Source organism: Brachionichthys hirsutus, unplaced genomic scaffold (assembly GCF_040956055.1).
Source record: "Brachionichthys hirsutus isolate HB-005 unplaced genomic scaffold, CSIRO-AGI_Bhir_v1 contig_718, whole genome shotgun sequence".
Taxonomy (NCBI): domain Eukaryota; kingdom Metazoa; phylum Chordata; class Actinopteri; order Lophiiformes; family Brachionichthyidae; genus Brachionichthys; species Brachionichthys hirsutus.
This window is the reverse complement of record NW_027180335.1, coordinates 71,003-192,898: the sequence shown is the minus strand read 5'-3', so window position 1 is coordinate 192,898 and position 121,896 is coordinate 71,003. Positions and strand designations below refer to the sequence as shown.

Sequence of the window (121,896 nt, the reverse complement as noted above, 5' to 3'; positions counted from 1 at the left end):
ATGCCTATGAAAGATTACAAGGTGAATCATAACGTTTTGATGAAGCACATCTTCTCGTCTAGATCTGTGCCGCTCTGGACTCATCTCATCTTCATAAATACATATGATTATTTACATCTACTACTGCTGTACTTTCGGCTTGTCCCGTCAGGAGTCGCCAAAGCAAATCAACGTTCTCCACTTCACCCTGTCCTTTGCATCGTCCTCCCCAACACCGCAGCCACTCATGTCCTCCCCTCATTGTGATTTATTTATTTTTCCTTAGAAATTAGAAATAAATGTTTCATAATATCAATGAGCTTCATTTGAGCAGCACCCGTGTGAACAAATGTGCAAGGTGTTGAATGGTGAGACGGTCACAGCATATAATTAAAGAACTTTCATTCATTCACACAAGACAAACTTGTTTAAACTGAGCCTGGCAGTTCCTGGTTACCTTGGAAACAGTTGGACATAAGTAAGAGGCAGTTGATGTGGGCTACAAGCGACTCATTTCCACGTGCATTCGAGATAATACAGCGCATGTACCACATATACTATAATACATACACTATACAAGTATTGAAGAAAGGTCAGTATCCTAATGAATAAACTACATTCAGGGCTGTTTGTTCTCAAGCGATTTTCCCTTCAGTGAATCTTTAAAGAAAAGGTTCAACGCATCTGATTTTACCAGAAGCGACAGATGACGGCCACAGAAATGTGTCTGTGTGTGTGTGTGTGTGTCTGTGTGTGTGTGTGTGTGTGTGTGTAATTTAGGGTGCAGGGAACGGATGGGTATGAGATCATAGCCCTTTTTAAGAGTCAGTTGCTGGATATCAGTGTGTCCAGTTCACATGGCGCTGACTCACCCTGCTCAGTCCGCAGATGATGATGCTCCAAGGGAATATTCCAGCACAGCTACTACAGCTACTTCCTGTTGTTGGTGCTCTTGGTGTGAAAATGTTAATTATTTGTGTTAGTAATTTATTTTATCTGGGCCAAGGTTTGACCCTTCTCACCCTTGTCCATGTGTTTGCTGATTGGTTCTCAGCAGGGTAACACAAAAACTACTCACTGGATATCCACCCAACTTGGTGGAAGGATGGACCTTTAGACCTTTAACACACACACATAATTATGAGCATAAACATTGAGTCTAATAAAATATATTGAATTGACACTTCCTCTGTCTGCTTGTTTTCCAGATGGACCTCTCTGACCTCGGCGCTGACTTGCCCTGCCTTTCCTTCCAAGTCCCTGGCAGCCCCAGCGAGCTAGGCCCAGTTAACAGCGTGTGAACGTAGCCTCCAACACCCCCCCCCCCCCCAACCATACAGTCCCACCCTCCCTCCCCCTGGATCATGGACAGCCCTCCTAAGCTTTCAGGCGAGACCCTGATCGTGCATCATATACCCCTGGTGCATTGCCAGGTGTCGGGTCGGCGGCAGGGTGGATGCGGAGCCTCGCTGAAGAGGAGCAACCCATTTAGCTCGCCAGAAAGCCTGGGCTTGAGTCGCACGACGTCCCTTCCCGAAAGGGATGTGCTGCAGAGAGAGGCTCTGCTCTACAGCAGCCTGATCCAGCCCTCTGGGGGCTCCTGGTCCTCGCACCACGGCGGGAGAGCGAGAAAGTGCGGTGGGGGAGGGGGTAGCACAGCAAGTGATGATTCATCGTTCACCTCCAGCAATTCAGAGGACCAGCTGATCGCCGCTCACACGTTACCCAGAGCCAAAGCGAGAAGCGTGAATCCATCGCGCCATAATCCCTTCCTGCTGAATACCCAGGATGACGAGGACGAAGAGGAAGAGGACGATGGGGACAATCTCAGTGGTTACCTTGAAGATTCCTCCTTTCACCTGCACAGTGACACCAACTCCGCTCTCGACGATGGGGGGGCTTCCTTCCACTTGCACGGTCTCGGCTTTGCTCCTGAGCCCTTTCTCCTGCACACGTCTTTGGGACGAAGCGGTCAGGCGTCCCTCAGGGGCGCGGCCTCGGGGCTGTCAGACCATTTGGAGGATAGCCAGAGGCGTCACGACAGCAACGGCTCCAACATGTCTATGGATTGCGGCGAGCACGACTGGGGCGACGATGATGAAGACGAAGATCACCCGATGAGATGTGGCCGAAGCAGCAAGGCGGGTTCCTACTCCTCAAGCTCCTCCATGCGGCGCTGCTCCTGCTGTGTGCTCTCCCAGAACTACCCTCAGCATTTCCCGGAGGCTTTCCCGGAACCCTTCTCCGCGTGGCCGCAGGGCTGCGGCAGCGACTCGTCGTGCAACAGCTCGGACGGCGTGCTCGTAAACTTCAGCGCCATCTACAACAAGATGAATAACGGCGTCCCAGAAAAGCCGCCACCGTCTGGTCACACCAACCTCAACAGCTCCACTGACCACTCCTGTGCCTCATCTGTTTCTGACCCCCCAGGAAGCCAGCGCCACTCAACCGGCGGGGCGTTCTATTTGGACCTCCACACCTCCCCGACAGAACCGCCCCTATCGCAGCCGTCCTGCCTCGGCAGCACCTTCCCTCAGCGCTTGTCCACCTCCTCCACCTGCTCCTGTGCCATGGAGCACCAGGGGCCCCTCGACCTTGATGCCAACTGTAACTCCTACCACCCTCCACATTCCGGGTCGTCCGGGGATCTCGCTTCCTGTCTACAGAGTCAGGCACGTCTGGTCGTCGCCACACAGAACTATTACAAGCTGGTGACCTGCGACCTTTCCTCGCAGTCGTCCCCGAGTCCCGCAGGCTCTTCGGTGAACAGCTGCTCCGATGAGCACAGCAAAGGCAGCCCCCCCGCCGCCGGGACTCAGCCCGGCGAGTACTTCCTGTTCAGGCAGATGTCCGATCAGGAGGGAGTGGAAGAGGAAGACGAAGATGGCGAGTCATCGAGAGTGAGTGTATGATACTGCTATGGGTTCTGTAGCGTGATGTCGCTAACGCCATACATATTAAAACAGGCACTATGATACTATGCATGTTCAGGTGTTGAGCGTGATGAGATATTTGCTTGTATGTCTAAAATTTAAATATTCGATTCTTGCACCCTTCATTTTTGGCGGCAGTCAGTTTGTTTTTAAATCTATGTAGTACTTTTGTTTGGTGCCAGAACTCGTGTTGGAATTTAAACATTTTCAAATAATGAGTCCTAATAGCATCGTGTCATGTTTCCTTTATTACACCTTTATTATACTCAAGGTGAGAAGTTCAGTGTGTTCAGAAGTTTTGTATAACAGCAAGCTGTTGTTAAACAAAAATTAGAATAACGTATTTTTTATATGTAGTTTTCTTGGACATTCCTAAAATGTTAATCATATCATGATTCAATTCCATTTAAAATGAAAGTTGAACAATAATAATAATATTGATTTGCACCAACAATTACTAAATGGGAGAATAAATACATTTCAGAAGTGGTTTGAGTTGCTGGAAGCAGCACGCGAGTGATTATTGGTCAACAACGACTGAAGGCATAAATGCAGCTTCAGCGAAAAGCGAATTCAACCTCAGGCGCTGCGACGATGTCGCCCTGGACGCCACGCGGCCTGCAGGGCTCCGGCGCCGACGCCAGTCTGGTTCCGCCGCTGTCCAGAGTTACCTGATCTGATGTCTGAGGATTGTTTTAGCAGCTGGAGCTGCTGCTCCCCCATCGCAGGTTTACGTTTAGATCTTGTGGATTCATTTTCCTAAAGTGACTATTTCTCGAACTCTTTTCGTATTTTGAGCTCTTAAACCATGGCCAGTAATACGCTGCGGACATTTGGACTGGGTCCATTTCTGTGATTTTGTTCTTTCTCGATTTCTCTTCTTCAGCGAGATAACAGTGACGAAGACGAGCAGGATGGGGGGGAGGAGGAGGAGGAGGAGGAGGAGGAGGAGGATCAGGAGGCACTGAGTGGTGCTGAAGCTGCTCCCGCCGTGATGGAAGGCCAGGTCTACGTCAACATCTCGCCTCCTGTCGTTGGCCGGGAGGCTACTGTGGGAGGCTCATGTTCGGTAGGCCGGCCACGGTCTCGCAGCTACGACCGCAACCTCGACAAGTCTCCGACTCCTCGACTCGGATCTCTGGAGCGCATGTTGAGCTGTCCGGTCCGGCTCAGCGAGGGCGCCGCTCCAGCCCTGCCTCCGCCGCCGCCGCTGCGCGTCACCTCCTTCGCCGAGATTGCGAGAAGCAAACGCAGAAACGGAAACGCAGCGGGGTCGCCACTGCTGAAAGCGGACCCTTTCTCGTCCACTTACTCCACCCACTCCCACTCCTCTGTGGACTTCTCGCCCATCCCAGAGCATAACGTTGACCGTCGCAGCACGTCTCCTCTACCTGCTGCCAGATGTTACAGCCAAGGCAGCATCGAGCGACACCCAGAGGCAGCGAGGGAGGCCAGGTCTTCCACCGAAGGTACATCTCTGTGTATTCCTTTATTTTACTGTGTTTATCATGAAAGGGTCGAGAAGAGGAGAGTCTGCTTATCGACAAATTGTTGCAGAGATCCAGGTAGGAGGGCAACAGTGACTTTAAGAACTACATTTGTTACATCTATATAGGTTGTGTGCTGAAAGCCACAATTAAGCGTGTTACATACAGTTATTCTAGTGATCATGGAGTATCAGAGCAAGCTGTAAATAGTGAACTGGACGCTCGAGGAGGCTTGAGCACAGAGAAGTGTCGTCATGGTAACTGAGACGCTGTCTTATAATGCTTAATTCACTTGGAGCAATCGAAGGTTTTCAACCGCCACGCCTTCCTCTCACCCCGCTTTGAGCGTTAAGACGTTTTTCATGAACAGACACCGCCATCAGCTCACGAGGCTTGGTCCCAGCTGCCTGCTGTATGTCTGGCTAAAGAAACGAGTACACGCACACGCACACACACACTTGTACAAACAGCAAGTTCTTGGAATTCTGTAGAATAAGACCAGGAATAGTAGAGGGTAAAGTATACCAGGGATGTTTTCAGCTGTCCTTTTGCACATTTAAGTGAGTTGAGGCTCCAAAGTTCCTTTTATAAATATTTAATAATAGTATTATTGGGGTTTGATTGATTAGGGACTCCCCTTTGACCTCTTAATTCGGTTGGTGTCAGGTTCAGTTGTGTGTTTACACAGAACTGAGTTAGTTAGTTTAGTTTAGTTAGTTTAGTTAGTCCTGAAGACATTTGAGGAAATGGTTCATCGTCTAAGACCAAAGTCTCAAACATGCCTCAGATAGATTTCTCACGTTACTCCTACAGTCTGTAAAGATCTGAGGCTGTGCAGCATCTCGGCGCACATATTATCCAGTCTTCAAATGTCGGCATAGCGTCCTGTCAAATGGGTTCATCTGAAAGGAGAGGAGCGAGGGAAGATGCCGATGTCTGTGAGGGGAGAAACGGGGATGAGGAGGGGCAAAAGGGAATCAGAGAGATGATGTACCAGAGTAACGGAGAGGCAGTGCTTCTTTCCTTCATCTCCAGTGGGGAGTTCAGGCCTGCTGGGCGTGGGAGCATTGCTCCTTTCTCCTTCGTCACGTTCCTCCGGTGGCTCAATATCGCCCTCTGTGTCAGGAAACCTTTACTGCACCCACGTGGCCTGGCCTTTGGGTGACAAACAGCTTGCGCAACTCCACATGTCTGGCAGTGACGCACACTGGATGGAGGAATACACCAAGAGAAGCACATAGAGAGCGTCTGTGCAGCCGCTGACGAGCAGAGAAGGGCTTCTCCTCGCAGATCCTTCAGGTTCAGGGTCTCAGGGCTCCGATTGGTTTGTCTGGATGTGTGTTTGTGTGTTCTGGCCGGTCAGAGCGATATCTAACGGTGGAGCCGCTGAATCTAGTGACACACGACTTGGTAGTTTTCTTTTAATCTGTGTTTTTGGCTTGAAGCCGAACCACCATGCTTACGCAGTGCTCAAAGGATTAGCAGATCAATCAATTACGCTGTGATTCAACTAGAATCAATCCTGATTACTGTCTTCAGTTTGTTTATTTACAGCTCCCGGTTTGTGAAAGGTGAACCTTTGCTCTTTTCCTGTTGCTGTGGTTACGCATCATTAACCTAAGATATAGATGTTTCCTGATGTCTTCCTCATTCAAAATGAAGTGACTAATCCCAGTATACATATATTTACAGAATATAGTATATATCTGTCTATAATTATGATTTGCTTGTACTCTTAGATTTAAGTCTGTACAAATATTCTGCATCTTTTACAAACCGCCAAAGAGTCAGCTGCTGACTCAAAGGCAAAGATTGAATTATAAACTCACATTTATTTGGTGCATGGACATGAAATGCTGATGAAAATGAATCTTTCCTTCTGCCTTTGTTCTATTGTCGATGCGACTCCTCTGTCTTTTGTTCATCCCTGACATTCTTTATTGGCTCGTCCAGGTTGTTCCTCAGACGGACACCAGGCGGTGGTTCGCTACAGGAAGGACCAGCGGCCCACCAGCCTCCCCATCCAGCCCTTCACCTTCCACCACCAGTTTGCCTCCAAACCCCCACAGCCCAAACCCCTTTTGCCGCTGCTCACGGGCTACGTGGCTGCGATGCAGGTCCACACCAGCCCTGGTTCCGGTTCTGACTCTGGATGTCCGGTGGCGGAGGACAGTGAAGATGCAGATGAAGAAGTGCGGTACCGGGGAGCTACAGCAGCCCCCCCTCCTGGATCAGTCCGACCTTCCCCTCTTGGAAGCTACTCCCCAGGTTGCCTCCAGAGGACGCCCGGTTCATCGAGCTGCTCGACCTGCACTCACAGCCCCTCCTGCCCCCTGTCATCAGGACTCCCCCCACTGCACACCCCACCTACAGGAAAGCAAGAAAGGGGTTCAGCACACTTACCATCTACCCCTCCACCTCCATCCCTCGGGGCAAAGAGAGGGGCAGTGCCACCGACGCTGCCGGCCGTGCACGGACACGCTTGTCATCTGGGAGCGCCGTCCAGTTTGCCAGCGCTTCCCAGTGATGCAGAAAGCCCACTGGGCTGGGGGGATTCCACTCACATGGAGGGGTCCAAAGGGCCTGGGGTCAGGACTCACAATGGTAGGTTCCAAAAGAATCCCAGTTGGTCCTTCAAAAGATTTTATGTAGAAGAAGAAATGTGTACTTTCCAAGCTTTATTGGATTTATTGGCTTCAGCAAATAGCAGCCAAAGGAACCTCTTTGAACGGTTTGTAGCAAATCTGGGGCGCAAACCGCAGCGGGGGGGGGCAGTCACCCCACCGTTCTCCCCGTGTCTGCGTGGGTTCTCTCTGGGTTCTCCGGGTTCTTCCCACCACCAAGAACATGCAAATTGGTTGCACTAAATTGTCCATGGGTGTGTGTGTGTCTGTGTGTGTGTGTGTGGTGCTGCTGCGATGACGGGGCAGCTTCTTTCACCTTTATGACTCTCCTGTCACCTCAGCGCTTCATATTTTCTTTTCGTGATGAAGGCCAGTGGGTTTTCAGTAACAGGTTATAATATCAAGCGGTAAATTATCACGTTAATTTAAATACCTGCTTTATAATGGCTTGTCATTGTTCACAAGATAGAACGTTTTGGTTGTACCTTTTTTAAAGTTAACAAATCCGTCCCGGTAATTTTCTTCTTCTCTCTTCGTGCGTGGACTAAAATCTTCTCCTGTCCTCCCTTCACCTCTTCCACATTCCCCTCTTCCTCTTCCTTTATTCATCGACTCACTCGTCCCTCCTTTAACCACAACCACATCCCTGATCCATAACCCTGACACGCCCCCTCCCAAACAGCACACCACCTCTCTCCCCAGGCTCTCAAATGGAAGGAGTACCGTCGCCGGAACCCCCTGGGGGTGGAGAGGGTCTCCAGGGGCCACAGCGGTAACCTGGAACCCCGGAAGGGCGGGGGAGCGCGACCTCTCCGGCGGAACGTGTTTGATTTCCCTGCAGTTCTCTCTGGCCACACTCTGGGACAGCTCAACGGTGCTCTTACTTTTACTGGCTGCATTGGAACAAGTGCAGGACTGTTGATATTAAGCATTTGAGGGTCACCGTCCAATCGTTGCTCCGGGGGTTCATTGGAGATCAGATCTAATCTGTGCTACGTAATCGAGATGATATTTTGCAGTCTTGTTGTGCAGGATCCCTTCCAGCGTTTGATGCTTTTAAAAGCAGCGCTGCATGTTTCTGTGTTTGCATCGCAGCAGTCGGCCAATCGGCGAAGCTGCAGCAGAGCTACAACGACCTTCAGCCGGACTACTTCTCCCTGACGGAGAAGCCCCCGGAGGAGTTCTGCCTCTCCCCTGACGCGTCATCTTCCAACTCCTCCTGCTTCTCGGGGCAATCCCACATCTCCGTGGACCTGAGACCAAAGAGAGGTGAAGAAGCGTGTGTATCAAAACGTACAAACGGGACACGGATCTTTAAATGATCTGATACGTTCTGCAGCTTGACGACGGAGCTGTTTATTTTTCTGCATTCACACGCGTTGTGATAAAGCATTTATTGTGGTGGTCTGTCATGAATTACAAGTAAAGCTGGAATATGTTTTGTTCCGTAGCAGCGATATTTTGGTCCGTTAGTCTTGTGCGTTCTTCTCTCGGCAGCTTTGGTGAAAGCCGTGAACCTGGCGGTGGATCTGATTGTGGCACACTTTGGCACCAGCCGAGATCCAGATGTGAAGGTAGGAGGTCTTCACGTTCAGGCGCATCAATAACTGTGTCTGGCTCTTCTAACATTGTTTGAGGGTTGTGTCCTTTTATTCTACAGAACTTTAGCCAAACATGTTCAGAAATGGAATTGAGATTTGTTCTAACTGTGGCTGCATTTCATTGTTTCTTTACACAGACCTGATAAAACCAGTTAGAATAGAAATAGAATAGAAAGCCTTTATTGTCATTGCATAGTGGATATACAACGAGATTAGTTAATAAACAGATTAGTCAAATCCAGTAAACAACCTTCACTCAAATAGAAGCTTAAGAAAGCAGATTATAGATTTTGTTGTTTGTTTGTTTGTTTACAGTAATTACTTTGTACTTCCTGCCTTTCCATTTCCTCATTTGTTTCACTCTGATTGATTTTTCCTTCATGTTACCCCTGGCAGGGTAAACTGGGCAACAGCTGGGTGAGTCCCAATGTGGGCCACCTCATCCTGAAGTACCTGTGTCCGGCCCTGCGTGAGGTGCTGCAGGATGGGCTGAAGGCCTACGTCCTGGATCTGATCATCGGACAGCGGCGTTGTCAGCCCTGGAGCCTGGTGGAGGCCTCCACCCAGCTGGGTGGGAACACTGGTGCACATTACGTAGAATGTATGTGTGTGTGTGTGCGTGTGTGTGTGTGGCTCATCAGTGCGTTTGTCTCTGCCAGGCCCGTCCACACGTCTTCTCCACAGCCTGTTCTCAAAGGTGAGCCAGTTCTCTGAGCTCACGAGCCCCAGCATGAGACTCAACGCTTTCATCTTCGGTCTGCTCAAGTGAGTGGCTTATTTTTATAATAAGGACTTATGATGGTCTCCTCTCTCTCTCTTTCTCTCCCTCTCTCTCTCTTATTACGGCTTTCAGCTCTCGCTGCTCTCTTTGCATCGTTGTCATCCGTTGCAGACAGCTAGGTTTTCTAAAGTAGAACCGCTTTAGCGGCAGCCCTGCACTTACCTCCTCACCTGCGAGCCACAGACAGACACTGGTAGACGCTGGTAGACGCCGGAGGACGCGCACGTTTCCATCAGGAGTTGGGAGAGACCAAAAAAACCAAACTAAAAGAGTGAATTTTGGACGAAAATGTAGAAATATTCTTAACTGACGATGCTGCAATTTGAAAATAAAACCTTCATTCAAGTTGTAAGTGTTTGCTACGCTACGCTAAGCTAAATGTTAAAATAGCAGCATTGACCATGTCAGCGGCAGCTTATAAACTCTAGTCTTAATAAAAGCTCACTTTTTAATTTTATTTCTCTCCGGGGCTCACAAATTGCAGACTTGTGATGTTTCTTGTACTTTTTAAATGTCTGACTCTAAAGATGAATTGGTTTATTTGTGTTAATCTTATTGTGGTTTGTGTAGAAATGATTGAATTTAGAAAACATTCTGCAGTAATAAAGCTCATCACAACAATGTCGGTGCTGATGTAATTCTCTGTCTTTATTATTTCTTTGTATTTCAGCCTAAAGTCTTTGGAGTTCTGGTTACACCACCTCTACACACATGAAGGTAAGCCCGAGTTCTACGTCGTTCATCCATCTTTAAATGCTCAGACTGTTATTTGATGTTAATATTTCCCGTTTTGTTTCTCTTCAGATATCGTGGCAGCACACTACAGCCCATGCGGCTTCCTGCCCTTGTCGCAAGGAGCGTGCCAGCCGCTCTTTGAGGAGCTGCTCCTCCTGCTGCAGCCTCTGTCGCTCCTTCCCTTTGACCTAGACCTCCTGTTTGAGCCACACCTCCTCCAAAAGGGCCAGGAGCACCGCCGCCGGAAGGAGCAGCTGTGCGCTGCAGGCCAGAGTGTTGACCAATCAACTTGCTCCACCTTCCAGCTCATGAAAGGATGGAGCGCCACTGTGAGCGAAATGGTTAGAGAGAGTGCAGAGGGAAAGAAGGAGAAGGTGCTGCTGAAACGAGAGGGAACGTGGCCGAGGAGAGAGGGAGCAGAAGGGAATTCAAAGTTGAGGAAAGATGGGTCAGCAGTTGAGTTATCGGGGCCTGTTGGGAGGAAGACGATGATGGAGGTGGGCTTTGCCAACCTCTGGAAGGACAGGGGGGTGGCTGGGCAGAGAGTGACAGGTGTAGGACAAGAGAGCCAAGGAGAAGAGGAGGACAGGAGAAAGGATTCGATGGATGAGGGGCGCCAGCGGCAGGACAGGCAGGCTGGCTGGTGGTACCAGCTCATGCAGTCTTCCCAGGTTTACATCGACCAATCCACAGAGGGGTCAAAGTTTGTCAAGACGGAGAAGAGGAGGAAGTCGTCAGTGAGACATGGCCAGCTACCCCCTACCAGAGAGGGGGTAGTGGAGGGGGCTGAGTCCAGCCAGGGAGGGGAAAGGCGCAGGAGCAGGAAAAGCAGCAGCAGCAGCAGCTCCAGTGGGGGATCGGCCGGATCCCAGGGAAGGCCTTCATGGATGGGGAGCCCGCCGGAATCTGTTGTCAGCCAGGAGAAAGAAATCAAACCTCCGAAGCTTACTGGAGCCCAAGCCGAGGCCCAAGAGGAAAGCCCCACCCGGGCACAGAGCCTGCGCTGGGGTAGGCTATTTGGATCGAGCCTTGGTTCTCCTATCAGAGTGGACAGGGCTGAACAGAGGAGCAAAGTTCCCACACCCAGGTAATCAGATTTGTCTTTGAAATGAAATACAAAGCATCGACCGTTTCCCCGAACGCGGACGTTTAACCGTCATTGAAGTGGAGTTTTGTGTTTCTCAGACCACCGTCAGGTTGGCTCGCCCCGGATCGGTCTGTCTTTGAGCTCGTCGTTCAGACTATTGGAGCCGGAAGTGGAAGGAAAGCAGAATCTCCAGCCATGCCCACCCAGACCGGAGCCGTAGCCCCCGCAAGGCCGGTCCACGCAACCGAAGCCAAACCGTCTCCATGGTAACCGTTTCCTGCTCTGATGATCTGACAGCTACACTCTTTAGAATTGTTTTTTTTTTACTTTTAAATAATGCTTTGGATTTGTTGCAAAGCTACTTCAAAAGAACCAACTTACCTCATCCCTCGTTTATGAAATAAAAGTCCTTAAATTTAGAGATCTGGCAGATTTTAGGACATCGTCTCCAGTAATTTCCCGTGAAAACAAAAACAGTGACTCACACAGAATAATTCTTGGCTAAATTGAAACTAAACTCTTCTAATTGTCTGAATTCACTGTCATTCCTCAGTGAAGTGCGAGCATTATGCCACCACATAGCTAATGAGCCCGGCCAGCTGAGCTTCAACAAAGGTGACATCCTGCAGGTCCAGAGCAAGGCTGATCCGGACTGGCTCCTCTGCTCCGCGGGCTCCACGCAGGGCTTGGTTCCCATCGTCTACGTGACCCTCAAAAGCATGGAGGAGAGCCAGGATGGCGCTGGACACCGGCAGTGATGTGTCAAAGCTGCCCCAAGAGAAGGCAAACGGCTTCGGAGACGGAGGTTATTCCTGCCACAGTCCTGTTAGAGTTCGGGGGGGGGGGGGGTAGACAAAGTCCAGACACATGCAAGGGAAGCATGCAGACTGAAACGCGTGTCTTACTTAACGGATCAGTCAGACCAGTATGCATGCGCACATCAAAGAGCCAAAGGACGAGTGTGACCGTCCAGTCGGTGCATCGTCCATGTCTTCAAATGAAAGACGGTCACCTGACTAGTGGGGGACTGTCCACTCTGCTACATTACGACGCTTAGCTGCACTTTGCTGCACTGTCAATACAAGTATTCCCCTCAGCCGAACAGCTTAATGACCTTTTTACTTCGTGTAGAAACCAGTGATGCTTATCACCCCCCCCCCCCCCCTTTCAGTAGTAGCTTCTGAAGTGCTTGACGGGAAAGCTAGAATTTGATCCCGGGCTGCTGAAGCTGCAGGAGACAGATTCAGTGCTGCTGTAGGAGTAAAAAAAACCACAAGGGAATCTGTAGAGAGGGCTTTTCCACCCGGTAGACGGAAAGGAATGGGGAGGGAGTTCTGCCCGCCGCATGTTTTATTTTGTTCACCGCCCACCAAAGCCTGTTCATGTAGACATTATGGGATTGATTGTACATGTTTTTCTCACCCTTTTCTCTCACAAGACCCATGACTGCCGGAATGAAGCGATGGATGACACTGGGTCCTTTCCGGAATGCTTTTGCGCTGACCTCTGAAACACGCGTCAGGACTTTTGAATTCTCGATCTACGGGTGCATTCTGTAAATGCATATTTACGTGTCTCACATGTGTTCAGTTCTATTTATTTATTGACCTGTCCGATCAGCTGAGCGAAAAGCATCTAAGCAGATGTTTGAATGAAGGCCTTTGTTGGAGACTGAGCCTGGAAACTTGTAGCTATACTTTATACCTAATTATTACCAATTGGTTATAAAGTATGTGTTGCAGTTACAGATTTAAACTTAATGATGCCTTCATGTCCTTGATGGGGGGGGGGGGGGGGGGGGTAACTGCACAGTTGGCTGCTTCAAGGCTGGCAGCCTAGTATTTGTCCTGATGTCTTTAGACGCTTTATTGAGTCTAACTTGCTTGTTGATGATTATAGAGGTTGATATTTTTGATGTTTAAAGGAAAACGGCAACACATTTCATGATTTTTGGCTGTTTGGACGCCCCAGTGGTAGAACGTACATGCAGCCTGCCCGGGGGGGCAAACTGTGGCCTTAGGGTGAGAGTGGTTAATGCTTGCTTCAGCTGAATAGATATCAAGTCTGTACAGATGCCCGATCCCAATATTACACATTATTTAATTGTAACAGTCAATATACATTTATTCAATAAATGAACGCTTGTGCAGTTTTGGAAAAACTTGCTAGGAATATAATTTTGTCATCTTAATTTTCTTCTCTTTTCTTTTTTGCTGCGTCCTTGTACAGTTTGTACAGTAATTTAATTTCAGCGAGAAGAATTTAGTCTTTCATTAAACTGTAAATATATCTGAAGCCTTCGATGGTTCATTTCTGCCGTTTAAGTGTATGAATGAATGTTGTCACTGATTTATGAATGCATTTATGTTAGGAAGCAGGTAGAAGCTTTAGTCTCACGATGACCGTTGTGGGAAGGCGTCGTTTTTCTGTGCTGCTAGTGGTTCTGTGTTCACACGGGGACGAGAACTGAACACATTGGGAGGATAACAACCAGAGCAACACGGAAGCTCAGGGCTCGGATGCAATGACAGATTCACATGTGATTTGGTCTGCATTTAGGTGAAATGCTGTGCTTTAGGAGTGACATCAAAGGAAGACGGAGAGGAAGAATCTGAGTGGTCTTTCCTTCTCATCGGTTTTCTTTTGATATGCTTTCTCTCCCTGGCTGCCTCCCCCGGCCTGTAAATACCTTCAGCATCAGTGACACTGCTCCTTCTGTCTGTGTCCAGGCTAAATGGCATATACCTATGGCATTATCTAACTACTGTGGATAATAAATAACAAAGTGCTCATGTGATCACAGATTTCGCGCCTCCTGTGTCCGTTTGTCCTGCACACGGTGTTCTGTTGACATGTTTCTCCTCAAAACCTCTTTATTCTGACAGACTTTGCATCAAATACCACTGATCACATAAACTCCTTAAATTTAAGTGCATGAATGTAAAGAGGATGACATGTTATGACATGAAAGTGGGTCACACAACATACTTCAAAGGCGAAAGCTGCCACCGAGGCATCGTTCCGTCACGTCATCATTAATAACAAGATGTCCTTCCAAACCTGATGTAATTACAAAAACATGTTCATTGTTAATTCAATTGTGTTGTGCAATATTGACTCATGCGGTTACGCAGGGTACATCAGCATACACTGTACATAAAGAATCCTCGATATATTTGAAAATACTTCTATGTTTAGCATTTTTTTAGTGGGTAGATCTTTGTGACTTGGTCATTTTAAAAGTAGCTCGCATGCTGAAAAAGTGTGGGCACCCCTTGTTCTAAAGGTTCTAAACCATGGTGGGGCCCTCCGCTGTCAGGAGCTCAATGGACATTTCTGCACGTAAAACAGCTGATGTCTTGATTTTTTCATTTCATCATTAATAAAGGTCACTACCAGTACGGTGAGACGTTGGCAAAGAAAGACAAAATCAAGATTTAAAAACAACAACAAGGCTTTTATTATGAAAAATGAAAATTACCAATCAAATCTATGCAAATAACTTTTGCCTGAGTAGTGCACTGGTTCACAAGTTCACAGTTGGTTTGTCACACACACACACAGACGAAATATTTCCATTTGAATCCACATTCAAATAGAGAAAGAAAGAAAAAAGTCTTCAATTTTATAAAACTTCATGGCAGCTTAAACATCATTTTTGAACATGTAATATTGAGCTGAAGTAAATCTTCTTCTTTGTGGCTCGGGGTTCATTCGTGTTGCTGACAGTTTACGCAGACTTCAGTCTATTGCAGCGTTTGCCCTGTGAAAACACAAGTACCGGTATTCTGATTCTGTGTAGAACTTTTGGAATAAATCCTACTTCTCAATTATGTCACAGCACAAAATGAGAAAAACAAACTTTCTTAGTTCATCATTATCCTAAGATATATTCCATCTGTCTGGGCTAAGATCCACTTTTAACACAGAGACATTGAAGCAACAGAAAGAAAACAAAATGTTCCCAAAATACTTTTGTCAAATTACATTTTGTGATCACATACACAGGTCTAAACTACCGTGACGATTATTATCCCATTATGTGAGGCACTCTACCTTGCAGTTGTTGTTCATGCAGTGTTCCTTCAACCTGTCAACGTGCTTCATCACACGGCGGACCCACGGTTCGTCAGCAGGTACGCACAGTTTGACGCCACGCCTGGTCACCAGACTGCAACGGAAGTCCTCCAGGTCAGAAGATGTGATCATTTCCACCCCATCTACTGATTAGAGACTTCACATCGCATCGACTTACATAGTGGCAGCCAGATGGCAGCCCTGCCCTTGGATTTGCTGGCTGTAGTCTGCTATGAAGCATCTGTTGATGGTCTTGTTTTTGACCGCCAGGCAGCAGTCGACCGGTAGGCCGACCTGTGTCAGTGTCACTGTAAGACAGAGAAGATCAGCTCAGGCCAGTAAAGTGACACGTCTTTCTGTTAGTGCCCTCTGAAAGCCACAAAGGGGGCAAGTTAATAAAAAAATAAAAATAAATTGAAGAATTCCATGCACTTATAGGATTAACACATTATTTGAAATTATTATATTTACACTTGCACCCTCCAAGTCCTGCCAGCATTGTTAAAATAATAAAACTTTAGAAGTAATGTAAAAAGACAACAGAAGTCAGCGTGCATCGTTTCTGAGAGCAGGATACACACACCTTGACTCCTCCCCCCCCCACACACACAACTCTCATCGTTGACACAATAAAAACTACATCATCACCTGTCGTCACCTGATCGGGCTTTCCAGCGGTTAATCTTTAACTACGACACAAGTCGGATTCAAAGGCAGGGGAATTTCTGCCGCACCTCGCACTGTGGTGCTTTCAGGTGCATACACACCTACACACACACACACACACACACACACACACACAAAACCTTTTAATTTACCTGTAGGTGTGCTCGTCACTGGTTTCAGTGTGAAAGATGACTTTAAAATCCAAGTTGTTTCATTTCATGCTCACATTCAAGCATTTTGCCTTTTTCAACTGCTTTACCAGATATTTATTTTTAATATCTTTTCAGATTTTTCACGGGTTATTTTCTAATTTGGATTGAGAGGATTAATGATAGAGGTTGTGCGATTATAGAAGTAACAACATGAAGATGTTACAGGCAAACCATACACACACACACACACACACACACACATGTGTGTTTAAACCTCTAACATTGAATGATTCCCTTTCTCCTGCTGAGTTTCTGTTAAAGTTAGATAAAATAGGATCTTCTAAAATAGCGTGAGGGTGAGCCAAAGAGGATGGCTGAAATGGAACTCACTTGTGCAGCAGCAGGTGATGAAGAAGATGCAGAAGAGGAGCTTGCCATCGCCTCTAGGAGCCATGTCTGGGTGCTGAGCTGGTGGTGATCTTGTCTCTGTGTTTCTTTGGAAGCTGATTGGCTGATCTGTCTTTCAGCACCTACAGTGGATGCAAGGTCTGTTTGAGCCTTTATATACAGCGGCCACATACTTTCACTTTTAACTTCCGTCCCACCAGGAATCTGTGGGCCACGTCCATTTATAACGAACTCTCCTTCTGCTGGCTCAACTCTTACCAATTAAAGGATTTGTCTTGCTTTGTCAGGCCACGGGATCACGTCTCATATGTCAGTAGCAGCAGGGCACTGACTAGCTCTTCCACTTCAATAAGGAAATAGGAACACAAACATCAAGGCTCTTAAAAAGCTTCTTTGGAGACATACAGGGCTTGAACTTCCGTCTTAAAATCAGACTTCACTTCTAACGTGTCCCACGCCTGCTTGTTGCGTAGAGGTCATAAAAGAGCACGTATACGTCTTAAAGCTTTACCCATGATCGGTGGAACTGGACTTGTTTGGATTTACATAGGAGAACCTAAATATGCTAGAAATGTCATGCAGCTTCAAATAGCTGCAAAGAGAAACACAATGTAGTGTAATAAAATAATTCAGCAAAGGTATCTGTATTTGCTTTATGCTGCAGTGATGACAGCATGACGCGACACTGATTGGGTTGTGTTTGGAAATTAAGCATCATAGCATGGATGTCGCTGTGCTTGTCGCTCTGCATCAACACAATGACCGTCTGTACAAACGTGTCCAATAAGATGGGGAGGGGGGGGTCAGAGGTTGAATATTTTTATTTGCTGCTAATATGTTGTATATATTATGTGTCTTTTTAATTTATTGTTATTTTGCATCTGTGGTGTAATTTATTGTTATTTTATTGTTATTTTACAATATAGTGCTTTACCTGAATAACGAAACACTGCATTTGTATGCTTTAATACTTACTTTTATGATTACTTCTTAGTTTCTTTGCACATTTCCCTTTCATAAAATCTGAATTAATATTTTGTCGTAAACACAATAGGAAATAACAACTCGATACAAAGACACGTGTGCTTCCATGGAATCTTCCTTATTTTATTTCATGTGACAGCATCCCTGGAAAACCACTGATTCTCGTGAAAATAATATCAGCTCTTCAGTTTTCTCATCCTCTTCCTCACCGACAGTATTAAAGAATTTCACTTCAGTTCATGTTAGTTCTGTTCTGTACTGCTTTATGCTTCAAACATTTATTCAGTCACAAATGGAGCATTTACAGAGTAAGTTTCTCTTTCTTGTAAATTCCCTGCTGCATGATTCCTCTATCTGCCTGCAGTATTCACTACTGTATTTTGGACTTTCCCTTCTGAAGCAATCACTGGAATATAACTTGTTGACTTATTGTTTGGAGAGGAAAAACAGGAATCCCACAGCCCTGATCCAACATTGGTGTCGGGCCAGGAGTGATCGGAGTGAGCATGTTAGTTCACATCGCCATCCTGAACTGACTGGGAAAATATTATCTTCCCAGAGGCGCCTCTGAGGACAGTTTAACAGCGTGCAGAATAAACGCTGTGCAAATGGATAGACTCCAGCAGAGCGTTACCCACAAGGCGAATAAAAAAGGCTGTAAACGAGACGATTGCAAAAAATGGATGGATGTGATTTAAAATGTAAAAGAAATTGCAGTGTTTATCTCATCCTGAAGGAGATCTGCAGGAAGTCTGTTCCGGGCAAAGAAAGTTTTAAATAAATGTGCAGGCAGTTGCATAAACTCTCGGCTAATAGGAGTGTTGCTATTTGACCTAAAGTACTGTTTGTGCTGTGGGTTCAGAGACATTGTCCTGTCAATGAGAAGGTCGGAGGATCAAATTACGATGGAGAGACTTCCTGTTCCCGAATGCTGCATCTTTCAAAAGCAGTTTATTTCCCTAAATGTTGGGAATTAATAGTTAATCGTCACTGAGAAGAAGAAGGAATATAATCTACAAAACGTAACCTTATAAAAAAAGATGATCACAGCTCAAATTGGTAGCTGAGAGAAGGTGCAACAAACAACATGCAAATCTCACCGCACAACCTTTGAAGGAAGCATTTCATTGAATCTGTAAAAAGATTTTCCTTGAAATTAAGAGGTTAGGCTGCTAACTATGGTCGACACATGGTATTGTGTGATTATTGTGTGATTATTATTAGGACTGAGGAGAACTAAAGCTGCGGTAATGTTATGTGTCTGCACCGAGGGGAGAGCGAAAAATGAACCCGCAAAAAAGAAAGACGGAAGGAAGGGTTATCAGCAGAAATGTGGGGACAAGAATTAGTGAACCCTGGTGTTTCATTCATCACACATCCCTGATTAGATACTAGATATCAATGTGGAGAACCAGCGTACATCGCTGACACTGAGCTACTCAGAGAATAACTGACCGTCTTGCGTGTTCTTGCGTGTTCTTTAGGATTTATGTTCTGTGTTCTTGACCCGCCTGCCCGTTTAGTTTCTGATTGTCTCGCCCTGTGTCAGGCTGTCTCCTCCTCCTTGTCCCGTCTCCCGGCGTTTCCCCTCTTCAGTTGTCATAGTTTGTTCTTCATACACACATTCCAGTCTTGTCATGGTGATTCCAGTACATCTTTGTGGTTTTTCTGGTTTTCCGATATGGACTTTTTCTGGATAGTGTATATATGTTTTTAACACTGTATTTCACTTGTGCATCTGAGTGTCTGTGTAAATGAAAGGTTTTCACTAAATATATTCACCATTGGAATTGATAATGTTTCATTTTAAGACGTTTTCATTTTAAGTTTTTTTTTGCAGAAGCTTCAGTTTTAATGAAAAGCAGCAACTTAAAAAATATATACTGAAGTTTATTTTGGAATAACTCAGTTTTCACAATAGCTTATACACACAAACACACAATTCATTGGAACAGTTTTCAATCAAACAGCACCGATGTTTTAGAAAGTGTTCATACATATTTTGAAAAGTTTCACAAGCACCTCTAATATTTTCTGATTACAACAAAAACAGCAGGGTTTTATTCTCACTGCTGCTTCCGCCTTTAATCATTTTTTCTTTTCTAAATACATCCCCCTCAGGGCTTTAATAAAATGCAAAGACAATATGTGAAATGCTATGAAGCTTCACACCACAGATGAGAAGGAACACAGGTAGAACTGCGTTTTTAGCTGCTTTCAGATTCCCTGGTGTGAACAGTATATTACCACGGGCATAGAATAAGAAGTGAAGTAACGATTCCTCTGCGATCGTCTGCAGTACTACAGGACCATTCTGAGACAGACATGGAAGCGATTCCGTCTTCACCTCCGTTTCAGAGTCCACCTTTCTTATCTTCAGTCATCTTTCCACCCGTATTTTCTCCTGCAATAAGAGAAGGCTGTGATAAGCCAGTAGGATAAAAGAGTGTGGGGGGGGAAACATGCAGTACATTTCTTAAAAACAATTTACCTGATCTATTGCCGTTTTTCTTTTTTCAAATCCAGGAAGGCGATGTGCTTTCTCACCCATCCTTGGTCCCTGGGATGGGAGACACACAGTGTCCTTCCAGCCTTTGTGATGAACCTGAAAGAGCAAATGAGTGACAGGTATGAGTTTAGGCTGCATACGATAGAGAGGGAAGGTAAAATATATCCACCCTCCTTCAAACAGTCGACCTAATCGTCATATGTAAAGTTTTAAACTCACACAGTAGCGCTGATTTCACAGCCATGGCCGGCGTCCTGGATGATGTAGCTATCAATAAGTTGGAGTCGCAAAGTCTTCGGGCTGACCTTCAGACAGCAGTCCAGCAAAATCTGAGCTGCAGGAGGACGGACAGACAAAGGAATCAGTTTCGCATTGAGAGATTAAATACTCCTTACAATGAATCGGCTGCGCTGCTGTGTCTGAGTGATGCGTCTTACCTGATGCAAACCCTACACAGAAGATGCCCAGCAAGAACAGAGCTGCAACCCGAGTGGCCATGTTGAAAGTCGGCTTGTTCAGCGAGTCGCTTCAGGCTTGCGAAGGTGTTGGTGTGACAAGCGGAGTCACAGGTGCATTTATAGTTGTAGAAGCGAAAGTGAACATGTGCTCCTTAACTGGAAATCAGTGAAAGTTGGCACCCACACGCGCCGGGGAATATCATCTCTTCACTCTTCCTTTCCGCTTGGCCTCTTTCCAAAAAAGTTGTTTGTGTTTTGGATTTCTCCCTGAGCCAGGTTTTATCTGATCAGTTGTCTTTCATTAATAACACTTTCTACGCTAGAATCAATCCATGCATTAAAAGCAAAAATCTACAAATGTATACTTTTGTAACACTAATCAGCAGCTTTTACTGTAAAAACTGACATTTACATTTTTATTAGACCTCAATTGTTGCAAGGATTCCGTGTTTCCTCTGAAAACATTAATGAACATTAATACTTCAATTGATCCTGAGGGGGATGTATTTATAAAATCTGCAATGAGTTCTACGTCGTAATTGATGCAGATAGGTATAATGAAAACAATCAACGGTTCAATAACTCCTGACAGTATACAGGAGCTGAAATCATGTTAACAGTCACTCACAGGTCTGGAAGGCAGACTGGGACATGTTTCCCTGGCGACATCTATCAGAGGCTTTCTTTTGTAGCGTGAGTTCTTCAGACCTGCATAGAACCTGTCCAACAGACAAATCTGACAAGTGCTGGGAAGTGGAGGGCGGTTTCTGCTGTAAGCCAAGATAGATACTCTCTCTTGATCTGCTTCTTTCTTGTTATCCCACATTGCGTAAACCATGATCAACTTTTAGGAGTTGGGGATTTTTCATGCGGTGCGAGGAGAAAGCGATTACAGGTGTGTGTGACTGGAGTGAATGCAAGTTTACAGGTGTGTTTTGCGTGCATCCGACGATCAGATTACAATCTGAGTGTGGGAGTTGTTAAGCAATAGAAAACAAACGTTTACTGCCAGAAGCGTGTTGATAAGAGTGAAGCAAGAGTGATGCAACCGCTGAAGCAGCTCACAGGAAAGTCCATTTTCCAACTCTGCTCTCTGACGTTCCATCTCCCCACTTTTGGAAGCTATGGTCTGTTTCTATTGTTCCTATAGAATCTATAGAATCCTATAGAATCTATTGGAACTAATGTGTGGTGGTTAAAGATGAAGGAATTTTGTTAATGGTATGTGGGTTGTTTTTTTGCAAGATGAGGAAATTGATCTAATGTCAATCTTTATTCATTCACTGCTCTTCCTAACCGCTTTGTCTGTTACCGGGTGGCGGGTGGTGATAGAGCCTATCCCCAGCAGTCTACGAGAGTCAGGGTACACCCTGGACAAGCCGCCAGTTCATCGCAGGGCCACACACAGACAGACAATCATTCACACACACTCACACCTATGTTTTGGTGTAGCCGGTTCACCTACGTTGCAGGTGGGACAAAGCCGGAGAACCTGGAGAGAACCCACACTCTCTGCTAGCTTTATTTTACCTTCTGTGATTCCAACTGGCCTCCGTACTTGTCTGTCTATCACTTATATCCCATATGCAATATGCAATGGAGTTACACCTCAGCCGGGGTGAGATGTTTTTCTACTTTGCCTTGAACTTGAACGGTGGTTATGAAATCTTAGGGTGCAGGGAAATCTTTGTTGCAAGATATCCAGATGCCAGAAAGAATGGACAAAAAGAAAACCCCAGCTGTGTTCTCTGTACAATCCAGATTGGGCCAGGCCATCTAGAAACGATCGAAATCAGATCTGATGAGAATGATTACAAAAATGATCATGAGGAATCTATCCTCAATCTTTTTATCTGCAGCCGCTTCATCCTCCTTGCAGGTCGAAGGTGTTCCTGCAGCCGAGCCCAGCTGGCTACGGGCGAGCGGCAGAGTACAAATCAAGGGAATTACCCAACTGCACATGGTTAATTTAAGAGATATTTTTTTTATCAAAAAGTGAATATATTAAAACATGTACAGTACACACATCAAAGTCCCATCTAGTGACTTAGGCAAGTACTTTATGGTACTTTATTATGAAGTATGTATATGTAGTTGGTCTCAGCATTGAGGCACAGGTGGACCTGCGGACCACATCTGACCTGAGATATGTCCCCTCCTATGTCAGTCTCATATATAGTCACATTCTTCTTTATTGAGGACGGACTTACCATCACTCCGTAGAGACAAAAACAACCTCTGTTTATTCGACTAGTCAAAAAAAAAGGCACGAATGGGAATGTAAACAGTTCTGGGAACCACGTGATTTTCAGGAAAGCAAGGAAAGCTTTGACAAGGAATTTATGTGGGTCAAGTACCAGCAAAATCCAAAAGGGAAACAGACAATACCAGATTCAGGGGGAAAAAAACCAGCACAGTGTTTTACAAGAAATCATAACTGATGTATGAGGATTTCAAGCAGTCCTGTTGCAGTGCTGAGAGCAGCGCTGTTCAACTGCAGCAATGCTTTATTTATTTATTTATTATTTGAAAGATCGGGATCATAGAAAACGGTATTTTCCGTAAAAACAAAAAGGGAATCCGCTTTTTCTGATGTGTTTGAAAATGTTCATAGTCATAGTCAGCGAATCACTGCTGAAGAAAGCCCAATTTCCTCAACTAATCCACACAATTGTTGTCTGCTGGAGAGAAAGTCCACTTTTCACAGGTGCTCTCCGATTGCACTTACTTGCAATATCAGTTTTTTGTGAGCAGCATCAGCTCAGTCGTAACCTTGTTGGATTTAGTGAAGTTTAGTTTTCTGCCGCTGCTTGTCTGTCTCTGTGTTGCCCTGCGATGAGCTGGCGGCTTGTCCAGGGTGTGCCCTGCCTCTCGCCCATTGACTGCTGTGATCCAGTGGTGGAAAAAGCGGTTGGAAAATGAATGAATGGATGAATGAATGAATAGATTTCTGCCATTGTTCGACAGTGTTGCACAATCACAGCAAGTTTCCTGCTCGGGCGTGTTCAAGAGGACTGAGATGCAAGTGGCATCTGATGTTCTTTACTGGAGCATTGCTCTTTTTATGTTAGCTCACATATGGTGGGACACTTTCACCAGCAGTGCTGTGGTGCATTCAGGCTTGGTGGGATTTTGTATATTCGGCTTGCCACATCAACTTTTACACAAATAAACATTTAAAGCACGCTTAATTATTTTTCAATTAACAGGTCAACTGTTGGGTTTATTTTCTTTCTCGGCGCTCAAAGACTTTTAAGACATTTAGAATTTAGTTGAACGTTTGAAGATGTAAGAACACAGTAAATCTTATTCTTGGCCTGCTCCGAACTCCGATTTAACCTGGATGTGTCAGTTTTAGAAAATCTTTGCTTTTGAAGAAAAGAATATCAGAAATCTACTCAGGTGTGAAACCACGATCACTATCACTGGCTGATGTGGCTGTGGTTTGTGTGGTGTTCTTTTGCTCATAACCAGTCAAACCACCCACTGACATGATGTTAAGTGAAATATTTTTATGCTAAAGGTTCAACTGCTGTCCTCTAGTGCCTCATATTGATATCACAATGTTATCAAGTTATTGAGCTCTCTGCTGGAGGTGCAATTAAAAAGTGAATAAAGTGGTTCTAGGGTGTGTACCTTACAAATAATTAAATACTGCTTGCCATTGACTGTCATCTGCCTGATGGAACCTATAGGTGGGACCGAGCTCTCCTTTGTTCTCCTTTAAACAGCTCTTTAACAAACGTCTGTCACACCTTCAGTTGTTTTTGTGAGAGATCTTTTGCACCTAGATTTTTATTTTTTTTACTCCAAGATAAATCTCTACACGGAGTCCAGGTGTACCTTTTGGTGGTAACTGATTATCATTCTCAGAGGTCAGATACTTTCTCGCTGTATTCACCGGCTGCATCAGGTTGCAATGTGACAATCTGACCATAGGATGGTGCTCTGCTCCTGCTAAAAACATTTACTGTATAGCAAAGCCTAATTGAAAAAGGGAAAGAACATTCAAAATGACTGTGGTTCTTATTCACAGTAAGAGTTCGTTATCTTTAACCCTATATAGCGGGGTTTTATTTTAAACCAAGTTATCGCTAAATAATTCGGAGGCTTTGTTCTTCTCAAGCAAGTATCATTCATTTATATCCTTACCATTAACATACTATACTATATACACTTTATATAGCATATACAGATATATATATATAAAGAGTGAATGAATGAATGAATGAATGAGCGCCTATAAATTCAGTTTCAATAATGTATGAGCTCCAAAATAGCCTAAAAAGTATCCTTTAGTTAATCAGGATTTAAAGGCATAACATTTCAAATTAAAAAATACAAAATAAAAATACTCTTGCTCGTCGACCTTAAAGAAAAAAATATCAGAACGCCTTAAAACTTTAAACTCAGGGGGCTTTGTCAATTTCTTTATGAATGACGTTCACGCTGCTGATTGGCTGAATTAGAGGCATGCAGGTATGCAAATGAGGGGGGCGTACTTGTGGAAACGAGTAGGTGACGTCAGTTCCCCTGTTCGCAGAGAGCGAAACAAACATGGCGATAGACTCGAGCGGACGGAGGTTTACGCTAACTCTATTGCTATTTTGGTGCGTTTTAGCGGGCAGGCAGGCCGACGCGGGCGTCCCGGAGTCCAGGGGGAGCACCCGGATACTCGGAATGAGGCTGGAGAAGTGCGACGCTTCGGCAGCGACCACGGAGAGAGGCGTGATCCAGGTGACCGAGGGCAGCGACGCGGTCTTCAGGTTCTACGGACTCCACTTGTCTCCAGACAGCTGGAAGCTGATCGGCTTCGCGGAACTTTACGCCAGTGATAAAGAGGATGACGCGTTCGGCGCAATCATCCTCCCTCTAAACAGGACTTGCTCCGAATTAACGAAAGACATAGTGATGTCTCCGTCCATGGAGGTGAGCAACGACAACACGTCCGGGGCGATCAGCCTGAAGATCAAGCAGCTCCGGAAGAGCGAGGTGGTGAAGGTGTTCGCCCTGTGCGTCCTGGGCAAGGAGGAGAAGGACCCCGCCTGGTTCCTGCTCCACGACGTGGACGGCAGGCTGCGGGTGGTGGAGGAGAAGAAGTCCCTGCTTCCCATCTGGCTGCAGGTGATCATCATCGCCTTCCTGCTGGTGCTGTCCGGCATGTTCAGCGGCCTCAACCTGGGGCTGATGGCGCTGGACCCGATGGAGCTCCGCATCGTGCAGAGCTGCGGCACCGAGAAGGAGAAGAAGTACGCGCGGAAGATCGAGCCCATCCGGAGGAAGGGGAACTACCTGCTCTGCTCGCTGCTCCTCGGGAACGTCCTGGTCAACACCACCCTCACCATCCTCCTGGACGACCTCACCAATTCCGGCTTCGGCGCCGTGGTCGCCTCCACGGTGGGCATTGTTATCTTTGGCGAGATCGTCCCGCAGGCGCTGTGCTCCCGGCACGGGCTGGCCGTGGGAGCCAACACCATCTTGGTCACCAAGCTGTTCATGCTGCTGACGTTCCCGCTGTCCTGGCCCATCAGCAAGCTGCTGGACTGCGCGCTGGGCCAGGAGATCGGCACCGTGTACAACCGGGAGAAGTTGGTGGAGATGCTGAAAGTTACCGAGCCGTACAACGACCTGGTGAAGGAGGAGCTCAACATGATCCAAGGCGCGCTGGAGCTCAGGACCAAAACGGTGGAGGACGTCATGACGGCCATCGGGAACTGCTTCATGATCCACAGCGCCACCGTGTTGGACTTCAACAGCATGTCCGAGATCATGGAGAGCGGCTACACCAGGATACCGGTGTACGAGCACGAGCGCTCCAACATCGTGGACGTCCTGTTCGTCAAGGACCTGGCCTTCGTCGACCCGGACGACTGCACCACCCTCAAGACCATCACCAAGTTCTACAACCACCCGGTCCACTTCGTCTTCCACGACACCAAGCTGGACTCCATGCTGGAGGAGTTCAAGAAAGGTTTGTGGGGATTTTCACGTGTTATTTTGCGAGTTCGAGGCACCTTCACCCGGTGACGACAGATCCTCGTTTTACTTATCAAGCTCAGAGGATTTGGTTTGATTGTGCCTCTTTACGAAGGAGGACTTTCCTGACATCTGTTAAAGAGAGGTCAGAGCCGAGCCTGACCTTTGACCTCTTTCAGCCGTGGGCCAAGCGTATAGATAAGCGTCTGTCATCTGATGCCTTGATCGATTGTGTTTGTAAAACAAAGACAGAAGCGCAGATATCACCATGACGACAAGTGGAGCGTTCTGAGCATCGTCTACAAATACAACTACTTGTGAAGAAAGGGAAACGCTTCCTGACGCGTCGCGTCACAGAGCAGATTGCCTTGATGGGCCCGAGGCGGCAGCCATCTTTGTTTGTTTGTTTGTTTGAATGACATGGATTCTAAAGATGAGGTGGTTACGTAATATTTGACGTGATTATTATGCGTCTCAACCGTTCATTAGGACGCGGCCTTTTGCTCAGGCTCCTTTGTGTTGCGACTGATCATAGGTTTACATTTCAAGAAACCTAAATCTAAGGTTAGCAGAGGTAAGAAGCTAAGGCGCTATTCATTTAAAGCTGCTGGGAAGCAGCTTTGTGACGTCAGAAACGCTTCCGGGTTTCGCTTCTCTTTCTCCTTCTCCTGCTTTGCTGACTCTCCTCCTTCAGCACACATGCACGCGTAACACAAGCACAGATGTGCACGCACTGGCGTCGTCCCCTACTGGGATTTATTTTTCCTTTCTCAGGCATCCCATCTCAAGGTCACGGACAGAAGACAAACACAAGCTGACTGCGTCTCCGCTCTGAGCAGTGAGGAGTGACGGATCGATGGTCTTTCTGGAGCGTCGCTCTCCAAGCGCTTGTGATTACCGGTGCTCCCGTCATTGTGCGGGTTATTGTGATAGAGACAGCCTCTCACGGCTGAAATCCTCGGGCAGTGACGGTAGTTCCCCGTGTGGTCTGGCTGTTGTCATGAATGGTTTGAAGTCCAGCAGCTTTACACTTTTCTGATTTGGCTGCTTTTTAAATCTCCCAGTTCCGGCTACACACACGCATTCACCGTCTACCTATCAACAAGTGTGTTGAGAAATCTTTAGTGCTTGGATCTTTGCTATTTAACAGGAACATGCAGTACAGTAATTACTTTCTGCGTGTTTGATGTACTCTAAGTTAAACAGCTACCCCAGAGGATCGGCCTCCATGCTGCGACTCCAGTCGCCTGCTTCCTCTCTGACCCGACTCCCCGCTCGCTTCTCAAAGTTCCTCTCTGTCGGTGCTCGGCATCAGTTACCATGGTGATGGAATCCAACTGAGGCATTGTGTGCACGCATAGGTTTCTTTAGTTTGTGCGCTACATTACTCAGATTTACTCTCAGCCAAGGCGTTGGACTTAAGAGGCGCATGTTTAGTCCTGAATAGATTGGAATGAAAGGTATCGGCGCCGTGTATCCTGATGCTCCTGCCTCAGTGTGTGTTTGTTTGCGTGTGTTTGTTGTGTACCCGATGACCTTTTCCGTCAACACGATGTGACCTTTCAGCAGTTCGACGCTGTGGCCTTATTAGATGAGATGAAACTTTAATGTTGTAGTGACTCTCATTGCAGGAAGTAAAACTTCAGACGTCAAGACATTAGGAAAAACCAGCTTTATTTATTATTTGAAATAGAAAATGATATATTTCATGTCATGTAAGGTTCATACAGTATATATATATATGTGTGTATGTACAATTATTTTATCTCACAGGATTATTGTTAGAATACTTAAATCCACGCATGCTGGACACTTGATTTACTTCATTGTGGTCTCTGACGACAAATAAATAATAACTACAAATGATCAAGAACATGGAGGACAGGCTCTGTCCGTGTATCTGGGTTCCACTGTGAGCAAATAGTGCAGAGATAGATAGACTGCATGTATCCTGAAGGAAATTCTATACAACATAAATAAATATGAATAAACTGCTTAGGAAATGGATGGAGGAATGGACCAGCTCGTCTTCTATTTGTGCTTTTATGGCTTGTCTCCTGATTTATCTGGACCAGCCCACCCGTCCTTTGAGACCCAGTCACGCTTACCACGGTCGGCACTCGGCGCACAACACTCTGCCGCGGCAGACCAATGTCCTCCTGATGTTACTGCACCCAAAAGCAATTGTCCCATGATCGTTTGACCCTCATAATGTGGCTGCTTGACCCCGAAAACCTGAATCTTGAATGCAAGCACGTCTGCACGACTGTGCTGTCCATCCAGCTGTGGACTGTGCCGTCCATCCAGCTGTGGACTGTGCCGTCCATCCAGCTGTGGACTGTGCCGTCCATCCAGCTGTGGACTGTGCCGTCCATCCAGCTGTGGACTGTGCCGTCCATCCAGCTGTGGACTGTGCCGTCCATCCAGCTGTGGACTGTGCCGTCCATCCAGCTGTGGACTGTGCCGTCCATCCAGCTGTGGACTGTGCCGTCCATCCTGCTGTGGACTGTGCCGTCCATCCTGCTGTGGACTGTGCCGTCCATCCTGCTGTGGACTGTGCCGTCCATCCTGCTGTGGACTGTGCCGTCCATCCAGCTGTGGACTGTGCTGTCCATCCTTGTCCTGATGCCTTGCTTTGACTTGTGATAAGCGAGTTCCACCATTGTGCCTGCCCCTTTGTTTTGCCAGCATTTACCCCTACCAGGAGTAAAGCAGGAGCTTGTTTATCATGAAGACAGTTGGTGAGTGAGGATAGGAATTATTTAGTGTCGGTTGGAGGTTGTCAATTCAGCTCAGGACATCTGTGACGTTTCATATTTTATTTTTGTCAGGTAAATCCATTCATAAATAATTTGTTTCTTGCATCTGTGCAGTCATGTTTTATTTCTGCCAGATTTCATTGCGACACATCCCTGTGTGATATTAATACACAGCAATACATTTTGGGTTTTTCTGCGTATTTTACAGTGTACCTGTCACCCAGTGAGGTGAGTGGGATGTTTGAATTGCAATGCACCTGCTGCAGTGAGCATAAAGGGACTGGATCATGTCTGTCTCTGGTGTATTTGTTTATTGACAGTCTTTATTGCTGCTTCTCTGTAAGCCTCTGCAACCTTTGTACCCTGACGCTCACAATCAAACACACCTCTTCTACCTCATGGGTGACACTCCTTGTGTACACACTTTTTAGACTGCATTTTCACAGCAGTTGCACCAGGATGCCTTACATTCCTGAACTGTTAATCCAACTTTAACCTAATCTGATTTGTGAACGCATCCTTCAACTTAAATCCTGGCTGAACCCGAGTCTTTAAGATGAATGCTAGTTTCTCTGTGAGCTCAGTTCTGAGAGTTCAATAACAGAGTTTTACAGATGCCGGTAAAAGATTACCCGACCTCAGCCTGACAGGAGTTTTGTCACAGGATCTCCACGCTTCTGGGTTTTTTTGCGATGGATGTGTCGCTCTCTCTCCCCTCATCACCCTCTCTTTAGTTTTAGTTTTAACAAAATTTAAATAAACTTTGCCTCCTAGTTTTTGTTTTTAATTAGTTTTGAACCTAAAACTGAACAGCCGGCTCTGAAAAGCGTCTGTGTGTTTGTGTGACAACGGGCGTTTGACTGTTTTTAAGAGACAACCCCTCAGGTGAGTCACAGAGTAAATGTCGTCCATCAGCTGACTTTCATCTCCACTGTGCTCTGATTTCATACAACCGACATGATTGATTTTAGTCTGTGGCAAATGTCTTATTTTCGGCATAAAACGTTTTTATTTCTTCTTTAATTTTGGAATCATCTTTAAAAAAGTAAAGCTCCTATATGCACAGTGTACGTTTTCATTTCAGACTGGAGTGACTTGAGTTTCTGCTACATTTTCAAATGTGCTGTGTGAAAATCGGTGGAGAAATGCTGCTCTGCATTTACCGATTGTAACACGTATTTTAGGAGAGGGATGGAGTTGGCAGATTTCTTTTTCAGTTTTTCTGAGCAAGCACTCAGCGTTCATGCTGAATTCAAACATGTCACCTAGTATAGTGATGCATTCATGGTATCGTGTGGAGATCACTTTGCTCTCTGATTCTCTCCATTCGAGTCGGCTGCCTTTTTCTTTTCTTCCTGTGCCACCATTGTAGCTTCGAGTGCTGATGGTGCGGCTGCAGTCACCTCAGCGTAGTGTGCATGTGATGTTTGTGTTGCATCAACACTTCCAGGCTGCGATATCAGTCAGCAGGAGGGCGCAGCTCGGCAGGAACGACAGGGCGACGCAGCCATCAAGCTCCAACTGGGTTTTCGCTACTCGCTGCTTTGTGTAATCGTACAATCGTATTGGCTGGGTGTCTGAAAATATGAAACCGACACCAAAAAACAGCTTCTTCATTTTCATTCTACATCAACCCAAAAAGGCCAGAAGATGTGATTCACAAGGTATTTGTGATAAATGTATAGAATATAATAGCGGCTAAATGGAAACATTAACTTGACAGTGTGCTTTGACTAAACAATACAAGATTCCGGACGCCACACGGGCCTGTTTGCAGCATTATGAAGCACCGTGACAATGAATTCCTCAGATTGTCGAGCGAATGTTGAGTTAATCCTGTTTTCACTTTCTTCTAGGTTGAAAAAGATTTGTTAATATTGATATTTCAGTCTGAGCATCAGCCGTAGTTTTAGCTTTAAAACGGGTTGGAGGAGTTTGGCCCGTTCCGCACCCCAGGCCTTTGTTTTTGGTTGCTTGGATTGTATTTGCACAGGGGTACGCGTGTTCGTATGCGCTTGCGTCTTTGTTTCCTGCCCTCACAGTGTGCGTGTTTTGCAGGCCGTGGCAGTGACGAGCACCGCTGATATGTGGCTGGCCAGTTGTGTTTTGTGCACGGGCGGTATGCGTCCGGCATTCCTTTCCCATACAGACTCATCATCCTCACCCTTTTGTAGCCAGTGGATGTTTCATGTCAACACGTGTGCAAGCTGGCAGGCTGCTAAAGGAGCAGCCAGGGCGCGGAGAAACAGGTTTGGAAGGTCACTTGTCCGGCTACGAACCGAGTCCAAAGACTAGTAAAGCACCGACGAGTACACGTAACAGAGGATGAAGAAATCGCGTAGTAAAAGTTGTGTGACGGTAATCGGCTGAAACACGGCACGGGCGGATTCACAATATTCAATGAGAAACGAGAAGCTGCAGCTCAGCAGAGTTTAGTGGTTGTGTCGAAGGTCAGCATTTTTCTTGGTTCCTGTTTTAACAGATAACCTTTTCTCTTAGGCAAGGCGACTTTATTTATGTGGCACATTTTGTGTACAAGACAATTCAAAGTGCTTTACATCAGACATTAAAAGCAGTACAACAGGGTGCAGCAGAAGCAATAAAGAAATAGACTTAAAAACAAACAAACAGATAAAATGGATTCTGTCTGTTCAGTCTGTTTTAGAATCGACACAGCAAACAGGTCTACGGTTGATTCAAGTGAACCATGAAATGCATCAAATGAATTACCGTACGAGCAGCAGGGTGTGTGTGTGTTTACAAGTGTGTGTATATAGTTACTAGATCAGATGAGTCAAAACATTCTAGGACATTTCAGCCAAGCGGCATCAACAACAGTGAACTCGGCTCCCTGTAGCTGCAGAAAGGGAGCGCAGGTCTCTCCTGGCGTGTCGTATTCTAACTTTGATGAGTAGCAGGAGTGTGTGCTCTGTGTCTGAGTCTGGAACGCTTGCACTGCACTCAGACACTGAAAACCAGCAGCCGGAGACACAAGGGAGCGGGCTGACTGGGGGCTTTAATTGTAGACTCAGCTGGTGGGTCAGGAAGCAGCGTGTGCTGGGTTGAACTTTCTTGTAGTGTGTGTGTGTGTGTGTGTGTGTGTCTGTGTGTGTGTGTGTGTTTGTTAGTGTCATTTTGTGTGTGTACTCAACAGACATTGAAATGACTCTCCGGTAACTGGGGGTAAGTATGCCCCCCCCCCCGGGTCAGACTTCCTCTGAAATATTGACTCAGCACAGCAGGGAGGGGTCAGTTTCTCTCTCTCTCTCTCTCTCTCTCTCGCACACACCTTGTTGTTGCAGGGATCTTGTCTGGAGTGAAGGATGATCTCCTAATGAATGCACTCAGAGGTTTGAAGTAAAAGCAGACGGTGGATTGTCAGGACAGTGAAAGGCTGGTTTGGGTGTGTGTGGGGGGGGGGGGTGTCAGAAACCAGGACTGTTCAGTAACAGGACTCAGTTACCACCGCTAACAGTGTGAAGGTCAGCACAGCTCTTTGCTGAATCATGTTTACACATTTACAGACTGACTTTCGTTTATGGCTGTCGATGACGGTCCTGGGACTCGCACGGGGCTTTGTGCTTTTCTCAGAGCAAGTCAGCCATCAATTGTCATCTGGTTAAATCCCTGAGGCATCCTGTCTGCAATGTGCGGGAAGCTGAATCCCATGGAAGTCCATGCTTAGATGCTTAGTCAGAGGTCTGCTTCGTTTTCCTACGAATGTCATGTCAATGATTTGTCTTTAAATATTTATTTTGTGTTGGGAACACAAAATAAATCAGCTCCGATGATCTCCTGGACTCTTTCGTACGCAGTGATTGTTGTTCACCTGCTATAGTTATGTGTCCAGACTAAATACACAGCACGGCTGCCCCACGTCACAGACTCCGCTTTAATTCCAGCTCTGTGGGAAACTGATTCCTCAAAGTGTCTATTCTTGGTGTAAAACCAGGAATGTGAGGAGTGTGTTTTTAGTTATTGTGCCAGTAGTGTCCACTTAGCCAGGACACAAAGGCAGACGACAAGGACACACACAAAGACAGAACACTGATAGCTTTTGATCTTGTGATTTTTGGTCGTATGAGCCATTTTTAAATCTCAACAAATCAACCTTCTTATTTAAGGTTGTTTGCGTGTTTAATTTTTTAGGCCAGATGCCATTCCTGCTGCAACTCTGCATTTATTTATCTCATCGATCTGTGCAAACGGTGTTTAGTGTTTGATGATGTTTTTCTGCCCGTACTTCTTCTTTGCTCTTGTTTCATCCTCTGCCTTGACTTTAGGGTGTGTGTGTGAATGTGTGAATGGGTGAATGGGTGAGTGTGAGGCCTCATGTAGCAGCTTGAAGGTGCAGAAGTCCAATCACCATTTATTTTTCGTAAGTGTGAGAATAAAATGTATCTATATATAGGAATGAGTCAGCCTGAACAGTCCATGCTAACAAGTTGTTGGTGTACTTATATGTGCTTTGTGTGTTTGTTTGGTTTGGGGGGGGGGGGGGGGGCATATGTCCTAAGAGTGACTCCATCTCTTTATTAATGATTCAGATAGCTGAGGTTGTACACAGTCTGCAGCTGCCCATTGTCCATCTGCACTTCGGTGTGTGCGTGCGTGTGTGTGTCTTTAGTTCGCATATGTGTGTTTTTGTGTTATACTGTAACGTTCATGGCCAAAGTCCAGACCCAACCCCAGCTGTAACAACTTTTACACAGTAACAGGGCTACTTTCAGACCAGAGCTGCTCTCAAAGATGGAAAAACGTCATGCTATGCTTGGATGTTGCGGCACCAGCAGAAACAAAAGCTGTGAATTAGAGCAAATTGTATGCTGATAAAGATTTTAAAAAAAAACGAGGGTGAGACGGTGTTATGAATATTTACCTCGCATGCAAAAATGAGCAGGAAATGACAAAAAAAAAAGAAACGCATCAGGAACTTACATCAGGAGCAATGCAGCTCACAGTTTCCATCTGATTGGTGCTAGAGATGACTTTATAGGTCGGCATTAGGGCTGGGCTGGGCTGGGCTGATGTGGTTTCATCAGCCTAGCCTTGCATCATGTTCAGTCATGTGTCTCCACCCTGTCCAAGTGAAATGTCCATTTAAAGCAGAGCAAAGAGCAAACGTTGGCGGTCGGCTGTCTGCTCTGTCTTCTCTCCACGTCATTTTTCTGTTTGTGTCCATAAAGTCTGATAAATCCGGTTGATCAAAAACACTACCTCATACACCGTCAGCGAAGTTAAACTAGTGATATGTTGTGGCTGTTTCATTTGTGGTGGTACACAATGCATATTAATTATGTGTACTTGGATTAAATGTATATTGTAGTACCGGTACCCCTGTGTTCACTATACTGACATGTAGACATGGTAGATACTAGATAAAGATGCTTGGCCAGCTTTAACTCGGGTTATAGAGCGGTTCGTGGGAACATCAGAGGTTTTGTGCTCAACCAACGGATCCCAAACGTTTGTGTCTGAATGGGCAAACGATGACCGGTGTGGTCGGTCGGCGAACAAGATGAACTCCTTCAACCTGTCTGTGATGAACTGATGGAGCGCTCGCCTGAAAATCCCTCTTTTGATTGTCTTTCTGCCACAGGAAAGTCCCACCTGGCCATTGTGCAGAAGGTCAACAACGAGGGCGAGGGTGACCCTTTCTACGAGGTCGTGGGGTTGGTCACTCTCGAGGACGTCATCGAGGAGATAATAAAGTCAGAGATTCTGGATGAATCCGACCTTTACAGTGAGTCCAGCTTTGCTTCTATTTGCAGTATCTTGTGAACTTATGTACTACTTGCAGTACAGGCAAGACTGTTTTCATCTAGTTAAACAATAATAATACTTTTAAGAAGAATATTTTCTGTTATTCCATTAAAAAAAACTATTTATGTGAACATATATTTTAATGTAGGTTCTTTGTATTTTTGTCAGTGAATTATTTATCTGTGTTTAGTGGACAACCGAACAAGGAAAAAGGTGGCCCCCAATAAGAACAAGAGAGACTTCTCTGCCTTTAAGCATGAGAGTGAATCCAAAGTGAAGGTGTCTCCTCAGCTGCTGCTGGCCGCCCATCGCTTCCTGGCTACAGGTGAGCAAAGGTCCGATGCAGGTGTCAGTCAATCATGATAGTATTGCTAAAACATCCGGTAGGTTAAGCTTGTAACTTAAAAATATGCATGTGAACATTCAGCTTTGTCGCGTAGCCGCAACACCGTTATGCCCACAGACTGACGGGCACGTTGGATTTTGAGAATTTTCCCGACTGACGAGCAAGGCAGGTCTAAATGTAAGACCCAATCAGTACCGCTGCCTCTGCTCAGCGCCACGAGAAGACACTGGGCTTGAGCCAACTGGACGCCATCCCTTAACGCTGCTGCAAAGCACTCGGAAACATTTTGCAGTGTGTGCAGTGTGGAGAGAGTTGGCCGACACACTGCCAGAAGCAGGTGGCGCTAGCTGTTGCTAGCATTACGTAGCACCTCTGGTCTCAGACGCTGGAGCCAAATTCCACTGCTCTGCTGGCAAAACGCCGCCGTGTGTTGACTTTGTTTGTTGACTCACGATTAACGTTTCATTTTTCTGCCTCGGTTCGTTACTCAGGAATTTAATTCGTGGAAGTTAAAGTTTACCTTTTTACTCTGGTTCAAATCATTGATCGCTAACCGGCTCTTTTTAGATTATATCTGACATGAGTTTCCTGCATCATAAATGAATGCCGCAGTCCATAAGTTCAAAGGGTTTCTATGTTGTTTGGTCAGTAGATTTGTTTTTGAGTAAAAAAACAAACTCAAACATGATATCTTTTTTTTTTTTTTTTACTGAACCAGTTTAACTTGTTGACTTATTTCACAAACTCGGAGACCAGAGTAAGAGGAATCTCTTTGTCTTTTGGAGAACAACGCTGAACATTTATGGCTCACCTCTCACTGTGTGTTGCACAGCGTTTTGTTTGCCGTGTTCTTTGTTCTCAGCTTGGGTGGAGTCCTGATTGCAGCAAACCAGCCATGCAGAATGTAAAAGATGCACTTAATTTAGTTTTTTAAAGGAACATGAACCATATGGAGGACTTGGCTTTTGCTAGAAGACTGACTGATTTTGATTTCTTAAGAATATCATTGCAACTGTGATCATTGTCATGTTTTATTAATTTGGCTGCATTATTTTAGAGCGACTCGCTTGGCAATATGTTTTTTTCCCTGTGACTAAAAATGCATATAACAAAGCACAACTCCCTCTGTCGTTCCCCCCACTTTTAGTTTCATGTATGGGATTCTGATACTGATAATTATATGGAAAAGATTTTGGGTCATGTATCTGTTAACTTTATCCTCTGTTGTAAGTCTATGCAGTTTACTTTGTCATGTTTGTAATACAGAAAAAGGCACCGTCATTGTTTTACATTGAGGAAGTACCTGGCACTCTGCTGTAGTTTTGTTATACTTGCATTTGAACTGATCTACATATAAGAACGTGTTAATACTCTAAATGTAAATCTGTACCTGCTTGCCCTCCTCTCTCTCCCGGCAGAGGTGAGTCTGTTCAGCCCATCTCAGATCTCAGACAAGGTGCTTCTGCGAATCCTCCGCCATCCAGATGTGATCCAGGAGATCAAGTTCAGTGAAAGTGAAAAGCGTTCCACCCATCACTACGTCTACCAGAGAGGAAAGCCTGTCGACTACTTTGTTCTCATCCTGCAGGTGCGTGGGGCATTAGTATTGATTTGAACAATCAAGAAAGTATTAAAAACACCGGGAGTTCAAAAGTCACAGTCAGCTTCGTAAGGAGATTACAAATACTTTAAGGGCTTTAGGAATCAGATTTGGTGGAGGGCCGTGATGCAGAAGTGAAACCTCCATGGGGAAATTAAAATGGTTTTACTGTCGTTAAAAACGTGTTAAATCAAGGGTAAGCGTAAATCAAAGCGATACAGTATGCGCTTGTTGTGCACTCTTTGTACAGCAATCACATCGAAAGCATTGACTTTATTGACTCTAACTTTTCTTAAAGTTTTAACAGCAATTAAGTGAATGATTTACAGTGAAGGGGTCAGAAGCATGTCTGATGTCTGAAGGTTGTCCGATAAATGTTAGGTCACTAGGTCCGGCTGTATGTAGGAATATGTCAACATGCAGTTCACCCCTTTACGTACTGGAGGTTGGTCAGCAGGAGTCACACCACAGTCCCAACTCAACGTCTCGGTCATTGAGCGCTTTCACTTTGTCAATCTTAAACCGAATTTGGTTGCATTAAGTGTAAATGATTCAAAGGATCAAGCGCAGTCTTAATCACACAAGAAACCTATGGTGGTCACTGATGAATGGTTCAACAGCAAAATAAGGTTTAAGAGCCATCGTGGCCGCTAACCTGCTCGTTTCGTATATGCGTGCGTTGTCTGGACAGAGTGGGAAAATCCACATAAGCCAGAACGATTTGGTGTTAACTATTTGGTAAATAAATATTCCTGCACTTTTAGGGAAGAAGCGACTGCAGCAGCAAAACTGGGACAAAAGCCGCTTTGTAATATGTAGCGTCAAAACTTCTATCGAGATGCTGTTTGCATGTGTTGTTCCTCGTGTCCCTTTTTACTCCATGAAGCTCCCAATCATACCAAAGTCAGAATGATGACTTGCAAACTGCAGAAATGGAACCAGCCCAGGAGCACAAGGATGCACGGAAAGATTGATCAGGGTAAAGGATAGCCAATCAGAAAATAGGGAGGGCATTTCCAAATAAAGCCGGCTCCTTAATAATGTGTGAACGAGTTTGCAGACAGCTGTGACCTCTCTCAGACAAATGGAAGGACAGTGGTGGTGTTGAAGGACATTCTCTTTATTGAGCCGCATTATATAAGACGGTCGTCAAGGGAGACGCTATTCTCACCTCTTGTCCAAACCCACGAACACACTTCCACTTGACGGTTCCTGTCTGTGTACGCACACACACTCGACACAGTAACATCGGCTCTATCTGCACTAAAATCCCACCAGGTGGGAAATTTACATTTCATTGTCTTCGTCTCACGCTTTCACAGATGTTTTTTTTCCCGTGCGTTTGTAATGTCATTGTCTCCAAACAGTCATTAGCAGAATCCGATAATCCAGGGAACCATTTCGACTTTCTCCTTGCCGATGGTCTCGGGTAAATTTTCTCCGTGGGAGGCCGGATACTTAGGAGGTTGTGGACAGACCCCACATGTGGAATCATCCGCTGAGGGCGGCACTTACTGTCGCCACGCCAGGGAGGGAATTTTCCATTGCAGGCTACATAGAATGCGGGTATCATTTGTGACTGTCAAGAATGCACTGGGATTTTTATTTCTGATATAAATGGAAGCAGTATTTAGCTTTTTTCAAAAATATTTTGACATTAATTTTCTCAAAATAATCTGAAAATTAGGATAACTATTCAATGACTCAGTTTGAACAGAGGGACTAAAACTAAATATATTGTTTTAGTACATACAGATACACTGCAGACGTCACTGTGAATTATTAATCTGTAGTTAATCTGTAGAGTCTAGAATTTGTGTGTGCCGCTCATATTTATCCTTTAGACATTATTATGCTGTTACATTCCAGGAGTGCTTGGTTGGAAAGGGAGAGAATGAAGAGATTTTTATTTTTTTTATATGGCACTAGTTGTTCTGGTATCTATTCTTAATACGAATACTTATTATTCTGAAGGAGGTTCATACAATTTATGGCATGTTAGAACTGAAGTATAGCTTCCTTTGCAGGAAATAAATATGTCACAACTTGAAGTATCTTTATTTTAATGCTTTTTCCATATTGTAATGTCTGACATTTGAACTAGTCTAACGAGCAGACTCTCAGTTCCTTACTGTCGATCGCCTCTTACAAATACAATAAGAAATGTCCCTGTTGTGGGACTAATAAAGGATCAAAACACCTCCGGAGATTTACAGAGGCTCCCAAAACCTGGCAGACGGAATGTACTGTGTGTGTGTGTGTGTGTGTGTGTGTAGGTGTGTGTGTTACTGTCAGCAGACTTTGGGTTTACGAGCGATGTGATTCCTACGTGTTTATAGTTGCCGTGAGATTCTCACAGTGGGTGGTTGCGTTCACAGGGTTCCCTCGGCTTCTGGAGAAACTTTGACGTTGTTCCATTCCAGGATTACTGAGTCAGAAGATATTAGTGAGCAGCTCTTCCTGTTGTGGGCGAGAGCTGGAAAAATGTCTGCATAGGGAGAGTAAAAAATATTCCTAGACTTAAAAGGTGTGTGTGTGTGTGAGAGAGAAAAACATAATGACTTTGCTGAAACTGTTTCTTGGCTTCAGCGACCACTAAACACTAGGTACACAAACGCACAGCCATGATGTGTGTGTGTGTGTGTGTGTCCAAATCACACCTCAATGTAATCATTTTAATTTAGATAATTTGGGCTTGTGAATACTCTTCACTTTCCCTCCTGTGGTTCTGTTTATTCTTTTGTCTCCGTGAGAATCGTGGGTAAAACAAGACAGAACTCCGGTGTTGAACTTTTTGTCCTGCATTTGGGGGGGTGGGCGGGGTTACGCACCGGTGTGCAATCAAATAAATGGCTGCGCCTCATTGAGAACTACTGTGGCACGCAGGCCAAACTGAATGGCCAGTCTGAGTATCTCCTCCGTTTACCGGCATCTTAAGTCCTGTACGTGTGGCTGCGACAACATCCGCCACTGTGGAGTTTCACTCTCTGGAAATGCAACTTCTAACATCTTCTAACTTGGACGTCCATGGGAGCAAAGCCTGGTGATCTGTTTTCTACTTCCAACGTTCTCAAAACTCTGGGGATACAGCTACTGTACTTCTCTACACACCGTGATACTAACACAAATACAAGCTGGAGGACGGACAGACGGACAGTTAAAATAAAGAACACAGACTATTTAGAAGTATTTGAAAGCGAAAAACAAAAGCATTTTTCTTTCGATTATTATATGAAAAGATTTCAACTAATAATCTAGCTAAAATGTTGAGTGTTTTTGTAAAGCTTGTCTGCTTGTTTGTGTTTCTACCTCCATGACTTCATTACAGGGATGTGTCAGAGCTCCAGAAATGGTTTAGTGGCTATGTTATTGTAATGGCAACGAAACAGCTAGATCTACACTAGTAAAATATCATTACCGGTAACTGTAATTATACTTATTGCAATGCAGTCATGCTCTTATTTTGCTAAGGGATTTATTGTAATGATTTGATGACTGAACCTGAACTCACCTTGATTGGTTGAAAGCTCCTCCAACACGTCCGTCCTTCCTGCTTAGCAGTCAATCCAGGTGAATCATCGCTCAGGGTCACAAAGAGGTCGTTTAAAATACACGCGCCGCTCGATGGATAGACACGCAGTTCTTGCTCTTGCTCACATTGTCCATGAATCACAACGCCATAAACCTCCAGTGGGCATTTGACGCGTGTCCCGGTAAAAACACGCCGCCGTAAACTCCCACTCGGGCTGGACTTGAAGCTGAAGCACAGCGGTGGGTTAGAAGTTGGTGACAGACGGTGTTTGACTCATAATGTCGGTATCGGCTGAGGGGCTGTTAGCGTGCTCGCCATCAGGTTTCACCGTGTTCGTAGATGTTCCTATTGAAGTCTCAGCCTTTTCTTTCACACTAGTCAGGCTGAGTTTGCAAAGGTTTTTACCCTAAATATATATAAAACTTCACTTTATTATATCATTTATGTGCATCATCATACTTCATTTTATGATCCTATTCAGAAGTATAATCTAGAGATTTGAAAACGGTTTGGCGAGGTAATCAAATGTCAGGGTAAAGGATGTTAACAATTTGTTTTAAAAGCAACTAGTCATGAGCCAAGAACTGACAAACAAAATTTAGAAAATCATCCAATGTAAAAAAATATATATTATAATTACTGTGTGGGTGTGTTTTGATTAGATTTGATTGATTTCCTGGAATAACAAACAATAATCCTTTGTCATTTCAATTGTCGTCATATTTTCATTCAGATTATTACAAAAGCGTGATTGGCTTTTGGGAGTCTGTGGTGTCGCCTGTTTCTAGCGAGTGAGATGAACATTTCACGTGCGAGGAGAGGATCTCATTCCAAATAAAGGAGCTGACTGTATTTCTGTTAAACAGGTGCGGCTCAATTCATTGTTGTTTGCCACTGTCAAGCAGCACACTCGCGTTGCTCGTCTTCATCGGCTGACCTTCTGACAGCGTTTTTGTCTGCATTCCAGCCTGAAGCAGGTTTTATTGCCGAGTCGCTCCTGCTCAGTCTCAGTTTGTTTTTTTAAAGGAAAAAACCTAACATTGCTGCACGTTATTGTTCAAAGTGTTCGCAGGCTGCAGATCTGGGAAAACTGGTCTGACGGGACGACTAGCAGGCTTTACACCACTCTCCCGTCTCCCTCTGTTTTTGTTCTGTCTCTCCTCCCTCCCCCAAAAAACTTGCCATGCTGCAGCGTGGATGACTAAAAATCACCAGGCATCAGCCTGCTGCATGTTTGTAAGGCATGCGTGAGTGTTTTTCTGTGCATGCGCTACAGGTCAAGTATTTGACCCCAGCCAGTGGCAGCCTCCTCACAGAGGTGACCATATATTGAGAGGTGACTAGTGGGAGGGAGCTGCAGGCTTAACCTTTGCTTCAAGCATCAAAGGAAGAAGTCACGCAACGATAGAGCAAATAATGAAGGTGGGATTACAAAAGAAACATCAGGAGGTCAACAATCCTAGACAGACGTGCTTGTATTATATGCTGGTGGTTAGTTTGTCCAAGTAGACAAGTCAGAGGTTTGCAGTGAATGTCCGCGCCTCCTTTAGCCACACTTTGTCTTTGAGCAGGGCCTTTGACCTCTGACTACTCGGCGGCCTCTGGTCGCACGCAGCAGGTGTGAACGCCTTCAACAGGATGGATTTGGACCAGCGCGTCAAGGCAAATGTGTTTGTCACTGATTCACCTTTTAAAAATGCAAGGTCAAAAATAAGCATCTGGACTGAACACGGAGAACGTGACAAGATAGGTTTTTACTTCTGGAGAAACTAAGCAAATGTTCTTTTGTTTCCAACAAAGCATGTTAAATTAACAAGCAGAAATTAGCAGCGTTGAGAGCGCACTGCTGAATACAAGCCTTGAACTGAACAGTGTGTTCAGGTGCTCCTCTCATTTGTCATGTTATTATTAACAGTTAAATAAAATAAAGAGTTGTCATGAGTTAAGACATTTTATCGACCAACCTGAAAATACATCAATAGACAAAAAAAAGTAATAAATGGATCAAATAAGGCAGTACCCCCCCACCCCAGCCCAGAAAGCAATAAAGGGGTTTGTGTTCATGAATGTCTTTATTCTTTATAGAATCACAGAGTAATCCGCCTGTGGGGTGTCGGGAGGAATGAGATCAGGCCAATTGAATTGAACATAAATCATCCCTCGCAGTCAGACGGGCTTGATGTTGTCTTCACTCCTGGTCGGCGTTGACGGCTCGTATGAGCTGCGTGCTGCAGCGTCGCGGGTCGATGCTGTGAGCTTAATTCAGCACAACATCTGAGACGGGAGCCGCTTCCCCCACCCGCTGTTATATCCAAGCTGGGTTCCTAAATTGGCACACGCCTTAAAATAGCACAAGTGTCTGTAATAGCAGATTGTTCATGTTGGTAAAGAGTCACTGCGTCAGACCGGCTCATTCCGGGAGGTTGCAATGAAATCAGGACGGAAAAAATGTTTCTTCAAACTTAGGTTACTCCTAACTTTACTTTTAACTTTAATTACTGGTATATTAGACACGTTTCTATTCTTGTCCCAACTCTAACGATGCCGATATGAATTCTTAACCTTACATGGGATGGTACACTGAAAAAAACCCCCACATTTCTTCATGATGCTTTGAATGTCGTTTCAAGCTCAAATCCTCTCTGTCCACCCTGGCATATTCTGGGATTAAACATATTTAGCTGACTTGGCTCTTCTGGCTGTAGTAAAGCTCCCTGTTTGTCCCCCTTTTATTTTACCACCTGTTCCACTTTCAGCAGCGTGGAGGGATGGAGGGATGGCACTGTGGATTAACTGTCCTGTGTTGTTGCTGCAGTTCACACATTCCAGCAGGCCGTTTCATGTCACCTGACTGTACCAACACAGAGGCCTTCTTAACCCCCCTTCTGTCCTCCCCTCTCTCCCCCCTCTGACTCCAATGTCTCCGTCCCTCATCCTTCAGTGTAATTTGGTCGCGTCTTTTTCATGCACGCATACTGAAATGAGAATGTGCGAGTCCTGACAGAGTGAAATCTGGTCTCTAATCAGGGCCAAAGGAAACATGCTTCCTACTACAAATAACGCAGCCTCTCTGCAGATGATCATCATTAATGAATGATGATGTGCCACTTTGTTCTGTCCTGTTATTGCACTGCCCTCTAGAGGCCAAAGAGTGTAATTACAATTACATTGAACGTCACGGTGATAAGGCAGTGTTATCCATTTTTACAAGACTTTACCATCCGGTTCTTTGTTCTTTAGGTCTGTATAGAGCTGCAACCGTTAGCCAATGAATTGGTAATTGATGTGAGCGCTGTCGTCACAGATGTCATTTCTCACACCACATTCGCACTTTTATTTCTTTTTGCCAGGGACGAGTGGAGGTGGAGGCCGGTAACGAGAACATGAAGTTTGAAACGGGACCTTTCTCGTTCTATGGCGTCATGGCGCTCAGTTCTCCCACATTGGGTGAGTTCAAAAACTCTCCTCTTCCTCTTCCTCTCCTCTCAGGTTTGTGTCTCTGTACTTCCACCTAGTGACAAAATCTAAGAATACAGACGCCTCTCCTGGGAGCGCTGCAATAATTTGTGTTCTAAGCATGAATTGATGTTTATTCTGAAAGTAAATCAGGACTTTTACAGATTTGGTGGTTAATAATTAAAATAAAAACTGCTTTAATGATTCCTAGCACACATTTAAATTTACTAAATATGTGACAGGGATTGTACACCCAGATTATGGATTAAGCATACAGACCAATAGTACTACATAGTGGATCGTCCGTATTTCTTATTTTTTGGACAGTAATAAACTCTGATGGACTTTTAATTCAAGCTGTCTCACCATCTTATTCCCCGCCCCTACAGCACAGAGGAGGGGCCTGTTCTCTTATACTAGGACACGCCACTGTATTGTTTTCATAAAGGTTTCTGCGTGTAAATTGCTGCAGTGAAGATATCGTGCCGGGTGGCGTTCCAGCTCCACCTGGCACGTCACCACCGTCACGTACAGAACGTGTCGTCTCAGCAAAGCGAACACAAGGAAAATACACGGATGTTGTCTGGCTGATTCCGTTTTACACTCTCATCTTCTTCATCCGATGCTCAGCAGCTGACCGCTTTAAGTGCCACCGAGAGGGATCGAGTTGGGAAGCTTGATTTCATGACTTGACTTCCTTCCTTCTTTCTCGCCGGCATCTTATGATCGATCTAATCACCTTAGTAACCAGAACCCGACCAACGATATTCACACTGAAACTCTGTAATCTGTCATGTTGTGTTCCTGCACCGGCTTTCCAGTGGTTTTGTCTCATCCTGTCCCTGATCTGTGTCTCCAGCCACTGTCAGACATGATATTAACATCAGTCCGGGTTGAACATGTCTAATGGACGCATGCAGAAATGTATTATTACTCCAGGTGGGAACAGCTGGACTTAAAGCTGTTGTATTATGATCTCATCACCAAGTCATCACCAAGGGCCGATTATAATACAAAGCTTAAAAGGCTCTCCCAACATCTCACTCACTCACTCTCCATCCTTACCCTTCATCCACCCTCCTCCGTGCTTCCTATCCCCCCCCCCCCCCCCTCCCCCCTTCTCTCCTCTCAGTGGTGGCACCTCGTCCACGCCACCTCTCCTTTAAGAGGTTTTCTCTGTTCTCTCGTTTGCCAGGTAAACTCCGGCATGTCTGGGTCCTTTAACACAGTGAATGGGGGGGGGGGGCGTCCTGGCTCATGATTAGCCAGATGTAGTTTTGACATGTTACACACACACTAACAGTAGATATCTGTAGAAGGCTAAAATACAGCCTGTAATGCACTTCACCTGTCGAAACGATAGATTATAGTTCTGCTATTTAAATTAAATATTGAAGTCGTGCTCATCGGAGTGAAAGGCACGCTGTGACATCCCTGGAGGCATGTTCAAAGGTTTCAGTATAAGGAGTGAGACATTTACCCTTAAAGGGCAGATTTATTTTTGGCAAATAAGCTCTTTCTTCAACCATTGCAACCTCAGTCACACCTGGTTTGATTGAATCAACCTTTTATTTGCATGAGTATTGCAGAGAGGCGAGTAGATGGTGCTAAGGAGGGAGTCAGAGCAGCTATTCTGAAATGAATGAAATAAGTGTGAACTATATTTTCTTCTTATTCAGGTACGCATGCATCAAAACCGCAATAGTCTTATTGTAATCAGGAATTCGATTTTCTAAGAGTAAGTTGAAGAAGGATAAGAAGATTCAATTTGATGCTGTGGTGGCAGGTATGGAGTAAAATGGGAAAAAAAAAATGTTAGTCTGTTAAATGCCTCAGGATTTTCTTCTGTTCCTCTACATGAAAATCTGAGCTTGTCTTTGATGTGGGAACGACAGAGCCGTTCACTGACGTACCGACACATTTGCACACAAAGGTTGTTACTCATCAGGAAGAAGGTTGATCAAAGAGCCCATCTGCCAAGATTAGTTGTTCTTCCACTGGTAGGAGACTTCGGGGTAGAAAATGGTCACCGGAGAAGTTAAAGTCTTAAATACCGAAGGATAGGACAACAGCAAAATATATTCAGAGATGGGAATATCCTCCAAGAGGATAAGCAGTCGTTTCTCGCTCTGTGTGTTTTACATGAGTATTAAGATATAAGATCACTGTCACCATGCTGGGGGTTGTCCTATCCTTCATGGCGTAGTAAAAACCAGAGTTCTCAAAACTACATGACATTTAAGCACATCATTCATTAAACGTACAACCAATAAAAATGTCCATTTACAAAACTAATCCCAGTCCTCGCTCATTCTTGAATAAAGACAATAAAAATGCTTTGGTAATTAACATTTCATTATGAGATTTTTGTGCGCTGAGGATTGTTTTTGGAATTGGAATCATCACTTGTCCATTTTCATTTGATGTCACTAACTTGCCTCACTTTAGATTGATTGTTTTAAATCCACTGACTTCATGAAGTTCCAGTCGGCGACTTTTCTGATTAAGAACCGAACGGAGATGATTTTTATTTTTATTTAAGCTTAGTACCTAAAGTTTGGTGCATACCGCACCGGTAACATTAACCCACTTGTTTTTTTGGGGGGGGAAAGGAACTCTTAATGCTTCAGCTTTTGAGGAAACGGTTTGGCGATCTCTTCATGTTCCAACATGACTGAGGTGATGCTGTCAGAGCTGCAAAGGGTCGACCGATATCATACTAAATCGTATAGTTTAAGAATGAGATGCCACTGAAGTTCGTATCTGTGTGAAATAAACAAATCTTTGCTTTTTCAGTGATGCAAACAGTGAATTTCATAGTGATTAATACAAATATTTAGATTTAGCTCTTGTAAAGATCACTTATCCTGAAGTTCGCATGACCTAAACTGACTGAGCGCCTATTTTGTCAAGCAAATGTCAAATCCCTTGAGAAAAACAAAATGAAGGCGACTGAATCTAAAGGATGAGAAGGGTGCCGGCTGGAGCTTAAGTCCACCGTCTTGTGTGTCACCGTAACAAGGATCGCAGCATGACGGAGTGAAACCTAACCGACTAGCTAAAGAACTAGCCGTGCATGTTCATAATTAAATACCTAGCTTAATCTGTTGAAAGCTAACACTAGTTGACCTGTCCAGGTAAAACAGTTTCCTATGACTCACTGAGGCCCCCTGCTGGAAGACTCTCACCTACCGGTAATAACACGGCGGGTAAACAGGCATGTGTGTGTGTGTGATACAGTAAGATTATGGTGTTATTTTGGATGAAATCAACAAAACTAACCTGTCGACATCTTGACGACGCCAGCCAGTGTTAGTCGTGATGGAGATGGAAAACCACTGCACTGATGCATTCGAGCTGTAATTACCGGTAGTGATGATGTCATCATGTTGACTGAACATGTCAACGGCTGTTCTGACAATCTTCGGCGGTTTCTCTTGGATGTTGATTCTACTTTTATCTTCGCCGCTATAAACCCTCTGGAGACGATGTTAAGATCAATCGTATCATCGTATGAACCGTTCCTGGCTTCGTGGATGAGAGTGTTCTGTATCATTGAGCAACCGACGTCTGAAGATGTCACCTTGCTGCCAGGATATGGCGATCACTATTTATCAAATATTTTCTTTGGCCAAACAATAGATAAAGAAACGAATCAATCTGTAATAGCAACTAAAATTACACCACAATGATGTTTTGCCTGATTAAATTTAGCAACTTATTCTTCCCTTGGAATTCACTTTGAGGGATTCTGATGTTGAATCTTCTTCCACCTCTGTCAATAAGCTTTATTTAAACTGCTCGCTGACGGCCGGTGGAAATACTTCCAGCTTTGTAAATATGTGAGGAATCTGTACGAGCACAGACCTGCAACAGGCTCGCTCGCTGTTGTGATGGTGAAACAAGCGGTACGTACAGCGGAGTCGTTTGAAATAACTCGCCATTAACCCTCCGTATGCCTGTTCTCACAGATTTTGGTTTGTTGCTGTTGCTGCTTTCATCGTGCTCATGTGTCCTATTCAGTCGCATCATCGATTTAACCTGCACCTAAAACCTAATCCGCACATTGTGTTCATGAGGGCTTCCTTACTCTGGTGTGTTTTTGCATCATGGCGGCATTCATTCATGAATGACTGAGAAATAGTTGTTAGGTTCATACTGCAACTCTCTGTAGTGAGAAACACCGCTTCCTATTTTATGAATACAAGCAGGATGTCCTGTTGGCTCTAGTTTAATTCATCCCTCTGTGTGTGTGTGTGTGTGTAGAGTTCCGTTCGCCGTCCCACCTCAGTGGGTTGAACCGCACGGCGTCCCTGAGCGGAGCTGACCGCACCGAGTCTCTCTCCATCAGCGGCAGCAACACCCAGCTCAACAGCGCCCCCCTGCAGCAGTACACGCCCGACTTCTACGTTAGAGCCCTCACCGACCTGCAGTTTGTCAAGGTTGGTCGTGAGATTTTAGTCTCGGTCGAATTAACTTCTCATTTTCCGAATATGCAAGGCCTTGAATTTAAAAAAAAAAAAACATTAATAAGAGAGAATGTGATGAAGTCCTAATCCCTTTTGACATTTTGCTTCAATTGAACACAGTCAGAGTTTATATCTACGTTTGGACCTCATCAACGTCATTGATTTTTGTAAATATATTCTCATTCTGATTATTAATCCAGCGACTCAACACAAAAACAGTTGAAATATGGGAAAGTTGTGTAACGCTCCGAAACCTCTGATTACACTATTCCATGGGTTTAGAGGGTCTTTAATAACCGGAGAATTATATATGGTAGCAGTACAATAGTTCTCAGCCCGGAGGCCTGTCCCCTGTCCCCTGTCCCCTCGGGCCTGTCCCCCAGGCCTGTCCCCCGCTGAAAACTATTGTACTGCTACCATATAGTCTTCTAAACATTTACATCGCATTACAGCAGACTCCTAGCATTTAAAATGTTCCTTCAGGTTGTACCCTGGAAAAAAAAAAAGAAAGCGAGCTTCATGTTTGATGTCATCCTGACACCGCCTCGTTCCTTGCAGGTCACGCGGGGCCAGTACCAGAACGGCCTGATGGCGTCTCGTCTGGACAGCACGCCCCAGTCCCCTGAGAGTGGGCACAACATGGCTCCCATGGGTCAGACCTCCCCCCTCGCCACGGGCAACACCGCCATCACAGACCTGGGTGTGGACTCCGCCCCTACGGAGAACGGACCGGACGAGACGACGCTTCTCCTCAATGAGCAGAACTCCCCACAGACACCCAACAACAGCCAGTTGCAAAACAGCGTTTGACCCCCTCCACCCACCCACCCACCCACCAGCTCCAAAGTCCCGCGTTTGCACGTATGCACTACTATAATAGAATGTATGCTCAGAAGGGGAGGTGTGTGTGTGTGTGTGTGTGTGTGTGTGTGTGTGTGTCTTAATGGGGATGCAGGATGCAGACACTCGCCTTGGCGCAGCTGAGAAAGCGACGAGGGACGATCCATGCCCGCATATTGTGTAAATATGCAGGGATTTGAGCCAAACACCCCGGCGGTCATACCAAAGTGTATCTTGGGAACTTCCACTTTTCCCGTCATTTACAGGCTCGCGTCAAACCCGTGACTCAGCTTTGGTAGTCCGTCAGAGTGTGAGCGTGTCTGCGCGCGAAGGCCCCGTCTATCCGGAACAGAAGCTCCTCCCTCTCTTGTTTGTCGACGCGATCGGTTTCAGAGTTTCTTAGGTGTGTGTCTGCGTTCTCAAATGTGTGTGAATTTTCCGTTCACTGTCCCGAATCAGAGACTCAGGGAGACCCCCTCCCCTCCCCCCCAGCTTTCCTAACAATCAGTGCATCCAGAAGGTTTTCACAGCGCTTCACTTTTGGTAAATTTTATCTTGCGGCTTCATTCCAAACTGGAATGCATTCTTTTTTCTTTTTTTTTATCACAATCCTACACACAACATTTAATAATAACATTGTGAAAGTTTTTTTTATTTACTTTGAACTTTTATTGAATAAAAACTTGTAAATGAGTATCCACAGCGTTTGCTCAATACTTTGTTGATGCAGCTTTGGCAGCAATTACAGCCTCGTCATTTTGAATATGGTGCACCAAGCTTTACACGCCTCTGGGAGGTTTCGCCCATTCCTTTTTGCAGCACCTCTAACTCCCATCAGGTTGGATGGGAAGCGTCGGTGCAGCCATTTTCAGATTTCTCCAGAGACGTTTGATCGGATCCAAGTCTGGGCTCTGACTGGGACACTTCAGCTCAATTATAAGCTTTGCAAAAATGTCTAAACTAATTTTTTTGACATTATTAATGGTGTGTAGAGTTTTGTGGGAAAAATAAAGTGTTTATTCTATTTTAAATGAGGTTGCAACAAAAATCGTGACGTGCTGTGAATCCTTTCCTGATGCGTTCGTACATTCATGTACAACCGGGGCTGTACAGACATAGAGCAGCCGACCGCCGCATGTGTAGCAGCATCGCCCCCCCCCCCGCCCCGCCATCCATACAGCTAGAAGACAAAGATCCCAGCACCTTGGAGTTCAATGTAATTCGTGCTTGTGGGAATCCATAGAGACATATTTATTGATTCATTGATTGTGAGACTACACAGACTCCTACGGACTGTTTTGTGGTGGAGGGTTTGTTTTTTTGTTTGTTCTTGAAGCAGTAAGTTACCCAAAGCCTTCTTGCCAAAGTAGTTAAGAACCAGCCCGTGTTTCACAGCTCAGACAATCAATACAGTCATTACGAATGTGTGAAATGAGAAATGTTGGGTTCAATAACCGATCGCAAGCATCCTCCTCTCTCAGATACAAGCTCGTCTTTCTCCGCTTTAGTCTTCAAGGTCGACACATCTGAAAAGACTTTATGGACATTTCCGAATTCATGACTATGGTATATTTTTCTCGTGTGAATTGAATCATCCTTTCCTGTTTATAAATGGGGGGGGGGGGGTGTCTGTTTTTGTGTGTGACCAAAATGGCCATCTGGGACACATTCTGACGAGAAAATACTTTAAGAAATCTGAAACGTAATTTATTGACTTCAGTGTGTGTGTGTGTGTATATATATATATATATATGAGGGAAAGACTTTGTGTTTTGCTATTTGTGAGATTTTACATGTGTTTGTTGCTTTGCGTTCAGTCAAACTCTTATTCCCGAGGCCGAACAGATTTCTCAGCCTCATATCAGCCAAATGTTTTCATCATTATGACAAACACTGTTTGCACACACTCCAGTTTTACATTGTTTTACTGCACCTGAGGAGATCTGGAATGAGAAGCTATCCTCAATCCCACACATTTTGTCTTCGTCATAGAAAACATCTGATTCTTGTTTTTAAAGACAAAGTGATGCATTTCATCACGAACAGAAATGTTCTGATACTTCTGCCTTCCTGAGATCAGCAGCATCCGATTCTCATTCTGCACCGTCATGTTTAAAATCACATAATCATAATCACAATCACACGTTGGCCGGAGAGTGATTAGTGCGATATTTGTTAAAGTGAATTGTTGTCAATCTAAAACTAACCGCTCAGCTGGTCTCGTCACTTTTTCCTCTGAGTGACTAATTCCTGTTTACTCTGATGGAAAGTCCTGCCCTAAAAAAATACATCAAATTACGATGCACTTTCATTTCAATTTTCAGCGTAAATCTAATTCAGAAACTTGATAAATTAAATTCATTTCCCTTTATTTTTGTTATTGTTTTTGATAAATTGGAATGTTTTTTTTATTTTGAGGAATTTCAGTCTGACAACACATACATTCAGATGGCATTTTTTCTTTTCAAAAGCTCAGAGATATGTTTTGCTCTTTGACACCATGTGTTTGAATGTGAACAACATTCTGCCCACAGCAGGAATAATGTTTTTAATGTCCTGAGTCCTTTTCACAATATGTCAAAATGATTTATCTGGAAGTTGGTTTGTCAGTTAATGAGATTTTATTATATTACATTCAAATTATTAAAGACTTAAAGCTTCTTATGGAGGCAACTTTCTGTTTCGCAGTGATGCACATTCAGCTAAAAATCCAATCCAATAGTCCAGTTTATTTTTTGAACTGGTTTATGTTATTTACAATAATCATTCTCTCATTTAACACTACAATGACAGGTGAGTGGGTATTTATACTTGATGAACGGTGGCAGTGAAGACAATCAGGCCTGAATATGAATAAAATCTTGACTGTGGGTTGGTGATGGTGGAATTCATGATCTGAGACGCTGTTTCATTACAATTTCGTGGATAAAAAGCATTTTTTGGTCAGTTAGTGCTCATGTCTCGTATCCCTCTGTCTGGTAGGGATCTGTGTAAAATTGAAAGATAAGCCAAAGCATCCACATCCAAAGCCCGTCCCACGAGCGTAGCATGCATAGCTTATTTCAACATTAGAAAATGTTGCTCTTTTTTTCACTCCATGATAATGTAATCTTTCATATCATTAAACTTTCCAGCAGCAACACTGGATTCTACTCGGTGAAGTATTGGGGAACTTGAGGTACTCGGGATAAGTGTGACTAAAACATTTACTTATTCACCATCCGCTGATGTTTAATTCAGCTAATGGGCAGAACTGCACCTGAGAAATATTTATCTTTTGGATTACAACTCCTCATTGCTTTCCACTTTTTTAAATTGATGCACTTCTGTAAAGTTAAGCAGTATTTTTGCTGTTCTGTCACAATACTGACCCTGGCCAGGATTTTGCAATTACTGGTACTTCTTTGCAGAGTTCTGCTGCAAAGAGGAAAAACAAGAAACTCATTGCCCGACCTTTTAATCAACTTCACTATTTCTTGGTGTCTTTGATAGATCTTTTTCTTGTTTTTCTTGCTCACTCCTGATATATTTTGGCAAATTTGCGCTCCCATTTCAAAAGAATGTAGCTTTTATTTATTTTTTATGGAAGAGGGGGGGTGTTTTTTGTTTTCTTTCGTTTATGTGTGTGCCTCAGTGCCATCACCTGTTTTGGATTGTGCTGTGCTTGGGTTTTGTGTGTGTGTGTGTGTGTGAGAGAGAGAGAGAGAGAGAGAGAGAGAGTGTACCTGTGAATCAAGGCTGGTTATCTTTTTGTACCTCAGATAATTGTCAGTAATTGTGTTCTAAAGCAATCTTTTTTTATTGGTCATAGACTTTAACTTGGGAACAGAGTGACTGGCATTGGGGGTGGAAATGTTCTTCATTCTCTCTGGCATGCTGTAACAAAAGGAAACACAACGACAGAGAAACGAGATGTACATACATTTTATAATTTCTGTCTTAATGAGTTTTGAAGATGAAGAAAGTTATTAATAAACCTGAGATATATTTCTCTATATTGGCTTTTGTGATTGTCCTGTTTCCTCCTGTAGATTTCAAGGGGGGGGTTCTCTGTACGAGACATATTACACATAATACAACTACAAAATGTTAAAGCAATGATTAGAAAATAAATATCAATATAAACTAGAATGACATCCGTTAGATTTCTGATGAGGCCAAACAATCTTAATTTATTTATTTATTTCTGGTTTATTTGAATATGGACAAAGACAAAACATAGACACATGTAGCACAAGTATCTGATGCTTGCATTATAGCGCTTATAGCTGAAGCTAATTTGCAGCACCTGTCCATAGATGGGCTTCCAACACAGATATTCATAAAAATTGTGGCTGCTGTCTAGCTATTATGATAAGGAACAACAGGAAATAGTAATGATTAGACTTTAACCCATTAAAATGATCATCACAAAAATACTATAGTGTAAATCAATTGTTTTTTTTGTTTATTAGAGTAACAATTTAGTAGGATTTTTGTCATTATTGCTTCAGTGCAGTATTGTTGCTGTAATATTTCAAGCCGACAAACTACTAAATGTTTAAATATTACGAATAGGTCCTGTGTGTCGGGTTTGTAGGTGAGACGGTGACAAATTGTGATGACGTCACTGAACATTTCTACCTCTTACAACAGGTCTGGAGGCCAGCCAGCATGCTTGTTCAGGCAGAGGAAGTGAAATAAGTGCATGTAGGAAGTGGGTTGAAATGTTAATACATCTGATCTTCTCTTGCATCACTGGGAATTTTACTCACCAGACCAGTTCTGCAGCTGCAGCTGCCTTTCAGTGTAATGAATCCTTTAATAGCACTGACATCAGCATTATATTCAGCTAATGCTGGGGTGGCTGTGGGTCATCCATTGATCAGTAGGTCAGCAGTTCAAATCCCGGCTCTGACCATCCACATGTCAAAGTGTTCTTGGGCAAGACAAGTTGCTCTCAGTGGGCCTGGCAGCAGTCGCCCACTGGCGTGTGAATGAACGGGTGAATGTGAGGCTTAGTTGTAAAGCTCTTGGGGCACAGCGAATGTATAGAAAGCGCAGTGCAGTGCATTTATCATTTTACAGCAGGTAGACAGTGGAGCGATCGGAAGCCAGAAACACCTTGGTATGTTCTATTCTCAACTGGAAGGACAAATACAATAACATTTTAGTTCACTATTGTTTGGGTGAGTGAGACTGAAATTTGGGGGAGGCTTGAGTTGGATACTGAAAGAAAGGCAAATTAAAGTCGAGAATATTTATTTTGTGTTTCCAATTATATTTTTTTCTTTTTTATTCTTTCAATTCAAATATGGAAAACAGACTTAAAAATAAAACTTTTTAACTTCGCTAAAAGGAAGTGTAGAAATGTCAGATAACCCACCGTCATATAAGATTGAACAACAAAAGTTTACCAAGGCTAAATTTCATTTTAACATTAAAAAGCCCCACAACACTCCTCAGGACGTTTGGAAAGATGTGAGTTTTTTTCAGCAGACATGTTGCATGATCGTACATATCAGATCCCTTTATCAGTGTGATTATTATTGAATTATTGAAAAAGCCTCCATTATAAGTAAATGAGAAAATCCGGACCACAACATTATCCGCGATCATTATTATTATTATTTTGACCATTAAAATAAACATATCCAGGCATAGACAGGCCGTGGTCTCCCTCCGTGCAACGCTGAATCTAAAGCCACATCAGTTCCTTGATCTGAGAGGTTTAAATGGATACTTGGAGGAAGGCAACATTTATGGCACTGCCACCAATATTTAACAGTGATAAGGAAAATCCAGGCATTCAAATTAATATCATAATACCTACAAAAGGTAAGATGTTACAGCATATCCAGATAAAAGGTCTTGTTTGTTCCGGGGTCATTTGGCACTTGTGCCCTCGGAGCAATGATGCAACTATTGTCTGTCTGTTCATTGTTATTTTTGTTGTTGCTATTGAAAGACAGAATTTTTTCACCATCTTTCTATGTACAACTATTTTGAAGAATATGTCACTATTCCAGATAACTTCTCATTCTTGTAGAAACATATTATCAAACTCAACCCATCTAATTGTTTGTCAGAATCAGTCGGCGTGTCGAGTCAGTACAGGATTTCGTCATCCTGGTAGATTACTGTGAGACCAACCCACTTCCTGTCTCTGGAGAAAATTCCCTCAGTGGCTGCGTGTGTGTATAAAAGTCTGCAGCTCAGCACAGACGGACACAGACAAGAGAAGCGCTGGGATCTAATCGACCAAGAACACAGAGGCCACTTTCACTCCACTGATCTTCACAGGTGAATTAACCTAACTTGTCATTTATTTATTTATTGTTTCTGGAGTGGTTTTATATTGATTTATTGATTTATTTTTCTGTGTTGGAGTACATTAGCTAGTTACACTCACTGTGGATGGAGATTAAATACCGGTACAGGACATTCTGTTGCCGTCAGAGGGAAACTGTCTAAATTGTGGAAGTTATTTTATTTTTCAGACAATTCACTGTTAATGTAAATTCTTATTTTAGATTAGCCTGAGATATATTTTGGATATCGAAATACTGAGTAAAACTGGCAATAATTACACCGAAGGCATGAAATATAAAGAAATGTGAATAAACCCACTTTAAAAACGATGCTTAAGAAATAGGACTATATTTCGCTAAATGGTTTGTGATTCAGCAACCCTGGAAAAAGATTGTATTTTTATTTTTGCATTTCTTTCTCAATTCAGAAAAATACAAATAAAAAATGGAATCCGAGATGAAGTGCAACGTGAGCGAGATGAGAAAAATGCCCTTCGGAGTGGATTTGGAGTTTACCCATCATCCACTGACGATGAAGCGTGTGGTCAACCTCATCATCGCCATGGAGAGGTTCAAGGACAGCACGGAGGAGTCGCTGCTCAGCACCGAGTTCAGAGATGAAAACCTGCTCAACATGATCATGGAGGATTTAGTAGAAGGTAACCACACATATATAACTCCATTTAACAGCAGTGTGTGTTACCCACATTACTATTTTTATTGATTTTAACATCTTTGAATTATCTTTCTAAAGGTTTTTATGTTTTGACAACCTAAGAGCTTAAAACAGTAACAAGAATCTACATCTGCAATGGGGCTGATAGTTCTGATTAATAATGTATCTGCTTAGTTTATTGCTGTTCCTGCTGCTTCTCAGTGGGAAGGGGGGGCATAATTGCAAGCAACACAACTAATCAACTGTTTCTTCTTTCCTCAGAGCGAATCATGTTTGAGTGCTTTTCAACTCCAAATGTTGAATACAGTAGGACAGAAGAGGGCCGATACAGCGTGACCGACACCGAAAAGAGGAGTTTGGTTCACGTCCCAGACAGTATGGAGCTCCACGCCGTGCTGCTGCAGGAGGGCACCAACAACCGCAAAGGTGATTGCAGCAGGACGCTTAGAATCATTTAGTGTCCGGATGATTTCATTTAGGGTTGACAGGTTGTTTTAGCTCTCTTCAAAATGTGGACTTGATATTTTCCAGAAAACTGGTCAAAAGTGATATTTCTGGGGGGGGGGGGGGGATCATTAAACAAAAAAACCAGAAGAATAATAATAATTTCAACATCACACCTGCTTGATTGGAGCTCATATGCGTGAGTTGAGAGGTCATTAGTGAGAGCCAGAGAACCCAGCATTTGCTGGCTGATGCTCTCTGGCTACTGTCTTTAACATGATCTTGCATTCTCTGTCCTCACCTCAGTTCACTTGAACATGTCGACGTATGTACACACTGCACCCTCTGCTGGCGCCAGGACTGTGGCTCTGGGCATCAAGGACACAAATCTCTACCTGTCCTGCCACAAGCAGGGCGATGAGCCGACTTTGCATCTGGAGGTAAACGTCGTTCCTCGCACTATGAAGCTCACATTAATGGCATTCACTTGGAGTAATTTTAAAGTTCGGATTGTGCGGTTAAATGGCATCTAGCAATGAGATTGCAGATTGCAAATGTGATATGGATATTAAAGGCTTATTGTGATTTGAGACAAATATTACTTTAGGTTCCTTATACATACATTTCAAATTAAAGATCCATTCACATTTGACATGAGCTCATTATTTCGTCAAGTCAATCACTCTGACAATCGTTTTTTTCTTCTTCCACACTTCAGTCAGTGGATGACAAAGAAACCTTGTCAACAATCAGTTCGGACAGCGACTTGGTGAGATTCCTCTTCTACAAACAGGACACCGGTCTGAACGTCAGCACCCTCGTCTCTGTCCCCTTCAACAACTGGTACATCAGCACTGCAGTGGATGACAACAACTCAGTGGAAATGTGTCAGGATGATGCCGAACGCTACCGAACCTTCAACATCCATGCATTGTGAAAGACACTAAAAAAACGGAATGTGGACGTGTTGATGAAGCGTGACTTTGTCTTTGGGTTCAGAACAAGATGCAAGATTAGATGCATGTCAGAAAATCAGCATCTCAAAATGTACTTCCAGTGTCTCCTGGAGAGACTGGCAAAAGTGTTTTAGCAGATTTATTTACTGTATGTACAAAGTACAGAGCGAAATGCCCAGAGTATTGACATAGCTATGTATCACCAATAGGTGTCAGCACTGTGCTGTTTGTGAGCCATGTGTATTTATAGCGCTGAATGAGGAAGGCTCAATGTTAATGCTTTTATTTAATATTTATTATATGTGTGCTCCATTTCAACATATTTAAATTCTTCTGAATATCAATTATTTAAATGATGTGCAGTGACTATTTAATAAAGAAATATTACATAGTAGTTGGGTTTGAGTTTTGTATGCTCACTTGGGATCTGGCCAGTACTACAGTGTAAACAACGTTAAAGCAGCAGTCATAAAATCTGACCAAATTCAAAAGATAGTAATCTTAAATTTTGAACCAACATTTTTTTGAACTGGTTCCAGGGTTTGACAGAAATTAATTGACAACCGTACATTTACAATACAGAATATATATTATATATACAGTATGCTTTATACAAAAATGTACAATTTGATTCATTACATTCTTTTCATTATTTGTTAGTTTAAGAATGAGAATTTACATTCAAAACGTCAAATTGCGTGATCAGTATTTGCAGTTAAGCTGCAAAAAGTCCTCAGATAACTCTGACATGGTCCGTTCTTCATTCGAACCATTTTGCACATAGAACATTCAAAGAAGTCTGTAACTTTCAGACAGAGCAACAGCAACGCTTTTACTTGTATGCGTGGATCTAAAAAGGTTTTTCCATGAGGAAGTTACTTTGATAATCTTGAACACAAGCTGCAGTGACCGGGACATGCGGCGTTGTAGCATTAATACCACATACACTGCTGCTGTTTGTTTACAGTGTTTGTTTACAGTCTCGACCGATCCCAGATCCGTGCGGGGCTTCGCGCATGCGCGTTGTGTCTTTTCTTTTCTTTTTCAAATCACCCAATCACAAACGAGGGGGCGTTACCTCCCGGCGATTTCAAACCCGCAGGACCTCAGTTGCTACGGAGCGGTTATAGCGTAGCTTAGCATAGCATAAACTAGCAGCAGTTACAAGGCTATAAAACGTCTATTTTACAGCACCCAATAAAATCGAGATTGGATGCTGAAATAGAATTACCACAAACATGGAAGAAGCAGAGAGCGTATCGATACTTTCCAGGAGAGGTTAGTCAGCTCTTTAAATAGCATAATAGCTGGGTAAAGTAGCTAGCGTTAGCAATATCGCGTTACGCTAAATTGAATATGCTTAGCGTTAGCCTACTATTCTACATCTTTGCTAACCCCAACCCTTGGTTGAGTGGGCTATAAAGGCTTTAATGGGAGCTGCGGTGAATTCTCCTGTAACGTTTCATTACAGAGTTACGTAAACAGAAGCTGGTGGAATATCTGGCGGCGAAAGGAAGGCTGAAACTTCCCACCCCGAAGTAAGAAAAGAAATGCTCAATAATGAGTGTAAACGGCTGCCGCTTTTAAATCTCGGATGAATGAACCCGATGTTTCTGCGCTACAGGCCGTGCGTTCGTGAGGAATGCCGGGATAAGGAGCCGGTGACCTCTGCACTGAAGGTGGGCGTAGGCCGTAGGCGAAGGGAGGGGAACAAAACTCCACATTTTTAAACATTACTAATCACAACAACACATCGGCGTGTAATCCTTCTGCTTGGTGACCTCATCTAGATTGAATTGGTCACATATAAGTATCAAACAAAGCAGAGACGCATTGTTTTCACAGGTTCTTGCAGAAAAAGAGAACGAGGCTCCAGCTGAGAGATCCAGCCTGAAGGCTCCCGCTCAGGCTGCCCGATCCGCAGCACGCCCGGCCGGTAGAGTGTTTGCTGCCAGTAGCAACGCGACGGATAAAAGCAGCATCCCAACCGGACGACAGAAGAGCAATCGTCAATCTGAAACGACGGGGCGAGCGCAGCCACAACGTGGTGGCAATCCTGCCCTCAAAAAAGGTTCCGCCGTTGCGCCCTCCAAACCCAGCCTGAACGCGATCGGCCATGTGAAAAACCCGGGAAAGCCAGGAGCACAGTCGTCAGGCAGAACATCTTCACATGCAGCGAGCGCTGCTGGGACGAAGGCAGCTTTCAGATTCAGCAGTAATTCAAATGCTGCGTTGTCGAGTTCACGGAAGCCAGACGGTGACCGGATACGGATCGGGCCTCTTATCAGAACTAAAACGGGACTCGTTCCGGCAGTTATCCAGCCAAGAAGCGTTCAAAGACAAGCACGCCCTTCTACCGCGGGAGCTGATACCGCTAGTTCTGCTGCTAACAAGGGGCGACCCAGCACTTCACGCACGGTCTCTGTCTCCACCCTGGCTCAGAGGAAAGCGTTCCCCGTCACTGCTCTAACTGACGCTGGCAAACAGACTGCGACGGCTGGAATTAAAAATCAGGCCAAGTGGAATTCTAAACCTCTTATGGGTCAACCTTCTCAGGTACCGGTACCTTGTAAGAGGCAAGTAGCAATCGGACTGAGGACAACGTCCAATTCCCAGTTCACAGCAGCATCCAATAAACCAGAGGGACGAGTGGGGATGTCAAAAACGAATAAATCAACCGGACTCCCCACAGATGAGTCCGCAAAGCAGAAAGCTGGCCCAGTGGGCAGGTTTAGAGCCTCCGCTGGCCCAGTGGGCAGGTGTAGCTCTAGAGCAGTCAGTGCTGTGGTTGAACCGGGGCGCCAAATCAAAACGTGGACAGAGACGGGCAGGAGGAGAGAACGCAGCTCAGCTAACGCCCCACAGACAGCGCCGCGACCTTCCAGGGCCGTCAGCCGTACGGACACGAAGACGGCCAAGATCCAAGCCGGGACGATTCCACAGGCCGAAGGGAAGGGCGTGACTGCTGCCCAGGAGGAGCGAATGTAAGTAAAACTGTACAAGTACCAGCAGTGAGTACCCTGATGCGGGACCCAAACGCTCGTCCACGCTTTAGAGTCTCGCAGGATGAGCTGCAATGACTCCGATTCTGAGGTACTAAATGACTCCCAAGCAAAGCTCCCTTTCAATTTAAGTGATAATTCAAATATTAGATTTATTTGCTCGCTTAGATGTACACCAGTCAAATACTAGGTTTAGTTTGGTTTAGTTTGGTTTATTATCTGAAGTATCAGATATTTCACCATATTCCTGATTTGATTATGCAACCAAGTGGTTGCCTTGGCAATAATAGTTCCTGGATTTGAGCTTTTGGAGCTTTAGAAGTCCCGTTTAGATGTTCGAGGTAACTCAAGTTGTCCCTGGACCCTTGTCTTTCCATTTCCTCTCCCCTCGTTTCTTTTATTTGTTTGTTAACTACCATACCTTCCGTTCTATTATTTGGCATCAAGGAGAAAACTGAAGGAATGGAGGGAAACCAAGGGCATTTCCTACAAGCGTCCTCCAATGCCGGTTAAGCCTCTGGTCAGGCGCACGTTGGCCACGTGCCAGCCTTTCTGGGCTACCATGAAGGAGGAAGACGAGGCCAATTCCCTCATCGGTGCAGTCGACCGGTCCCTGGCTGATTGCATCAAACTGCTTCGAGAGGTACCTTGAGGAGTGTCAGTTCTTCTTCTGCTTTGCTGGACTTATTTAACGTCCTCCTGGATTTGTCTCGCTGGACATTGTTTGATGGAATCTGTACTCGAGACTGAATTTCCACTCGACAAGAACTAATTTGTCCTTCGATGACATTCACTAGAAGTAATGCAAATCACTGCGACGTGGCTTTGCTTTTCAGATAGACACGTTTGTAGAGATAAATAAATAAATGTGCTGTGCTTAACAGCTTAAACTTTACTGGATGAAAAGCACTTTGGCTGAATCCTACTGACATCTCACCCCAACAGGGTTGCACTCCAGATCAAGTGAAGGTTATTCTGTCACGGCTGCCGGCGGTGTCTCAGAAGTTTGTCAAATACTGGATCTGCCGGGCCCGCCTGATGGAGCTGGAGGGCAACCTGGATGTTCTGCCCTTGTTTGAAGAGGCTGTGAGTGTCGTGTTGGAGGTGAGACACCCACGACTGCTGTTTCACAAATGAGCAGGTTGTTAAATAATACCCCATGCTCACCAAAAGGCATGTGTCTAACTGCATTTGTGCATTTCTGGGTTCATAAAATGAGACAATAAAAAGGCCAATGCTGTAAATCCAGCATTGTTTCCATCGTATGTGCTTGCTGGATATCGCCTCTGTGTGTTCGGTTGCTGCTTTACTCCACCTGATCGTCACTCCATTATCTGTCAGCGGCTTTGGTCTAGATAAATCCCAAACTGTCCAAGTTACCTGGAGAAGCAGGTAACTTGGCTTCCCTCGCAGCCGCGCTTACTCGTCTTTTCATTATTTAGTCATGAACATATAAAACTGCATTATCATGATAAGAGATCATAGTAGTTATTCTGCAATAATCTCGTACAGTAACCAGTTATGATTTTTAAACTTTGACCTTTGTATGACGTCTGAATGGTGCAATCACAGCTCTGTGGTTTGTCGTTTATCGGCAGACAGGAAATCTCATTTCGTATGAAATTGCATCCCGTCTTTATAACCAAGAATCTTCCTCTTTAAGTCGCTGAGATTCATTTTCAGAGTTGTGTGCATTCCACTTCAAAAGTGATCAGATGAACAAAGAATTCCTTTTTTTGTGTGTTTTAACATGTACCGTGCGTAACTCGTGGTTTGCCTTTCAGAAAGTCTGCTATTTCTTTCATGCTTCTGTCATCAGTTGGATGAGATTTGCAGCCTTACCACTAAAATCCTCCTCTCGCGCTTCGAATTGTTTAAAACTTCAAAACCTCTGCCTTCCTGTTGTGTTTCAGCCGGTGGACGAGCTGCGGACTGTGGTGTTTGAGATTCTTAAGAAAAGGGACGAGATCCAAGGTGGTTGTTTTATTCTTTTAGAACGTATGAAGTGCTTGTAGTGAACGTACATTCTGTTTTACACCACACAGTGTTTGGGACTGACCATCACGGTCCTGTAAACGGTAAAGGTTGTTTTCCATTCTAATACATTATCCCAGCGAGGACAAATATGACTCCAGAGAAATGCTAGTGTTGCTCTGTGTCAGCCGGAGGTGTAAATAAGAGACCGTGTGCTGACGACGGTGTCAATGACGCGCTTACAGCTTGTTGGTAAAACTCAACCGTGGCGTCTACCGGTAAATAAATAGCTCATTCTTAAAACGATCACGTTTTTAGATTTATCTTAACGACATATTTGATGGGGTTTTTTTTAGAATCAGACAAAAGTGAGACGGAGGAGGGCCAGATCCCAGCAGGAGAAAGTACTCCCGATAGGACGAACGACCCAATGATGACTCCTAAACCAGCCCGAACCCTCATCTGTGGGGAGAAAGGCGTCTCATCTGTAGTCAAGTACAAGATCACAGCGACCCCCGGGTACGTTTCACTGTGACCGCGGTGCAATCGACTCAAACGATCTGACGACGATCGATCGATGCCTGCATCACGCTCAATTAAAGGTTTCCATCTTGCAGCTTGAATCAGTAATATCTTTCATAGACATTCAGTAACTTGAATGATAATTAAACGGTAAGTCCCACAATTGATCACAGGAGCTAACGGCGACTGCTAGCGCACACCGGCTGCGTTTACATGGACAAAATGTCTCTAATCCGATCAGAGTTCGGAGTGAAATTATGATCGGATGCACTGTGTTCATGGGCCCTAAAAATATTGATCCGATTAGGACTTGCGTGTTCATGCATTACACTTTCGATCGGGAAAAAATATTTTGACATGCGCAATTTATACCAAATATACCGGAAATAGTAGAAGAAGAAGCCGCAGCGACTTCCGTTGTAAACAAAACACCGCTCCGCGCTTTTCTGCTTGGAACGTTATTTCGCGCGTTTTCCCCGTTTGCGCTGTTAATTTCCTCCTTTAATGTCTCCGGCAACATGTTTGTCTCAGATATTGACCAGTTCTGTCGTACGCCCGCCATGTCTCTCGCTCACTCTCGCTCACAGTAAGGACGGCTTTTACCGAAACATCGGAACAAGTGTTTTCATGCTCCCTGATCGGATCATCAATCGGTATAAACCACCCCTCTCGATCGGAATAGAATCATGAACGGATTGACCTTGATTGGGTCAGACTTCAGACTAATCCGATTTGGGTGTGTACATGAAGCATTTTTATTCCGATCAGGTTTTTAATCCGATTAAATGGGTCCATGTAAACACACCTGACAGTTAAGGCCCAATCCCAAATCTCCTTTTTAACAATAATCTCTTTTCTTTTTTTTAGCCCCTCCATTACTTTACACAGGCCTTTCTCTGAAATGTTTCCCATCTTGTTTTTATTTATATTCTCTCAGTGGCCCTCCAGGTCAACAGAGTGAACCGGCACGGGTCTACGGCAAGGAGATTCGCTTCTTCACTCCAGTGAGACGTTCAGTGCGAATTGAGACGGCCTCGCTCCGATACCCTGCGTCTCTCCAGGACCATGATCTCTGTGTGTCCTCTTACGATGACCTGATTTCCAAGGAGGATGAGGAACAGAAGGGTGTGGAAACCAGTCCATCCGCTGACAGCTCGCCCCCGTACCTGTATGTCTACAGGGAGAACGAAGCACTGAAAGACAAGGTGTTCGTGCAGCTCGTCGGCGATGACGACCTTCAGCTTTAAGTGCTTTCTTTATCCCCTTCAATTTGTTGCTGAGACAAAATTCAGACGATCAGAATTTGCTGCTTTTCGTGTGGAGAGGACCTGAAAGCAGAATGTATATTCATACTTGGTATTGCCATACTGTATGTCACCCAACCTTAAACACACCCTTAGAACAGGTGTTTCATTCTTGCAATGATAGGACAGTTTTTAAAGTTGGTTGTTTCCCCCAGTTACCTGTGTCACACATTTAATGCATGCCATTGATTTTATGTATTACAGTACTGTACATAGTAAAATAAATGTCCATGTGGACTCACCTGCCCTATTTTTTTTTTATCCTAACCCTAATTGTGATAGCTACTGAAAATCAGCGCAATGTGCATTTTTACCAAACTGTCGATTTCTCGCTGTCCTGCTGCTGAAACTGTTTGAATGACAGTTTGTTTGTTTTTGGGCACGTCTGTACATAACACCCGAAAGTGATCCGGTTGAAGCAAAACTGACGATACCAAAAAGCATAGTAATGGCACGCTTTTCTCTGGAGTAATGTTAAATTTCAGATAAGATACATGACCGTTCAAAAGTCTTGGTTCAGCCAGACAAAGGAAGCTGGGTCAGATTCATAGCTCCTCTAATCAGCTAAACTGTTTTCAGCTGTGCTAACATGATTGCACAGGGTTTTTCTAATCATCCATTAGAATTGTGATGCAACGAGCAAACACATTGTACCATCAGAACACTGGAGTGATGGTTGCTGCAAATGGGCCTCGATACACCAATAACCAGACACCTGCAGCTAAAGTAGTCATTTACCACATTAGCGATCTATAGAGTGTATTTCTGATTAGTTTAAAGTTAGCATTGGAAAGAAACAGTGCTTTTCTTTCAAAAAATAAGGACATTTCTAAGTGACCCCAAACTATTGAACGGTAGTGTATATTAGATTTATTGCATTTTATGTCTCATTAACAAAACAATTGATCACATTTATTTGCAATATAAGTCGCCATACTACAGTGAAGTCGATGCTGTTTGAGTAGGAGGTTATCTCAAGTATGCAGTCAGAAGAATCTGGAATTCATGCCGCCGCCCAGTCCGATAAACAATGGATGAGTTAATATCAGTCATTTTGGACGAGGAGAAATTCCAAAACATGAAAAAAACTGAAAAACACTTATCATTGCTTAGAATTTAAAGGGAACATGAAAAAAAATAACTTTTGCCCAGTTTCTACTACCGTATTGGCCCGAATATAACACGATGTTTTTTGCATTGAAATTAGGCTGAAAAAGTCGGGTCGTGTTATATTCGGGGTCTAGACATTATACCCATTCTGAACGCTAGATGGCGCCAGATATCGTTACAACGAATGGTGAACTGAACTCGCCAGGCCAAAGCGAACGCCTATCATTATTTTATTGCGATGTTTTTCCTTATTCATATGTGGTGAGATGTGTCTGTGTGGATGTGTGTGTGTGTGTGTGTGTGCGCGCGTCTAGCTGGGGCGTGTCCCGCCGGAGCAAGCGAGTGTGTGAGAGAGATAAAGAGAGAGAGCGCGCAGAGCAGCAACAGAGAGAACTCTGACAGAGATATGCGAGCGATAGGAGGAAACGGAGTTTTGTTTAACAGTGCAAGTAAAATAAAGCAGCTTCAGTGATTCAGCACGTCTGGCCGGCGTCCATCTTGTGTTGCTGCGCTTCAGCCTTCGTCCCCAGCGTGGTCTGGAAGTTAACCCCTGAGGCGCTGGAGAATAACGATCTCCCCAGTTAGACTTCACTTTGATGGTTCATGCAGTTATTGCAATTTTGTTGTTTTATCACAGTAGATTGGTTTATTTACATTTTAAAAACCAGAAGCCATTCATTTACAAATGTGATTGCACTTTAGTTCACATATTTAAATGTTCAGATATTAAGATGTGAGACCGTTTTTGCATGATTTGAATGTGGAAAAATAACATGCTTTTTCTCTCGAATTTATTGTTATAATCATTTGTTTCAGATGTACTGGAATTATTTTCTGTACAAAAATTGAAATTGGTGTTCAAAAAGTATTTTCTCAAACTTGAGTCTTGAAAAAGAGGGGGTCGTATTATATCCGGGGTCGTGTTATATTCGGGCCAATACGGTAATATTTTGGTGTTTTGGGGTTGTTGCCAACCCGACAACTAGCGAAATTAAACCATCCAGTCAATCCTGTGTAGTTCTGTAATCAGGTATTGAAACTTGTCGTTTGTGACGTCACACGGGGGGGGCACGTTCACAAGATGTGTGCACGATCTGCCCGTTGCTCGCCCCATCGTTTGCAGAGCAATAGAGAGAAGGGCTGCTATTTTGTTGGCTGTTTATTTTTGGTGGGAATGTTCTGGCAAAAATGTTTTAGTGTGAGCCTAACTGCTTTAATAATCTCAGCCAATATAACACTGGACTAGCTACGAAACCTTTTCTCAAAGGAGCACGAGGCAGCAAGCGGGAGTATTTTATTTAATGTCATTTGTTCTCTCGGGTCATGACGCTGGGTAGCTCCATGTTGTAACTTACTTGCTAGCTGCTGCAGGAGGATCAGAAAGCACAGACAGTCTCTTAGTTCAGGCCCGCAATGAATTTAGTTCCGCTTCTGTTTTTAGCGCGTTTCTGACAGAGCTGTTGGAGACAGAAAAAGAGGGATGCTGTCCGGCAGCATCTACAGCTGCTTTATTCGCCTTGCGGGCCACTGGTGTTTCTTGAGCCTGATGATGATGAATATATTTATTAGATAGAATGTTAGAGTACAAGTACAGTCACACAGTAGCATGTATTACAGTACAAATAACGTCAAACATCCGGTCTAAGAGGAGCATTTCAAAAAAGCCCTTGCGGGCTTGTTTTGCGTTGAAAGTCCTTCATACATAAATCATCCACAACAGCCTATCCCAGCTGTCTACAGGCAGGGCACACCCTGGATGAGACGCCAACTCATCTTGGAGCCACATGGAAGACAGCCAATACTAAAGCACACACTCAAACCTATGCCTAATTATTTACAATGACAATTTTTTTTACCGCAATGCACATAAATTTAATGTTTTTGGAGACGGGAGGAACCCAGAGAAAACCCACGAGGAGAACATACAAAGTACAGAATTAGCCCAAGATGGAATCAAACCAGGGACCTTCTTGCTGTGAGGAAACAGTGCTGCCCACTCTGTGCTGCATTCGGCAACATTTGAACTATACAACTTGCAATTAATAATGATCTGCCCTCAAATTAATTATTGGTACCCTGGATTATAAATATACTAAACAAGGTAAATTACAGACATCTTAAAAGCGTTCTACAGATGTCAAAGTCAGAACAAACCTTTAAGTATCTAACAGGAAATGGGTCTTTGTTGGTGACACAGGCTCGCCTTGGACCGCCTTCCTCAGCCAACAGCGTGATCTGTTGTTTAAATTTCTACCGTCGCTACAGTCCAACGATCAAATTGTGCAACTGCAGGCAGAGACACAGACAAGCAGTCATGACTGACGGTAAGGAGCAATTTCATCATCTCCATAATGATAATGTGAGCTGCTGTTTCAATTGTCCAGCGCGTCAGAAATAGTTATCAGATTTCCCAGAATCTGTGTTTGCTGCAAGTGTCAGGTATTTGTTCAAGGGTATTTCATTGTCCTGCATTGCTACACTGTAAAAAAATATTATTGGAAACATGACACAAATCTTAAATTAAGATTTTATGGATAAAATGTATGAAAAACCTTTAAATTATGTGCACTGCAAAAACATGCTTGTGTGTTTCAATGCAGTACTTTTACAGTTTGGCAGAGTTTAAGATCTGCATCTTTCCTCGACATAGTGTGTTATTATTGTTTTATAACACTGGTCAGCATTTTATTGCAAAGGGAGGCTTCCTTCAAGAAGCCTCCCTTTGCCCCAAGAAAGGTAGAGTATCTTATAAAACTATGACAAATAAATATTAATCAGCTTTATTTGTCATAGTTTTATAAGATACTCTGCCTTTCTTGAAAGTTTTACTTTTTTTTACTACCTTTTGCAGTGGTATTTTATAAACAATGTTTCACTAATTGTCCACTAATAAACCAAAATTATATAGGCCTAACTTTAAATAGACAATGATGTTCTTATTGCTACCATTTTTGTGAGATTTAATTTTATGTTTTATCATCTTCAGCGAGTGTTTAACCTCATAGAAAAAATGAAAATACCACTGCTCAGTTTATGGAGGTTTATGGAGGTTGAAAATCTTAAATATCATGGATGCTGTTGCACCTATTAAAACAAAGAAGGCCTTTAATATGCCAAAAACACCATGGAGGAACACTGTGGTGGAGTGTGGGAAAGCTGATAGCAGAACGTAAATGGAATGAAGTCTGTCCCGTTTGATCTGCTGAAAATTATGAATTGCTCACTCGAGTCAGGCACTGTCATGTTTGTGTTTTTATTCTAGTATTATTTTATGCTTCCTTGCCCTGCCTTTATGTGTTGCATTACTTCCTGTGTTCTGTGTTTGACCTCTTTCCCTCTCGTTGTCACACCTGCTCTGATTGTCACACCTGTTCCTCATTCCCTTCGTCACCCTGCCTTCTTATCCCTCCCTCTGCCAGTCCGTGAACCTCACGGTCACGGTCCGGCCTTATTTACTCACGTCATAGCAGTCCATAGTCTCGGTTCTGAACCTTCCCCTGGTTTTTGACCTTGCCTTTTGGCTAAAGGTTTGGATACCTTTTCCAGTGTGGACTGTTTTCTGTGTACTGAACCCTTTTTTGGATTAAACCGTTCCATTGATCTGCACAGTCAGTCTGTGCCTCTGCATTTTGAATCCATACCATCCTGTTCAGCTGTCTTCCTAAATCACTTAAAGGGGACATATTATGAAAAACTCACTTTTCCAATATTTCTACACTATTATGGTGGGTTTGGGTCCTTATCAACCCCAAAACAGCTAAATGCACATCAAGTCAATCATTCGTAGTTTGCGTAGGTCTGTAATCACCTCCTGAAAAACCTCCTTTTTACATGTGCTCATGGGTGAACTCTTTGAAAACAATGAAACGTAACACTTTATTAATTAATTTATTACACCGTACTCATTTTCTAACTATTATTGTGGTTTTTGCTTTAATTCTCTATTTTTGTTACTTTATTTATTCTTATTTTATTTTAAATTGCAACATTTGTTTTATGTAAAGCACATTGGGCAACTTCCATGTATGAAATGCGCTATACAAATAAAAATGCTTTGCCTTTAGTTCATTTGAACACTTTCAGAAGTCTCCATAGGTTGAACGTAAATGATGTAAAGGACTGTTTCTTTTCTTTCCCCTCATGTTATGAATTGAAACAGAACACGGCGCGTTCATGTCTGTTCTGAAGGACAAGGATGGGAACTTTGTGGAAATCCAGGATGTCTGTGGTCAACTGAAGCTGTGTGCTGTTGAGCGTCAAGATGAAAACAACATCGGTAAAACTATTTCCTAATGATCAGAAATATTTAAAAATAACAGATCAGTCATTTTTGAAAGTGTTATATTTGTTGCCTCATTGACAGAGGGGCTCAAGGACGATTGGCAGTTAGGAATCTAGTTCGTGTTTAATCAAGCGGAGTTTACAAAATCAGGCAGTCAGTCCGACAGGCAAACAAATCCGATGAGGGGCGGGTAACAGGCAGAATCCAGAGATCAGGCAGAGTAAAAGCCAGATAATCAGCCAGAAATAAAAAAACAGGAATGCTGGGAAGGAGTATGAATGTTCACAATCTGGCAGGGAACTGAGGGCTGAGTAGAGTTTATGCAGGGTGGAGGCTGATTGGGAGATGGGTTGCAGATGTTCAGATGTCAATGATGTTAGATGTTAATGAAAACCCCCCCACTAAGAAATAATAAAAATGTACTTATGATCAGGACTCTTGAGAGCTGTCCTCCCCCCGCCCCAGCGAGAGCCTGGGTGTGTCCAGCTCACTCAGAGGTGGTCCAGATCCCTTAGTAAAACCGGACATCTGTGACCTAGATATCAGGTCCGGGGAGGGGAACCTCTTGCATTGGTTGTGTTTTAAACGGCATATGGGTTGTGTCGTAATTGTTTTTATATTATGTAGGGCAATGAATGATCATTCTGATTGTGAGTATTTATAAATGATGACGCTGGGATTATTGACGGATCTGTTTTCTTGCTTCTGTCCCCAGCACCTTCAGTGAAAATAACGACACGTTCAAGAAACGAGGCAAAGCAGTTGGCTTTACATTTTGAGTATAAATCTGCCTCCTATTCCTTGAAGGTGGACGGAAAAAGGCTCATGGTGAGTAAATGTCTGTCGCTCACTGTATTCTTGAGCCCCTTTTTTTTTTGTCTATTTTCAGTTTGCAAGACTGTTGAGTTGTGTTGTTACATGTAAATAAATGTTGCCATCTTTCACAGCTTCACTCAGCAGGACACTTCTGATAATGTTTTTTATTTTTTTATCATTGCATCAGCAGAAGTGTCGTTTTTAAATGTGCAATTTGTGTGTTCACAGTTGGAGAGTGACGTCAATTGCAACGATTCAGGTGATAAATCTGATCATTACTGGTTTGAGAAGAAAGACGAAGGACACTGTGAACATTATGGCCTGCGGCCTGTGGTCAATCCTGATTACCGCCTGTACGTAAAGGAAAAACACCGATTTCGCGTTTTCTCCCTCAGTAAAGACACTTCTGTCCTGGTGACAGATGAAAACAAAAAGTAGAGGTATGTCATCATTATGTTGTTGTTGTTTTATAATGGAGCTCCTTTTATGTTCTCTTGTGTATTTAGTTTGGTTATTCTGTTCCGTTCACATCCGACCACTCCTTCTCTAATCCAATTCACCATGTTAGCAGTATTGATTCTGACACCTTACCTGTGTTGTTTGCTCCACAGCCAATCATCACCAGCTGGACTTCACCATTTCCCACGTCACTCCGGATTCCATATTTCCTTCTTTTCTCCACCGCAACTGATTCCAGCTCTGAAGTTCTGCAGATCATGTGTCTATTTTTTGTTGCATAAGTGTCTATTTGTTTAGTTACCGTAAAGTAGTGTGACCATACTGCCTGGTTCTTAATCCCGAGAATGTCAACTTAATTGAAATCCTTATACAGTAATTTGGCACAGAGATTATTTGTTAAACCTGTTAAATTACAGTTGGAGCTCCAAACCTACTGAAACAAGTTGTTTTTGGTTCTTTATTTTGGGATCTAAAATATGAGCAAAATCATTTGTAGGTTTTAAAATATGTTGCTCAAGATCCAGAGCGGAAACAACTTCCTAGAATTTTAATTCAGATGGTCGACAATGAAATAAAATATTGTCCCAAGTTATGTTAAATTAAAGTTGGCAAAAATTACACAATTACTGTTGTGGTTAAAAATGCTGCATAACCCCCTCCACCGGTCCTCGGTGCCAGCTATCATTTTTAATGCGTAGGAGTTACAAACAAAATGATGGAATCAGGCGAGATTGTGTCTGAAGGGTCTCTGTCCTGAGCAATAGCAATGGTGTCTGTATATTGGTGGCGGTGGTGGCTGATGACTCTGCTGGGTGTGATGCAATGAATTCATTACTACGTGAAGTCAGGCTGGTGAGCAGCATGAACTTGTCAGAGGTACAGAGAGAATCCGAATTACAAAGACTACAGCAATGACTGGATAACAATGAAGGTGTGAGCAACTGACGAACAGCTTATGTGGCCGTCGATGGCCCCAGGCCATGGGGAAGGTGTGAATGAAGAATGAGACGAGATAAGATATAAATCTTTTCTGTAAATCTAAGGTGAATAGACCTGTGTGCGTGTGTGTGGGGCTGTTGCATGACTAATCATTGGGTAATGTCAGTCTAAAATCTGATAAGCGCTGCACTCCTTCCCTCAGGCAGGTTTTAACAGCTCTTTTACGGGTGCTTCCTTTTCCGGCTGGAGTGTGGACTCGGCAGTACTATGTAATTTCCTTGCGTGCTTGCTGTGTAGCAATGACGATAATAAAAGGCTTTCTTTCTCATATTCAGTGAAAGGTGTTTGAAGACATGCCTCAACACAGCATCAACATTTGTTGCGCAATTTGTTTTAATAGACCAACTAATGATAACGAGATTCAGAATCCTGAATAGAGAGATCAAGATTGTGTCGTGATTGGCTGTTTCTTACACACATTTGATGCAGGATCACGACAGCGTTACATCAAAAGAACGATCAGAATCAACTTCATTTAGAATGCCGACTATGCCTGGCCTGCTGTGAGCTGTGAACACAAACTGCATGAGTTGAATTTGTTTTTTTAAATCATGTGACATGAAGTCCATGCTGTGTCATTCTAGATTACAAGATGAAGCAGGAAATGTAGCCTCCGAAAGATAATGTTAAGTGCCATTGTTTTCCCCCCATGGCAGATGGCAGATGCTATCTTGTTATGTTTATGAACGTATTTCTAATTCTGATAGAAATGTTAATCATTATACATGCGTATCATGTAGAACTTTGCATTATATATAATATGCATGGCATAGACTAAGAGTAAAGTATTCAACATGTTCAACATGTACTCAACAACTATTTTGCACAATGACTCAGCACCTCCGTCCCTGTTATGCCATTGTCCTACTTCCTTCCAAATTGAATGCATGCTGGTAGGAAAGATAACAAATATTTATTAGTTTATCAACTGAGGCTTCTCTAAAACCCTCTCATGCCACATCAATAAGTGTCAAAAATTGTTTTTAAATATCAACTCTGGGAAGATTCCAATTCTTGTCAATGCTTAGCATTGTTGTAGTTCTGATGCCACATGCCATTTATGATGTTCCCGATCTTTCAAGTTGTTAATCCTAATAGGTTTGTCTTGAGCAGGTCAGGTTAATGCCAACATTTCTATTTATTTTCCGTTGGTTGAATGGATTTGGTTCTGCGTTCTAGGAAAACGTTCATATCTTGCTATTTCACCATTTTTCTTTGTTGGCTGTTTCTAGACATAAATATTGAGTGAACATCAAAGCGTATAAACAGCAGTTCTTTCATAACTCTGGTTTACTACTGGTGTTAATGGGTACGGACAGTTTCCTCCATCATTTCCTCGTGTTTCTTATGCTTTCCCTCCCCCTGGTGTCTCATGTCTGTCGTTTCACCCAGTATGTCTGTCTCCTTCAGTCAGGGCAAGAAAGATCCAGTATACAGAATAAATAAAAGCAGGAAAACATCACGGGGAAACACAAGGAAATGACTGGGCAAAATTACTAATATTTCAATCTGGCAACTGAGAGGACACACACATCCTTTAAAATACACAGAGTAAACATGACGACTGGGGCAGGTGGGATGGACACAGGTGACAACGAGAAATGGTTGGAATCGAGGGAGAACAAATGCAGGAAGTGTGAAGCAGTAAACGAAACAGGAATCGCTAAGTAAATATAGAACCATGACAAAACATGTTCAAATAATCACCAATTTCAAGTCTATGATGTTTGGAGGATCTTAATAGCTTTCATTGATTTTCTGTGCTCTATGGATCTAGATTCAGAGCTTTTGAAGATACAATAAATCTGCCCACTACTAACTCCACAGTGTCTTAGTAAAGTCCAGCAAAAACAGAAGCTCCTTTGTGGAGGTCATAAGAGAGATATTATTGAAAGTGTCGAAAAACAAAACCATTTTGTTGTTTCCTCAGGTATTAAAAATAGAACCAGGGAATACGGGACGACACATAGAACGGGAGAGCCTGAAAATACTGAGAGAACAGAGAGGCTGTTCTGGCAGAGAACTGTCCAGAGAGGCAGGAGCTGATTAGCTGAGATGTGTAACAGGTGCGTCTCGTTCAGTTCAACAAAGCCTCCGCAGCTGTGCAGGAGCAGAAATCAACCTGCAGCAAAAGTTACCATAGCAACCCTCACAGATGAGGTTTAATGTTAAAACGTAAGATTTTTTTCCTGACCTCATTCTGGATCACATTTTGCCTGATAGTGAATATCGGACCGCTTTATGACTGTGATGTTTGGCGAGTGAATTGAATGGCATATAAACTGGCGAGTTATCCAGGGTGTGCCTCAGCCGGGAATGGCTCCAGCATAATTCCATTGAATCTAACTTCACTTCTCGACCATGTAAATGGAAAAATAAACCGTGTTCAAGAGCTGTGAAAAAAGGCTTGAACTATATTCACTTGAGTTTATCAGAATGCTGTCAGCCGTGGAGAATTATTCAGTACATTTTTTTCTAGGTCTGTGTTCAGTGGATTAAAAAAATAAGTTCCAAAAAGACAAAGTCAAAATGTTTTATGAATTCAGAAATTGACCGAAAATAGAACGAGGGACTACCCTGATGACAGAGGATAAGAAGACCACACCTCTCCTGAGCAAAAACGTTTTATTTCTTGTTGAAAGTAACTTGGTAGAATATTACAGCAGAACACAAGACTGAAACAGCTGCCATTTCACGTAACACAGTACAGGAAGAAGGATGTAGTTCAATCTCATGTTATATTATATATAGTTATATTTATATCAATAGAAAAGAAAAAATATTGCTCCCAGGTTTCTTTTTTTCCAGATGGCCTTTCTGCATTCATCGTGTTGAAGAGGATCAAATAAAATCCAGCAGGTTTACACACCGAAGGAAGTGGGACAATGAAAGTGACATTCCCCAAAGTACCAGGACTTCGTGGCTTTTACATTACGCTGAAGTAAACGAACTTTTTTCATTGCAAGAAATAAAACTTTAAACCGCTCTAAAAATGGATAAATACCATCATACAGCAATCAGAATATGCAAAGGAAAAGAACACAAGGCAGTTCCGCAGAACAGCAGGCATGCAAAAACACAATCATACTTTTAAAATACGCACTAAAGACATGATGTTCATGACTGCAGGTGTTTGGTTTGTGTCGTATGGCGACTGATGGAGCCAGTTTATGACGAAACGTGGTTAAATATTGGACTGAAACAAGGGGACAACTCGATGCGATGTAAAGTGAACTGGAGTGCGAGTGTTTGCTGAGAAGCGACTTCAACGAAGTCGTTTCTCAAAATTGCCATTATCTCTGGTGTAATCAATTTGTTGTACTCTTAATTTCCTCTAAGGAATAAAAGTTAGGAAAAGATAAAAAGCAGGCGTGAAATATCACCCTGGACAGTTGCATCCAAGTTTAGTGTTTTAAATAAGCCACTTCAGGCAGCAGTATCTAATAGATGTCTCGTATTTCTAAGACGCATTTCAATATATCTCTTGAAAAATAATCTACCTAGAATTGATCTTTTTAGTAAGTAAATCTCGAGTATATATATATTTACGAGTTTCACCCGACTGTGGGTTTTATTTCCAAGAGCACCAAATTCGTCTTACAATCAGACTGAACACTGCTTCAGTCTCTAATGATCGGAGGTCAAGATGAAAGGATCCAGATGTTGCACTCTGGAGTCCAAAAAGGTCACAAACGCTTTGAGACCACGACTCAATATTAAGCTTTCGACTTGAAAAATCACGACCAGATCTACAGGCCGGAACTCGTGGCGTCCCCTTTGATTTAAAAAGGTCAGAGGTCAGACAAAGGCCTGCATCATGAGACCGGTTGCCACAGACTGACACCTCAGCTGCAGCAGCAGGAGGTTAGCACCTAAGGGGGGGGGGGGGTTACCCACGAGGGAGGGGTGAGGGAGGTCAGGCGCCCAATCCAAATTCAGTCGTGTGCTCGTCACAGGTCAAATTAAAAGCCCCTCGCTGGACCGAGATGTCCTGCAATGCCAAGGGACGCCCAAATAGCTGAGGCAGCGGCTCAGCGGGTCTGATTGGGGGGGGGGGGGGGGGGGGGGGTTGTTGCAGGTCACTTCAGACGATGCGATGCAGCCGCTGTCCCACTCCCACTCCGTGGATTCTGTCTACTATATTAATCTAGTCTAGGTCGTACATTTGTTGGATTATTTATAAATATATTTATGTGTGTGTGGAATATTATTATTCTTGTCAGTGGGGGGGGGGGGGGGCTCTTATAAAAGAACTGATTTCTGCTGTTCACTCCTATGTAGCTATAACATTCACCAGATTGTAATTTCTCAGTCAAATATTCTTTCACTCCGTCGTTTCAGCGTTTTTAACTTCCGCTCCGCTCCGCCGTGCTCGACGCAGCCCCGGCCCTCCTCCCGTCCGCCGCCAGGCTTCGCATCATCGTCGTGGGCCTCTTCTTCCCGAGCCCAGCCGGCCTCTCCGTCAGTCGTCGTCCCCGTCGTCCCCCTCGGACTCCTCCCCGGCTCTCCTCTCGTACATCTTGTCCCGCTGCCGCTCCTGGATCTCCTTCATCTCCTCGGCGTAGCGGCTGAACGCGCCGCCGAACTTGCCCCAAGCCTTGAAGGGGATGGTGATGGAGTTTCTGTAGCTGGGCTTCACTTCGCTCACCCGTAAGAAAACGCCGTACTTGTTGGATCCCACGTCGAAGAAGAACCTCTTGGAGTCGACCATGATGGAGGTGCCCTCCGGGAGCTCGCCGTAACCTCCGGCCCCCCCGCCTCCGGCCAGCTCCTCTTCATCCCCCCCGTAGTCGTCTATCAATTTAGCCAAGGCGTCGCGGAACTCTATCAGACCCTGGGCCGGGAGGGCGATGGTTTGCCCGGCCTGTAAACCAGCACCGGGAATGCCTCCTACTCCAACGCCGAAGCCGGGGCCTCTGTTGACGGTCTGCCGTATCCGAAGGAACCGGCCCCGCTGGTTCTCCTTTAAGTCGAGGTAGTATTTTCGGTTCTCACGCACCAGGAATTCGCTCTTCAAGGCCCGTCTAGGCCCGGTGTCATCCCCGCCGGAAGATTGAGCGATCTGCTCCGGCGAGCTAGGCCCAAGCTGGGCGTAGTGCTCTATGAAATCCCCGAGGTAGTCGCGGAACTCCGCCGCAACCGACATCGACAGGGTCAGGCGACTCTTCGAGCCTCCGGCGCCGACCTCGGCAATTTTGATGAACCGGCCTTTGACATTCTGCTTGACGTCGAGGTAGAAGCGCTTGTTCTGAATGTCTAAGCGCTTTGACGCCAGCTCCTGCGTCTCCGAGTCCCGCTGGTAATGCTGGAACCCTCCGCCTCCGCCGCCGCCGCCTCCGCCTCCCCCTCCGCCGCTGCTACCACCACGCTCGCTACCGCTATCCCCATCCGCCATCTTCGCCACCAGCAGCCCGTCTCTCTGCGTGTCTGTGGCCCACCCCCAACCCCTGACTCGCAGGGGAAACCGGAAGCCAGCTGCGGAGCTCTGTTTGGCCATTTAGCTTGTCAATCATGACGTTGTCGATTTTGATTCGTCGATTAACCCGTCTGTCATTTTAACATATCCGCCTTCTGGATGTCTTTAAATCAAATTGTTTTTAATAACTCATAATTGTTCTCCGTGTCAGCATATAACCGATGCACGATGAGCATTTGTAAAGGATTATTTTAAATTATAATATAATATATATTTGTAACATATAATTAAAATGTAAATTATTTAAAGAACTTTAAATAATTGTTGCTATACCAAATTTCTGTCGTTGAAGCGGTAATGAATTAATAACAATAATTCTGTACAATTTGCGGTTGGATGTCCCTGGACTCTCGTAGACCCGCCTACTTGTTGGTTTCGTGCGCAAAGGCAGGCGCGACGTCCCCATGGTGGGGGATGGGTAAAGGTTTAGCAAGTCTTTTGGTGATTGGTCGAAACAAAGATTCGAAGTATCAACGCGCCCTCTGATTGGTTCTTAGGCGCCCATGAGGGGTGTCATGCAAGAGATTTCCGAAAGGGTTTATTGTTTCTCTGCTTTTGGGAGCCGAAACTGGTTAGCATCTGCTCGGTCCTACAATCAAGTAACGAGACGGAAAAATGGTATGTGTCGGCCGTCTTATGCTAACTGCATTACAAGAAGCATCGGTGTAATTAATATACAAAACTCTATGATGCCGTTTTGAATTTGAACTCGGGGGGGAATAAGGTGTGTGGCTAAAAAAGCCTGCTAAACCGCTAACTGTCAGCTAACGCGTTAGCATCACGTTTAGCGCGTGAAGTCTGAATGTGTTGCATGTTCCTTAAATCTGGCTTTCGATGCGCTCTGATTTGTTTCTGACCGATATTTTTTCGTTTCTTGCAGTATTCGGTTGGTTTGTTGGAAATAACGTTTTTAACTTATATCGGAGCGACTGTTTTTTCCTCTCGGTCTAACTTAGCCTATTTGAAAGGTGGATTAGCAACCATAATGAAGCTAAGTTTAATTAGCTATATAAAGAGCCGGGCGGTTGTATTTGGCGATATAACTTTTGTAACAAATCTCACAGCAAGCCGATAAATATTAACAAACATTACTCTGCTTTTACCGCGCGTTGGTGACTATTTAATGCTTTTATCCTGCACGAATTCCTGAATGAAAACTCGAGCGCCGGCCGTCTGAAAGCGGCGGGTTTGTTTCCCGTTCGTCGCGGGTTAGCGGGCGGCCGTTAAATTACACATTCTGTGGTTTCTCCAGAGCGTATTGTCTTTTTCTGCTTCATCCGGTTATTTCTGCGCGTTCTTGTCTATTTGTTATAATAGTTTCGGCAGCTCCTTTTGTTTTTGTGTGTGTGTGTGTTGGCGGGAAAGTATAAATAGTTGCACATCTGTCACGCTGGGGCAAAACGGGTTTGAGTTTTTTTTTTTTTAAAGCAGCTTTACACGTTTACCGTGAACTTGCCCGCCGATGAATATAAACGAGAAGCTATGATGAAGTTGTGATGTTTGTACGCAGGACCCAAAACTCCTGAAACTATTACAGCGCACTATTTCTCTGCAGTAGTTTTGCTAAACTTGTGAATTTAATGTACTTTACATGTTTCTCCATGAAGGCTGGTGGCAAGGCAGGAAAAGACAGTGGCAAAGCCAAGGCGAAAGCAGTGTCCCGCTCCCAGAGGGCTGGGCTGCAGGTAAATGTCCTCCCATGTTCATTTAGCCGTTTCTGCATGGAGGGCCGCTCCTCGATTTCTGAGCGATTCCCCTTCTTGGTTTACTTTAAACACCGTATCGTCTCTCTCAGTTCCCGGTGGGCCGTATCCACAGGCATTTGAAGACTCGCACAACCAGCCATGGTCGTGTAGGAGCCACAGCAGCCGTTTACAGCGCTGCTATCCTCGAGTATCTCACTGCTGAAGTAAGTCCTATCTATTCTCCGTGTCTATTATCGCCAAGGCGTGGGAAGATGCATCAATGTCTGCTCGTGGTCGTTGTTTCCAGGTACTAGAGTTGGCAGGTAATGCTTCCAAAGACTTGAAAGTGAAGCGCATCACTCCCCGTCACTTGCAGCTGGCCATCCGTGGTGATGAGGAGTTGGACTCTCTTATCAAGGCAACAATTGCTGGAGGAGGTAATCCCCCCCCCCCCACACACACACATGTGTATATGATTAAATGTACGTGATTCAGTGTTGAATTTTTGGCACGTTATAACCGATATCACGTATTTGTTTTCAGGTGTCATTCCGCATATCCACAAATCCCTAATTGGGAAGAAGGGCCAGCAGAAGACTGCATAGGTGCCATATTTGCCAGACAATTTGGGGCTTGGGCTTTGTTTGGACCAGGAGTTCACATTTGTTCTTTTTTATTATTATAGCAAAAAAAAAAGAAGCGAGTGATTGTTAGAGTTTGTGTTTTAATATTTTCCCATAACTAGAGAAACATACAGAAAACCCGTTAATGACAAAACCCTTTGTATGTTATTGTAGAATGTTTGACTGGGGAGTTCATGATTATTTCAAATGATCACAGTGAATTTGTTTGATTGGCCTGTAATGTTTTATACTGAAAGACATTGTTAAACCATTTTTATATAAAAGACAAAGCTTGTTTTGTGGTTATTTTCATGAAGTTACAGTATTTGCAACATGTTTTTATGAAGATCTATTTTTTTGGACAGCAGACAAGGTGACGACAACTTAGTCTGAGATGGTGCTCCATTCCCTGCATTATATGGGTGTTTATTTTTTCTTTTATATCAAAATAATGCAATTTTCTGATGCAGCATTTTGTATTTGTATAAGGCAGTTCAGAAATGCGTAATGCGAGTCCTTCCTATTGTGAGTAGCGATTCTGCAGTTTAAACCCCACTGTGGCGCCAACTTTAGAATAAGTTAGCACCATTTCCATTTGGAGAAGGTAGATTGAATAGTGAACTTCTAGCATGAATCACATCTGTGCTTTAAAAAAAAGTATCCACAAAATATGTTCCTGCCTTCAGTCCGTCCCTTTTTTTCCAAGTTACGTTTTTTCGAATTGTGTTTTACTTTGCATATTTTGTCTGCGAATAAATGCCCATTGCATGGTTATCCTTTGGTTTGAAGCCACTATTCAAAGTTTATTTGTTTTTATTCGTAAACGGTTTTGCTTGCAGCCAATGAAAGGAACAGTTTGTTTATGTCCAAAGTTAAATGTGAAACTCAGTTCTTGGACTAGCGAGCAAGGGACGTGGACAATGAATGCATTTTACAGTAGCCTTCACTTTTGGCCTGGATGGATTTTTTTGGATAGAGGGAATCGTGCCTTTTGTTTAGTCCTGCAGTTTGTAACCTGCCAGTAGAGGGCGCCACTGACTCAGTAAAACGCTGGATGGTAATATTCCCCAGAGATGGTTCAATGGATTAAATATCGGCACGAGAAACACGGTAGGAAATTTACTCTTCGAAAAACTGAAGGGTTTGACGTTGGTGCTTGTCGAAATAAAAGGACGCAGACAGCACGTTATGAGATCAATGTCTGTTTTAACGTGGTAAAAGAACAGTTTGCTTACTGCACTAAAAGTAAAAAAGGAATATGATGGGGATTAACATTATTTTCACATGTTTTATTTATTACAGTCTGATGATGGCGCTATAACACTAAAGTTTTACCATTTACCGTTCTAGTTATAGTTCACTCCAAAATCACAGCTCTAACGGGAAAAGCCAGGAACCAATAATATTCACTTCTAACAGTCAGTCCAGACTAAAGTGGTGGGTGCTGATAAGAGTAGAGTTCAATGCCAGTTCTGGAAAAGCATTTCTTGATTGCATCGTTAAATAGAAGTTCTAAACTGGTTTTAATCCACAAAATTCTCTTTGTGAAAAGAAAACGTCAGTAAATTGGGAATCCTGGACAAAATCATATGTTTGGTTATTTGTTCTGGCAAATCCCATGAAGTCAATAAGAGCAGCAAGTCCGTTGTGCAGCTCTAATATTCATAAAGTTATTAATCACCTTGCGAAAATAAATAAATTGTGTTGCTGTCAAAGACAAGTGTAGCCTCTAGCTCACCACTTCTTATTTAAGGACTAACGTTTCTGTCAAGCCGCATGTTCAGACTGTCAAGAAGCCGAATCTGACAGCCAGACCTTCTCCTGATAATAGCACTGAACAAGTTCGTGCGGGTCATGGTGGATCTCTGTGTTAAATAAAAGCAACATGAAAAAAAAAGCCTCTCGGATGAGACGGTTCGCAGATTTATCTAACAGACAGAAAATGTCTTCAAGTCTAGACTTTATTCAACGCAGAGCTGCGTCAGTTTCAATACTGAAATGTCTCAGTCTAATTGCTGATGAAACTGAAAGCCTTCAAAAGGAAGAGCAGGCTCCACCTGTCAGCCGATGCTGAGAGAACAGCGGGAGGCGGCCGCCCTGTGCGCCGTAATAGTGTGCATGCAGGTGGAAGTTCTTGTGTTACATATTTGAAAATGATGCTTTAAACTTTAATAAACATGAAATGTATTTTTCCCCTATATTATTTGAGATAGGCAATGTGCTTTTAAGAAGGCACAATATATCAAATTGTGTTTGTCTTTTCCTAAAGCTGCATGTTGGGTCAGTGTACAGGGAACATAATGTAGAGCTCAATAAAAATGAGCGTGAACTTTCAATTGGCTTTTCTGTGTAAAGACATATCTGTATACGCCGCTGTGGTTGGTAGAGAGCTGTGATTTAAATCACCTCTCCGTTCAACTGTGTTTAACCTTCAAGTATCTATCGAGACTCACATAAAACCTTTTGAAGCAGCCAACGTGTCTTTTTTTATCCCGGAATTAAGTTGACTTTCTGTTTCCTTCCCAGACGACCGGGATTCATCGACGTCTGAATCCATCCTATGCTTTCAACAAGGCCACTTGTTGTTCTAGTGCGGTTGTGGAACCGGAGCTCATTCGTTGGCTTGCATGGTGAAATGAAACATCTCGGCATCCTTCCATCACCCATGTAAAGAACATCTTCATAAGCAGACAGGAGCTTCCATGGAGAGCTGTCCGGCTCATGTCTGATGCTTTTAAGCCCTACAGTTGGGTCCAACTCAATCGGACACCAGGATGTACGACTGAACTCATTTATTACAACGTCTTTAAAGCGACACAAACGAGTGAAGGTGCTGTGTCGGTCCTTCCAAATGAATATATTTCACATGAACATCAGAACATCTGTGTTGGGGGGGGGGGGGGGGGGGCAACTAAAAGGAATACAAAAACAATTCACAATGGAATAATCATAACAAGGAGTTGATTTCTTGTTTGAAATTGTCTACACAGAATTTCGATTGACTTCTTACACCATTCCGTTCCGAGTGCAACAGTTCACTGATTCCACCTTCCTCACTTTGTTCACCTATTTCGACATCACCTCAAAGTCACGCACCTTCTTTCGACAATCAACAAATAAGCACGATGAGAGTTCCTTGTGTCTGGCGCAGTCGCTGTGTCGCTTCTTCAAGTGGCTTCCATTGGCGGCGGCACGGCAGCTGGCCACATGTTCGCGCGCGCGCACTTTTAAATTCTCCCGCGTCTTCACACGACTATACCTGAGTTGGTATCAACAACCGGACGCTTTCATGATGCTAACTGAGCTAAGACGCGCCTTCTTACTCACACACAAACGCACACACGACGGTTCTCTTCCTCCCTCTGCGTCTCTGAATGCGTTCAGGAGAGCGGCCGTCTTCTCGGTTGCTTTTGGCCACCGGATCAGCACCAGGAAAATGACCTCCCCACCATTTCAAAGAACAACTTGTTGGGTTTCCTGAAGTATCTGCAGAGCTTCTTAAAGGCCTCGGAGCTCAGTGGCGCGTGCGGCCTGCCTTTAGATTCATCCAGGCACTTGTCCTGTCCGGCTGACACGAGGCAGTAGAAGCCCTTGGTAGTGTTGTAGTAGAAGTTGTCGGGGCTGATCCTGGGTGGTAAACCCAGAAATCGTTCAGCTTTTCTTAACTCAGGGAATGGGTTCCGAATAAGGGCGTCGCCATCCACCACGTGGATCTGCTCCCTGGGGAAGACCGCCAGCCAGCGGGCCAGGTGCTGATGGTAGAGACTCCTCTGCAGAGCTTTGTATCCGGGGTCAATGTGGCCCTTGTGGATCAGGAGCTCCTCTAGCGTCTGGTAGGGTTTGTGGCGAGTCAGACGGTTGTGGAGGACCTGGGTATAGTCGGACACCAGCCTCTCTGCGGGGTCCCGGACAATGAGCAGCAAGCGGATGGCAGGGTTCATGTTCCAGACAAGTGCGGGAGCCTGCGGGGCCGCGAAGTAGCCAGGGGTCTTCTCCACTGTCAACTGACCGGGGACAGTAAAGGGCATCTGGGCTCGGTACCAGGACAATCCTTGACGGTAGTGCTCCTCCACGTTGAAGAAGTGCACCTGCCGGAGGGAATTAGGGAGGAGCAGTTAATAAAGACAAGCAGCGCATCTCCATGAAAGTTCTCCTTCACAGAGCAACGCTGCAAAGCTCCCGTCATAGAGACGAGAGTGTGCAGGGAGGCTGAGCTATCTGTGGCTTAGCTGGAGAATAGATTAAGTCCATCACAGAAGCAGATTCCATGGCAATGGTTCGGGGAGAGCACTGAAGCTGCGTTAGTGCTTCAGTGTTGCTGAAGGAGGAGTGGCTCATTAATAGATCAGCTGATTTCTGGTCCAGTTAAAGGGTTAAACGCAGTGGCCTACCCAAACTGGACTTGCTGAACGGTGCACTGATGCATCATTGGAAGAATGACATTTCATTATTACTTAAAACAGGAATTCCTGGAAATTAATCTGAAGTTGTTTTGGATCATTTTTAGATATTGTCCTACATTAAATTCTGCAAATATTATTTAAATAGTAAGGGTAAGAGGCACGGTGTAGCGGTTAGTGCTGCTTCCCAAGTCTTCCTTTTGGATTTTCTTTCAATTCTCATAGTTGAAAAACATGCATGAGAGTCGAACCGGCGCTTCGAAATGGCCCTTGAATGTTGCGAGTGGCTATATGTTGACCTGGTGACTTCTCCAGGGTGTATCTCACCAAAGAAGGAACAATTATTACTATTAACAAATGCAGCACCATAAAAACATCATGTCCTTCTGTAATGGTGTTTGGAGAAAGACTCAAGCTGCCGAAGACGGAAATAATAAATATATGAAAATACTCGAGTGAAACGCTCCGCCCCCGGTGTCGGTAACTTTTAGGCGAGAGTCTTGGTCTCTTACTTCGGCCTTTGCCACTTCCACATCTGGGTGCAGGTTGAGCATCTCCAACAGGGCCCTGGTGCCGCCTTTCCGCACACCAATAATAATGGCTCCCGGCAGCCGCTGCTGGGTGGCATTGGAAGAGGAGGAGGGAGACGATGAAGAAGCGGAGGCCGGGGAGTCGGGAGCTACATTGCGTAACTCTGCTAAGCACGCAGACAGCTGAGTGTGCAGCAGCAGAAGCGCCAGCAGCACTGGCAGCACCGTCCACAGCATGGTGCCCGACACACACGCAGAGGTGGGGTGGAGGTTATGCCCCGACTCTCATGAAGCTCCCAGAATCCTTCAGGGTTGTTCTGGTTACCAGACAGGCACGGCGCCTCAGGACGGAGCTCTTCAATTCCACAACCTATGAGCATAAAAAAAAAAGGTTTCCATTTATTGTTTTGCTGATTCAGAACATTCTCCCTTAATACATCTCTTTTTTGTCAGTGCTACCGTGTTTAATTAGTAATATGAGCTCCTCTTTAATGAATTGCAACTGAAATGTAATTCAGAATGAGCGCTGAGAGGAACTGAGAGATGACTGTAGCACATGAGCCCATTTTACAGCAGATGCAAACTGAAGCTCTTAAAACAAGGACATTTAAAAAAAGAAAATCAAAGCAACAAAATTCTCATTTAAGTTCTGCCGGCACCTATAATGAGCTGTTTGATTGTTTATTCTATTGCATCTTTACGAGCTTCTGTCGCTGCAGTTGTTGATCTTCTAAGGTTCTGCAAAAAATAAAATAAAAATAAAAATCCCCGCACCTCCTGCATAAAAAGAATAAAGGTGCTTCCCGTGAGTGGAGGAGGATGCAGTGTCGGCATCCTTCAGATTATACATGTGCAGTCAAAGCACATTTCCTTTCCTCTCATATACATAGAGCAGTTGCTCCTTGCACGCATGCTTGCTTGACTGTTTCACGATCCCATATGTGTGAGAAGGCTCTGCGCTCTAATAAGCCATTTCACAAAGGCCCCATCCAGGCACGGGCGTGTCAGCCCAGAAAATAGGGCTGCGATGCGATTATGGCAAGAACATACTGAAATATTAATCTACATCTAAAGCAGACAGAGAGAAGATGCATTGAAAATTAATGCTGTTATGAGGTTCAGGGTCTCCCTGAGGAGCACCGACACCCCCCGCCCCCCGCCCCCCGAGTTTAGCTGAACAATTTCTAAAGTATACAAAGTCGAGTCGCAGCGATCCTGAATATCTTAATGCTGCAGTGTCTTTTGGAGTTAAATCTGTGTTTGGTGAGGTTATCAGTGCTCTAAGAAAAACCGCCCTCGAAGTAAAATTCCTGATTTCAATTTGTCTCTATAATGAATTACTTTCTCTTTGTGGAATTATCATTAGAAAAACACACATTTCCAAAAACAAAAATGCAATATCAACTGGCCCTTCATTCGGGCCTGCTTTGTGTGTGCAGCCACATTAAACTCGTCCAGTGAACTGTGAAATAGTTCATGTGGTCGTCTTTACCCTTTAACAACGTTCCCAAGTGTTTGAACAGACTTGATCTGCTGCTTTACCACATCGCAGATTGCAAAGTTCTTCACAGCTCGCTGAAGTGAAACGGAGGCTCGATCAGAAAGGTCTTGTCGTTGCCACAATCCACTCGCATCATTTGCTATGAAGAGTATGACGAGTATGAAGAGTGAAACCTAAAACCATTTTGTCCGAGAGGTGGACAGAAAGAATATCTGTCATTACTTTCTTCTTCTTGTTTTCTGGTATCTTCATAGTGGAGGAAGCTTTGGGGCGATACAAATATTCTCTCAGATAGACATAATTTCTACTCAAATGTTTTCCCTCAATGTAAATTTGTTGATTGAAGTTATTTAAAATGGCTTTCTGGACTGAGAGGAGCAGTTATTGTCTGAGAAGCCTATTTATGTATATTCTCAACAGCATTGATGGTGGCTTGGGATAAATTTATTTCTGTCAGGGTTCACTTTTAACAAATCTTAAACACAACAACAGCCCATTTGGAGGATCCCACGACAGTCCCTACACAACGTTTGGATTGTCGTTATCTAAAAGAGACTCGTGCTGATTGATTCTTTTCCTGTGATGTTTATGGCTCGATTGAATAGACACCGCAGCAGTCGCACTGGAGAGAAGCAGTTTATCAGTGGCGGGATCGTTCATCAGAAAATACCATTTCAGTTGTTAACGAGTACTGCGGTTAATCCTACTGTTGCCGTTGTGATGAGTTTTTATTAATTAGTGCAACAATGTTCGGGTCCAGAGCAGGAACGCTGCCTTGCCTACGTCGTTCCCGCAGCAGAGCACTAATTGCACCTTCAGGGAGCCTCGCACCGCCACTACCCCGAGCTCGGTGACGTTGTTGATCACGTTGCCTCTCCTCACGCCTTTCAGGTGCGGCTGAAGACGAACCAGCAGGATCCCAACGAGCCCCACCTGAGAACCCTCACCAGCCATCAGCTACGCCTTAAAGACCGGACTCCCCCCTCTGCTGATTGTTCAGGCCTGTTCCTTTCCCCTTCTGTCACCTCCTAATCCTCTATAGCTCCAGCCTCGTTGGACGAGCGTGTTCCTGTTATTCTTTTCTTCTTCGCGTTGTTTAGTTTAGGCTGTGTATTTTGTTGTTGCCGTGAACCTGGGACTCCAGCCGGTCCCCTCGGTTATTTCTAGTGTGTTTCAGTTATTTGGCAGTGTTCCTCAGCGTTTTGCAACGCCTGCCCGTCCTGTTGTCTTAGTTCTGTATTTTGTCTTCATTATTTGTGTTAGTAAACTACCTTTGAATTTGATTAATTCATTTTATTTTCGGCAAATTTAATTTGGGCCGACCGGCTAATATCTGATGTTGGCTTCATTCATAAAAAAAAATGCAGGATAATACCACGGAACAAATTTATAGAGAAGTATTTTATGAAATTATAGTTGATATGCTGAAAATAAAAAAGAGAACAAAATCCACGTTTGTTTCTTTCAATTTAACCAATCAGCGCAACAAATCAAATTCAAAGCCCCATGACTGACGTGAGCCGTTTTCTACAGCTCACTGCTTGGTCTGGATAGAAGCTCAGTCGATGATCGCTGGATTCTCTCTAATTGAAACCCACAGTTGTCTCATGAATCCAATAATACGGTCTTGTTTTGACGTAAGCACCAAACAAACTAAACAAAGGAAAGAAAGTATTTCTGGTTTCCTGCAGGCGCCAAACAGATCAGCAGGATTAAAATGAACACAGTTTGCCTCAGAAAGGGTCAACGGTGCAGAGTGATGGAGAATGTGGAAAGGAAGTGAAGAACCGTGTGCAGGCAGGCTGGACCGGGTGGAGGAAAGTATCAGGTGTGCTCTGTGATAGGAGAGTGTCAGTGAGCATAAAAGGAAAGGTCTACAGGACAGTGGTGAAGACGGCCACGATGTAGAGACAGTGGCTCTGAGGAAAAGACAGGAGGCGGAGCTAGAAGTGGCAGAGATGAAGATCCTTGGGAGAGACCAGGTTGGATAGGATTAGAAAATGAGACAATAAGGGGTACACTGAAGGTTAGGCGTTTAGGAGACAAGGTCAGAGAGACCAGACTTTGATGGTTTGGACATGTCCAGAGGAGAGACAGGGACTATATTGCTAGAAGGACGCTGAGGATGGAGCTGCCAGGGAACAGGGCTAGAGGTCGACCCAGGAGAAGATGCATGGACGTAGTGAGGGAGGACATGAGAGTGGCTGGTGTTGGGGAGGACGATGCAAAGGACAGGGTGAAGTGGAGACGGTTGATTTGCTGTGGCGACCCCTCAGGGGACAAGCTGAAAGTACAGCCGTAGTAGCTTCAGAAAGAATAGTGATTTCATGTTTGAGATTTATTTTGGATTCTTTTATCATCCCATCAGCATTATGTTTTAATGTCTTGATGTTTCTTTCATTAGTTGACATATTGTGGTGTTAAAACCTTTTAATGTAACAATGTAACACGCTGAGAGGAACGTTTTATATCTGCATATCAACTAACTACAGGAGTCAGCATGTATGCATCACATTCTCAGGAAGTCCGCACGTCAGGTTCAATGCATTAATGTACATTTCCATGCGCTGCCCGACTGCAGGCAGCAGGAGGAGACTCAGTGAGAAACGCTGTTAATGGTGCCAAGTGGCACAACGTGTGTTACTTGTCTTGTGTGCGCATGAGATGAAGACATCGTGACTCGCGAGACAACTTCTTTCAGCAGTCTGACCTCAAATAGGGAAAGATATATAAAACTTGATGAAAATAACATTCTCTTTTATGCCTCTATTCGTTTGATGAAGGGCACAGTCTCCTCTTCGCTCACACTGACATGATGTTTTCATCGCTCCAGCGGCTCCAGTGGACGCATTAAGAATTATTCATTAAATATGTTTCCTCTGCTCTTTGCTGTCTTTTCACTTGATCTGTAACTTTTCCACCGCCTCCAAGCCTTCAAATCAATTTTGGGATTTCTCTATTTTTGAGCTCATATTCACTTTTAATGCTCATTAAAGCCTATAATCAACTCTTTATATGGACTTTAAATCAAATTGTTTCTGTGGGTTCAGATAAATCGTTTTTTAGATTAGTTGCAAGCCAAAATATTAATTGAAGTTATGAGCTTGATTAGTCAAATTATTTTGACGTAAAAAATTTGTAATTTAAGTAAATGAAAAAATGAAAAAATAATAATAATGTAAAATGTACAGCCCCTTAGTTCTCCTTTTTGATTGCTGTTTTGCATTTCTGTGTCACTCTGGTTAATTACTGGATAACAAATACTCCAAAAATAACGATGCGTCCGTAATAAGCGACCGGCCAATCACTGTACAGGTTATGACCACATGCAAACCTGCAAATTCTGCATCATGGACATTAGCTGCTGTCAGAAGCAGAGAGAATGTCGAAGCACCTCCAGCCATCACTTTAATATCAAATATTAAACCGGGGGCTGATGCCAATCAGAGTGTGCCGTGTGAACAGATTGTGTGTATATGAGAGCAACAGAAACGTGTGTGTGTGTGTGTGTGTGTTGCACAGTCAGACACATGCGTAGCCTTAATGGCTGGGTGACCCCCTAGTGACTGCTCTCTAAGCTTGAATATTCCCCTGCTGTCAAGTCTCTTCACTTCCACCTCACCTCATGACCTTCCTCCTTCTCCTCCACCCCCTCCTTCCTTCCCTTTCACCTTCCCTCGCCCTCGTCAACTCTCACCTTTGTTCTGTTTCCTGGCTCTCTCTCTCTAAGTGAGCCTTCTGACTCCGTCTCAGAAGGTTTATGATGCTCTGTTACCGAACCCCAGCTCCATGCTAATGGAGATGCCCTGCAGCAGCCTCTTAGCTGCTCATAAATAAAGCACGCTTTTCTGCCCAGAAATATTTTTAATTCAATGAACTTTAATCTTGATGGATCGTAAACAAGACAGGAGTGGATTTACCAGTGTGTCTACATGTCAAAGTGTCTGCTTCACAATTTATTTCTGGGATTTTTAAGTCTATTTTTGGGGGGGCTTTTTATTTTATTTTATATAATATTTGGATTCAAAGAAATGAATGTAGTCATCTTTTTGTACCTAGATTGCAGTACTGACAGTTCTTGAAATACACTTTCTGTGGTGAACACACTTGCATTTAAAAACTTTTTTTTTTTAATCTGATGAATGTATTAATTCTCTACCACTTTTTCACTTTGCGGGTCACGGGAGTTGCTGGAGCCTATCCTAGCTTGCTATGGGTAAGAGGCAGTGTTTCGGTTCAATTTTTGTGAATAAATTGTTTAAACATTTTTCCAGTTTATCTTGTCCTTTTTTTTGCGATTACTTTGTACACATTACATCATTGTCTGCTACTTCTCTTTTGGCTCTAGAGCAGCCATGTTTATCTGCACACTTATCTGGCTGAAGGCTCCTTTCCTCAGCACCATATGAGCTCTAACTTATCCTCTTAACTCTGCTCAATGAGCCTCTCATGAGTCATCGCAAGTCCTTGTCGCTCCTGCTCACTTGTTCTTGTGGCTCACATTAGCCAGTATGGGTAGAAACAGCAAACAACAACAGCAGCAATGCCAGGATTGTCAATGATGTGTGAATTCTCCATATTGACAAACTCAAGTATCTGTTCCAGGCTTGAAAAGATGGCGATGAAGAGGAACAATGTGCGTGTGGGGGGGTGTTTAATTATCTGTGAAAGGCAGATGCTGCTATAAGCGTATTGGGAAAGACGCGTTGTCCATGAAGTTTTCATCAGACATGGAGGGCGGTGAGAGTTTGTGTGTGTGTGTGAGTCCCGACTCGTCTTCCTGCGTGCGACGCCTTTGAACGCACGCAGCACGCGGCTACCCGTGAGCCAGGCCTCATGGAAATATTTCTACTGAGCAATGGCATTTGGGGGGGGGAGGATTAGCTTGTACGGAGAGGCAGAGGGTGGCTGGGGAAGGGGGAGAGGGGCAGTAAGGAGGTAGGGTGGGGCTGAAGAAGTACAGTTGGTGTGTATGTGTGCTCTGCAGGAGGGCGTGCGTGTGTGTGTGTGTAATGCAGAAAGGAAGATTGTCCCTGGTAGGGGGTGGTATGCTGAAATGCTTTGGATTGTCAAGCATGTCATATCACTAAGGCTGTGAGAGTCAGATAAAACTGCCACCCCCCCCCTCATCTGTCTCTCATCCACCCTCGGGTCTCCGTTCTTTTCTTGCTTTTGCCCCGTCCTCCATCATTTCTTCAGCCATTTAGGCTTCTTCACTTCCAATCATAGCACAGTTTTCCTCAGCGTCTCCATGCACCTTCTCTTGTCCTGCTCCCATTGGGCCAAACGCTCCGGCCATTCTGCCATGAGATCATTTCCTTTCAAAATAAAAGTGTAGAGTGAAAACGACGGTCCTCACTCGCTATCCTCGCCCCATTACGCGCCTGCAGAGAAGATGGCTATTACGACATGCTGATGCATCTGCGTGTCTCGTGTTGCTGTCAAACAGAGGCAGATAGAGGAATGACCATTGACAATTGGGTTAATGGTTAAGATCTTTGGCCATTTGCGACAAAGCAACAACCCAACAAAGCATAGCCATGAGGGGGGGGGAAGAGAATACAGGCAGAAGAAGAAATAGAGAGATGAACAAAAATATAAAAACTGCCCCCAAAAGGTAGAGTATGTATTAATACTACATATGAGTGCAAAGACATTCTGAACCTAATAAACGTTCCCATTTCAGATGAAGCATCGTGTCTCTATCTCTTTCGCACCATCGCTTGACGCATTTTCTGATGATTTTCTTTGGGAGCTCCATCTTTTTAACCTAATGGATCCCCCAAGGGCAACATAATCACGTTAAAGTCAAATTATTTTGCAGCAGCAAGGTAATGGGCTGCTCACTATCTGTTTTTCCACACTTAATTTGCAAATTGTGCCAAATATAAAGAACCTGGCAATGAAATGAAGCCTTTACAGTTTTCTCTGAGCAACATTATCTTCTGCATCGTGACACCAGAGATTTTACTATCCTGTGTCTGAATAATTAATTAGAGACAAGCCTGTATGTGTTTCAGCCTTACTTCATTTTAATGCCTGAAAACAATATTTTTTAGCGATGACTGTAGATGATCCTCCCCATGCCAGACATTATATCATAAGTGACTGACCGTTTGCTGTTACTTACTGCAGTTAATTAACGATTAGCTGTAACTGTGTCTCTGTAGAAATGAATTCAATTTTGGCATATTAAAATTGTCTTAATTTACTGGGTCCTCTAATATGAGCTCAGAAACCACAGATGAAGGAAACACAATGATATTGTCATTTGCACAAAAAAATTAAAATAATGGCCCTACATTTGTTTTATCTATATTTTTAGATTCCTTAAGCTTAATACGGGACGACACATAGAAGAGGAGAACCTGAAAATATTGAGGAAATGGAGGATATTCTGGCAGAGAACTGTCCAGAGAGGCAGGAGCTGATTAGCTGAGATGTGTAACAGGTGCGTCTCGTTCAGTTCAACAAAGCCTCCGCAGCTGTGCGGGGCAGAAATCAGGAAAAGTCACCATAGCAACCCTCACAGATGGAGTTTTAATGTTAAAATGTAAGATTCTTTCCTTACCTCATTCTGGATCACTTCCAGAAGACATTTTGGATGATGGTGCATATCAGAGCCCTTCATGACTGTGATTTTTGGTGAGTGAATTGAATACATATTTTACAAGACATTCAATTCTTATTATTTAAAAAATATTTTAAAGCCTGATAAGTAAATCGGAAAATTCTGATCCGGATCAGATCTGGGTGAACTTTGGTGATGAGATAAAGTCCCCGCCGTACATGAGTGTCAAACTCCGTAAACAATAAATCAATAATCAACTGAGATATTGAGGAACAAATTTTGAAGCTCCATTGACTGCAATGCTTTCTGGAATATTTTAAAGAGATCCAGAATCCAGAATCTCTTCTGGATCATCACCAAAATGTAATCAAATACAAATAAACAAATAATAGACAAATAAACCAACGCAGGCGAAAGCATAACCTCCTCGGTGGAGGTAGCAAAGGAAAGTAAAACGTTGACCCTGAGCACAGAAACCCTGGGATGCTTTCCATCATGGCAATAGACCCCAACGAATGTAAAATATTTAGTTGCAGTCGTGAAATGCCTCCTCTCGAGTGCCTCTATTGTTTGTTTTTGACATTAAGGGGTCAGATTAGTGCATTCTAGTGAACATTAGTAAACAACCAAAGGATGCAGATGCCTACAGCTAGCAGCCAAATTATGTATGATGAAGTATTAGTGATCATGATTGTATGACAGTATAAATACCAGTTGAGTGTTCTCATAAATAAAAAAGCTTCCCATCAAGGATCCCTAACCGGCAGACAGACAGCCTGTCCTCAAATCATGCAATTTTATCATTTCATTATTCGCATGCTGGCTCTCACTCTCTATCTGCCTCAGTCGCTCTGACCTTTGCTGAGATCTGTCCGTCTTTTACCCATCAGCCCCCTGCCGGCTTTTAAATTGGGCTCTTTGGAAAAGCTCTCTAAGAAGCTCAGCGCACACACTCACCACCTTTTCACTCCCTCATCATCTTATTCACTCACACATACATAACACCCAAATAACCCCCGCCCCCCAAACCACCATGGCTCGCCTGCATATGCCCCACCCCTTTGCATCTTCAGCCATGCACGATCTGAGATTTGGGTCAACCATAACAGAAACTAAAATGTGGCTCCCTCTCCTTTTTGGTGTGTGCTTAGGGGCGCGGACATTGTGTTCGCGTGTGCAATCAAGCTGGGGGGGTGGGATGGAGGGGGGGGGGGGGGGGGGTCGCTGCTGTTGTTTAGTCAGAAAAAGCTCACAGGGGAGTCTGATTAGGAAGCTCAGTTTTGTCAAAGGATAGTATACAAATGAATAATGAGAGAGGTGAGCAGGAAGCCAAGCAGGCGGACAGCGAGTGTACATTTTGGTCTCATTAAACAGGTTTGGGTTCTGAGTGTCTAGACACCCAATCGACACTTAGTGCATGTCTGGTGTGTGTGTGTGTGTGTTGGTGTGTTTGCACCACCCGTATGTCACAGTGCCCTGCATGAGGGTGCTCGGCTGGGTTTAGGATGGGACTGTCCCACTGTCTCCTGTCTCCTTCCCTTTTAAGCACAGTAAATATATTACCAGCTGTTCGAAGTGCAAACGCATCAGCTGCATACTATCCAACACAATATCCCACTGGCTTCAAGCATCTCTGAGTCTAGTTAGAGAGCACATTTCACCGACAAGGCTTCCCATTAGTTCCAGAGCAGGGAAAGCGGAATGTTACAGCATATGCTGATATTTTAGACAACACTTTCACTTTTATGGCACAATATTTGAGGAAGAGCCTTTTTCTGTTGGAACATGTCTATTCTTTCAAGCCTTCTTCTCAACCCGATCCAGTCCTTCTGGGATGAACTGGAATGCCAACTGTGAACCAGTGAGCTTGTTATCCAACATCCAGCTCACTTATGTCTTACCAGAAGAGTTGAGCCTATTATAGCTGCAGATTTGGAATGAGATTTTCATCAAGGACATTTTCATTTCTCCCTACAAACTGCTTTTGGCCATTTAAAATTTCCTTCTGGCAAAATCTTTCCTATTGTAAAAAAAAAAAATACAGAGAAAAAAAACATCATGCCAGAGTAGAGAATGCTTAAATTTATTATGGTGTATGCACTGTAATGAGTCCAATCTGTTTACCGCTGGGATGTTATCATTTCAATGGATCACTCTGTTTATTTGGCCAAATTATCACAAAACACAAACATTTCTCAAGGGACTTGAGCAGTTTTAAGAGTTACGGGTGCATGCTTGTGTAAAACAGGCCACACGTGCCAGAATTTGTTAACCAATTCTTCAAAAGTAATTTTTCTTTTAATGGTCGTGTTCCAGATTTCAAAAAGATTGGATGCAATTTAAAGGATTTGTGGGAAGTACTGCCTTGCAAAAAAAAAAAAAAGTTACAATTGATAGAAGGAACGAATCTGTGGATGTTTCACGAAATAAATAATTTATGCCTACCTACTTTATAAGAGGTTATTTACTGCAACAGCAAATCACTTTGTGCATATTTTACAGTCCATCGAAATGTAAAGTCTACGCACTCCCTCACAAATCTACACATTTCCTACACTGGTGAACTTAGTCGTCGTTTTGTGGATCATCGTCTGCCGAAAGGCAAGACATTATTTTCATTACTTCAGCTTCAGACTGCACACACTGTGCCTCATTCACACCCATGTACCCTCCTGAAGGGTATCAGTGTTTACACACACACACACACACACACACACACACACATGTGCTCTCTCACAGTGACCTCAACAGCTTGGCCTGACAGTGAGAGGAATCTGACCTATCAGAATGGATTTATCCCAACTGTCGCATGTGATAGGGCAGTCAGTGTGTGTTTGTGTGTTCTGTGATATTTAATGGTTGAGGAAACAATGCACAATGGTAAGGTCAGCATCAGGCATCACTGGGGGGGGGGGGTGAATCCAACATCATCTGAATGTTTGCGGGTCACACGGCTCCACATGGGTGTCTAGCCGAATTTGATGCCGCGCTGACAGATTGTGTCTGGTCAATATCATCACAGGCCAGTGAGTCCAGACATCCTCTGGATCCAGAGCGGTGGCATAGAGAGCGTTTCTGGGTTACCCAATGCCCCCACAGGAGGAGAAAAAAAAGAGAGAGAGAGAAGAGGTGAACGAGGGAGATTTGTTGATAATGGATGACAAATGAAAATGAATCCCAACTGAAGAGAAAGGGATGGAGTACTGACACCATCAGGTGTGTTTGGGCTGCTGCTGCTCGCTTACCATGGCAACGAATGTTTACATCTGGCTCACCTGGACAGTAGACCCCGGGGATATGATTATCAATGTGGTGAGGTTGAGAAGGATGGAAAAGGAGAGGAGAGGAGTGAGAGAATCAGGGAATGGGGGGGGGGTTACAGATGATGCCACAGTTGGTGTGGTGTTGCGGCCAAGCGGTGCCCTACGGCGGTTGTAACAAGCCGAACCAGAGCTGGTGGATTTGTTCGGTCTCAGAATTCCATGCTCCAAAAGAAGACAAAGAATTATTGAGCTGCATGACATATACGGTAATAATGTTAATTATGTGCTACTTTATTCACTATTTTATAACTTCCTGTTACTTATTATACTTTTAATACATTCTTCAATGTATCCCGCACTATAAATACTTCCATCTTTATGTGTGTGATAAATACTTAATATTATGAAAGTGTCTTTACCATAATAAAATCAATATTATCATAATTGCAGCATATTTTAAGGGTAACTGTGAGACCATGAGCCGTCGCCCCGGAGACTGCTGTAGAATCGATCATTTGACCGTATTGTATAAATGCAAGGAAGCATATAATGGACAGGATCCTGCAGGGGTGACAAACTGGACAATAAATAAATCTACCTCTCGTTACACGGAGGAGCTGAATGTAGTCAGACACGCCGCTAATCGCTGCCTCCAGTCTGTGGCTGTTTACTCAGCGCTCCGCTGGTCTGCCTGAGGCCAGAATCCCACCAACTCCACGGACGGGTTGCTCACACACATGCACGCAGACACACAAGCACACACACACGCACGCAGACACACAAGCACACACACACGCACGCAGACACACAAGCACACGAAACGCCACAAACATTCACCCACATGGATGCACAATCCCATCACGACACAAACAGAAGCACTTACCGACCTGCACTCTGCTACTATTTTCTTGCGTTCACATACATTCATGCACACAGATGTACACGCACACACACACACACACACACACACACACACTCACACACACACACTCACACACACAGTGGAGGACATGAGGTGCCTTGCAGGGGGCACATTTGATTGACCAAGCACTTTATGACTCTTAAATGGCCTCATCGTCTTCATTCTTAGCCCCCCCACACATGCACGCACACACACACACACACACACACACAGACACACACACACACAGACACACACAAACAGTTTGCAAGCTGTCTCTGTGACTGGGAATTAATGAGAGCCATCACTAACCTTGCCCTCTTGCACTCCCACACACACTTTTCAGTTCGCTCCGACTGTCTGGAATCCATCAAGGTCGCTCTGCGGGTCTGGAGTCTGGCTCCTCCCTCTGGAGTCACTTTGTTTGCCCTCCATGACCTTGCTTTGACACATTTCCCCCAAACATTTGGGTGCAGGCCAGGACGAGACCTAATGACTTTGTTACTGTACACAGCTGGTCAATATGGGAGAATTGTTTGATTGATTTGAATTGCCAGGACACCGGGAGGCTCAAGGACAGAGGAGGCTACCGGTTGGACAGGACAGTTTGGTCCAGATCTGAAGGGTGCCAGCTGGGACAGGCTCCAGCCCGACCCCTGAAGCGGCTGCAGAGGAGATGATCGCGATTGTCTCGTCTACAATAAAACTTTCAAACAAAAATTGTAATTCTCTTGATATTCCTTTGAGTGGAAGAATGAAACCTAACCAGCCTCAGGACAGCTGACCTCTGAGTTTGGGAGTTTGGAAAGGAAAGGGAAAATTCCCCCTCGAGGGATCAGCGCAGCATCGTCTAATTATTAGAGCTGACACACATCATGCAGGCAAACAGTCTAGAGTTCAGCTCTGAACATTTCAGTCTGTCATCTCCCACAAACGGCCCTGACAAACACGTTTTCTTTTGTTTGCGTACAGGATCACATCAACATTCTCAAACTGCTGGTTTTAAAGTTTTACAATTGATGTACAGTATATTAATAGTTTCTTCTCAAGCCACTGCTGCAGCAGCAATCATTGCGCTGATTTTAATTACTTATTAATGCAGTAATCAAATTCCAGTACTTTCAAATCCATTACTGAAGTTTATAGTTAAGTAATTAGTGCTGGAGACCAGATCAGAGCTGAAGACTCAGTCCTGGACAGAAACACAACTCGAACTGAAAGTGGATTTTCTACCGGCTCGTCTGGATGAGTGAAAAAAAACACGCAACCCGAAACATCTAATGAACTCGAGAAGTTAGTCGAGCAGCAGCGGCAAAACAGCCGGCATTTCTGACAGCAGATGAAGATGCACATAAATACACACGTATTTACACATACGTTTCTGTGTGTGTGGCGTATGTAGTGATCTCCATCTGTCTGTGCCAACACGACTTGGTGAGGTGTGACTACCAGGTGTGTGAGCGTTTCCCTGGTAACGCAGTCACTGTGAACCTTGACAGTCGCTGATGAACTTCCACTACAAGGTGTTCCAAACACAGTTAGCACCCACCTCCTCAGCGCTTGGCCTCCCTCCAGCTCTGAGAACATTACTACCCACACACCACTCCATTCTGACACGCAGGCTGTAAACCAGTCAGAAAGCTCCTTTTCAAGGCCACATCAAGCTCAACAGTCAGTCCACTTTCATGTTGTTTTTTTGAAACCTTTTCAGCTGCAGTGATTATATTTTGAGAGGACATTTCCTTTTTGAGGAGCGTTTCTTTTAAATGTGATAATCAAACAGATTTCACATGTCATGGTCTCTGAAAAACACTAGAAAGAACCGGCAAACACACATTTTCACAAGAGTCCCTGACACGAAAAGGATCTGAGCTTATTGTCCTCAAAAATACATGAAAGATTTCAAGCAAATTACAAGTTGAAAGTTCTTTTTGTGGCAAAGCATCACTGTTGCGATATTAATTGCTGCTAAAAGTAAAGTACATCAAAAGTTTTCTGATACTAATTTATCGATAATATAAAAGTATGACATCCTCTGATCTTAAATATCACTTTCATTAGTAGTGGATTATACTTTACAAATAATGAAATAAAGATTTGACGTTCAACTGAATGTGACTCTAGCTAGTGTACTGAGTGTGTGTGTGTGCGTGCGTGTGTGCGTGCGTGTGTGCGTGCGTGTGTGTGATGTCTATGGCTCATTCATTAGCTGCTTTGTTAAACCTGAGGGCCATTGAGCAGAAAGCACAAACCTCCTGCTGCTGCAGTTTATATGTCAGCATGTAGTCTCAGAAATATTGTCAATGACACACACGCACACACACGCACACACACACACACACACACACACACACACACACACGCAAGGCTATGTTTCCTAACATGGAAATATAATCATATGCTTCTAACCAGTTTGGGCAATTTTCTGATTTTATGTGAAAGATGAGCAAAACCGTGTGTGGGTGTGTGTGTGTGTGTGTGTGCATGTGTGTGTGTGTGTGTGTGTGTGTGTCTCTGAAGGGGGTCTTTGCCACCTTGATAACAGAGTACATTATGGTTGTTCGGGCACATTAAAGGGCATTAGCTGGAGGAGCAATCCTGAATAATGCATGGCCTCTATTTATGAGCACACATCCTCTGAAATGCACTCAACCAAACACACACATGCACGCACATGTCAAACCTCAATCCCTACATTTTACAAAATGTCTTTGTCACTTTCCCTCGTTGACTCGCCTCTCGCCCTCAAATGTCCTCGTGTTCCTAATTTTCAGAAGAAAAAAAAATCTGTTTGACATTTGATCCAAATTGCTCTGTCTCACACCGTCTCAGTATATTTACAGTGAATGTTGCTCTATTTGTCCCTAATTCTCTGATGCCACCGTTTCCATCTCCTGCGCTGCCCTCACACATCAGTCTGTCCGTTTCTCTTTGTGTAGAAACGTTGTCCGAGTGCACTTTTGACAGTCCGGCTGTTATTAACGTCTGCATGGGACAACGGGGCAGCTTCCTGCACAAGGTGAACCTTGTCCAAACACGGATTTATATCTGTGAAGTTCATAAGTCCGTAATATTCATCATTTCTGGGAAATTGAACAGATTCCATCCAGAGGCAAACAGGAAACTGGAACAAACAAAAAGACCCTGCAAACCCATAAACGTGTGAAATGTTTATCTCTGCTGCTTTGCTTGTCTGCATTTAATAGACGGTGTTTTATGTGCTAATCGCTTTGTAATTGATTCACTTGTTCAGCGTCTGTGACTTTAATCGCTTTGGCAGCTTGTGATCCTCTTTTGTTTTGTCTTTGTAAAGCTCTTTACCTCTTCTGAAGTACTATAACTCAATTTTACATGTTTTATGTGTCACTTACTTTATTCCTGTTTCCACACCTCAGTGCACCGTCACACAGAAAGCAAGGAGCAATTTTGAGTTTGAGTGTTGGAGTCTTAGAACAATGATTTTAAAAGTATGGATTTCAACTAAAAATAGTTGTAATTCCATGGTGACAAATACAAATATAATGCAAATTTATCAGATGCCTGGATTATGTCCAAAAATAAGTCTGACTGAATGAAGTGCTGCATTTATGTGGTGCATTTCTCGATGAACTCGAGGTGGTCGGGATGCAAAGCGTTCTAAACTCCGGTGCTGAATGGCAAATTTCAGGTCCTATTTCAAAAACAGAATTAAATGGCATCAATGTATTGTTTTAAAATCACTATCTGTTAAGTTAAGTTAGTATTTGTCCTGCTTTAATACCTGTAATTTATCATGGACACATAAAAGCTCATTTATTTAGTAGCTCCTCTACCCAGCAGGACAAGATTTCAACAAAACTACCAAAATTACACACAAACTACCAGATTGTGTGTACCAACTACCAGATGCATTTTCATGAAACTTGGTGGGACTTTGGGTTGTGCCCAAAATTAGATCAGTGCGATGTTGGCATAGAATTGGATATGAAAAATGTCCTGTTATACATTCCTTATTGGAATTAGATTAGAGTTTAACGTAACCGGCAGGGACCGTCGGTCGAGGTACGCACTGTTTCTCTTTCTCTTTCTTATCATTTTTTATATTTTAAAACTTAATAGCTTGGGCAGCTGCTGGGATATTTTTCTGTGTGGAGTTTGAATGTTCCTGTTTTCACATCTGTGTCTTCATTAGTCTGAACATGAAGGAGTCAGGGATGAGTAGCTCTGTGATCAATCTGTTGTTCAACCTAGTGGTGGAATATTAACTCTTCACGTGACACTGACTGCCCGCTGTTTGTTTTAGGACACGCAAAAAGATGACCCCTCCCCTTCAGTACAGACACACAAAAACGCACAAATAGTTCAGACAATGAATCCATTCATCTCTGTGCCGCTCTGTCGCTGCTGTCACTCGCTCTCCCTCGCTCCTCGCATCAGCGAAGGTCAAATACACATCTCGTCTGGTTGACCTGGATCTGCTCTGGGTGTTTTGTCTTTTTTACAGTTTGTTTGAAGGCCTCCAGACCAGTTTATTTTATTTTTTTTGGTGCAGGCTCTCTTAACTAAGTACCGTAGCCTTGTGGGAGTGTCATGGTAAATGGAGCTGGCAGGGAATTACAGCTTTGTTTTAGCTCTACCAGTTCAGTTCAATCTTGCAGCAGACAACACGAAATGTTTTGCATGAGGGAAGGCATTCAATCAAACACAAGACAAATGAGCAAAATCAATGACTAATTTAGAGGTTGACCTTCCCAACAAGTCCATGTGTCACTGGTAATTTGTCTGGCTTTAAAGTGATTCTTCACCAAAATGCACTGATTTTCAATGATTTCAAGTTGATTTCGCAAACTTAATAAAATGCTGAAAAAGCCTCATTCTCTAATGAAAGAAGGAAAACATAAATAAATATCTAAAACAACCTGAGACGCACATCTGATATCTGTCCAGCATTTTTTGCGAGCTGCGCTCTGCTACGTCCGACCGGATGGATAGACTATAGGGTAACCCCCCCATGTACCCCTCTAGTCTGGTGGGGCATGAAAAGTCATGAATCTGCTTCTTAATCTGCATCTTTCAAATTAAAGGGCTTCTTCTTTGACATGCGCTCAACACTCTGTCATGCATTTCGGTGCGACAGACAAAGAAACCATTCAACAAACAAAACAACACAAAGATACAAAATGCCATTGTCGAGTCGTGCAGCAAAAGAACCAGACTTTAAACAAAACCAAAATATGAGTTTACATCCAAACAAGCATAAACTTTTAAAAGGGTGGCGGCTAAAGATGATGAGCAGTGATCAGCGTCAGACGATGCTAAAGTAGCCTGTGAGATACTCACAAGCTCATTGATTACACTTTAGAACTCTCTCTTCAAGCATCCTCCTCCTGCCTTCACTCCCCTCATCACTCACTCCGTCTCGCATTTCATACACATCCAGCACTGATAAAAACAAAAAACAAAAAAAGACCTCGCCAGCTTCATCCCCACCTCCCGTTCGTTCCCCACGTGCCGACGTCTGTGACTTTGGAGCCAGCGCATGCAGCTGCCGCTCTGTGTCTTCAATCCTTTACAGAGGAATAAACAAACAAACAAACAAACTCTCTCAGGAGATGTGACCTCATCAGCACGCTGCACAAAAGGTCAAACCCCTCCAGAGTGAGGAGATCCCTGCGCTGACAGAGGATGGAAGCAGCACGGCGTGAGGCTTCTGGTGCATCTTAAGTAAATGCTACTGAGAGACAGGTGCTTGTCGGTCGTCACCGTGAAGAAGAGGGAGTGTGGATGTTTTACCTCGCCCGGTTTTTCTCCCCAAATCTCTTTTGCGTCCGATCCCAGTCGGCTCCAGTCTTCCTTTTCTGCTCCTTCTCCTCCACTTCTCCTCTGTTTGCCGGCTTCGCTCTCCTCCTACCTTCCCTCCCCTGGTCAGTTTTGCTTCGGCTCACCGGGGCGTCACAGAGGAGGCGTGCGTCTGGCGTCTGAGTTTGTGTGTGTGTGCGTGCTGTGTGGTAAGTGTGCGTGTGTGGGCGTGTGTGTGCGTGTGTGTGTGTGTGTGCAAGCTGGAAAGAGAGCGTCTGTGTGTCTGTGCTGCGACCTCGAGCGTGTTGTTGCAACTGTGACTGGGAGAGAGGGAGGTGTGTGTGTGTGTGTGTGTGTGTGTGAGAGAGAGAGAGAGAGAGTGAGAGAGAGAGAGAGATTAGTTGACACACAAACACATCTCCGCCTCAGGGAAACACCCCTTCCCCTCTCCCCCTTCCTTCCTTTTTCCTGTTCTTGTCTTTTTAATTTTTCTCACATCAGGTCTTCTCGTCTGATCACCTTGAAGGAATCACAGAGCAAAACATTTCCACTCCTCCTCCTCCTCCTCCTCCTCCTCCGCTTCCAAAGAGACTCCCACAGAAGCTATCCTCCTTCTGGATTCTTGTTTTTAACCTTCTCTTTTGTTGCCTTTCCTCTTCATATTCCCCCCCTTCAGTTTGTTGTTGCGAGTCCCCTGAATCATGAATAAGTTACAGAGAGCTGCCTCGAAACGGCACAAAGGCAACACAATAACCCAAATATCTCCGTTTGGCTTCGTTCTGCGAGCTGCTGCTTTCGACTTGAGTTGAAATCAGCAGAAACGTGCAATGCTTCTACACTTTCCGTGTTTTTTCCTGCCATTCAATAATGTTGGGATTAATTGAATAGCAAAGCAGTAGGTGGAGAGAGAATGGAATCCTTTCACTCTTCAAATCATTTCAGGGACAAATTATTTATCGATGGATGAGGAGTTTGACTGAACAGTGCTTTGCTGAAGTTTGTGGAAAATGTCAAGATGTGGCACCAAGTGAAGAAGGAAGTTTCACAACACGCTTAAACTTGCAATCAAGTCTTTTGTACTTCAGTTTGATAGTATGAAAATCTGCATTGAATCAGGTCGCTTCTCGTTTCTGTCAAACGGGCGAGTGAACTAAACTTTGTCAACGTGCTTCCAATAAAAAAATAATCAACCTCTTGTTTGGGTTTCTGAGATATGAAGATCTATATCTTGAAAATAAACTATTGAACTTGGCTGTCTGGAAAGTCTTTGCCCTTTAAAAATATGTGACTTTAAAGGATGCTGTTAAAGACAACAAATAAATAAATGGTGAAATAAAAGTTGGATTTTCTCACACACTAGATTTAAGAGTTTTGAGGGAAACAGGAAGAGGCAGAGGTCAGTTTAACCTTGAGGGAGACCCCTCCTCAGTTTAACGTAAACCCATCACTGCGCTGACAGATTGTAGCTTTAGCCTGCTAATCTGCTCTAGATGCCCATTAAACTGCTCCTGAGCTGATCTGGGGGGGGGGGTCTGGGTGTTGATGTAGAGGCGATGCTGCTGGAACATGGAGACACCTTTATTTTAGCTGTACGACACCCCCAATGCTGCGAGTCCTGGATGGATGGATGTGAGTAAACCCGAGCACTATTTGTATGAACCCGATTAATTTGCTGTTCAACTAATGCATTGTTAGCACACACCCATCCGTCCGTCCATTTTGTTGTAGACTCACGCACACACTCAGATATTTTTGGTTTCAACAATTCACCTAAGCTGCATGTTTCTGGAGGCGGGAGGACCTCCAGGCTCCTGCACATATCATCCTGTTGTAAATACATCCCATAAAACCAATTCCAGAATATTTTTCCATATTTCCATTCACTAACGGTCGCCTCCATCTCACCGGCTGCTGCCAAAGACATGCATTTTTAAAACTGGGTCAGGAAATATTTATTTAATTCTATAAAGGTTAAATAATTTCCTAAAACAGCGCATGCTCTCTCTCTGTTTCTCTCTCTCTCGCTCTCAACTGTCTCTCTAGCTCTTTCTCTCTCTCTCTCTCTGTCTCTCTCTGTCTCTGTCTCCCTGTCTCTCTCTCATTCTGTCTCTCTCTCTCTCTCTCCCTCTCCTTTTTCTAACAGGACAGTAACACATCTTGACAGGACTATTTTCGGTGGCGGATTAATCCTCACTCCTCACAATAGGACTGTGTATGTGGGATATTGTAAAAATAAACTACTGTGTGTCTTCGTGGTGATGAAGGAACACTTCACCCAGAGCAACACTGATGTACGTCTGTACAGCAATGGAAGTCAGAGGACTGAGATAGATCAGGAGATGATGCAACTCTGCTTAAAAGAATCAACTGATTGCCTGTTTTGCATCTGTTGCCAAATTGTTGTTGTTGTTTTTTGGCAGTCTGAGACTAAAAATGGGAATATCCTCAAAGTAATTAAAGACAATCAAATCTGGGATATACAGATAAAATTGGCATCATCAATTTTCTATCCTTATATAAACCCAAATACCAGAACATTGGTACAAAAGAGTTGCGATGCCCTTTATCCATAACGACTCTATTACGATTCAGAAAGGCCTAAACAGCCGGGAGGGCGAACTCTCCGGTCTGCTGCCAATAACCCTTCATGGAAGAAGCGGGCAAAGTGTGATTCAAACTGCGTGAGAGACATGATGGAAGACATGTCTGTACATTTCAAGCATCGACACACGTCACAGATTCCTCACAGCTCTACACGGATCTGGTGTTTTCATTTTCATCTCTTAGTAGTTTATTCCAATCGATGCTCAAAATTCTCCAAACATTTTTTTTAAATATGTAAATTCTATTTTAAAAAATAGACATATTTAATTTAAAATATCAAAGACTGTGGAAGAATGGGAAGCATGTAATTACCCTAATATTAGAGATTGTGTACTCTACTTGCACATACTTATTTAAGTCAGTAGGCAGAGTGTGTGTGTGTGTGTGTGTGTGTGTGTTTGTGTGCGTGGGGGGGGTTGAGGGACCAAATTAGAAGAAGACCCCCATCCCTCTGAACAAAGCCTCTCCACCAGCTGAATTACGGGGCTTCGGTTATCGTGATTTTACTGTGGAGGGTGCTGAGGGGGCGGGTGGGGGTCTTTTTCTCCCTCCAAAACAAAAAGCTGACCCCCTGTTGAGTTTCTCCAGGGGCTGTAGTCGTCGAGCCATCTTCCTCTGCCTGAAACCTCGGGGAGACGTTCAATCAGCCCCCCCCCCCAGTCTCTTTCATCTCATTTCCCTCCCTCTAAGGCTCCCTCCCGTTAACTATCCCTCTGATCTGCCGATCTGATCACTTTCTCCAACAAAAAAATAAAAATCTATTTTCCTCTCCTTTTAGCCATCTTCCCTTTTTGTTCAGGCCTCCTCCCCGTCTCTCTTTCCTCTGTGGCTGTCTCTCGCCCTCCCCACTGACCCTGGCCGTAATCTCTCTCCTCCAACCCTCTTTTTTTCTACAACTTCTCTTTTCCTCTCCTCTTTCCATTGTTAATGTCTCCTTCCAAACAGCAAAGCGATTTTTTTCTAGCTCACTTGGGCCTGGGAGAAAACCCAGGGGGGGGGGGGTTGTGCTTCATGAGGCGACATCTCTGAATAAATAAGCATGGGTAATTTGCTGCGAACCTGCAGCCCCTCATTTTTCCCCCCCCACTACCAGTTTATAGCGAGGAGATAAAGACACAATAAAATGGTGGGAGATCCTCACAGTGGCTCATTACATGGTTGTCACTGACGTTTTCTCACAGGGCTTTGTGACAGATTGCTCAGCCCTGCTCGGCTCCGTTGTTTTCTACTCGGAACAAATTACCGGTATCTATATTACATTCCGGATCCTCCGGTGGCTGCGTATTGGGATAAAAACCGGGCCTCGTTTAAGGAAGTAATGAACCGCTAATTGTAGCTGAACTGAGGTAGATTATCACAAACAAAGTTCAAACCTTGTCACATAAACGGCCAATAGCAGAAACCAGCTTGCACGCCTTCCCTTTCATAAAGATGAAATCATTTCTAAACCACTTGCCACCAAAAGAAGACATTTAATGCACATGACTGGACGTGGCTTTTCATCCACGTGCGTAATTGTCTTTGTTACAAATACATACAAACACTCACTTCTTCCTTCATGGGAAGTGTGTGTGAGCACCAAGTCAGCTATAAATAGTGCTGGACAGGAAGCAGCTCCTGAGACTACAAAGTCGTGCACCGCCAGTCCAGGTGTCCCCTCGCCATCACATCCCTCTGGTGCCTTTTAGCCTCTTTCCGCTCAGGGTTTTGGGTTTTGGTTTTCTGGCCCACGGTTGGACTGTTTTGGTTCCCTTTCGCTGCTCTCACGCCCTTATTTTCAGCTGGAACAGGCAGATGGCTTCAGGAAAAAGGCTCTGAGAACTTCAACAAAAGACAAAGTTAGCAGCAAGTATATGGAGCGTTTCACCGAGGATCAATGTTTTATTGTGAGCCTCCAGTGTTTCTCATTCTGCCGGCTTCACAACCTCACGCAGAAAGACAAAACCAGTCTGATCAGTGCTGTTTGACTGTTCTAAAGCTCACAGCAGGAAGTTAGAACATTTTGTAACAAACAAATCCTCTAGAAAGCGAGGTGGATTTTAGCTTCTGGACATATTCCAGCGAGGAGCCGCCAGGCTGTTTTACCGGCTTGTAAAAGTAGCGGTTGCTCAAAATGTTTATAGCCTCTGCAATTCATCTTTTAAATGGTTTATAGATTATTTTTTTTTTACTTTTAAAAAATGTTTATCCAGATGTTCTTTTATTGATCTTTATTGATTTGATCAGACTATTAATGTTATTTATTATAGATGTTTCTGTGTTTTTCTGATGCTCAAGCTGCTCAAACAAAATACATTTTCTTCAGAACTAAACTAGATGCTTCTGGCTGCGCAAAGGGGAACGACTGACTTCACCTCCGTAACTTAGAAGCTACCAAATCACCAATCTTGTTTTCAGAGTTATTTCCCAAGATCCCCAAGTGGCAAAGAAAAAATAAATCTTCAGTCTAAAAAATCTTTATGGCTGTTGGCTGCTCAAAAATCACAAGCATGCAGAAAACTTGAATAATTATTTAAAAAAAACATTATAGTTCAGCTCAAAATATATTTTTCCTTCACATATAAATATGATCACCGTATAATTTCAACAAAATAATGTCTTTCAAGTTTATATTGAAAGACATTATACATTTCTTGTGTGTGTGTGTGTTTTTTTTTTTTTTACTACATATATGTAGCCAGTCTTCAAAATATTTATGAACAAATAAATATTCCAGAGTTTACAACAATTCTGTGAATCTTTCCCTTCGGCCTACTTTAGACACATCCGTTTTTTAAATACATTTCAGTCGACCAATGTGAGAGTCGTTACACTTCTCTGTCTGGACACACTTCCCTCTTTCTCTTCCTTTAATAAGCTACTGGAAGTTGGTGGGAAAGTTTCTGGTGAAAGTCAAGTGGAGAGAGAGGGAGAGGTGGAGGTAGAGTCTAAGGGGGCGAGTTTCACTCTCCGTTAGTTCACGGAGCCACGAGGGCAGCAGTCAGAGGGATGGTCAGCGCCGGGCGGCAGCAGGTCACGCTGTCAGCGAGGCTGGAGATTAGCTCGCGTGTCATTCTCTAACAATCTATTCAACTTTGTCTGAGATATCTCCACATAGTTTCACATAAAACCTTCACATTTTGTGCTACTATTTATCACTGGAATTCATGTTTACAGGTACAGAAATATTTCTGCTGCTTTAAAGGTCCCATTGAGAACAGTGCCCTCCATCATCTGAGATGGATGGATGGATAGATAGATAGATAGATAGATAGATAGAGTTTTCATTGGCTGAAAAATGGATTTTATTATCAAACTGTTTCTTGGGGTTCAGGAGACTTTTAAAATATGTATAATTACGTTATGGTTGGCGCTCCATATCTTCTCTGCTGCCCTCTTGGTTTCATTTTGATGATGTACTTTGGACCGCTGAGTGGGTAGTGATGTTGTTTGTATGTAAATGGTTGTCGTAATGATAATAACAACATGAATTTGTCTCTTTTCTGTTGTGCAGGTCTTTTTCTACAGCAGCTTGACGTCTTCCTTTATTACATTAATAAGATTGTTTTGCTCATTTTACCTTACAAGCATTTTATACTGCAGATCAGAAATGCATTTTTGTTTTCATTGCTAGTGCTTTCCAGACAAAATACATTAGCCACCTTTTTACTTTTTGAAATGTATTTGCTTTTGTTTTAAAGCTCAACTTCCTGCTTGTGTTCTCTTGTAATGCTGCAGCATTAAAAAAAAAAAGAGTGGCTGGTGTTGGAGAGGACGACGCAAAGGACAGGGTGAAGTGGAGAACGCTGATTTGCTGTGGCGACTCCTCAGGGGACAAGCTGAAAGTACAGCCGTAGTAGATTTGTTTGGACATATACAATATTGGGTGTGTTGGATAAGAATGAACCTTAGTTAGTAGTAGGGAGAATTATTCTTCCTGCACCATTACCCTCACACGGTAATGTTTCCAATATGATCAGATCAGGGCATTAATAATCCTTTATTAATGAATAATTAATATATAATAAGCATTCTTATTATTAGCTAGGTGATGGTCGCTATTATTATGTGTTCCATAATCTAAGTATTACCAAGGTTTTTAGTAAATTCTGAGGGAGGTGATAGAATATTCAGATAATTTGTCATTGGATCATCCAATCTCCATTCCAGAGTCTGTGCTCATTTAACAGATCCGAGATAAACATCTGTTCACCCTTTGCACACAGATAAAGCCGTTCTATGAACATGTGGTCACTGCTGGAGCTTACCAATTTCTCCATGTGTTGTCCACTGCGAGACTCGGCTCTCGTCAGACGCTGCAGAAGGACAGACGGGGTTCATTAGCCGCCAATGAGAACAGAGGCTAATTAGCCATCAGTCGCCAGCTGGGACATCAAACCTTATTTTGTGGGGTCTTTGTGTCTGAGGAACTAAGAGAAGCGAAAAAAAAAAACAGTGAGAGGTTCTGATTTCACTCAAATCTCTGCTTTGAGAGGATTCCAGCCATTTGAACAGGCGTGAAGCAGCTGCAGCGCAAGAGAGAGACTTTTTAGTGAAAGGAGGCAGACGGCGTTTATTTTGAGGGGTTCTAAATGAACAAAACATAAATACATGTTTACATTTTCAACTTTGCCTCAAACTTTTAGCAAAAAATAAAAATAAAAAAGGTTGAAGTCCACGCCTTTCTATATTAGAAAAGCACTCAGAGAGCGCAGATCTGTTTCCTCGGGTATTAAAGATAGAACTAGAGAATATTGATACTTATACAGTTTACTTATTGAACATGTGCTACTTTAAATACTGTGTATAACTTAGTGTCAGACCAGTGGCCACATTCACTACAGGCTTTGTTGCAACCTGGGTAATTTAGTGACATGTTGGAGTTGACTGTGACTCGCTTGGTTTATAGAAATCTAATGTAAAAGTCTCATTCTGCATTCTCTGACTCCCACCTTCAAAGCTCAGCGCAGTCAAGGGCTCAAGGGCTTGAATTAATCCTGTCAGATATTTATAATGAACTGATTTGATCAAACATATTGTAATTAATAGTAGTGTGATCAAGGCATTAACAAATTACATTTTAAAACCTAGCATTTACCCCCTTTTTTTTTTGCTGCTGTGGCTTCAAGTGGCTTTGGATAAATCTGCAGTGTGTTTCCTGTGGTTTTTAACCAACTGCTGACTTAATGCATTTTAAATAAACCCTCAGTAGCAGGGTTGATGCAAATGTGTCTCAGAGCCTCAGACTAATTACCTGCCACGAAACTAAATGGCTTCCAGGGAGAGTAAAAAAGAGTTTTGAGGCATTTCTCATGCAGTACTCGTACTCCGACTTCGCTGAAGTGTCCTGGGACGTCAGAGCAATGGACGCTTTGCAAACCACCAGCTCCCAGGATCAGTTCAAAACAGCCAGAGGCAGAATGAACTTGCTCAGCAATAAGACCAGATCAAGAATTTTATTATGCTGAAAAAAGGTTGTGTGCAGACAGCTCGGCTCATCACAACTGGAAAATACGTTTTGCTTCTTGGCTAACAATGTCTGAGAATTAGCAGGAAAAGGTGTATGTCCAAAATCACCTGTGACACAGCACACACACACACACACACACACACACCGATGGGTCACACTTTAGATGAGGAGATGTGTCAGCAAGTGCAGGAAACCATTTTCATTGGTTCAATGAATCGAGCCCAATGGATGAAGCAAAGATGATGTAAGTTCTGGTTTTTGTTGAAACAGTTACAGCCATTTGAATTTTCAGTTTGTGTCCTTCTGCTCTAGACAGTCAGGTTCTCTGTCTGGTGGGAAAACTATCAGTGATGATTTAGAAGTGGGTCCATATATTGTTGCAGTATACTGCATTTGTTTCTAGGGGCCTTCAGCGAGGTTCAATAGACTTATTCCTGTCAGTCTGACTCACTTTCTTTTGATCCTGCTTCAGGCCATTGAAATTCTGCTTATGAAACATTCTTTTTGTGCCAGTTTCCTCAGTTTTCGCAACACTGGCATATCACAACCTCTGCCATGTGAGGACGCGCAACGCGACTTAAGACAAATAAGTGATGTCCTTGCACATCGGAGGACAGCAGATCGCTCAGACTTCCACAGTGCACAGAACGTGTTGCACTGTGTATTATGAGAGTGATCAATACTGACCTTTTATTTTATTGCTAGATACGTACAGAATATTAGGTGAGCATCAATATATGTCTACCTCCTGAAATAATTGTTTTTGTCCTTTGCCTGTTTTTGACCAAAATGTTCCAAAAATCAAAGCTATTTCTGAAACTCATAACTTTGTCTTTTTTTTTTTTTTTGCTTTGTTGCTTTTGCCTTGTGATAATTGTGTGGTTTCTGTTCCTCATGCTCATCTTTATACATTTATACATGAGACATCACTTGTGCCAGTTTCCTCAACTTTCGCAACCCCTCCGTCTGTCTTAAAAACGCCACAGAAGCAGAACACAGATTTGCAGATCTACATTTCTCTGGGTTGCCAACTCTCACGAGTTTGGCACACACTGTCACACAACCCAAACAAATGTCACAGCAGTTACAATAAGAGGTAGCGAAAAGAGGATTGATTATCAAGTCATCTTTACAGCTTAAAGTCAAGCTTTCTGGTTTGGTTTTTAAACGAGTGATAAGGGCACCGCCAAAAAGAGGCAGTGCACAAAACAACATATATATGACAGTAGCAGCAACTTCAATTAATTATTTCAGTCTTGCATCTTGGTAGAAAAATAACAATCCCTCTACCCATTTCTACAGACTAATAATAATCAATCCAAGCATTGATCGCGAACGGAAGAACAGTGAAAACTTTAACCATTAAACCATCAGAATGACGATATGGCATTTAAACAAAATGCTGGCAAAAAATGAAAACAGCAGCATCTCAGAGAAAGAAAGAATCTTTGTTCATCTGGATACATGACAATGGCAATAAACAATTTCTGATTCTGATTCTGATTCTGATTCTGAAACTGTCTACAAATGTACTTTATTTTACTGATGAAACTCTCCTATTAAATTACTACCTCATAATTACATTTCCAGCGTAAAAGCACTGAAAACAGAGACAACATTTGAATTAGCGGTATTTACATTCAATCAAATTAATTAAACTTCATTTCAATTGTTAATGCAGAAATCAGCCTGTATGAAATGCTATTAGAATCCTCTGATCCTAAGCAGAACCATTATGCATACATAATGAAGGCGTCCTGTCAAGGCGAGCCTCTCTTTCAGAAATTATCGATTCCTCAAAATGAATAAAGAGGACGTTCCAAAAGTACATTCTGAATTCTGGCCCCACAAATGACACCAGTATTGATTTCAATACAAATCACAACATCCATGTGTCATCACCACGGCGCATGTTACAGATTTACCTTTTTGCCTTTTGTCTGTCTTTGAAATCATGACCTGAGTTCAATCTTCTCATTTGTCTGAAATGGTTGAAAGTACAAACTCATAATTCACCTTTAAATAAAAGTGGAACAACTCAAGAGATTCATTCAACAAAGTGCTGACAGATTAAAACATGACCTCAAGACAATAAATAGCTCTATTTTGACGTGGTTTTTTTTTTAACCGCTAAGTAGTTTGCCAATAAGATGGTCATTGTAGTTTCTTTTTAACACAAATTGGAGTAAAAATTGCACTTGTTTGGGAGCTATTTTAGCCAAACGCACTGCTCTCCACCATTTAATTCCCCTGCTGGTGAAATGTATGTCACACCGACCCTGCAACGTGTAATATGTCATTCTGGCTCTCAGAATAACTTGTGTCAGGATTCGACACCAAGGGCCTGAAATGGCAGCATCAACTGAAAGAATAAAAAGCTACCAAATGACAGGGGGAGGGATGATTCTTAGACATTCAGCCGTTGTGTTAGAAATATATTTCAGTAACCTTCAATTCCACTGAATAGCAGAACGTTATGATATAGAACAGCTCAGCCTTTGTTCTTGCAGATAACCTCCACCAAGGAGGTCGTGTTTTTGATGGCGTTTGTCTGTTCGGCTTATTATTAGCAGGATTACGGGAAAAAAACTGCCTGATGGATCTTGATGGAAAAAAAAATATCTGAAGATGGGTCTTGGTCTAACTTTGTTTGCAAGCGATTAGGATTACAAAAAAATCTTGATTTTCCCAATTACATATAATGGAGACTTTAAAAAAAATCTAATTAATCATCATATCTTGTAAAATTTTCAATTCACTCACCGAAAATCACAGTCATAAAGGGATCCGATACGCACTATCGTGCAAAATGTCTTCTGGATTTGATCCAGAATGAAGTCAGGAAAAAGATGGAATTGCTTTGGTGGAGGTAATAATCCTAAAGAATTATTATTTGACCCAAGTAGAAGTGCGAATGACTTTAAGTCATACATTTTTTATTTAGCCTCTCCACCGATGAAGAGGTGAGGTCCCCACACTCCCCTGGTTGAATGATCCGCTCCAGTTTTGGGCTCACACTGGATATTCCACTGTTTGGGAAGAAACAGTATAGGTCAATTAATATTTGTAAACAAGGATCATCCTTCGTGACGCTGGAAACAAGACAAGGCGGAAGGGGAATGCACTGTGACGTCCTCCAGGGAGGAACCTGGAGCTGTTCCACTGGCAGCCGACCACACTCAGCTCAAAGGTTGAACATCTGCTTTCAGAATCTTCTTCACAAAGAGGCTTCTCTTCCTCCCCCTTTCAGTCAGACGTAGTGGACCTGGTTCACTCCACTAGAGAGGTTAGAGAGCTCTAAGAGAACACAGACCATAGTTTACTCTTGCAACACACACATTTCTCCTTATTGGTTGTATTCTTTACATTTCTGCAGGGAAATCTCTAAAATACAAGACAGTAGATGACAGGAAAAGAGGGAGGCTCTGTGTCTGACCTATAGCGTATTTCATTTAATACTTGGCGTCCTGATGTTTAGTCATGGCACTGCACCGTTTCACACATAGGTCCACTGATTTTTACTTACAGTAAGCTAAACTTAAAAGCTCAAATCCTTCTATAAAAAGGAGAATCAAGCAGTTTATTCTTACTGTTATTTTAAGAAATAACATCCATATAACAAAGTAAATACTGCTAAATGCTTCCTTAAAGATGCCTGTGCCCTGATTCGGTCTGATAGCTTAAAGAACAGGCTGACACCATATAATCTCAGTTAAAGTCAAACAGAATTTATGTATCTTGTGATTTAAAATGGATTTAAGGAGACAATCTTCTTTGGAAATGTTAAAAGACACAGTAGATCCTAAAGGGATGACCTTGATGAGTTTGTCTGCTTCCACATGGGCCTCGTATTGTTCTTATCAGCGTTGTGACCGTGTCCCTTTGCTCCAGAAGTGTGACTGGGGTGTGTTGTGTCTGGAGCTCTGAGCCTGGAGATGCTGCACTATGACGCTCCTCTGAGCCTTAGAGGCTGGATGAGAGGAGAGGAAAGAAGGACCAGAGAGACGGCATGAAAACAAAAGAGAGGACACCGGGGGGGTGAATCGAAGACAGTGCAGAGGAGACAAAAGTGTAAACAAGAGAGGAGAGCAGAGAAAAGATGAGGAAAGAAAAACCCAGAAAGATGCTGTACTGGTGGAAAACTGTAGCTTCCTGCTAACCCATCAAAAAACATCTCGAACATTTCAGGCTACATATCAGAATCCAGAAGGAGCATCTCCGGTGAGAGACGCAGTTCCTGAGCCAGTACAAATCACCCTCAGTGGACTATGAGCGTACTATGGGAGCGCTTAACTCCTACAAAAGTGCAAACCTGTCCTGGTGTTACACCTTGATCCTGGGTAGAAGATCTAATCAGCCTTTCAGACCTCTCCAAGGTCACATTCTCCAACATTTCAGCACGCTCCGTTAAAGACTGTCTTGAATCGTTCTGCTAACAAACATAGAACTAATAAAAAAGACAAGCCGACAAATGGCAAAAAAAACCCTGAAATTAAAATCTAAAACAGTCAACCAACTTATATTTCATATTTAGATTTCCTAACTCAAATTGTCATGATCTCACTCAACAAATCAACGAATCTGCCCTGCAGAATTCATTATTTAAATAAAATAAAAACTCTTATTACGACGCTAAAAGTTTTGCTATTTAGTCAAGCAAGCAAAAGCTAATAAAAGTATAGCCATGCCCATGAATGGATCGTAATTAATTTTAAAATGCTGCACCCATTTCCAAAGGAAAAATATACTGTCCAATGTTCCAAAAATGAAACACTCTGGCAGTCTGGCAACAACAGCTCCTTGACTTTGCTCCACTGTTCATTTTGTGAGAATCTTTTCCAGGACATCTCAGTTTTTAATTAGACAGTTGCAGGTCATGCACAACTTTGCAAAGCTTTGAGGTTCCTCTAATCCTCTTCTTGTGTGTGAGTGTCTTTGAGGTGCTTGGAGACAGTCATTTGCTGCGTGACTGTTTTATACAGTCTCAGCCGAAAGAGGATTTGGTAAACAGCGTGTATACCCCCCCCCCCCCCCACCCCCACCCCACTGCCAATTCGCTAACATGTTGATGTCAGCATGGTCAGTATATAATCCCCCTCTTAATGTACTGTAATACTCTTCCTCCGCTGCTCTACTTTAGTGAGCTGTTTACAACACACACAGTAAAACCTGAGGGAAACAGTGCGACACGACAGGATGCTGCACTCGCTCGGTCGACGTAACCACATTACCAGAGGCGGGATAAAGCTCTCCGGGGCTTTGGACAGGATGAATTCTGACCCAGCACACACCTCTGCTATGCAATCACTAAATTAAGAGTCTGTCTCCATGCCGTTCATATTTTAGTTTGATTAATCTCATTTTATTTAAGTGTTTTTTCTTTTTTTTTAACCATGTCAGGTGCTGAGAAGTCTTGTTGCTCCTAAAGGAGAGGAGGAGGCTGATGGAGAAACAAATAATTATAATTAGAGTGAGATATAATTAGAATCAACACCTAAATACACCAGAACTAACAGGGTAATTAATGTTGGCCCGGGCCTGTGCAGACACGTCACAGGCTGGATCTGGAGAAGAGCTCAACAACATTCTGAAGCGATGGCTCGCCTTTACAAATCCGAAACAAGCCACTTGGGTGATGTTGAATTATCTTGAGGGCGTGTCATGTGGTTTTGTAACTGCATTTATTCTTCACATAGATCCACTGGAGATGAGTGCTAAAAAAAATAAAAATTTACTACAGGGCGGCCCGGTGGCGCAGTGGTAAGCGCTGTTGCAAGGAGGTCGTGGGTGTTACTGTTTTGGTGAGATGAGAGACGAATGAGAGGCTGCATCGGTAAAAGGACACATGACCCTGAATGCAACACATAATTCATAATGGTAGGTAGTAATGAGACGAAAGCACGGCGTGTTGAATGTCTCTTATTTTTGTCTTTTTTTTTCTCTTTTATCGAGAAGTGGGTCTTCTGATTTTTTTAAATATATAAATAAAATCCTAAATAATTCCAAACATAAATTGATTTTTCATCACTTCCAGTGTGAATAACTCTGTGTCCTATGTTTATTTATAGATTGTAAAAAAAACATTTTTGTGAGCTTCACAGTCAGAAATAAAATAACGACATCCAGCCTCATCCCCGTCCTGAGAATTCATCTCCCTCACTTCGACTCTGGCATCGTCGGCCACGCTCCAGTCCTGGAGGATGCCAGTGAGTGTCGGGGCCAACATGGCAGCTAATGATGCGTGGCTCACCAGGGGGATCGAGGCGAGTCTTCTATTTCATCCTGGGGACAGTACAGTTGGGTCAGATTATGCATCCAAGACAGCTGGTGACACAGGCCCACTCAGTCGTTCACAGGGTCTGTCGGTCTGGTTGTCCGCCCAGAGGTTCAGGTATGATTGGTTGGAGAGAGGCGTGTGTGTGTGTGTGTGTGTGTGTGTGTGAGCAAGCAAGCGAGGAGGCTGCAGGTGTCTTGCACAGATCACAGGGCTGCCAGATACCACTGCTCATCTCCTCCCTTTTGTACACATCTGTCTACCCAGCTGTACGTCTGTTGCATCAGAATAACACACCTCCACTGCACACACACACACACACCTACACACACACATGTGCACAATTTGTTGCAACTTAAAAATCAAATCTAGCTCATTGATTCAGATGCAGATATATATTTTTGTTGTCCATTAGATATTCCTGAGGGTGGTCTGTTTAATAGAAGTCTGTGGTGGCACTGTGTGTGTGTGTGTGTGTGTGTGTGTGTGGAGTGCACATTTGTCTCCACTGAGTTACCAGGATACTGTACTTCAATAAGAGAGCTTTTGTTTCACCAGAGGTCTTTGTTTACATGTCCCAGCTCGCTTCTGAAAATAAATAAACAAATAAATACACAAAATGTTTCTGAAGAAAAAGCCGTGAATAATTCAGCCATGATTAAAAAGAATAAACTATGATAATGCATGAATATGACCCGATAATCCCCAAATCTTTTTTTGAATGATCATCATTTTAAGAAATTGTATGTTTAGGTTAGATTAGATACCTATTTTGCAGATTAAACCAGATTATAGACGCACATAACCTGCAAATGTGCTGTCTCAATAAACCGGTGCCTCCTTACAGGTGACGGTTTCCCAGTATGGATTTAGCTCATCTTGCCGTACTCACTCTCTCACAGCAAGTGAGGGGGGGCACCTGTGTCCCCTGGGAGACGCCATGGCCTGGCTTTAAACAAAAGCACCTTGCTTGCATTGTTCATGCAGGTCATTCCCTCAGCCGTGCCATGACTTGGATGCTGCGCGTGCCATTGCTTCTTTTTTTTCCTTCTTCCTCCGTCTTTCCTTCTTTCTGTCTTTGTTTTGTCCCTCTTCTATGGGCGAGTCTTTGTCCAATTAATGATGGCATTCTTACTCTAGAGATTATCATGTTATCCCCAAAGAGTTGGGGAATAATCAGGAACACGAAGTTGGGGAATAATCAGGAACAGGATTAACTAAAAGATGGGAAGGTGTGTAGCAAAGGGTCAGAGGTGAAACAGAACCTGTAACAAAGGACTGAGCTTTTAGAATACAGCATGCACATATTGGTTGCATGATGCACGAGAGTAGCAAAGCTAACATTCATTTCTTTTCTCCGACAACCACTACGTGTGTAAACGGCGAGCAATTCTCCAAACAGAACAGCAAACTATTTTAATGTCCAAATGTTAAGTAGCAGTTCTGTTCCATTCCACCAAAGGTCGGTCGTCCCACAGCGGCTCCGATCCTAGATGATGTGTTTTAACTGCCTGCCTACCGAAGACGGTACTTTCTTCACTAAACTATCTTCCAGTCAGAAGACTAAAGATAATGGAATGCAGAAGGTGCTGCAGATGGCACTCTACTTGGCCCTAATGAGCCAGAGCTGTGTGAATATCACAATCTCCTTGATCCTGTGCAAGCACATGAACCTGAGCAAAAAAAACAAACACATAATATGATTTAAAGTTTTGAGTGTCACTCACATCATCTCCACATATTCACACAATGGCAGCAGTGCGAGACAATGAAGTACCGGCCTGGCCACTGACAATAATGTGGAGTTCAGTTTCTTAGCAGAAAAACACTGAAATAAAGTAAATGAGTGGATAAATCCTGGGCATCACGGTGGCACAGTGGGTAGTGCCAGCAACACCTAGATTTCAGAAGAAGCAGTCAGGAAAATGAATGCAATCAAGCATTCACACACAAATTCACACATTTCAGTCACCAATTGTTTGACAGAGTTCTGGCCTGGCACTGGTCTGACTGAGCACCCAGTGTCCACTAGGAAAAAGAGTGGAATCAGATGACATTGGCTTTGGACTCATCATTGACTAGAATTGAAACGGTCTAGAAGTGGCTTTGCCTTGCAGAAAATGCACATGTGATATTAACAGGTGCCTAAACAGCAAAACACAGTCAAGAGCCTCAAGTCACAACTCAAAAAAACCCACAAAACACAACATGTTTTCCGTGCCGAAGGCAGATACACACACAAGTATGTGCACTGCCAACACACATACAGACATATGTCATCATCATCATTCATATCACACTGGTTTCCTCTATCGGGAGCTCAGTAGAGTTCAGGTATGCTAGCGATGTGCTAATGTACCTGGGAGGCCGAGAGCAGGCCTCAAGGCCTATGGACTGCATTAATATTACAGCACACAGGGTCAGAGAGGAACCAATCAGATATTCATTTATTACTCCTCTTCTCTTTTTCCTCTGGTTCTCTCCATCTCCACTGTAACGTGCTGAAAACTTGCAGCTTATCTTTGTATCTTACACCTCAGTGAATAGACTCTGCTTGTGTACTCGGTCATCCACAGTTCCTGGGGGGGAGATTTGGCAAAGCAATATATGAAATGAGAGATGCCATAATGCTGAAGAGGGAGCTCGTAGCTCATATAAATACACTTTAGTGTGTTCATTTTTACTGCGATTAGTAATCTGCATATAGTCGTCAGAGGAAGATACACACAGATAATTTACTTAGGTAGGAATTACTCAACAAAAAATAACATCACCAGCAAAAGAGCTGTGTTCAAAACGTTCAGAAGTAGAAGAAACAGAAAGAAACTCTTTATTTTTCATTTGCATAATACACAAAGTACACACAATGAAATGTAGTTTTTCACCCTGCAATGGGTCCCTCTAACAATCATTGGGGGAGCTGGGGGGGGGGGGGGAGTCCTGTTCATTTCCTTTCTATTCTATTCTTCTTCCCTTTTTTGGTCAGGCAAACATGATCATTATCTTCACTCATATTGATTTTTGTTTTGAAGTTTGCAACAATGGCTTGTATAGGGAAACTGTATTGTTGTGAAGGAGAAGTGGAAACATTTGATTGAAGAAGGATAATTTAACATCCCCATCTGCTGGGGACTAGATGACACAGCAGCACTGTGATTTAGGTCTGATAAAATCGGTTGTTGATAGTGCCTGCGGCAGAGGAAAAAGAATATTACGACATTATGACAATTTTGATATTGTTCAACCGAGCTGAGATACAATAACAAGGTGAGATCTCTGCTGGAAAACTCAAAATCACTAATATGAAGCGGTCAAGAAAAGGAACATGAAGTTGGTGAGTCACATAAATACATTAACAGTTGACTGATATGACTTATCTAAAGTTATCTGAATGGCCATTTGTATTCAGACACTTTCAGAGATCTTAACCACAGTTTCTGTTTTAATGAAAGAATCTTGGGAAAAGCCAAAAACAAAAACTGTCCATCTGCAAATGTAAATCCTTGAAGAATGGGCTAAGGTGTGAACTTTACAGTAAATGAAGTGACTGATTTTTTATTTCAAGCAAACAGAATTATGGATCTATGGAGGCAGAAAATGAGAGACAAATGGGGAGGTGGTGCGTGGAGTATATGCGTGAGTTAGCCTACTCTGCAAAGATGATACAATAGCTGTGAGCGTTGTGTTTATTTTGTTTAAACAAAATATTATAATTTTATTATATCACTTTAATGTATTTTTTTTTCAAATATTTCAGGCAATTTCCCAAATGACATTTTGTTCACTTTATTTTCTCCGTGGCGTTTTCTTAGAAATTACGCTCTTATTTTGAAACTCCCTCCCCCAAAACAACGGAAGTGCTTGGGCGGAGCCGTGAGGTGAAGGGAAGGTGGCGACTTCCGGTTAGCTTCAGAGGTACCGTGCAAGCCTTCCAATATGTTTACAGAACATTCTGTATTTTATTTTCCTCTGATGAGTCATTAGTCTGGCCGAACCCGGACGTTGTTAATCGTAGAAACGAGCTGCTAATCTTACAGCCATGCATAGTAGCAGCTAATCAATGCTAACTAAGCTAGCTAAACAGCTAAGAAACGGAGCATGCATTAAATGCTCAGGAGCATTTAGAGTTTTCGGTTCATGCTCTACATGCAGTCTGTGCTTCCGGTGCTTTGCGTGTTCTAAGCCTGACTGCTAGCGAGCAAGGTGACCATCTCTGCTCAGCATGTAGACTGAGACAGACTTTTATTTGAATAATAATCCCCTTGATTTTAGCATTGAGACACATGAATAACAATTAAAGAACCTGACATTGCCATACATATATATATATATATATATATGTATATATATATATATATATGTATATATATATATATATATATGTATGGCAATGTCAGGTTCTTTCCAAAGGTTTAACTAACCCCCCCTTCACCTGAATCCTACGAGTTCTTCCTCTGACTGTGCTAAATATCATCCCTAAATTTCATCTGTATGTGTTTTCTTATCCATGTAGGTCTGTAATCACACAAATTACTGCCGATGACCGGTTCTGGTCTTTGTTTTGCTCTCCCAGAGACTTCCCGTGGAGGTCATGGACCACCCAGCAGGACGTGAGGGCCACGTGCCCCGTCAGTCATGGGCAGGCGACTCTTCTTTTCCAGGCTCCTCTGAGAGTATTGCCTTTCTTCAGCAAACCCACCACACTCCTTCAGCGCTGCTAACCGGGAGCCAAGGAGAAAATACGCCCCGCCCCGCCCAAACCAACCAGGCTCCACGGCCGTGGAG

General features: G+C 43.6%; 9 protein-coding genes across 9 annotated transcripts; 5 read left to right on the top strand and 4 right to left on the bottom strand.

Annotated features, from left to right (window-relative positions):
- The first annotated feature begins 1,343 nt into the window (after nucleotides 1–1,343).
- On the top strand, nucleotides 1,344–13,008 carry LOC137913570 (AP-4 complex accessory subunit RUSC2-like). Its single transcript, XM_068757213.1, has 13 exons — nucleotides 1,344–2,879; nucleotides 3,799–4,381; nucleotides 6,353–7,003; nucleotides 7,706–7,930; nucleotides 8,122–8,292; nucleotides 8,521–8,597; nucleotides 9,021–9,195; nucleotides 9,284–9,389; nucleotides 10,076–10,122; nucleotides 10,210–11,227; nucleotides 11,326–11,493; nucleotides 11,781–12,032; nucleotides 12,666–13,008. Exons 1-12 carry the CDS (start codon nucleotides 1,344–1,346, stop codon nucleotides 11,983–11,985), a joined length of 4,962 nt encoding a protein of 1,653 aa, XP_068613314.1. The 3' UTR covers nucleotides 11,986–12,032; nucleotides 12,666–13,008.
- A 1,938-nt stretch (nucleotides 13,009–14,946) lies between these two features.
- Nucleotides 14,947–16,576, bottom strand: LOC137913578 (C-C motif chemokine 19-like). The gene is made up of 4 exons (XM_068757221.1): nucleotides 16,513–16,576; nucleotides 15,483–15,612; nucleotides 15,284–15,398; nucleotides 14,947–14,990 (listed from the first exon to the last, which is right to left on the bottom strand). The coding sequence occupies exons 1-4, from the start codon at nucleotides 16,574–16,576 to the stop codon at nucleotides 14,958–14,960; spliced, it is 342 nt and encodes a 113-aa protein (XP_068613322.1). The 3' UTR covers nucleotides 14,947–14,957.
- Nucleotides 16,577–19,540: 2,964 nt separating this feature from the next.
- LOC137913579 (regakine-1-like) lies at nucleotides 19,541–20,549 on the bottom strand. The gene is made up of 4 exons (XM_068757222.1): nucleotides 20,461–20,549; nucleotides 20,243–20,357; nucleotides 20,006–20,119; nucleotides 19,541–19,918 (listed from the first exon to the last, which is right to left on the bottom strand). Exons 1-3 carry the CDS (start codon nucleotides 20,519–20,521, stop codon nucleotides 20,011–20,013), a joined length of 285 nt encoding a protein of 94 aa, XP_068613323.1. The 5' UTR covers nucleotides 20,522–20,549; the 3' UTR covers nucleotides 19,541–19,918; nucleotides 20,006–20,010.
- Nucleotides 20,550–25,038: 4,489 nt separating this feature from the next.
- On the top strand, nucleotides 25,039–49,192 carry LOC137913565 (metal transporter CNNM4-like). The gene is made up of 9 exons (XM_068757208.1): nucleotides 25,039–26,452; nucleotides 34,816–34,959; nucleotides 35,170–35,304; nucleotides 36,744–36,913; nucleotides 43,808–43,904; nucleotides 45,046–45,108; nucleotides 47,051–47,122; nucleotides 48,180–48,355; nucleotides 48,941–49,192. Exons 1-9 carry the CDS (start codon nucleotides 25,039–25,041, stop codon nucleotides 49,190–49,192), a joined length of 2,523 nt encoding a protein of 840 aa, XP_068613309.1.
- Nucleotides 49,193–55,436: 6,244 nt separating this feature from the next.
- Nucleotides 55,437–57,894, top strand: LOC137913562 (interleukin-1 beta-like). Its single transcript, XM_068757205.1, has 5 exons — nucleotides 55,437–55,504; nucleotides 55,941–56,171; nucleotides 56,450–56,614; nucleotides 56,939–57,072; nucleotides 57,351–57,894. The coding sequence occupies exons 2-5, from the start codon at nucleotides 55,958–55,960 to the stop codon at nucleotides 57,567–57,569; spliced, it is 732 nt and encodes a 243-aa protein (XP_068613306.1). The 5' UTR covers nucleotides 55,437–55,504; nucleotides 55,941–55,957; the 3' UTR covers nucleotides 57,570–57,894.
- Nucleotides 57,895–58,826: 932 nt separating this feature from the next.
- Nucleotides 58,827–64,333, top strand: LOC137913589 (cytoskeleton-associated protein 2-like). The gene is made up of 9 exons (XM_068757232.1): nucleotides 58,827–58,866; nucleotides 59,060–59,126; nucleotides 59,213–59,267; nucleotides 59,434–60,572; nucleotides 61,038–61,233; nucleotides 61,536–61,694; nucleotides 62,504–62,564; nucleotides 62,921–63,083; nucleotides 64,024–64,333. Exons 1-9 carry the CDS (start codon nucleotides 58,827–58,829, stop codon nucleotides 64,331–64,333), a joined length of 2,190 nt encoding a protein of 729 aa, XP_068613333.1.
- Nucleotides 64,334–76,135: 11,802 nt separating this feature from the next.
- LOC137913572 (transcriptional regulator protein Pur-beta-like) lies at nucleotides 76,136–77,451 on the bottom strand. Its single transcript, XM_068757215.1, has 2 exons — nucleotides 76,951–77,451; nucleotides 76,136–76,920 (listed from the first exon to the last, which is right to left on the bottom strand). Exons 1-2 carry the CDS (start codon nucleotides 77,449–77,451, stop codon nucleotides 76,519–76,521), a joined length of 903 nt encoding a protein of 300 aa, XP_068613316.1. The 3' UTR covers nucleotides 76,136–76,518.
- Nucleotides 77,452–79,133: 1,682 nt separating this feature from the next.
- On the top strand, nucleotides 79,134–80,135 carry LOC137913586 (histone H2A.V-like). The gene is made up of 4 exons (XM_068757230.1): nucleotides 79,134–79,217; nucleotides 79,328–79,441; nucleotides 79,525–79,654; nucleotides 79,761–80,135. Exons 1-4 carry the CDS (start codon nucleotides 79,134–79,136, stop codon nucleotides 79,820–79,822), a joined length of 390 nt encoding a protein of 129 aa, XP_068613331.1. The 3' UTR covers nucleotides 79,823–80,135.
- A 3,127-nt stretch (nucleotides 80,136–83,262) lies between these two features.
- On the bottom strand, nucleotides 83,263–85,007 carry LOC137913584 (heparan sulfate glucosamine 3-O-sulfotransferase 1-like). Its single transcript, XM_068757228.1, has 2 exons — nucleotides 84,753–85,007; nucleotides 83,263–83,928 (listed from the first exon to the last, which is right to left on the bottom strand). Exons 1-2 carry the CDS (start codon nucleotides 85,005–85,007, stop codon nucleotides 83,263–83,265), a joined length of 921 nt encoding a protein of 306 aa, XP_068613329.1.
- Nucleotides 85,008–121,896: the final 36,889 nt, after the last annotated feature.

Bases quoted from the DNA above. Each gene is read 5' to 3' on its own strand.
- LOC137913589 (XM_068757232.1), top strand. From the start codon at position 58,827: ATGGAAGAAGCAGAGAGCGTATCGATACTTTCCAGGAGAG. The intron at 59,268-59,433 runs GTGGGCGTAGGC...TTGTTTTCACAG, and splicing joins CGGTGACCTCTGCACTGAAG to GTTCTTGCAGAAAAAGAGAA. The intron at 61,695-62,503 runs GTGAGACACCCA...GTTGTGTTTCAG, and splicing joins CTGTGAGTGTCGTGTTGGAG to CCGGTGGACGAGCTGCGGAC.
- LOC137913586 (XM_068757230.1), top strand. From the start codon at position 79,134: ATGAAGGCTGGTGGCAAGGCAGGAAAAGACAGTGGCAAAGCCAAGGCG. The intron at 79,442-79,524 runs GTAAGTCCTATC...CGTTGTTTCCAG, and splicing joins TCGAGTATCTCACTGCTGAA to GTACTAGAGTTGGCAGGTAA. The intron at 79,655-79,760 runs GTAATCCCCCCC...ATTTGTTTTCAG, and splicing joins GGCAACAATTGCTGGAGGAG to GTGTCATTCCGCATATCCAC.
- LOC137913565 (XM_068757208.1), top strand. From the start codon at position 25,039: ATGGCGATAGACTCGAGCGGACGGAGGTTTACGCTAACTCTATTGCTA. The intron at 34,960-35,169 runs GTGAGTCCAGCT...ATCTGTGTTTAG, and splicing joins GGATGAATCCGACCTTTACA to TGGACAACCGAACAAGGAAA. The intron at 45,109-47,050 runs GTAAACTCCGGC...TGACCTGTCCAG, and splicing joins TCTGTTCTCTCGTTTGCCAG to GTAAAACAGTTTCCTATGAC.
- LOC137913572 (XM_068757215.1), bottom strand. From the start codon at position 77,451: ATGGCGGATGGGGATAGCGGTAGCGAGCGTGGTGGTAGCAGCGGCGGA. The intron at 76,921-76,950 runs GTAGGAGGCATT...GCTGGTTTACAG, and splicing joins GCCCCGGCTTCGGCGTTGGA to GCCGGGCAAACCATCGCCCT.
- LOC137913579 (XM_068757222.1), bottom strand. From the start codon at position 20,521: ATGGCCACTCGGGTTGCAGCTCTGTTCTTGCTGGGCATCTTCTGTGTA. The intron at 20,358-20,460 runs GTAAGACGCATC...GTCCTCCTGCAG, and splicing joins CTGTGTAGGGTTTGCATCAG to CTCAGATTTTGCTGGACTGC. The intron at 20,120-20,242 runs GTGAGTTTAAAA...TTGCTCTTTCAG, and splicing joins TGTGAAATCAGCGCTACTGT to GTTCATCACAAAGGCTGGAA.
- LOC137913578 (XM_068757221.1), bottom strand. From the start codon at position 16,576: ATGGCTCCTAGAGGCGATGGCAAGCTCCTCTTCTGCATCTTCTTCATC. The intron at 15,613-16,512 runs GTGAGTTCCATT...TCTGTCTTACAG, and splicing joins CATCACCTGCTGCTGCACAA to TGACACTGACACAGGTCGGC. The intron at 15,399-15,482 runs GTAAGTCGATGC...CTTCCGTTGCAG, and splicing joins TGCCATCTGGCTGCCACTAT to TCTGGTGACCAGGCGTGGCG.
- LOC137913562 (XM_068757205.1), top strand. From the start codon at position 55,958: ATGGAATCCGAGATGAAGTGCAACGTGAGCGAGATGAGAAAAATGCCC. The intron at 56,615-56,938 runs GTGATTGCAGCA...TCCTCACCTCAG, and splicing joins GGGCACCAACAACCGCAAAG to TTCACTTGAACATGTCGACG. The intron at 57,073-57,350 runs GTAAACGTCGTT...TCCACACTTCAG, and splicing joins AGCCGACTTTGCATCTGGAG to TCAGTGGATGACAAAGAAAC.
- LOC137913584 (XM_068757228.1), bottom strand. From the start codon at position 85,007: ATGCTGTGGACGGTGCTGCCAGTGCTGCTGGCGCTTCTGCTGCTGCAC. The intron at 83,929-84,752 runs GTAAGAGACCAA...TCCCTCCGGCAG, and splicing joins TGGAAGTGGCAAAGGCCGAA to GTGCACTTCTTCAACGTGGA.
- LOC137913570 (XM_068757213.1), top strand. From the start codon at position 1,344: ATGGACAGCCCTCCTAAGCTTTCAGGCGAGACCCTGATCGTGCATCAT. The intron at 2,880-3,798 runs GTGAGTGTATGA...TCTCTTCTTCAG, and splicing joins AAGATGGCGAGTCATCGAGA to CGAGATAACAGTGACGAAGA. The intron at 7,931-8,121 runs GTGCAGGACTGT...GCATCGCAGCAG, and splicing joins TACTGGCTGCATTGGAACAA to TCGGCCAATCGGCGAAGCTG.